At 40.0% G+C, this 144,179-nt stretch overlaps 1 protein-coding gene and 1 long non-coding RNA gene across 2 annotated transcripts; both read left to right on the top strand.

Annotated features, from left to right (window-relative positions):
* Positions 1 to 27,588: 27,588 nt before the first annotated feature.
* On the top strand, positions 27,589 to 93,374 carry LOC124161937. The gene is made up of 5 exons (XR_006865447.1): positions 27,589 to 28,755; positions 33,884 to 33,921; positions 56,397 to 56,491; positions 92,929 to 93,010; positions 93,304 to 93,374. It is a non-coding gene; the product is annotated as an uncharacterized LOC124161937 (long non-coding RNA).
* Positions 93,375 to 94,239: 865 nt separating this feature from the next.
* Positions 94,240 to 138,547, top strand: LOC124162470. Its single transcript, XM_046539012.1, has 3 exons — positions 94,240 to 94,781; positions 95,201 to 95,386; positions 138,267 to 138,547. Exons 1-3 carry the CDS (start codon positions 94,682 to 94,684, stop codon positions 138,545 to 138,547), a joined length of 567 nt encoding a protein of 188 aa, XP_046394968.1. The 5' UTR covers positions 94,240 to 94,681.
* The last annotated feature ends 5,632 nt before the right edge of the window (positions 138,548 to 144,179 follow it).

Genomic DNA, 144,179 nt, shown 5'->3' with positions numbered 1-144,179 from the left:
ATCACCTCCTGGAACATCGCCGAAAAAAAAAAAATTTTTAAAGTCGCCTTTCCGAATAGTATTCGTCACAATTTAACCGGTGCCCCTACCACTTATTAAAACCCCCGATAACTCCGTGAAACCTCCCAAAAATGTCTAATAAATCGCCTCTCCAAATAAAAGAATCGTCAGACGGACCCCTAGGACTTATCGGCACGGAATATTTTAGCACGATTTGTGACCACTAGTTTAACACAAGTATAAAACCCCCGGTTTCCCGTTGGAACCTCCCGCAAAAAAATGAAAAACTTGACATTAAGTCTTCTTTTATGGGTACTTGTCGCCACTATTACTCCGTATTGCACAACCCTTTACAATCATCGCTACGTGATCACTGTGGACGATTGGTGACCGCATGCATAACACATAAAAACCCCCGAATCCCCCTGGGCACCCCTCTCGGTGGAGAAGAGCATTAATGAGGATTAAACGGAGCAGCCGCGGGGGGGCTCCTCGACCCCAAGGCGACGAAGCCGCCCCACAACAAGGAACGGCGAAGCCATTCCGAGGAGTAACTGGCGTAGGCGAGGGGGAGCTTCGCTAACCCTCGGGCGGCGAAGCCGCCCTTCAGCGAGGCACGGCGACGTCGTTTCGAGGAATGAGTGGGGCGCCTCCCTACCCCCTGGCCGGCCAAGCCGGCCCCTAGCTTAGGTGAGATTATTCGAACTTTAAAAGTCTTCGAGCGACCACAAATGTAGACGGCGAAGCCGGAACCGGGGTTTTAAGGGGCGGAGCCCCTTAACGAGCGCGCGGAGCGTGCGAGTCTTCTCCTTATATATAACATCGCATGTGTAACCACTCACTCACTCATGTATACTAATTCCCGACCACTTCCAGAAAAGCTGGAGAGCTGAAATTTGTTGCACGGGTGGAGAAAAAATATTCATCGGGAGGAAAATTCCGAAAACTCGAAAAAGTCGATTAGTTTTCGAGATATATCGACTTGAATTAACATGGGAGCCTTATGGGACTAAAACTTTTTCCCAATTATTCCGTATTTGTTAATGTTTCAGGAATATGAGATTCCTGTGACGAAAACTAGATTTTTTGTTCAATTTTTTGATGTGATTGCCATTGCGATATTTTGATAAAAAGTATTTTTTATGATTTTTTGAAAATTTCCTATGCTTTTCTTACGGGCCTATCTTTGGATTTTTTTTTGACCAATTTGCAATAAAAGTAGGACAAATTCCTTGAAACGCAAGATACTAGATTTTTTGCTTGATTTTTTGGCTATCTTGGAATATTCACAAGTCGAAAGAATTCCGAGCAATAAACGATTTTCGATTTTCCATTGTCGAGGAGACGAATATTAAATTTCGGATTTCGGCTTTGAGACTTCGGCATATGAAAATTTGGAATCTCCGTGAAAACCCTTAGAGGGTACTCCGTACCCTCACGCCCTACCCTGTTTTTCCGATAACCCTCTTGGTTAATTCATAATAAAATTCCGAAAAATATCCTGCACGTGAGAAAATCATTGTCGCCATTATTTTGTGAAGCACACGATCTTGAATAACTTGGCAACCGTTCAAGTTAGAGGAATGAAATTTTCAGGGTAATACTATTATCAAAAAAGACAACTTTTGAAATGATAACCATTCCACTCGATCGATTCATGTGAGAGTTATATCGATACCAATCTCCTTGGATACGCTTTATTCGCTAATAACTTTCTCGTTATTCGAAGTATGAATACGAAATTCAAATGTAATACTAAAGTTGACGTGCTTAATCTGCCAAAAGTTAAATCAAGCGGATCGAATAATTAGAAGCGAAGTGATAATCGTTCCAATGGTGCATTCGATATATGTCTTTTTCAGACTTGTTTACATAGTTACGGGGATAAAATTTTTAATTATTTGCTTGGACAGCAACGTACTACACGCACATGTAACATATTTTGATGAGTAATGATTCATAATGAAGATATATCGAAATGAAATAATATCGATATGCCTCATTTTCTCCTTTGTTATTGAATGTAGATGTCTGAAATTTTTAGGATAGTACGTGATTGGTGATATAAGATTTCTGTGATATTTTGGTCTCCATGGCAACCATAGTTTCAACTTTATGCCGAAATATATTTTCAATGTAAAGTAAATGGGGGTATATCAAAATCGTTTTATACAAATATCCTCACAAGCACACGATCTTGAATAACTTGGCAACCGTTCAAGTTAGACAAACGAAATTTTCAGGGTAATACTAATATCAAAAAGGACAACTTTTGCAATGATAACCAATTCTCTCGATAGATTAATGTGTGAGTTATATCGATACCAATCTCCTTGGATACGCTTTCTTCGCTAATAACTATTTTGTTATTCAAGATATGAAATCGTAATTCAAATGCAATACCAAAGTTGACGTGCTCAATCTGGCAAAAGTTAAATCAGGCGGATCGAATAATTAGAAGCGAAGTTATAATCGATCCAAGGGTGCATTCGATACATGTCTTTTTCAGACTTGTTTACATAGTTACGGGGATAAAATTTTTAATTATTTGCTTAGACAGCAACGTACTATACGTACATGTAACATATTTTGATGAGTAATGATTCATAATGAAGATATATCGAAATGAAATAATATCGATATGCCTCATTTTCTCCTTTGTTATTGAATGTAGATGTCTGAAATTTTTAGGATAGTACGTGATTGGTGATATAAAATTTCTGTGATATTTTGGTCTCCATGGCAACCATAGTTTCTACTTTATGCCGAAATATATTTTCAATGTAAAGTTAATGGGGGTATATCAAAATCGTTTTATACAAATATCCTCACAAGCACACGATCTTGAATAACTTGGCAACCGTTCAAGTTAGACAAACGAAATTTTCAGGGTAATACTAATATCAAAAAGGACAACTTTTGCAATGATAACCAATTCTCTCGATAGATTAATGTGTGAGTTATATCGATACCAATCTCCTTGGATACGCTTTCTTCGCTAATAACTATTTTGTTATTCAAGATATGAAATCGTCATTCAAATGCAATACCAAAGTTGACGTGCTCAATCTGGCAAAAGTTAAATCAGGCGGATCGAATAATTAGAAGCGAAGTTATAATCGATCCAAGGGTGCATTCGATACATGTCTTTTTCAGACTTGTTTACATAGTTACGGGGATAAAATTTTTAATTATTTGCTTAGACAGCAACGTACTATACGTACATGTAACATATTTTGATGAGTAATGATTCATAATGAAGATATATCGAAATGAAATAATATCGATATGCCTCATTTTCTCCTTTGTTATTGAATGTAGATGTCTGAAATGTTTAGGATAGTACGTGATTGGTGATATAAGATTTCTGTTATCTTTTGGTCTCCGTGGGAAACCATAGTTTTAACTTTATGGCGAAATATATTTTCAATGTTAAGTAAATGGGGATATATCGATATCGTTTTATACAAGTTTCCTCTTTTGCGAGATTAATAAAAATATAAGGACATGATCCTTACCATAGAGGTCACATTTAGCAATGATGAACATCCCGCTCTACCCGTTTTCCAACAAGAAAAATCGAATCTAAAATGCTGGAATTCGATTTGTCGCTTACACATTTTTTTATTTAATTATGAAAGGGACTTAAACTCTTACCGGTAGATAAAGAAAGGTACAAAACAAGATAAAAGTTTCAGTAAACTAATGCAGTCGTTATAGTTGACGTTATGTTCGATAAAATTGTGTACTGTAGAGATTCCTTTTGCAGACCTTTTACTATACTTGCTGGGATAAGACTTTTAACGGTATGCTAGAAGGTAACTTACGATTCATACATAAAAAATATTTTGCAGAAGTACATCCCCTTTTCAAGATATGTCGATATGAAATTAGATCGATAAGTGTCATTTTCTCCTAGCATATTAACCGTACCTACCCCATATTTTCGTCTTTTAGTACGGTATTTATATTAAGGCCATCTTCAGCCAACAGAAACAAAACTGGATGGTTTACTCACGCGATAAAAGATGTCACGTAAAATTGTTTCGTTGTAAAAAACACGGTTTTCCCATATTTAAGCCACGAACAGAGATACTTTGGTCTTATTTATTGTCATTGCGATTGCCAATCTAATTAGAAATTGAACCCGTATGTATTCATTTGGCACATCTGTCGGAATAATAGGGATTCGTGGCAGTAATACATCTCCTTGGAACATGCTATTTATATCTTAGTGTGATGGGAAAATATTTCAAACGGCATAAACAATATTGACGGTCGTCAAGGGGACAGTAAGCGAAACACGCTAAACTTGAACCTTTTTTGGATGTTTATTTCTAAATTCAGTGTAAATCAGGTATAAAACGAAATGGAACTGCAGGAAAAAGAAATTGCAATTCTTTTTCTTTCGAATGATATGTCTCTAAACTTAATGTGACCATTATCACTAATTTAAATATGCAAAAGCAAAAACGTCCGCAGGCATTAAAAACTAAATTTACATGTATTTCTTATGGAAATGACTCATGGCACATTCCAGGGACTCATGAGCCCAAGAAGCTCAATAAGAAACCAATCAACTCTTCTTAATCATAACTCCCGATCCCCGTTACGTAATATCAGGTGAAGGATAACGAAAATGATATATCCTCATAACATGTTCTACGAAATGAAGTTAACAGTTTCTTACAGCGTCGTTGATTACTCAGAAAAAATTAAAATATTCCGATACTCAGAAAATTACGATTTACAAAGGATTAACACAACATTTCGTAAAACTATTCCTGACCAAGCGTTCGATTTTTACCATCGAGCGGGAGTGAAAGTGACTTTGTATCAACGATATAACTTTTCGCGGGGAGTTTAATTAACTTAATTCAAATAAAGTAGTTAAATAACACACTCATTTAAATGAAATGTGCACTCTATTGTCGTTCCGACCAGAATAACAGCCTATTTATGTCACCAAGTTATAGCCAACGTTTCGAATTATTTTAAATAATAATCAGGGCTATGAATAAGATTAATAGATACACAGCAGGTATTTCTCCCTTATATGTTTTATTTATTTAGGTTAGGGACTGAAACTCTAGTTGGTAGATAAAAATAAGGAACAAAACGAGATAAAAGTTAAAGAAAAGTAATGCAGCAGTTACAGTTGAAGTTTTAATCGAAAAAATTGTGCGTTTTATACATCGCTTTTGCAGACCTGTTACTGTATTTGCTGCGATAAGGCTTTTAATGGTATGATTGAAGGCAAGGTAGTATTCATACAAATTAAGTATTTAGCAGAACTACATCCTGTTATCAAGATGTATCGATATGAAGTTATATCAGTCGGTGACATTTTCTCCTACCATATAAACCGTACCTGACCGAAATTTTTGTCTATTAGTGCGATGAAATGTACGATATTTATAGTAAGTCAATCTCTAGCCAACACAAATAAACTGGATGATATACCGCACGCGATAAAACATGCCACGTAAAATTGTGTCTGCGTGAAAAACAAAGTTTTCCAATATCTAAGCCACAAACAGACATACTTTGGTCTTATTTATTGTCATTGCGATTGCCAATCTAATTAGAAATTGAACCCGTATGTATTCAATTGGCACATCTGTCGGAATAATAGGGATTCGTGGTAGTAATATATTTCCTTGGAACATGCCATTTATAATTTTGTGTGATAGAAAGATATTTCAAACGGCATAAACAATATTGACGGTCGTCAAGGGGACAGTAAGCGAAACACGCTAAACTTGAACCTTTTTTGGATGTTTATTTCTAAATTCAGTGTAAATCAGGTATAAAACGAAATGGATCTGCAGCATTAAGAAGGTGCAATTCTTTTCCTTTCGAATGATATGTGGCTTAACTTAATGTGACCATTTCCACTAATTTTAATGAGCAAACACAAAAACGTCTGCAGGCATTAAAAATTTAATTTACATGTATTTCTTATGGAAATGACTCATGGCACATTCCAGGGACTCATGAGCCCAAGAAGCTCAATAAGAAACCAATCAACTCTTCTTAATCATAACTCCCGATCCCCATTACGTAATATCAGGTGAAGGATAACGAAAATGATATTTCCTCATAACATGTTCTACGAAATGAAGTTAACAGTTTCTTTCAACGTCGTTGATTACTCAGAAAAAATTAAAATTTTCCGAAAATCACAGAAAATTACGATTTACAAAGGATTAACACAAGATTTCCTGAACTTATTCCTGGCTATATAGTTAAAACTCTTCAATAATATACAACTATGCATATGATTTTAGGAAAGGCAATCGTTTCAGAAATATTTCAATCGATATATCCGCGAAAAAATAAAAATGGTGGACACTACTCATTTGTTTCCCGGGAATGTCTTACTTTTTACTGTATTACTCTCAAAATACGAATGCCATATGGGCATCCTCTCTTACATATGATAGTAAATAAATGTGACCATATATCTTCGAACCCCGGAAACACCAACAAAAATTAAATCATGCATATATGTCTCCTTTTCGGGTACTTTTCGTTACAATTACCCCAATTTTCCAACCCCTACCATGTCACGGAAATTATGTGGACGATTGGTGACCCCGTTTCCCCAATACACCCCGAAAAAAGTTGAATTTTTCATTTTGAAGTCTACTTTTTGGGTACTTTTCGTCACAATTTCACCGCTGATCCCTACCCCCACGAATCATCCCTACGGAAGTCACGTGAAATACTGGTGACCGCAATCAGTACACCCATATAAACCCCAGGTATCCCCCTGAAACTCTCAAAAATGTAAAATGTGACATTAACTCTCCTTTTTGGGACTTTCTGGCCGACATTACGCCGCACTGCCCGTCCCGTCACAGCTCTAGATATGGAATATTTGCCAATAAAGGGCCACCGTAAACCATACGGGAAAAAAACCTGAAAACCCTCGATGACCTCCTGGAACCCCCCAGGAAATTTTAATTTTTTAAGGTCGCCTTTACGGGTAGTTTTCCTCACCATTCATCAGTGTTCCCTAAACCTACGAGTTATTAAAACCCCCGACAACCCCGTTAAACTTCCCAAAAAATAATTTTAGTAAAGGTCGCCTATTTGGGTATTTATCTCCAGAATTCCGCCACTGTTCCGGATCCCTACGACTATCGGCACGGAATTTATGAGATCGATTTATTACCACTGGTTGACCACAAATATGAAACCCCCGGTATTTTGTTGAAACCTCCCCTTAAAAATTAAAATTTCCAAATAGGTTTTTCTTTGATGGGTACTTGTCGCCGCCACTACGCCACTTTGCCCTACCCTTTCCAATCATCGCAACAGAATTAATGTGGATTTTTGTTATCCGCACGTATAACACACATTAAAACCCGTACATTCCTCTGGAGCCCCTGTCGGAGGAGGAGACCCGTCTAACCACCGAGGAGGCGAAGCCGCCCCTCAACCATTACTAATAGATTTGACTTGACGAGGTCGGTCGTAGGGGAGAGTCGCTACCCGCGGTTGCGCCGCGGCTTCGCCGAATCTCGTTTCGAAATATGCAAAAGTAAAAACGTCTGCCGGTATTAAAAAGTAGCTTTATCTGCATTTCTTACGGAAACGACTCCGGACCCTTTCCAGGGCCTCATAGGCCCAAGAAGGTCAATGAGAAACCAGTGAACTCTTCTTTACTGGGTTCCATTTTGGCGAATCTAGGCAAAAGAAAGATAAGATCAAAAGCTATACTGTACAGGGAAAGATATGAATGCAAATATGTACTGCTATGAATGCCAGTGGCGCAGCGAGGGGGAGAGGTTATGTGGGATAGGTTCAAGGCTCTAAATAAGTTAAATATATTTTACTTACTTGGGTTAATATAACTTTCGGAATAGTGCTAGAATTAATAAAAATATCCCTCACAAAGCCGTAAAAATCACCATTTTGAGCCTTTTACCTTAATTTTTTTTCCGGCGGAAGGCCTCCGCACCTCCCGCTTACCCTGGTGGTAATGCAATATACCTCCAAACCCCCCAGTATTAGTTATGCCTGAAACCCCTCCTAGCCTTATTTCGTAGCTGCGCCCCTGCCACCAATCATGCGGTTAATGAATATGGCGAATCTCGGCAGATGAAAGATCAGATCGACAGCTATAGTAAACAAGGAAAGATACGAATGCAAGCATGTACTATTTTCAATACATTCTCAAAATATATACTTAAGGGATCTTAGGGGAGTTTTAATAACTCAATTAAAATAAAAGAGTTGAATAACACACTGAATTCAATGCAATTTGCACTCTATTGTTGTTCCGTCCCGAATAACTGTTTATTTATTTTTATTTATTTATTTATTTATGCAACGCCTTACTTCATAGCAACAATGCAAAATGACCAATCTGGAAAGCGTAAGCGGTGGTGAAAGGTACCCTCCGTGCACTCATGCGTAGGAGTTAGGGAAGAGTGTTTGGGGTACAGGAATCCCGGAGACTGAACCGATTATCAATGGAGCCACAGGAAACGTATGGTGTTCTTTGTTGACGGTACCTCTACGCTCAGGCAAGCGATCGATTTCAACCATGGAGTGGAAGTGAAAGCGACTTTGATGTAGCGATGTAACTTTTCGAGGTGAGTTTAAATAACTTAATTCAACTAAAGTAGGTAAATAACACACTGATTGCAATGCAATATGCACTCTTTTGTTTCAACCAGAATAACTGCCTATTTATTTCACGCATTATTACATAACAGAAAGCCTAAGCGACCAATTTCGACCACAATATTTCGCGCTGCGGCGATGAAAATGGTTTGAATTAAAATTATTATTGTTAATATTGTAGAAAAATAACCCTGCTGGTTGTCGCACCCATGTACTTTGCTTTACCTTCCTGGCACAATCTCTCGCGTAGCAGTGATGAATGTTGTTTTGAATGTAAATTTATGCGGAAAATGTTTGTGAAAAATCTTTAGTTAGTGGTTATGGGTGTCATCTAACCCTGATTTTCCTTAATGTTGCCCTCTCTCGCGTAACAGTAATGAACATGTTTTGGAATTTAAATTTTTATGGATAATAATAGTGAAAATACCTTGCGCAACTGGTTGTTACTAAAGTCTAACGCTGATTTGCGTTCGTGAAGCCATGCATCCCGTAAGAAATAAAAACATATTTTAGAATACCTATTTTTATTTATAATGTTAATGAAAATAACTTACATGCCTGGTGATAGTTTTTTTGTCTCGATAAGTCGCGTTCCTATTGCCATGTCTCGCCTAACGTAGAAGAACAGGTTTTAGAATTGCTAATTTTAAAGATGTTAGAAAACATTAAACTTACAGGTCTGGTGATATTTCTGTTTCACTTTATTCCGCGTTCCTATAGCCAAATAGTAGGCTGCATAATCAAATACATCTGTGGAAGTTAATCTGTCATGGAAATGGAATTGAAGTTATTACGGCCTATAAAATTATGCCTTATGCAGATGCACGCAGCAGCGTTATTATTATTTCGACAGAAAATTAATTTACATAGCATCATTCAAACGCAGAATTTGTACTTTTTACAATACTTTATGCTCCCTTCCTCGTATTTGTGACAGTAAGACGAAGTAAAGTAATACCTTATGCATTCCTAAAATGTTCTCCACTTAACATGAATAACAATTTCTTTCCGTCAACCTTTGTTCCAGTGAAAAGAATTAAACCATCTTTGAATTTTACTATTTTCCGAAAATACGCATGCTATTAATTTCATACTCCCGACCTTGGGATACTATACGGGTGGTTACAGTTTACTAGGAAAGTTAATGAATATTTTCAGGCTCTCTTCAATTTACTTTACTCGTTTTTTAAGTAAGTCATTTCGAAAAGCTTTCGAATCGTACACATAACGGGAGAAAATGCAGTATTTCTCTATATTGTCATGTTTAGTCGCATTTTTGAGGTAAAAGAACACCAACATTTTCGGAATCACTGTACAGCTTTCATTAAATGAATAACTCTTATCACCTTCTATTTACGTATATTTGTATTTGGAATCTTGCGTTAAACCCGCATTTTAAATACAAACACTTAAGCCATACTTTACGTTCCAAGAACGGGTTTTCCGTGTATGTACACTATGATCATTGTTTGGATAACTTACAATTTAACGTAACGCAGTATAATATTAACCAGACATTATTATAATTCACGAAATATTTCATTTCACGCATTTTGTACCGCGTACTACTATACGTCATTTCGGAGTGTGCTGGCGAAGCTGGCTGCGGCGGGCGCTTTACTTTCCCCTGGCCGGTAAAATTGGTCCCTGGGACTTAGTGGATAGACGTACGAGGAACGGCGTTCCGAGGAGTTCACCGTCGATGGCGGTCGTGGTACATCCAAGGGTCCGCTTCCCTCCCCTCTGCACAAGCACTTTTCGGTCACATTACTCGTATGAAAATTATTCAAACACCCACAAAATTAGACGGCGACGGCCGTTACGAGGACTAACAGAGGTGTGCGCGGGGGGCGTCAGTAACCCCCGGGCGGCGAAGCCACCCTTTACTAGAAACTGCGAAGGCATCCGGAAGAAGAAGTGGCGCACCGGTGGGGGCTTCTAACCCCCCTGGGCGGCGAAGCCGCTTCTTAACGAATAACGGCGAAACAGTTACGATGACTAATCGGGGTACACCTGGGGGGGCACGCTCAACCCCCGGGTGTGGCGAAGCCCCCACTAAGCGAGGAACTGCGAACCTGTCCAGGGGAATGAGCGCGGCAGCCCCGGTTAGACTGCTTTAATTTCCGGGCGGCGTGGTGCCCACAATGAGGAATGCCGAAGCCGTCTAGAGGTCTAGGCAGCGCAGCTTTGGGGGATTCCTTACGAAGTGCAGCCGCGGTTAACGACTCTTCCCTCCGACTGACCGTGGCAGGGAACGGTGAAGCCGTTCGGGGAGGCGGCCGACCAAGCTGGCCGCGAAGTGGGTTCTTCAGGTTCGAGCCCTATATCCCCCGAGGACTTTGTGGACAGCGGTAGGAGAATGAGCGATAACGTTCCGAAGACTTTGCCGACGATGCCTGTGGTGAAGCAGCCAAGGGTCCGCTTCCCTACCCCCTGGCCGGCGAAGACGGTGCCTCTCAATTTTTGGTCATATTATTCGAATAGAAATTCTTCGGACAACCACCAACTAAGACGGCGAAGCCGAACAAGGGGATTCTATATTAAAATTTGACGCCTATCGTACGACCGATCTCTTACAAAGCTTGCAGTTACATGAAAGTATGCATTACAGTTCGGAATAAGTCAACTTAGCCGCGCCCCTCCCCCTTCCGCTCTGATCAGCGGGGATTTGGGAGCGGAGGATCAGGAAACGGCGAAGCCGTTACTAGGAGTTCGCTGGCCACGACGGACGTGGCGGGTGCTAACCCTACCCAATGGCCGGCGGATCCGGTACCTAGAAGTATATGGACAAGATACAAGGAACGGCGATCCGTTCCAAGGAGTGTGCTGGAGAAGGTGGGTCGGTGTGCGCTATCCTTCCTCACTGGACGGCGAATACGGCCCCGAGGACTTTGTGCACAGAGATTCGAGGAATGACAAAGCCGTTCCGAAGAAATTGCCGGTGAAGCAGACCGTAGCGTTGTAGAGGGTGCGTTTTCCTTACCCACGCCCTTCTCTAACCCGGTAATTTTGGGAACTGAGCTTCCAAGTGGTGTTTCTGCGAAGCCGGCAGATAATCCGTTTGTGAATACCTTTTACGGAAAAAAAGAATACGTTCCATTGCCCTCGACTTATTTTCGTGGGTTGAATAATGAAAATGATTACCATACATGCTGGCAATATCTTCAACCGGATGTTGGCAACAGATTGCTTTAATGTCCCTTTGCTACAGAGATGTAAGTAGAACAATTCCAAAAATCAGATAAATTTCGATAAATAAAAGATTCGGAAAACATATATCGTACTTTCGGCCGACCGAGTCCTTACGAAGGCGGCCGCGGGGGGTGCCAACATTCTTCCTGGACGGAAAACGGATGTTTTGGACTTGGTGGAAAGAGCTTCGACGCATTACGAGGGCCTTACGAAGATTGCGACGCCGAAGCCAACCGTGGCGTAGCCGTAAGTTCGTTTTCGTTCACCATTTGCGGTCAGATTATTCGTAAAAAAATTCTTCGCACACCAACAAAAATAGACGGCGAAGCCGTATCCGGGGGTTCTAAGGGGGCGGAGCCCCCTAGCGAGCTACAGCGAGTCCTATCTATATACAGCCGGCGTGGTGACTGACTGACTCATGGATACAAATTCCTGGCCAATTCCAGAAGTGCTGGAGAGCTGAAATTTGGCAGGCGTGCGGGGATCCCGAAATGATCCGGAGGAAAAATCCGAAAACCGGAAGTTTCCGCCACGTGTCGTCGCTAGGTCGACAAAATGGCCGAAATCGCGCCTTTTCCGGGGGCCGTCTTTCGGTTTTTATTTTACTGCGCGGGAACCGTGCGTGCCACCCGAATTAATAATGCATTTTTTAAAAGCTGATAAACGTGGCCATGTGACTGTGTAATGCTCTTAGTTTCATTTTAAGAAAATTGCAGCCAAAATGGCGTCCAAAAAGTGGTTTTTCGAAAATATTTTCATAACTTCCGCTCCCCTCGACTTAATTTCAGGTGTAAGATAACGAAAATGATTATTATATATGGTCATAACATCGTTTACGAAATTATGTTAACAATTCTTTTTCATCGTCCTTGGTTACTGAGAAAAAAATTAAAATATTCCGAAAATCACCGAAAATTACGATTTCTAAAAGATCAACACAACATTTTGTCTATTTCAACCTAACCGATTTCTTTCAAACTTTGTAGTTACATACAACTATGCATTGTCTTTCAGAAAACATAAACATTTGATAAATAATTCAATGTATTTAACCGCGAAAAATTAAAAATGGCGGACACTACTCACTTTTTTCAGGGACTGGTTTGCATTTTTATTGTATTACTCTCGAAATATGGTTGTCATAGGGCACACTTCTTTTAGACATGACAGTAAATTAATGTCACCATATAGTATCGTCATCTTTAAACCCCCTGAAACCCCTTAAAAAATTAAAATTTCCATATAAGTAGCCTTTTCGGGTACTCTTCGTCCCAATTCCGCCGCTTTTCCAATCCTTACCACTCATCGCTACGGAATTGATGTGGACGATTGATGACCGCTGGCAGTAAAAACTATAAACCCCCTGTAAACCCACATACACCCCCCACCCCCAAAAAATAAAATTTTGCATATAAGTCTACTTTTTGGGTACTTTTCGTGACTATTCCACCGCCCCCAACGACTCATCCCCACGGAACTTATGTGAACGGATGGTGACCGCCAGGAGTACACACTTTAAAACCCTCGGTATCCCCCTGAAATCCCCCCCCAAATGTAAAATGTGTCATTTAGCCTCCTATTGGGGAACTTCTCGAAAACATTACGCCGCACTACCCGTCCCCTCTGAGCTCTAGATCCGGAATATTTGGTGAGAGCAAGCCACCGTAAACCATACAGGAAAAATACCAGAAAACCCCCGATCACCTCCTGGAACATCGCCGAAAAAAAAAATTTTTAAGTCGCCTTTCCGAATAGTTTTCGTCACAATTTAACCGGTGCCCCTACCACCTATTAAAACCCCCGATAACCCCGTGAAACCTCCCAAAATAAATCGCCGCTCTAGGTAAAAGAATCGTCAGACCACTGTTCCGGACCCCTAGGACATATCGGCACGGAATTTATGAGAACGATTTGTGACCACTGGTTTAACACAAGTATAAAACCCCCGGTATTCCGTTGGAACCCCCCGCAAAAAATGAAAAACTTGCCATTAAGTCTTCTTCTATGGGTACTTGTCGCTACTATCACTCCGCATTGCACTACCCTTTACAATCATCGCTACGTGATCACTGTGGACGATTAGTGACCGCATGCATAACACATTAAAACCCCCGAATCCCCCTGGGCACCCCTCTCGGTGGAGAAGAGCATTAATGAGGACTAAGCGGAGCAGCCGCGGGGGGCTCCTTAACCCCAAGGCGGCGAAGCCGCCCCGGTGTTCAAGCGGCGCAGCCGCTGTAGTGTCCCCCATCTCAACTCACATTCAACCCCTGGGCGGCGAAGCCGCCCTTCAGCGAGGAACGGCGAAGCCGTTTCGAGGAATGAGTGGGGCGCCTCCCTACCCCTTGGCCGGCGTAGCCGGCCCCTAGCTGAGGTGAGATTATTCGAACTTTAAAAGTCTTCGAGCGACCACAAATGTAGACGGCGAAGCCGGAACCGGGGTTTTTAAGGGGCGAAGCCCCTTAACGAGCGCGCGGAGCGTGCGAGTTAACTCTAATATATCTAAGATATATGGCAACGATTGAAGGCATTATTGAGCAGGTAATGGAAGGACGTGTGGGAAAGTTTTTTTCTGCTGTTCTATTTAGCAAATGATATCGGATATTCTATACTATACCAGTTTTATGTATTTCTTTATTTACAGGTTAACCCATAACCATTTACCCTTACATTATACTTCACAGATGGTGTAAAATAACAAACATACTCAAAATATTAACCGATTGAAATCGATGTATACAGGGTTTCACGATAAAATTCGCCACATATATCTATAATCTAGACGAAGACATGGAGAAATCAATACATGTGCCGAATGAAGACGAAATCTTAGCCTTTTGTTGTTAAATACTAAGAGCAATGTGTACTGTCTTTAATGCGTGAAGATTCTTAAATTTTTTGACGTATTCTCCCGAAGAATCTAGATTCTTATAGGCTTCACGGACTGTTATGACTACTTATAGTTAGTTATATATCATCATTCTTAATAGCTGGGAGTTGAAGACATAATTTGCTTCATGGTAATTTAAAACGAGCAGGTGAGGATTTGTGTAGTTATGACGGGATCCATTCAAATTTACTAATGAAGGAGATAAGAACAATCTAAATTGGCATTGATAATTGTATAGAGGAATAAGGCGTTGTAGAATGATCGTATGTCGTGCAAGAGTTTTCACATTAACAAGGGATTGAAGATATGAAGTGTTGTAATCAGACAGTGAGATCCCTATATCGTAATTATTTAATTTGAGAAATTTATTTTGGACACGTTTAAGCCGGATTGAGTCGATATTGTAATAATATGACCAGTTGATATATTCCAATTTGGAACGTAGCAAAGCGACATATCTACTGTCTTTACCGCATGAATATTGTTAAACTTTGGACAGTTTCCCATAATGAATCCTACATTCTTTATATTTTTACCGGCAGCTCGGTCTAGCTTTAGTTTTAGCACATTAAAACATTAATATTACGGACTTCTCGTAAAATTCCGAGAAAAAAGCAATTAAAAATCGTAAAAAATGAAGGTCTGGAATATAAGACCTGTTTTGAACGCCAATGTTTACCAAGTGGGCGACAGCCATACCGGACGGACGTGTTTAGAGAGAGCTCCGAGAGTCCGACCCGAGTGAGGACTCCCGGCAGGGAGGCCTGCCTCGGCCGCCCGAGCGAGGCGACGATCGCCCGTCCCGGCGATCGCCATTTGTCTTTTTCCGATCGCCTAACGTAGCAAGATCGCGAAATGTGACGTGTTTCATTGGATTCAGTGGGCAATTTGCCGAGCTTTTTTAGTTAAGAGCAAACAGTGATAATTGTGTCCTCCTTTGTGTTATTGAATTGTGTTTAATTAATCTTGTGTTGTGAAGTGTAGGGTAGCGGGTGTGTGCCCTTCTTGGGCTGGGGGCATTTTTGTGCCCCTCTCCTTGTGTCCCTCTTGTGTTGTTTGTGCAGTTATTCGTACGTCCGTGGCCCCACCATGGTGGTCCTACGTACGAACACGATCATAATTAATACGGAAGAGAGTTTTCGCTTCGCTGCGCCGCTTGAGGTCCACCTGTTCATTCGAACAACGTTGGGCCTCGCGGCGGAGGATATAGAGGGCGTGCAAATTGGCTACAATCGGCGTCAAATTTTTTTTGAAATTGAAATCCGCGGAAACGAAGAATCAGTTACTAGAAAATAATGTGTCCCCCCTTCCCTTCCCTACAAAGGACGAGAAGATAATGACGGCAACACTGTCTTCCACAGAAGACGCCCCTAAACTGGTTAAAGTAATGTGCCTTCCATTTGAGATGCCTATAGCGGTGATTATTGACGAGCTGAGACGCTTTGGGGAAGTGCGTTCGTGCTGGGAGGCGGTGTGGAGGGGGAGAGACCTCCTCGCTGGCACGAAGACGGGCACCTTCATGGCAAGAATGGTGATAAAGAAAAACATCCCCTCGTACATGACCTTTAGGGGTCACCAAGGCCTCATCCTGTACGAGGGACAAAGGAAGACGTGTGCCCGATGCAGCGAGGAGGGGCACGTTCGACGGGACTGCCCGCGCAATACCACTGGCAGGCGTTTCGCGGACGTGGCAGCTCCCCCCCTCCCCACGCCTAAGCAGGATGAGGACGTCGCAGCAGGGATCGCCCAGCAGCTGGCAGATATCGAAACAGAGATGGAAGTAGGTATTTCCCCCACTCAAAAAAGACGCCCCAATGACTCCGAATCCTCTTCCCTGTCAAATCAGCCAGAGAAGACGAAAAAACAGAGGACGGCCGACATAGAATTAGAGGCTATGGGAGTTGAGACGCATAAATCACCCCCCCCTCGCCCGACCCCGCCTCTTCGGCGAAAGCTAGCCCCGTACGGTCTGGGGAGTGATGGGGAAGACATACTAAATACAAAAAGACGAATAATGGAAGCTAGAGGAATGGAAACCCTTTGGGGGGATAGGGACTACTCTGCGACACTTTGTCTAGACTTCCCCAAATATGAAAATTCATATGATGATGATATTAAACTAGAGAGAGAGAACGTAAATTCCTTTATTTTTGGACATTACAGATTTTATAGGGGACATAGAGTCAGGGGTGATCCTCCCTACACGGATACAGAAAATGATACCGACGATGAGATTAAAAACCGCTTCAAGACACAGGTAATAAGAAAGTACCGAGTATGGCAGAAAGGTAATGAATATAGAAGTTGGAAAAAATGGATAGAAAAGAATAGAAATAAAAAAGTTGAAGTTGATGTCTCCAGTGACGAGGGGAGAACAATTAGCGTTAGCTCTTCCTCGTCCATTGCCCCTACAGAAGTCCTCAGTTCCCCCGAACCCCTTTCTCCCAGAATCCCTCACAGGAAAAAAGATAACTCCACCTATTCCCCGTCCCCGTCACCAGGGAAGTATGAAGATCAACAGTCGCCGGCTCCATCCCCCCACCGGCCGTTTCATGCGGTCGACCCTCGCGGCGGAGGGCCAGCCGGCGGCGCGGGCCAAGCAGCACACCGGCCGACTCGAGGCGAGGGCTCCGGCAGCGGCAACACGCGGAGGGGCAGCCCCCGAGCCGGTTCGGCCAAGAGAAGGGCGCGAGCCCAAACGGCGACGATAAAATAAACCAAGTGTCAGATGAAAAGCTCTTAGAGCGTATATTTTAATTGTGTGTTCAGAAAGTTACGGTGGCCTGGTGGATCGGCGCCCGGCCAGTAAGGAGAAGATGATATTGTTGTCCGGGTGTTCGAGTCCCCAGGCTCCCATATGTATTTTTTCTGTTAGAAAATGGTAATTGCAGAATTGAATAAGGAGAAATCTTTAAAATTTAATGATACAAATGTCTTAATTTGAATTTAAAAAGTAATATTCAATTTGTTTCATTTAGGGAGAAAAAGAAAAATAATTTGTAACCAGATAAAATGTGAATTTTTGAAGTTATATTTGTCTATTTTCATATGTCGAGTGCAAGTGCAGTGTGGCCTGGTGGATCGACGTCCGGCTAGTGAGTGGAGAGGCTGCAGTGTTTGGCCGGACGTTCGAGTCCTCAGGCCTCCAAGATTTTTTTTGAAGGAATGAAAATATAATTTAAAGGACAAAAATGGTTAAAAAAATTTATTTTGTAGTATGTTCTTTAATTTTTGTTAAAAAAAATGGTATATTTTTCAAGATCTAAATTTTAAATGTATTTCTTTTATGACTGACAATAAATATATTTAAAAAAAACAGCCCAGTGGATACGGTGTCCGACTTTAGAGGTGAAGGTAGCGAGATTGATACTCGCTCAGGGAACATTTTTTGTTTTAATTTTTAAGAATTTTATTGTTTAAATTTTTTAAGTTCGTTTTCTTATATTCGTTGCTACTATGGAATATATTTTTAAAAGAGTTTTCTTAATATTTAAATCAGGAATGGATCAGCTTGGGATTAGGAACTGAGGATGAAGGGTGGATAGAAACCCGGCGACGGAATTAGCCTGCTCTAAACGAAAAGCGCCAAGGGGACCACGACTTAACGTCCCACTCGACGGACGGAGTACTTTACAACTAGAATAATCCACATTACACGCAGGGATTGAATTTAGCAATGCGCCTTAATTCTTTACCAAGATTTGGATGTGGAAGGCCAGTACACTGCCTCACCACTCCAGTTAATCCTTTATTTGCAATTTTCAGGATGGAACTCAAGCCATGCAAAGCAAAGTGATTTGCGGCACCACGAACAAGCAGAAAAGGCTTTTTTTCCACAACCGCAACGACTCTCCATAATTTTTGAAGGACACGTCATTTACAATTACGAAAAATTGTCTCGTGCAAGCGAGCTTCGAAGCAAACCATGCATAGTTTAACATGTTTTGGAAAATCGGAGCACTTAATTGGTTATGAATTAATGCATGTATTTTTATTGCGTCTTCTCTTTACGCCATATCCCGGTTTCCCTCTAATAGAATCGAGGAATTCTGTAAATGTTTTATAAATATTTTCACTTGCCTGAAAAAATACACGTCGCATGGCTGGCATAATGGGGTACATTTTGGAGGTATCACTTTCAGAGTGCACGATGCCTCTCCCTTGTCATCCGCAAAAATGTTATCGTAAATTGCGGGGTTCGTCTGCCCTCCCCACGAATCTATTAAAAGTAGAAACTTCTCTCCGTTAACATGTGGTTTCATCACATTTTATAAAAAGGTTTTCTAAATAGGTAAATCTTTTGGTCAAATGATCGACATTTCTTTTCACTATTGGTCCAAATTTTCCACCAGGTTCTTCAAGGCACAAAAACACCTTGGGTAATAGCTTTCCTGACAGAATCATGCCATACTGGGCTGTGTACGACTGAGTTAACTTATTCAAGCTTTTCTTCTTCAGCAGAACCGTTTTAACTCCCTTCAGGTCGAGAGACCTATCGAATGAAGACTGATACTGGCAGCCCGTTTGGTCAGTATTAATAACCAGGTCAACATCGAAACGGGGTATTAGGGATCTCATCTGCGTCCTGAACGTCTCTGCACTTTGCAGAGTTTCCTCAAGTGTTGGTGCGTCTCTTGCGCTGATGAATTTTGTTATCTTCCTTTGCCGTATGTTAAATTTTGATTTAAACTTTGCTGCCCAAGAAATACTGGCAGTTAAACGAAAATTTTCAGATTGAAGTGGCGATGCTGCTACGATGGCCCACTGCATTAAAGTTCTCGTCGTCACTGGCTCGTAATTGTCCCTAGCCTCCTAAAACCTCTCATGTGTCCATGCATTGATGGCAGCGAACTTGTCGTGCCTCGTTCCACCTTTTCTTATGTCTTCCTCCCATTTTCTAATATCACCCTTCCGTTTGAGACGGGATGCCCCCTTCTTCTGCAGAGTTGTTAAACTGCATGATGGATACAGCTTTGCGAGGGCCACCACTTTCTTCTCATATTCAAGAGAAATATTTTGGACTGGAGAGGCTTCCTCTCCCTCGGTATCAAAGGAATCCGAGTCTTCTCCGTCTTCAGTCCCGGACTCCACTTCAGAAACACTCGAATACAATTCATTGTCGTCACCAATGTCCCGAACTACCAGTTCATCCTCTTCAACCAATTGATACTCTTCCAGCATCTCCATTATTCTGCGAAATATTTCATTTCCAATAGCGTCTGATCTATCGGAATGTTGAACGCGTGGTTCGCAGGTAATATAACTTTATCGATGAGCAGCTCCCAGAATAGTGCCACGCACACGTTAACTCATCCGTAGGAATATCCAAGGATAGAGTCTCCTTGTTCAAAAGAAGTGTATACCCCTATCGTATCAAAGCGATTAAACAAAAGGAAAATATCACTTGACACACTGTATCTTATGTACATTCACTCCAAGGCCGCTCTCTGCCTAACGATATACTATTTATCTCTCATCACCATAGCATCAAATCAGCAAAAAGAAATCAAAACAAAAACAAACATGGTCACAGACAAATAAAACACAACAAATATACTCAAAAACAGAAAACAAACCAAACACATACAAAAATGATTCCGGTCATTAATACACATACATCACCCCTTTCCGCTCATGCCCGTCGACCGCGAAAAAGGGAACAAATTTCCAACACTTTCACCAAATATTCGATTCTTCTATTAAAAGTTAATCAAGTACCCACATAACATTGTATATTTCCGGGAAAATTATTGAACATGCATGGTTGATTTGAAGCTCGCTGGCACGAGACAATTTTTCGTAATTGTAAATGACGTGTGTTTTCCTTCAAAAATTATGGAGAGTCGTTGCGGTTGTGGAAAAAACGCCTTTTCTGCTTGTTCGTGGTGCCGCAAATCACTTTGCTTTGCATGGCTTGAGTTCCATCCTGAAAATTGCAAATAAAGGATTAACTGGAGTGGTGAGGCAGTGTACTGGCCTTCCACATCCAAATCTTGGTAAAGAATTAAGGCGCATTGCTAAATTCAATCCCTGCGTGTAATGTGGATTATTCTAGTTGTGCAGTACACCGTCCGTCGGATGGGACGTTAAGCCGTGGTCCCCTTGGCGCCTTTCGTTTAGAGCAGGCTAATTCCGACGCCGAATTTCTATCCACCCTTCATCCTCAGTTCCTAATCCCAAGCTGATCCATTCCTGATTTAAATATTTAAAAAAACTCTTTTAAAAATGTATTCCATAGTAGTAACGAAGATAAGAAAACGAACTTTAAAAATTTAAACGGTAAAATTCTGAACAATTAACACAAAAAAAGGTCTTTGAGTGAGCATCGAATTCGCTACTTCTCCTCCACAGTCGGATACCGTATCCACTGGGCTGTCGCCCACTCGGTAAACATAGGTGTTCAAAACAGGTCATATTGCGTACTTTCATTTTTTACGATTTTTAATTGCTTTTTTCTCGGAATTTTACAAGAAGTGCGTCGTCTCGCTTTGGCATATTACATTTCTACCCATAAACTACCGAATCGCAAAATTTTGAGCTCGATCAGTGACGCGAAGGTCTTGTATTCCCCTTGTGAGTTATGAGTCTTTAAAAATAAATCGTCATCGGCTGCTGGAAAACACGACGTCATCGGAGCGTGACGTCACGGTACGGTATCTACTGAAAACAGTAAGGGTGCCTTCATAGCTCGGCGTTGCGTACTTGGGGGCGGAGCTAACTCATCGCAGCAAGTTGGAGCCCTTCACAGCTCTGCGTTGCGAAAACAAATGAAAGGCAAAAAGCGTCGGCTCCTAAAAAATCAGCCTGTGAGCATATCATCTTATGATTTCGAACTAAACGCACAATACATACGTTGTTTTCGGCATGTTAACACAGTTTCATTTCTTAAAATATTCTTCTTAACTATAAATAGCAGTTGAAGTTAATATGGCGACCATAAAGTCGATAATAATGCATGTAGTGATGGCCCTTGCCTATGTATTATAATGACCTTTAAATTTTATTTCCTAACTCGGAATATTCGAAAGATAGCTAATTACATGCACTCAATGAACATGAGTAACGTGGAATGTTATCAGGAATATTTATTTATGATATCTATTGTTCAAAAAGATTGTCCTAGTCATGTTATCTAAATAGCTCTGAGTAGATCATGAGGGCACAATTATTGGATATAAAGTGGAATTTTAACAACCTTATTTCTGCATGTTTACCCAATTTCATTTCTTAAAATGTTCTTCTTAACTATAAATAGCATTTGAAGTTAATATGGCGACCATAAAGTCGATAATAATGCATGTAGTGATGGCCCTTGCCTATATGTATTATTATGACCTTTGAATTTTACTTCCTAACTCGGACTATTCGAAAAATAGCTAATTACATACTTTCAATGAACATGAGTAACGTGGAATGTTATCAGGAATATTTATTTATGATATCTATTGTTCAAACAGATTGTCCTAGTCATGTTATCTAAATAGCTCTAACTGAGTAGATCATGAGGGCACAATTATTGGATATAAAATTGAATTTTAACTACCTCAGCTTCCAAAAAGCACCTCTCACGCTGTATTTAGCTTTTGATACCATTTACGGGTATGAGTTACGCTAATCTATGCTGCTCAGTGATTGTAATCTAATTTAGGGTTAACATTTGTCTTATGTTTAGGAAAGATACGAAATATCTACGCTGAACACTTCAAAATAATAGTAAATAATGAAACAAATAGCATTTGCCTCTCCCATTAGAGCTAATCTTGCATATTTGTATACCCAGTAACAAACACCAATTCGAAATCGTCGGCGTACTGCCGCCTTGACGCAGAGAAAATCTGACAGGTTCAGCTTTTCTGCGACGACGGAGCGAGCTGGAGACGTGACGTCATCAATTCTCAAAGACGGGCTCTGATTGGCTTGCTAGCCGCGGCGTCAACGCAACGCCGAACTGTGAAGGCCCACTAAGGAAGTGGATAGAAAATCGGTCTATGCTGAGAATTAAACGCAAATTTGGCGAAAATAATTGCAATTTTTTTTCGACAACTTGCATTCAAGGCTTTACCGCTCTACTCTCTTGGCGAACCCGTGTACCGTCCGATGACGTCAAAGGCGTTTCAGGTTACGTGACTTCAAGCGATGTTCGAGCACTTTCAATTAGCATTTAATGACGTTAGTGGAGTACTAGGTTAGTCTTGGCTTATACATTTGAGCTCGTGAGACAATTGTCTATTCAGTGAGACTTACTACTATGATGAACAAATTTCATGCATGTTCCCCATTATACGTGTGACACGAAGTTTCTTCTTTCATTATCCATTACTAATGGAAAGGTTTCACACAGCTAAGGCTGAAGTCATCAGTTAATACTAACACGTTTTGGGAACCACCACATCGTCACTGATTGGTGTATGCAGTGGCCTGGAAAGACAGACGTCTGTGGTTCGATCCCTTCTTGAGGGGAATTTTTTTCCACTGCGTTTTAAGGTCAATTACAACGCCGCGAACGCGGTGTACTTGGCAAAATATGGCATTGCATATACTTGTCATTTGCGTTGGACAACATTTGGATGCACATTTTAGAAAACTGAGATTCATTGCAGGTGGCGATCTGGTTTTGTCGACAGAAGCCATTTAAGTGATTCAACAGGAGCTTTGTAGTAGATAAAAAGGGGAGCTCTACGGCCTCAAGGTCAACTGGGGAAAGAAATGCTCCAATGGCCGTAACAGGGGGCTCGTCTTACGTCCTTACGCCCAACCACAATTCCCCCCCTCTCCTCTTCCACCATCAACTCCACAACCATTCACCCTCCCTCTCTAGCTATATATTTCAGCGGTGTCTATTGTTTTTTTTATCACTCAACTTTGTTGAAGTGAAGCCTAAAACCTCAGTTGAGTTGAGATGGAAATATTGAATTCCGAAACCGGTATTACCCCTGTTACGGCCATTTGAGTGTTTCATTCCCCAATTGCTTAGTAGTGTTTGAATCTTCAGCTGGCGAAGAATCGAGCGTCTCTCATTAAAAATAATGCTATACTTATCTAAAAATTTCCAGTGTATTTGATGAAGAGAAATACTTTAGGTACTTTGTAAGAATAAAAAACTTTATCCGTGAATAGTGATTGGGCTTGTTCACCGAGTTCTTGTTTTTGCCGATGGTCGCAGGTTTTGAAAGTCCCGCATTTTTACAATTTTCGATTCATCGCTTACTTCTCGAAACATTCACGGGGAATTATGGATTTTTCTAACCCTTTCGCAGGTAAGTTGATGTCGTCACCGACTCCCGACGAAGGAGCAACCGTATCTGTTCTACTTCTTGGTATTTTGTATGCAAGCCCAGCGTTTTTTGTTTTTTGTCTTGTGAGTGGTTCCTTCATTCGATAAAATTTCACCGTGAGCGAGTGAATGGGCTATATCTCTAATTAAGTAAGTATGTAATCGACTCGTGAGAAGTCGGTGAATACCCGGAAGAATTGAGTATAATTTATCGTTACCACGCAGCAGACACCTTTTCGTAAATTCATGTTTTGTACTTCGAATGGAAATCTCATTTTGATTGTATTAAAAGCTCTCTCAGAGGGAAAAGTATTTTGATTGCAGTACAGTCTCTATATGGTCATTAAGCAAGGGTGTTTAAAATATCTGGAGGGGGGACCACTGGTTTCGAGCGTGGAGCGAAGTATGGCCGAAATGGGGGTGCTTGGGTAGGATAAGCCACGCCTACTTTGACCAAAACATTGACAACCACATAATGCTTAATATTTGGTGAAATTTTGGGTCATAACTTGTCAAAACAGGTAAAATAAACTATGTCACGCGCAATGTAAACGTTTTTTTCTTTCTTCATCGATAGACTTCGTGAAATTATTTCTCAAACAACTTTTCCCAAGGAAAATTTATTATCAACCACCACGGTTACGTTTTACAACCGGCTCAGTTGAAAATGAAATTTTAAGAGTGTAAGATAATCATTTCCCTGCGCTTTTACTGGTAACCAATTTTTTTTATAGCCGACCGGAATGTAATAAGTACGCCACGCGCCCGGTCGTGTAAAAATATTCGGGATAGGGAAGGAAGGGATGGGACGAGGAATCCCGCACTGCAAAAGCGGGCGGGTCCTACCGTCAGCGAATCAAGGAAACCATTTCTGTGCCAGCGATTTTAAAGGATAATTCTATGAGGAAGACCTTAATCGCTAGAATCGTACTATGAACAGTCAGAGTACATTATAAGAATACACGTGGCCGTTCTAAACCAGAATGATATCCTTTGAATCCTGAATGAAAAAAAAGTGTTGAAATCCTTTGATTTCGAAGATTGGAGTACTTTATACGCCAGCGCACCAGATGGAGGGTTAACAGTTGCTAATGATTTAATTGGTTGATGTTTTACTATTAGCTGTCTGTCACTGTATCATCGAAACTCTTCAAAGGTGGAACTTGTGGTATGCAATCATTGGAGAAACTGTGACGTAGGAACCAGGTGACCCCTTGCTCACTTTTCTTGGGGTGAATGCGTCAAACTTCAAACGGCCTCTCCCTGCAAACATCCGCGTTCTCCTCAGACCACACAAACGGGCAGTTTCGTCCACCCTCCCCCACACCCATACATCCTACCCCCCCAATTACGGCCCTCATTTCCACCCCCCCTCAACCCCTTTCACCCCAAATGGATGGCCCGAAAAATATTTGACCCCAGGCTCCCGCCCTGGCCCACCTCCAATCACTCTTTCCTCGTCAAAACCAAACGCGTCATCTTCCCCCCTCAATATTTTAATCATTGTCTCACTTTCGAGTCCCTCTACTGAGGTTGACGAGTGTTTTATTCCCCTCAATTTATACTTCGAAATAACCGTCTCCTGCCCAATTCTTTGACATGAATTCTCTCGCCTGCAAAGATCCGTTATCGCTTTGGAAACTATTACGTTGAATGTATGATTTAACTCTTTCCCGGCGAATAACTTTTGAAAAATCTTCTCGGGACACCGCGCGGGTAAGATTATATGAGAGCGCTGACGTTTCGGGTACCGACTCGCTACCCATTCTCGCAGCTACTGCAATCCGGAAACTTCGGCGCTCTCATATAATCTTGCTCGCGCGGTATCCCTAGAAGATTTTTCAAATATTATGTTGAAGTTACTCATAGTATTTTTATTTCTAAAAATTGATTTATAAAAGATGAATTTGACTCTTGCGTCCGTAAATATTTGTTCCTAGCCGCTCGGTTGTGTGTGATGATATTCAATTCATTCAAAGCTAGTGAAAATCAAGGTTGATTTGAGGTTAAGAGCCGTCTTTTCTGTGGTGACCAGCGCGCTTACAAATGGTGAATGGATAAAAATGGGTTACATTATTAATCAAGGCATCATAAGCCACATGAGTTAGAATGTTATGCAATCAGTGTAGGATGGGAATAATTCTGAGAAAATTTTCCTCGTAACATTCTAACTTCCTCAATAATTCCGGCATAGGAATTTAACTCGGTCATAATGAACTATCAAAGTAAGAGCATTTCTACTTCATAGGATGAAAATGTATGAGCAGAACTACTCCTACGTTTTCATCCCTTTCCGTTCTTTTCCCATCCGTTAGATGGCTCGCACACATTTTGAAATATCGTGAACATCCGCGGATGCGTCATCCTACACTTTTATCATTTGACCTCTGTTCTCTTTCTACCCAAACTTTAAGACCCAGTGCGAAAGATCCACAGAGAAAAAATCATTCGCCTTGACCGGGATGATTTTTTCTCTGTGGATCTTTCGCACGATTGTGCATTGCGGGTGACTCCCGTATAAGTTATCACCGTGGCTAGTCCCGGTATACTTTAAACTTTAAGACCCAGGTTAATACTAGTTTTGCTTCCTCTAAAAAATACTATAAAAATATTGGACAGTTAATAAATATTTTGAACAAGGATAGTAAGTGAAACGAAACGGAAATGTCTCGTTTCGAACGAATATACGAGACCTAAGTTTAGTCTCGTTCACGCACGGAATTAAAATCACCAAGGGGTTTAGTTTCGACCCGGGACGAAACTTTACTCTCAGCACGAAACTGAATTAATCGAAGCTCCGCTGCTCATATTGAATTTTCTATCCGTTCCCATTTCCATCCGTTCGGCAAAGGATCTCTCTCAATTTATCGCTTCTGTCGGACCTGGAGACCGAAGACCAAATGGGTGTGGGGCTGAAACCTTCTTCCCCAAAATCAGAAGATACTGATAGAATCTGATCTCTCAAAAAAAATGTATCCACCTCTCCCGAAATGCCTTAAAGAGAATCCCGAACAGTTTTTCTGACTCAGGTCCTACATAAACACATGTCTTTCACTCATTCCTTGTAGAAATTTCTTAGGTTATTTCAACACTGAAATTTTTATGTCTATGAATGCAGTTTTTTATGCCTGCTTAACGCACGAGAAAATGAAGAGTAAAATTTAAACTGACCTGGGTCAACATTAGCGAGGTATCCGGAAAATTTAAAGACGAAAGCATTAGGTTTTAAACGTGTAATTTGCGAACTCTTTGCAAAAAATAACGGGTGAAGTGGGTTTGACTTCTCCTGTGAACGCGTGTCTCCTGCCTGGGAATATGCCGAGTTACTTAGGGGTGCATTTTTTAAGCGTTTGCGTCTCATTCCCCACTTATCCGCCCTTCACCCCTCTCTTCCCCTCCTCCCCCGCTCCTCACATCGCAACCCCTCACCTCCTTTCTCTCCCATCATCACCACTATTTCTCTCGCCGTTCGGCAGTTCACTCGACCGGCTCCGGCCGTGCGTTACCACTCGCTCCCCCCCCCTTCCCCAACCCTCTGACGTTGGACTCACACGTGTCTCCCGATTCCCCGCCGAGGGAGATGCATTCGCGATGACGAGCGACCCTCCGCCGCCATAATACCTGAAGCCACTCGCCGGCCGGCCGTTGGACGCGCCCGCATGATAACCGATTCCTCTGCCGCTGCCGCATTATTTTTGACTTATCCTCTCGAGTCAGTGACTCTGCTACGTAGAGTGTTTTCCCCGCCGTCTGACTTCTCCGGAACGTGGTTTTTTTTAAGATTACCGCACTGTGAGTTTTCGCCGCTTCGCGTATTGTTGTCGGCCAACAGTGACCGTGGCATCTCTATGCAGCACTGCCAGCTCCTTTCTTCTGACCGTCACTCTTATCTATCGCCTCGTACACTAAATATTGCGAGACAACCACTACTCTGTGTTACTGTCTCGTCAAAGTGTCTCCTTCCATACTACGTCACTTTGCACCTAAGCTTCCCATTTTCCCCTAAACTGGAATGAAGAGTGGATCTGGAAAAATAGGACTGATATCGACTTAGTGGGGAGAGTTTATGACAGCTGTCATCTCGAAGTATGTGCGTTAGAATATTTCCCGTGGTGAATGACTCATATTAATATTTGTGTCTTTGGGTGTTGTGCCAACTTCTCTATGTCTCGCAGACAATCGTGTGAGACGGAATTCGGTAGTATTGTGGTTTTCAAAGACATCCTAGTAAGGCAAGGAATGCCATTCAACATTCTTCCTCGCTAATGTTACCGGCGTGTGTTTTAACCTACTGCGGCAAGTCGCGGGCCTTGTAGTGGAGGGCGCTGGGGACTGCAGCCAGGGTCTTTTGAAGCCACGACACTCCAGCTGCGACTGCGAACCTTTATTTTATTTTTTACGAGCCGGTGAAAAAGTTAAGTAGAGCTACAGAAAACTGCGATTTTGGCCTAAAATCGTCGTGATTTAAGCTTTTGTTTAACGACATATACTCCTGTGCTGCGATTAGTGACTTAGCAGGCAAAGTTAGGAATTTATCCCTTAAAGTGACAATGGACGAAATGAACACCAATTGCAGAGATCTGTGCAAGTGATTGAAATGATGAAGCAGTTGATTCACCAAGTGCTGTCACAACCTTATATATCTCGTCTCGTCTTTGAATTTCCAGCCCTCCCTCCGGCCTGAAGCAGTCCTACATTTCGACATACATCATCTCCAAGTGGTTCGGGACATTTTGTATAGTCTGTCAACTCCGTTACTCTGGTAAGTCACATTTATTTTCATTTTGTCGTTTAAGTAATCATGTTATTCCATTTATTCGTCTGTATTTAGTTTCTTGAAGCGCTTTAAAAGTTCTTACTGAGTGTAGATATTTGTAATTTTGTAAGAGATAACCTCGTTCTCTGGATCAACGTTTTTAAACGAATCAGACAGACTGTCGACAAGTTGAATGTGTAGAATTCCATGGCTAATAATAATTGAGGCGGCTGTGGTAACTTTCCTCACTTTTTTAATCTTACACGACCGGTTTCAATGCTTACGCATCATTCTCGAGAGCTGTTTTTAAATGAAACTGGTGAAAGACAAAGAGAGGAGATTGAAAAATAGTATATCACCAACATTTTTTGTAACAAACTGTTACTAAGGTATTACCTTGGGGGTCGGATGCCAAAAGAATTTCAATTGGTTATTTTTTATTATTTTTTATATTGGTCGTATTATTTACTCAAATATTGGACCGGATTTGGTAAAATAAGTACATCTGGAGCGGGATTTGTACAGTCCGCCTTGTTTAAGTACGTACTCTCAATAATCCATGCATATGGATTTAAATTAACCGTTATAATTTTCCCTGAAACCATGTGCTGACAGTATTTTTATATGACGGGGTGAGAAGCCAAGGGGTACAAGTGATTTATTTCTTGTCGAAGTTTGGTAAAGTTAATTTTTAAAAGAAATGCACTAAAACTTGGATGCCAAGGGATTCGAGTGAGTGTATATTCTGGGCTGGCATCGAGTAGAAAATCAAATACACTACTAAATATATAGTTCAACTCGTTTGTTTTCTTTGCGTGATATCTGCACATAACTCTGTTTAAAAAAGAAATCATTTGTTCCCCTTGGCTTCTCACCCACTCCTATACTAAGTATTTTTGTTGAAAGTTATTCATCTCACTTGTTGAGAGATGGCCAGAACGATGGTTAGGATCACCAAGCTCTCTTCTCGAATTGTTTGAATGTCCAGTACGCAGTAATTACATAATACTTTAGAGATGAGTAATGAATTTGTACAAGAAATATTAACGGATAGGTTCACTCGAATTTAATGTAAAATGATGATAGCTGTAACGTAAGTTTCATGGCAGGGGAATACTGAACGGAGAGGGGAAGTTAAAAACCGTGTTCGGGGTGAGATTGTGGGGTAAGCGAGAGACAGAATGGGAACTTGGAAAATGGAAAAAATGAATGGGTCTTACCCCGAATGGAAGAAGAAAGTCATAGTTGGGAGGGAAGACAGGGGGAAGACAGGTTTCTGCAAAACACTCCACCTTAACTGGTAGAATACTTAGATTAAATTCGCAAAAAAGTTATCATACCGCCAATTTATCTCATCTGCTAAAATATGAAAAGCAATCAGTGCTTTGAAATGTGAGGGTATTGCGGACCTCCGTCACGGAAATTCAAGCAGCAAGAAGGCTTGCACTTAATTACCGATTTTCTTTTCGCTCTATTGTATGCCCTATATTTGTACAAAAACAATTGTTTACTTCGTATTATAAATGATTAAGCAAGGTCAAAACTTATCATGACTCATGAAAGTCAATCAGGAACAGTTCAGTTGGCATAGCCTACCCTGTCTAACGCTTGCTGTAGAAGACTCACCAATGTAAATGCAGTACCAAGCATCATTCGTGTGAATCATAAATATTCTAGTACAGTGGCGGAAAAAATTAACGCAAAGCTCGTTGGCGTCTGAGAGCGGCCAGTTCAGGAACTACTTGTCTACCAAAATTTTGCCCTCGTAATGCTCTCATACAACCGGGAGTTTTAAAAGCAATATATCCCTTATACTGGGGAAATAATCATACCCGTCGCATTATCACAAGGCGCAAAAGATCCAGCTACGAATTCTTCGCCATATTCTCCGAAGTATGCTTCGCCCTCGACTCACCTACAATGGAATCCACTCTCGTCGGGACATAGTGGACACTGCCGACATATTGGGCATTGAGACTGCCCTAAAACCCAATCGTTCGGGTGGTGTAGTGGGTAAAGGCTTCATGCTTCGAATCAGGGGTTCCACGGATCAAGTCCCAGTGACGGATGACTTGATGCTGCTCACAAACACGCTGTAAATATTTTTCTGATCTTAAAACTTCGCATTATCTATCAATAGGTCCATAGGACATTGCATGGCTATTGAATTCTTACGCGCTTATTTATTTGTTGAAATTGAACCACCATATTGCATAACCATTTGGGCAGTTGACTGTGGAGTGAATTTTGACTACCATTTCCGCGTCGTCCAGCACCCCTTCAAGGCCCCTAACCATTTGCTGCATGTGCAATGTGTCACGGCTTGCTACTCCTCCCTCATTTCAAGGGAAAATTCCTCGGAAGTTCTGCAGAGCTGAGCGAAGGAAGAACATCAAGCCGCCCAAACTCAATAGTTCTCAATCGGGTAATTTTTGGCGTCTGCGCATGTATTTCATCAGAAACATCCGATCCAATTCAGTCGTCTTTTTAATTATACCTTCGCTTACGACTTACCCCACCATATGCTGCTTCCCACCCACACTCTGCCTTTTATTCCTGTTCAATATCACGGCTTCCACATTTACCTCACTGCCAGCGAAATAAACCCCATTCCCCTTTCTTCCAGAAAAATCTAAATTTACATCGCAGATTATTTTCTTATCTTCCGTTTGTATAGGTCAATGCCTGCGATGAGAATTTATAGGGCATTTTAAGCATCCGCTGTAAGGACGGTAGAGAAAGCAATTGCGTTATGTGTGTGCTTGAGCGATTTATCGTGATGAAACGATTTAACTCTCTTTCTTTTGCTGGAACATGTAGACGTATATTCGTGGCTTATTGAACGGCACAGGTAAGGTCGCCTTGTCCGAGAAATAGCCTCCCATTGAGCCAATCCTCTTACGCTTTCAATCTGTCTTAGACCTCCAAGAACTCCGCGATATGATCTAATGAAGTCGTTGCCTTTGTTCTCGGGTGAAGCTTGAGGTACAAATGGCGTAATTAAGTGGCGATGGAATTAATTGTGGGTAATTACGTTTCGTTTTCACGCACATTTGGTCGTTCGTAGCGGTTATGGGTGATTTTTTTACTCTTCGTAGGTGTATCATAGATTTTTATCGAAGACAAGAAGTGATATATTTATGGCTGCTCATCTTATTTGCCTCATTCTAAGCGTTGCAAAGGGGACCTACGTGTGGTACATTTCTTGTGGGAAATGCAGAAAACATAATGATTTTCTCCCTATTTTCCCCGGAATAATTTTTCGTTTCCGTCCAGTCCTACAAGGTTTTCACCGTTAAAATATTAATACAATAACCAGCAGGGAATGCTTGTGAATTTTAATCTTAGGAGATATTCTATCCTATTGAAATAATAATTTGTTGAGTTAAAATCCACGGGATTTTTGTTGCATTAGATGAATTGCATTTGTTGCAGGGTGAAGCTCCTGGTAGATTATTAGACCCACACATACCTGGAACATCGCTTATGTCTTCTTTTTGATGTCGTATTTTTTAGCTTGGCTTTTATGTCCTGCACCTAAAATTCTTTTTCTCTCCTATTCGCCTGCTTAATATAGACTTCTCCCGTTTCCTCGCATATGACGTTCATTTCGGTTCTAAAAACATAGGTCCGAAATCGAGCATATTTTTCAGGACGCTGACGTGGTCATGGGGACAGACAGTTGGCTTACGGAAGATATTAGCGAAAGCGAAGTTTTTCCTCCAGAGTATAAAATTTACAGATGCGATCTACGCAATAGAACAGGTAGCGGAGTTTTTATAGCAGTTAAATTACATTTACACAGCGCCACCCACGAAATAATTGACAACGAAATAGAAAGCGTATGGTGTACAATTAAACAACGAAACAAAAGGAGTTTTCATATTTGCTCTTTTTATAGACCGCCGAACTCCGAAGTCGATATTATGTACCTTCTAGAAAATCAAATATCCGCATTTACTCAGGGAGATAGTAAAAGTGTAATAGTAATCGGGGGAGATTTTAATCTTCCATCCATAAACTGGGATACTTACACTGTAAAACCGAATTCAAGGAATAGTGAAATCAGCGAGGTATTACTCAACATACTTGCAAATCAATCTCCCGCCCAAGTAGTTGACAAGCCTACGAGACGAAATAAGATATTAGACCTTATAGCAGTAAGCCATCCTAAGTTGATAAAACAACTCGATATTATTGACGGTATAAGCGATCACAGAGTGATATTTGCAACGTTAAAAATTGGTGTAGCGTCAGCCGTATAACCTGGACGCAATATTTATTTATTTGATAAATGCAACTTAACAAAATTTGGCGAGATTCTTAATGACTCCTGCAAAAAATTTGTAGTTACATCGAAGGACCAAAGCACAGACGTAACATGGAAACACTTCTTAGAAATTCTGCGCCAAGGAATCAACGAACATATTCCGCAAAAATTGAAATGTGATAATAAGGAACCTCGCTGGTACAACAACGACGTGAGAAGGGAACTTAGGAAACAGAGAAAACTATACAACTTGTACAGAAAGTCCATTACGACACGTAATAAATTGAAGGAACCTGAAGCTTAAGAAAGTTACGCTGCACAACTCTCAGTAACCAAGAACGACCTGCAATCTGAACAATTTTTTTTGTCGACCTCGGGGGCATTGGAGTAAAATTCTCACGTGTCAAATCTAAGGACAAAGGTCCGAATCTTGGCTGCGTAAATTGCCAGTTTTCCACGTCATACGAGTATGTGATCGTCCATTGTTATAAGTTGCCAACTATCCCGATGTGAAGGACTTATTATGATGTTTTGGGGGATATGTGTATAAATGAAGCAATAAAACCAGTGAAGCTTTAATCTGGGTTTTCATCTGTAACCTACGCGATCAGACAACCAGTAGGCCGAGTACATGGTTGAAAGAGGCTATTTTTTGTTTTCTTACGAAGTGGGAAGTTTGATAAATGATGAAGTTATAGGCGTAAAGCACTGAGTGATGGGATTAAAATTATCATACACACTTCAATCTTTTAACTAAATACCTCATTTCTAGTTATTGGCTCTTCCGTAAAACAATAATTTTACGTTTACAAGAAGAGGGCTATTATATTTTATTTTCTAATTGTAAATGTAATTTTATTTCAGGTCGGCCCAATGATTGCATCGATCTGGTGAAGGAATAGGTGAGTCGCTTTTTTCTCTCATGAAACCCTTAAAATAAGTCAAGCCAAGCGAAGAAGGTTCTCTGATTGATCGTTAATTTTATTTTTACCTCACCACTTCACGCCAGATATATTTATGGCATATTTTACTTTTTTAAACATTTAATTGGCTTTCCAACATCGGCAACTGTATATTGATATCTCCTCAAGCAGTAAAAATAGTAAAAATTATATTGCAGGAATAGAAAGATCAGCAACTTTGCAATTTCCTCATAGTAATTTATTGAGACCGACCATGCTTTGGTCACAGAGTAACATTATCAACTCTGTAAAATCATCCACCTTGATATGTTCCACCTAATGGAAACAGCAAAGTTGTTGATCCTTCTATTCCTGCGATTATGGATTTCCAACAAGTTACGCCCGTGACTATTAATTATGAAAATTATATTATTACATGGTACAAAATATAATTTTTCTACCGTAGTTCAACATGAAGGCGGATCCGTGGTTGGATTGAAAATTATGGAACGTTATTTCTTCTTTATTTATGTGTTGTGATTCGGTCTCTCAGTCTAGCTCATGAGCATCTAGTGATTATCAATTAGGAGCCTAATGGTGGCGCTATGCGGTGATACTGGTTGTACGGTAGAAAAAACGTTTGTTGAAAATGAACCGAAACTCGCCATGAAACAAGATTATTTCGCGTAGTCACGCCTAGTGTGTTTGATTATATGCTTTCATTAACTGCACCAATTCAGCAAACTATGAGGGGAAGAGGGTAGTTTCCTTTATCAAAGAAAACGAAAGGCATTGATTGCGAATCGGTATCCACCATTAGTGTATTCATAATATACAAATTATTTGGTTTTAGAAATCCCAGTTTAGACGAATGGCAACGGTAAATTTTAACCTCATTTGAAAAAGGCCAGATTGGCGATTAACCGCGATTGAGGCGATTCCAATCTACGTGACGTCACTGGGACCTAGTATCTATACGAGTAGATAGGAGTTCCGCACATCAAATATCTCTCTAATAGTCTGAAACTTATCTTTGCCTCTGTTTTTCCTCATTTCTGTCGCTTCATCAAATCGAATAACCCGCAGTGTTATTTTGAATTAATTCCTCCCCATTATACTGTTGAAAATTAGACGCCCGTCTAGTTTACTCCAAAGTTGTGAAATATTTTCATTTTGTACTTGTAAAAACGATAACTATTAGCAATCCCAGGTCCTTATCTATTTGTGGGTATCCTTCTTCATTCTTGAAAGCTTGCAAAACTATATGCTTTACAATTGTGGTCCATTTTCTAACAACATCAAAAATATTAGGACGCAAAATTATCAACAGAGCAGAAGAAAGAATAAAAATTTCGCACGGCGCACAGGATATGACGCAAAATATTACGCCTTCGAGTTCTACCCTTTTTAGTGGCATGAGGTTTTGTTTACCACTCCTCTTTCAGATTGCGTGAACAGATTGAACAGTTGTTAACTTGAAACTAGAACAGTTGTCTTAAGTAATTTGAAAATAAAACTTTTTTCTTTTCATTAAACTTTACTAACTACGAAATTACCGGATTACTGCATCTTTTTCATACTCCCCGAATTGACTCATAAAACTTAAATTTAGTTTCATAAAATTAGGTAGCATCATTTTTTAAGTCCCAGTTTATGATTTGTTAATCTTCCTCGCAGATTTTTGTAATTAACAATCTGGTAATAGGGTGGTTTCTATTATTTTTTCATTGCCTTAATCAAAAGACTATTACTCCTGGAGTACTTATTTCACGCATTTAGATTTTTAAATTGCAATATCTATTTTTCGCGATGAAATAAACCGAAAAAATATTCAAGCGCGCGAACACGTGACGGCTTAGTATGAATGCTGGGATAAAGCCCGTGTGACGTCATTCTGGTTCCCTCTGCCGCCGTGTGAGGTGACCTTGGAGCGAGGGTGTGTGCTTCGCTCCGATGCAGACTTCTAGCAGGTAGCTGAGTACCCTGCTAGCAGGTAACGCTTGGCTTAAATAAGGATCATTATTCCCCTATCAAAGGAAGGAAACTTTCCGAACTTGGGTATTTTTAATGAGTGAATATTAAGAGATGTTTCCCTGAACTCTGTGCCTCATGCATGCATTGGTTATCTCAGACCATGTAAAACTCCTATCTACTCGTATAGAAACTAAGTCCCTGTGACGTCACGTGGAAAGGCATCGCATGGGCGCCAATCTGGCCTTTTTTGAATGAGAATGAAATTGACCGATATCATTCGTCTAAACTGGGATTTCTAAAACCAAATAATGTGGATTTTATGAATACATTAATGGACATGGTGGGTAACGAATCGCAATCAATACCTTTCGTTTTCTTTGATGGAGGAAACTACCCTATTATTTAAAGCAAACTGTCCTTTAATTCTTTTAGTGATAGATGGATAAGGGCATACATGGGGAAGGTTTTAAACTGAAAAATGCAGAGGGATGTATGGCATTTGGCCTTTTTCTATTTCGGAGGCAGACCGATAAATCTTTTCTCAGAACGTATCCGATGTCATTCCTCGGAGAATTGAAATCGCCTTGAAGGGAGAACGGAGGTGACGCCTCTGATGGCGACTCGCCTATTTATAGATTAATCACTAATCATTCTGGATGGGATTGCTTGCTTGAGTTTACTCGGACCACTCCCATCCCGCCTCGATTCCCTTTGTCGCCGTATTTTGTCTTCGTATTTGATTCTTTGCGAAGAAAACAGATGTATGAATAATGTGTTGGTATGTTAGAGCGTAGGTTTCCGCGGCGATGGTCTGATCTCTGCATTTCTCCAGGGTTTTCTTCCGCGTCAGGTTGTTGGTTGATTGACAACAGTTTCGCTGGCTGTCCTGCCAGCGTCTTCAGGTCGAATGTGTCGGCTGTTGGTTTCTGCCTCGCTTATATACTGTAGGCTGGATGGGAGCTGCACTGTGATTGGCTGTCTGACTGGGTGCTTCTCTCTGATTGGCTGTCTCTTTGATGACTGTTTTCCATGCGCTGTGAAGGAAGTATCCGTCTTCTCTATTGAAATTCAAAGGTGTTTTTTGAATTTCTATCGCTTCCCTGATTTGTCTAGGGAAGTAGCGGCACTCCTTAACTAAAAGTTTCTTCTCCTCAAATTTTGTGTCGTGGCCAGGTTCCGACCATACATGTTCGGCGATGGCAGAGAGCTGAAACTGCTTGTTATTGGTCGCCCTTTGATGTTCTTTAATCCTCACATGCATGGAGCGGCAAGTTTCCCCTATGTAGGATTTTCCGCAAGAGCAGGGCACCTTGTATACCCCCTCATACAGTTCTTGGTCGTCAAGGAAGCTATCCTCACACTATCCCTTTCATTGCTGGAACGTCAGAGAGGATCGCCAGAATATTAAAAAAGCATGACGTGGTCACCAGATACAACTGTGTGACCAAGATAAGAGACTTCCTCCCCGGGCCCAAGGATATCATTCCCCAAGAACTGTATGATAAAATGGCTGATGGATGAGGAAGACTTTTTTTTCCCGTTATGACTTATCTTTCCCAGCCCTCTAATGAAATTATCTTCATGAATTGCGAAATTGGGTTTGACAATGAGTTAACCCCATTATGATAGAATAGCGGAGCTATAAATAATAGTTTTTCGGTTGTAATCTATCTTTCCATTTCGTAAACCTAATTCTTTTAATGAAGTGAGAATTCAAATCTGATGGAACGATTCCACTGTCCTAATTTGGGCGGTTTCTTTTAGGCTATGGAGATACTGTATGACTAAAAGGCATTAAATTTGTTTCGCGACGAATCAGACTGAATGATGATGAATAAAATAACTGAGATTTCGTGATTAAAATATATTTTTTAACGTAAGCGTATCGTAACTATATTTTCCTTCACCACTTTTGGAATATCGTTTCATGTTCTTACAATTTTAAAGTTGGAGAAAAATCTCTCATGGAAAAAATAGCGGTAATTTAGAATTACTAAAACCCCCTTTCAAATTTTCTCCATAGTACTCATTCGTTTTTGTAAGTGATCTCTCAAAAGTAAGAAAGTACGCTAACATTCCTTACATCTAATTTTTTTGTTATAAATTTAATGTCAAACATTCTATGATGTCTAGGAACTCCATTTCTGGATTAGGAGAAGGATTGGGTTCAGCAAATATTTTCCTTTTTAACATATGTGTAGTTAATGGGCTCTTTACATATCCGATCGAATTCACAGTTATACCCCTCTGACTCCGCTCATATTTGTTCCATTAAAATCTTCTTATCTTCCGTTCAACGAAGTTGATGGTGTAGTTACCACAGTTTCCCGCGATCAGTAATTTTTCTGGTCTATCATTTGTTTTCTAAGGTAAGAAATTAAATACTAATTTCATTCCACTGCTGTTCCAAAATTCTTGCAATTCATTCGGTTTACCGATTTAAAAATGATTCCAACGTTTTTTTTTGTGCTGATACCAGTACTTGTACAATGTTTGTTTGTAATTGTGTTTGTCGCAAATGATGGTGATGTTTAAGACAGAAACCACATTTGTTTGCTACAGTATGTTTTGTCGCAATCTGAAGTATTTCCTCTGAGCACAGTTTGACCGAAGAAATGTTATTGAAGTATCATCGGTTTCAATGTCTCGACCACGCTCCTACATTACCATGCTGGTAATAAAGAATTTGTTGATTGAAAAATGTCCGTACCACATAATGAAAGCAATTCCTTGTATAGTGCGCACTTAAGTATCTTTATATAACGTCAATATTTAGTGCTATTATTATAAATAAAAGACACTGTTACTTCCACAGTATATTTATTTTAATCTTTTTTTTACCGGTTTCGGCTGTTACACCATTACCAAGTACAGAAAATGTTTTATGTACTTTTTAATAGCGTAACAGCCAAAATCGGTCGAAATTAAAAAAAAAATATATCGTGGAAGTAACAAAGTGTGTTTTATGCATAATATGGAGCCCTTCCACCACGTGCAACCTCCAAGTTTGCATTTAATTTACTGGAGTATTTAATTCTTGATGGTTCGAAATGTAGCGTGTAAGCGTCAACTAATATGAATTATGCAGGATCGTTAATGGCCTCATGAGTTCGAAAGAGCTCTTCTCCCGATGAGTCGTGTGCTGTGTAATTAGAAAAATAATGTAGTTTTCTAAACGATCAACAAGTGGTAATTTAACATGATTCAACTTGTATTTCGCTCCATATGTTCAGTCACCAGTGAATAGGAACAATGAATGCTATTTAAATGCTCCACTTGCATATCCTAGTGAACAAGAGTGTAGGAGTTGATTTCATTCTTTAAAACTGTGCAACCGTAAACAGCTGGGAGCTATCAAGCAAAAGAACTACAGGAAAAACTGTTTCTTTTTTTGCCTCTATTTCCTTGAGGTATCTTACCATGCCCTTTTGGGTTGACCCACGTGTAATGAATAATGAAGAAGGCAGTCTATTTGGGGAAATAGTATTTTTTTATTCCTTTTATCCTTTTAAAAGCTCTCGGTCCTTACATTAGCAACTTGACTGGACGTTGTAAATGGAGACTTCATCCCCTTTGAAAAATGTATACCGACGTATAAAGGATACGCCAATTAAGACTTCTCCTACGCGTTTGTTTGCACTGAATAACACGGGAAAAATTCAGCTAATTGGAATTGTTTGCTTAAAAAATATTTTACTTTCATTTACCTCCCGACCAAAACCTGTTACTTAACTTAGTATTATATAAAATGTGTATATTCAGAAAGTTAAGGGGAAAATTGATGATTTCGAGTCAGATAAGTTAATTTTAAAATGTCCAAATATCTGATGCATTAACTTCATCATGAATATAGAATTCATATCAGACAGTTTCTAGCTTTCATGGCTTACCGTTAGTGCATACCATTGTGCTCTTATTTTAAAATATCTAACAGTAGGAATTTTCTGAATGGAATATTTTTGCTCACCAGCCCCTGGTATCTTGTCATGCATTTCCATTTTAATAATATGTTGGGATTCAAAGGCGAATGTTTTTTGAAATACCTATTTAATGAAGAAATATATCTATACTTCACGTTATTACTTCAAACCCAGGATCACCGAGCTACGTAGGTATATTTTAGTCAATCTACATGTTTCACATTTGTCAAATTGTCCTACTCCGGCGTTCACAACTTGTAGGAATCTATGTTATCAGGAGGAAACACCTTATTTGTCAATTCTGTCTCTTGCGAATAAATTTTTATCGATTACATCGTTATTCAAACATTTTTTTTCGAAGGGTGAATATATTGTGTGAAAAGGGCTATGGAAATCAAATTTATTTCAATGAATGTTTGAGCAGTTGCTAGTAGTCGAAGAAATCGAGTTTATTTATCTACCTCCCTAATTAATGAAAAAATGATTCGTTGATACAGTCATATTACTTCAGATGAGTGGACCTAACATTGTTTAAATATGCCAATTTTATTCTCATTTGACCGTATAGATATTTAGCTGTAAAATTTTGAAGTGCAGGCGGTAGCACTAAATACTTCTTTTAAGGAGGAAAGCTTTAGAGAAGCGAACCAGATATTGCTGAACGAAATGAAAACCATGTGAAGCGGAGCGTAATGGAAAATACAAGTAAACAAGACTAAATTTGCAGTCCTCCATGTCTTTTTGTTTAGATTTCGCGTTAGTGCAAGTTTATTGAAGTTTATTATCACGTATTCCGTGTGTTCGAAACGTTCCTTAAGGTGAAAAATGGTAGATAAGTGATATTTTAAGAACAATTCTTGATGGCTTTTGTAGCGTTAATATGGTGATGTATAAAACTGAACACACCCACCAAGGATGAACTTCACCATGAAAAAATATTTGGCTTAAGCCATCTTCTCGACAGCGGACTTCAGGATGAGTAATAGTACCGATCAAGGTGTTGACGTCACGACTCTACACTAGAGCACTTGTGACGGAAACAGGGCTCACCAAGCCACTGCCGACAAAATAAACCTTACTCTGTCGCAATTCTGCAACGAATAATTCCAAACCCCTGTACGGAAGAAGTGACTTTGCACGCAGTCACGCGCACCGATGCAAAGTTAAATTCACCGACGGATGAAGTTCGTCTTGAAAAAGATATAGCTTAACCAGGATTTGAATTCGGAACTGACAGGCTTCTGCTGCTTCTGAAAGACATCCAAAAGTACCAACGCTTTGAGAGGATGGCTTGGTGGTTTGATTGGCTGATACTGATCGGGAGATCGAATTCGAATCCTGGTTATCCCTCCGTCTGCCAGATGACAGGCCATTTTAGGGCCAGGAACCAAGCCAGTGGCTTTTACGCCCGATCACCCGGGCAGGGGCTGGAGAGTAAGGAAAAAGGAAAGAAGCGCCACCGCGATAGGAGCCCGACGACGCCTCTGGGAAGGGAAAGGTGCGGAAGGGACGGGACGGGGAAAACACTTCAACGCTATAGAAGCGAAGAAGGCCCACTTAATAGCGAAACCAAGCATAAGCATTAATGTTCTAACGACCTTGAAGGACCGTTCTATGAGGTATAATGATCCAGCGATCAAATCCTTAGATGTACTAGAGATACTGTGGGAACGAGACACCAAGGACGGGCTCGCGGGTTACACTCCTAAGGCAGGGATTCTAAGCGCTAGCTTTTTTCCTCTGCCCAAAGGAGGGGAAGGACAGGAAGGACAAGGAAGGAAGCGCCGCACAGTGGTCGGAAATCGAAAAACGCCGGACAAAAGTCCGAAATGGCTTTTTTTGAGGTAGACAATTGAAATTTGGCGCAAATACGGGGAAATAGTTGCTGATTTTGAAATAGAAAGTCATTTTTATTAAGTCTCAGCCGTTATGGAGTTACGGAGGCTTAACCCTCATATGGATTCTCTGCGCCTTAGCGGCGCTCGTGGTTTTAAAAGTGGTGTAAAAATTTTCCATTCCAATGGATCATTCTGAAATTTTCAGTAGTCTATTTGTTCTGCCTTCTTCGTCTACGTATAAAATTTTGTTAGCATAGTGTCGATAGTTTACATTTTATTGGCCTCTAATGGAAAAAGTTACGTCGTTGGATTTTCGGCGCCGCTGCGGCGCTCAGTATTTCCTCGTCGCTACGTCATTGACTGCACTCCCAATGTTAATGTCAAATCATTTATGTTTCGTATGAAATGCTATAATATATTTATTATCATATTATTTATATTTTTAAACATTATAAACAAAATGAAATTGTTAAACAAAAGGAAAATTTTACCATACCTATTTTGCTTTCTATTACAGCTAAAAATCAAAATATTTGCCTCAATATGATGTTCATTGACAAAACTTCATCTTTTTACAAAATTATTCATAAAAACTTATGGCTAGTCAAAGTTTTTTTTCTCATGGGCCGCCGACTTAGTTTTGCTTGGACCGAGAATTTCCTCATCGTTACGTCAGGGTCTGCACTTTCAACGCTAATGTCAAAGCAATAATGTTTCATATGAAATGCTATAATCTATTTTAATCCTATTATTTAATTTTTAACTTATAAACCAAGTGAAATTGTTTAACAAAAGGAAAATATTACAATACCAATTGTGCTTTCTCTTTTAGCTAAGAATCATTACGTTTGCTTCGTTATATTGTTCATTGACAAAACTTCATCTTTTTGCGAGAATTATTCATAGAAACTCATGGCTATTCAAAGTTGTTTTTCCATGGCTTCCGACTTAGTTTTGCTTGGGCACCTTCTCCGCTCCGCGTCCACGTTACTGCCGTGGTGATAGTCAGCTTTGGGTAAATACTAGAGTGACTCTGTTTAGAATTACTCCAAGCAGCAATTCTAAGAAAAATTTAACACAATGCATTATCCGAATTCGTAGAATAATGCTTCCTCACCGTTGTGTGAATATTTCTCGCTGAATGAGTAACTGTAACTTGCCAGGAGATTCAGAAGTTTCCCCGACTACCGTGAAGAACACATCGCACAGTTATTGTTATATGTCTTGTACCTTTCATTCGAAAAAAATCCCTTTGCGGCTACGATAGTCTATACAAAATTGCTGGCGTTTATATAGCTACTGATGACGTGACAGTTTACCATTGAGGTGAAATCAAGATAACTACCCAACTAATTTCGTGATAGAAAATAATTTCTCTTTCCTGACGATGAGTTTAGACTTTACATGGTAAAAATCGTTTCATTATGAATAGATGAAAAGACAATTTACCATGAGGTGAAAATTTGTAAACATATATCTCGTTTCTATGTGTACTGAAATGTACAGATGTTTTATGCATTGGGGGTGTTACTAACGTAAAGGGATGAGTGAGAAGGAGAAAGGAGAAGGAATGCCAGGAGGTTGTTTTGAGGTGAAGGGGCAGTAGTGTGTAGACTGCCAAGGATCGGGGAATACCCAGATCGTTAGGACAGGTAGGAGTAGAAAATCCTTATCGCAAAAAAGGTTGGGAGTGCAAGGAGGCAATTAGATACAAAAGCCTGCTTTTTCTTCATCCTTCCAACGCTGCATGAAGGACAGGGAACAAAAGCCTTGTCAAAACGCCCCGCGGTGGCCCTCCCTTCATTCCAAGAAGGTCCAGCTCGGTGGGTCATTAGGGTGGTGAGAAGTTCAATCAAGTTTTGTGGGAGGGGGTAAGAAGGTGGTGAATGAAGAATAAGGGAGCTTAGTGGGAAAGTATGGAGAGTCTCAATGTTTGGGTCAGTGAAACGCTAAGAAAGGAAACGGAAAGAAAATGTAAGGGAAGTCCTTCCAAAGTGAGGGTATTTTTGTCACCCCAGAGCATATTATCATCAGTTTCTCACGCAGATTTGGACGAAAAAAAGGCAGCCGCTCATTCCCCTCTACCACCAATAACACATACTTCTAAGAATTTATTTTTGGACTTCCCACCAATCCAGGAGTAAAACCTAATCTTATGCACTCCCACGCAAAACATTTACCCGTCCATATCTAAGGAAACCTTTCGCTTGGGCTACACGTCCCCAGTGGGGGAATGGGGCTCCGTGGTAGGAAAAGAGTACCGACTCTTCTAGCTCCATCTCCAAAGAAGCGTTGAGTTCTTTGACACGCCGCTTATCATCCCGTATTATTTATATTTCAAAAGCCATAAGACTTGATTTTTTTAATTTCAGGACATAAGCTCCCAGAATATTCGTAAGATTTGTCTTGATCGCCAGAATCTTGTAAAAATCACGAAAGTTACACTCGTCTCTTCACACTTAACCTACATCTGTTCCATTATTAACGCTTAATAACTTATCCTTCTATATACACTACAAAGATATAACATATGGGTGGACGCATTGAAGCAAAATTATGTCATATGGGCATAAACGAATTTTATTTGGTCATCATTTTTAGCATTTAGATACATAAAATTATAAACAATATAAACATTAAAAAGCGGAGTTTGCCGAGCTCTGCATATCAGAAAAATATTTCAAACAACAATTACTCACGAAATTAAAACTTTCACTCAAAAATAACATACAAAGGGAACTGAAATAAAGAGCATTACGGCAAGAAATGGAAAAGAATGCAGCGTTCAATTTTTTTTGTTATTACTTCAACAATAAGGGTTTAAATCTAGCAAAACACGGTAAGAAATAAAGATAATAGATGTATTTACCATTATCAATCAAAAAACTTGTAAATTCAGGCTAACTTTGAAAGATAATAGGAAAAAATGACGCGGCGCCGCTGCGGCGCCGAGAATCCAACGACGTAACTAATTTTGTAAATCCATATGAGGGTTAAACATAACGAAATTTCGAAAAACTTGCCATTTATCATTTTTCTTCGAAAATGTAAAAAGTTACGCAGATGGTAGAGCAGTGGATGGATTTTCATGAAATTTTAAACATGTTCATCTGTCATTATAGTTTCTTGCCAGTACTTTGCATAAGTTTCAGACATTTTTGTTGATATTTGTGTGCTGTAATGTATCAAAATGGCGGAAGCTTTTTTCAAGCAAAATTTCACTTAAAGCAGTCATTATCATTTTTATAAGAAATATGTATGTCGAGATATTTCACAATAATACTAAGAAAACATATTTAAACGTTTGTCTGCAAAAGGTTTGGGAAAAAGTTTGCGGACCTGAGAGAAAATTCGAATTTTCGACCGCGCGTCGCGGTCCGGCTCCACGCGGCGGACCCCGGTAATATCGATTGCGTGTGATGGTTGAAGTTGTTTGAACCTAAATTCCTCAAATTTGCCTTTTTCAAGCAAAAAACACTTTTGTGGATTCCCTAAGGTTCTATATCGAAGATATTTTGAAAGCAGTATTGGTCATTAGGTCATAAAATGGCGGAAATTTTGTTAGGCAAAAGTTAACATAAAGGAGTCATTATCTCTGGTTTTAGAAAAATGTATTTCATGATTTTTTGTCAGGGTATTAAGTAAAAATAATTATAAAGTATTCTGCAAAAATCTGTGGAAAAAGTTTGCGACCCTGAGAAAAAATTCCAATTTTCGATCGCGTTTCGCGGCCCGGCTCGGCTCAGCGCGACCTCGAAACTCCGACTCCCCGCACCGACGAATTTCTGAGGACCTTAATGTCCTGTATTCGCCTTACTCAAGACATCCATGCTGTCAATGATAACCAAATGTCATATATTTATTATCATAGAGGGATACTTTATCCAGCGCATGTGTTTGTAGACTGTGATGCCTAACTGTGATGAATATGCCTTTCTTCGGTTACTCCACGGAATTTTCCGAGTAATTATGAACTCCTTCAATTCCTGAGTGCACATGAGGGCGTTTTGTTCCTCATACACTCTTTTGTGGAAGGGTGTGGGGTTGGCTGTTTTCCCTTTCCACTCTCTTTGCATTTTCAAACTGCAAGCCGCCAAATCCCTCCGCCTTCATAGCACCATGCGACTCGGTCCCTGAGGGAGTTTTTATGACACCGCGCACCCTTTAACAGTTACAATGGGTTTTCCCTGGGTGGACCATCCCTATCCTATAGAAAATGCATGTTGAGCAGTAGTTCTATCTTGGCATTTGTGGTGAAGTGATGTGGTGAAGTGAATTGGGAGAAATCTGTTCTGATAAAATATTTTTTTACTCGCGATATTGAGTGTGAGTGATAGGAATCCTTACCGAGTTTTTTTCGAAGGTTTACATCAGTGTTTTTTTCCTCAGCAATCCACACCTTATTCGAGGTAAGATATCTGTCCATGTGTTTTTGCCTGGTGTTAGTCATTCGTGCTTTTTCGTCCCAGTTTTCTTACGTCCCTTGAACTATTTTTTACAAACTTTCTTCAATACCGATTTTTCGCCCCTACTTTCTGGCGTTATGTAGCCTATCGTTGTTGAACAATTTGTGGAATGGGTAGATTCATTCTATTACATTAATTTTCAGACCTTAGACAAGTTTTTCAGTCCTGATTGGATATGTCTTCCAATTTTATCTCGCGGCTTGATCTCCATAATACATTGATGGGCATAAAGTTCAAATCACCTACTGAAAAAATGGAATATTTGGTGGATTTTCTTGTGCGAAGATTTGATTTAGGTCAATTTGATGACGCTATTAGAAGTCTTCGTGAATTTGTCAGAATAAGCTCTTTGTTGCCCTACTTGCAAAGGTGGAATAGAAGTTCTCGGAATAAAAATACATTTTTAAAGCGAAATAACGCATGGCTCATGGAGTCGATGAACTTTCCTGACACCGTGCGTCAGTATTTGACTAGCACTTCTGCTGAGACTAGTAAGTGCCATCCGGTGAAAACCTTCCTTTTTCATTGAACGACATAATATTTTTATTCTTGGGTTATTTACTTTTAAATAATTACTTCCTTAGTTCACTGGGAAGGCCGGAAATAGATTTTAGTGTTTCCTCGGAGAGATCAAAAAGACGTAAGGTCCAAAATATTAAAATGTCTTCCTCTGCTGCGGAGCTCGCATTGGCAACCTCTCTTAGTTTAAGGGAGGAAGGAGATATTGCGGCCGCCGAACTACATTCCGAGGTAACGACAACCACTCCTAGTAGGGCGAGAAGAGTTTTGTCTAAATGGAGAAAAAGGGATAATCCCCAGAGGGAAATGACCCCTGAAGAAGCTGTGTCTCTCGTTATTACAACTGAGCTAACGAAGAGTCAGTACAATACACTGAGACGCTCGGCTCAAAAGTATAGACACAAGCTTTATCCAAGCTACGATAGAGTCCTAAACGCGAAAAGTATGGCATACTCCGAAGGAATCAGGGTAACTGAAAACATGTGCGAAGTGAGTCTTCAAACTCTCTTAAATCACACAGCTTCGCGAATTCTGTCATACGTTTCAACTGCTGAAACCTCATATGATGAAGTAGATTGCACACTAGTGTGCAAATATGGATTTGATGGCAGTTCGGGCCATGCCCAATATAAGCAATTGTGGGAACTATCTGACTCATCAGATGAGTATTTATTTATGAGCTCCCTGGTGCCACTTAGGTTACTAGATGACAATACAGGAATGAGATTCACGTGTCTATTTTATCTGTAATTTATCTAATTGGAATCATTACAGGAATTTTTAGTACCTACTTTTAATATTCCAGGTGAGATATTATGGGCGAATCCTCGGCCATCTTCTATGAGATTTTGCCGACCTATTCGCCTTCAGTGGCTAAAAGAGACTAGAAGTTGCGAAAGCAGAGAGAGATTACATAAAAGAACTGATTGATGGATTGGATAAATTGAATTTTAGGGGTTAATCAGTAGCATTCAATTTGCTATTAACAATGATAAACAGAAAAGTAAGGCCAATTCCAATCTAAAATGCAGTAAATTAATAAATGGCTTAAATTATTAATTTATTAATCAATGCGATGAAACGGCGACCGATTAAGGTCTTCAGAAATTCGTCAGTGCGGGGAGTCGGAGTTTCGAGGTCGCGCTGAGCCGAGCCGGGCCGCGAAACGCGATCGAAAATTGGAATTTTTTCTCAGGGTCGCAAACTTTTTCCACAGATTTTTGCAGAATACTTTATAATTATTTTTACTTAATACCCTGACAAAAAATCATGATATACATTTTTCTAAAACCAGAGATAATGACTCCTTTATGTTAACTTTTGCCTAACAAAATTTCCGCCATTTTATGTCCTAATGACCATTACTGCTTTCAAAATATCTTCGATATAGAACCTTAGGGAATCCACAAAAGTGTTTTTTGCTTGAAAAAGGCAAATTTGAGGAATTTAGGTGCAAACAACTTCAACCATCACACGCAATCGATATTACCGGGGTCCGCCGCGTGGAGCCGGACCGCGACGCGCGGTCGAAAATTCGAATTTTCTCTCAGGTCCGCAAACTTTTTCCCAAACCTTTTGCAGACAAACGTTTAAATATGTTTTCTTAGTATTATTGCGAAATATCTCGACATACATATTTCTTATAAAAAAGATAATGACTGCTTTAAGTGAAATTTTGCTTGAAAAAAGCTTCCGCCATTTTGATACATTACAGCACACAAATATCAACAAAAATGTCTGAAACTTATGCAAAGTACTGGCAAGAAACTATAATGACAGATGAACATGTTTAAAATTTCATGAAAATCCATCCACTGCTCTACCATCAGCGTAACATTTTACATTTTCGAAGAAAAATGATAAATGGCAAGTTTTTCGAAATTTCGTTATGTTTAAGCCTCCGTAACTCCATAACGGCTGAGACTTAATAAAAATGACTTTCTATTTCAAAATCAGCAACTATTTCCCCGTATTTGCGCCAAATTTCAATTGTCTACCTCAAAAAAAGCCATTTCGGACTTTTGTCCGGCGTTTTTCGATTTCCGACCACTGTGCGCCGCCGCGATAGGAGCCCGACGACGCCTCCTGGGAGGGGATAGGAAAGGAAGGGAGGGGACGAGGAATCCCGCACCGTCACAAGGCGGGCGGGTCCTACCATCAGCGAAACCAAGCATAAGCTATTAATGTTCTAACGACCTTGGGGGATTATTCTATGAGGAAGAATAATCCAACGATCAAATCGTTAGATTGTACTCGAGACACAATGGTAACTAAACCCTTGGGCCGGGTTCGCGGGATACACTCCTGAGGCAAGGACTATAAGCGATTAGCTTTTTTCCTCTGCCCCCAGAAGGGGAAGGACGAGAGGGAACAAGAAAAGGAGGCGCCGCCGCGATAGGAGCCCGACGACGCCTCCAAGGAAAGGACGGGGAAGGAAGGAAGGGACGAGGAATCCTGCACCGTCACAAAGGCGGGCAGGTCCTACCACTAACGAAACCAAGCAATACGCAATTAATATGCTACCAATTTTAGTAGATTTTCCTATAAGGAAGAAAAATCTATCGATCAAATCGGTAGATTGTACTCGAGACACAGTGGATTTGAATAAAATAAACAAAATAGCGAATCGTTTAGGGTATCAATCTCATTCGCTTGGTATTAGAACATTCTATCCCTCACGCCATTCTAACACTCTGCATCATACCTTGGCTGTTGCTCTTGTTGCGCTGCCTTTCCAATGCTAATATTCGTTCATGTTTGATTGATCGGTTGTCGTGTAAAAAAAGTTGGCAATGTATTTTCGCATCAGTCCCTGAAAACCTCAAGTGTGCGCATCTTTTATGTCATTTTTTATCATCAATATATTTTAGTGCTCGTAATTGGCGAATTAGGGATCATACCTTATAATTGTTTGTTTCTGTTAGATTGCTAAATATTTTTATTCACTGACATTTCACAAGGATTTCCAGAAATATTTATTCTTAAGACAGAGCCATGAAATTGATGAGGTACATTTTTCACAATTTCATTAAAATGCACAGCAATAAGCATATCAACCGTATAATGTTTATTTCGATGACCGTTTCCGAATGTTGAATTTATTGCCCGTGAAACACTGATATAAGATTGTCATTGCTCCAATAATGTTTTTTCGTTGCTAATTACTGTGTTAATGAATACTCAGCCACTGACGCAATCTAATGATGTTCTTCTGTCATAAAATTTGAGCGCAACTGTTGGCGTAACGACTCATGATTTTTCCCACTCTCCACAAATATGGTGTTTTCACAACTTAGTCTCCAGATGATAAAAAATAAATGCTTTTCATCGGAAGAACTCACCTCTGACCGTATTACATCGTCTGTTTGGCGTAATGTACCAACGCGTAGGGAAAAAGGTTGGATACATGAACAGTTCCATTTTTCTAACCATACATATTTATTTCATATCAATACCATCCTCGCACTGGTTGTACTGAATCAACTTAAGCCTTAACCGGTGACGTGCGTCTTACCCCCCATTAGTGTATTCATAAAAAACAAATTATTTGGTTTTAGAAATACCGGTTTAGACAAATGGCAATGGTCAATTTAATCCTCATTTGAAAAAGACCAGATTGGCGCCCATGCGATGCCACTCCATGTGACGTCACAGGGACCTTATTTCTACACGAGAGGATAGGAGTTTCACGTCGTCTGGAGTTACCAATGCATGCATGAGGCACAGAGCTCAGGAAACATGTCTTAATAATCTCCTATAAAAACTGGCTGGTCGGAAAGTTTCTTCGTTTGATAAGATATTAATAATCCTTATTTAACCCTTTCACTGCTCTGGACGTACCTAGTACGTCCGCACGGCAGACTGCTGTGGACGTACTTTTTCTTCGTCCCTTCCATGCGGTCAGCACTTTCGCCGAAGCACTCCGAAGGGTTGCTAATCCGGGACCCGGAATCCTCGACCAGCTCACTCACGTAAAACCGTCTCCTCGACCCTACCAGCGGGGGGCCTCCCTCCCGAAAAGTGACCGCTCTGACTGCAATTTGAAAATCAATCGGTTAATCCGATCATCAAAAAATGATTGTTTTCATCGCACTTCTGCCAATCAAGCAATCAATCACGTCTTTGAACCGTGTTTCTGCAATGAAAAATAACGATTTTGTTAACTTTGCTAAAATAGCCATTTTCCCGTTGTCCGCACCCACGCAGACGGTCCTGCGTGGGTGAGCTGGTCGAGGATTGGGTCGCGGATTAGCGACCCTTCGGAGGGTGTACACACCCATCCTGGAAGTACCTGCTCCATGGGCCCACGAAACGCATTTTAACATTTTCGCCGCATGTGAGGAGTAGGTTTTCGGAGATTGAACAGCAGCGAAAGGGTTAAGCCAAGCGCTACCAGCTAGCATGGTACTCAGTAACCTGGTAGCATGGTACTCAGCTACCTGCTATCATCCTGCGTCGTATCAGCACTCAAGAGCCTCGCCCCAAGGTCACCTCACTTGCGGCAGCGAGAAGCAGAACGACGTCGCGTGGAGCTTTTCTCAGCATTCATACTTACCCGTCGCGTTTTCGTGCGCTTGGAAATTTTCACTTTTCATTTAATAGCAAAAAATAGAAAGCGTGAAATACGTACTCCAGGAGTAATAATCTTTCGATTTAGGCAATAAAAAATAATAGGAAACCACCCTATTGAACAAAGGATTGCTCGACTGAAAGGAGAAGGTGATTATTTTATGAATAACTTCACAGAGCTGATAAGGCCCTATTGATGAATCAATAAATTCACAGAGGAATGTAAGTCATACGTTAGTTTATTCAGTCTGACCAAGTAATACATTGTTCCACCTTATTGTTAAGTGCAACACAGTTGCAGCCACAATTGGAAAAGAGAGGTTTTTTGTAAAAGACAGCACTCGTGTAAACTGAGATTAGTGCCGGACTTTTTTACGTCTATTTTTTGTATAAATGATCTCCTTAATCTAAATGTAAAATTAGTTTTTCCGTGATAGCTTTAGTTTTTGAGACAAAAAAATCGGCGTTTTACGTTACCAGAGTTAAGGGCGCCTATAAGATACAAAACAAATCTACAATGAGTTTATTATTTTTTATATTTTCCAGTAGAATGGAAGAAATACATTTTCCATTAAGATGTCGGGAGCGCGTATTTACAACTGCACTTGTAAAAAATAGCATCCTGTAAAAGAGTAAGTAGCCACTTCTGAAGCCTCGTTCCCGATATTTTGAAGAAGGACTTCGGCATAATTATATCTCGGAAGGTTGGAACAATAATCTGCCATCATTTGCGTACTTCATAGCCATTTGTAGCAGTCTTGCATAGTTTTTATATCCTAATTAAATTTATCACTTTATTCTTCACTCGTATTTGCAAAATTCTGTAAAATGCAGTTCATGAAGCTATGCTAATAGTGAATCTTAATACTCATATTGCCTGTCAGGCTTCCAATATTTTTTATCATCACGCGTACAAACCTTATGTAATAATTGCCTCTGTAACATAAAATTGTGTACAGTATCATCAGACGATCTTCAAGCATTTTTCTCAGCCTCATTCATTAACTTCACGAACTCTATCTAGCTGTCAAATTTGTGGGCCATCAAAAATCCCAGTATTAAGTTTCTCAGAACTAATTTGTGGCATTTTCCCATATTTATCCAGAGCCTTCAACAGCTGCTCCTAAAGGACTTCTTTCTTGAGCAGTGGAGGCAAAGTTATTTTTTGCGGTTTAACCAGATAATTGCTTAGTATGGTTTCTCTACCACAAAATGCTTTATTTCTCATGCCACTCTTTTCTCGACCAGAGGCTATCTCTGTCCTTGCTATCCCAAGCGCGTCATAAATTAGGACATTTTGTACGGCTCTTAGTAGTCGAAAGAGAAAGATTTGCAATTTGAGTCCACAGAAGTTATCCGTCGATGTTTTTGATAATTCTTCACTGCCACAGCAATGGTACGTATTCTCCTTTCATTTTTGTTGATGTGAAAATAAAACTGAGAAAACTTGTAGACAGTATTAATCACGACTCATTGCAAACTCGGCTTAGAACTGTAAATGAATAGATTGCCATTATCGGAAATGCACTCGGGAAATTTCATTTTCTTCGGGATTTTCTTAACATCACTCACTCACTCACTCACATCACTTTCATAACTCACAGAGTGGAAGACTCTTGAGAACAGTAGGGAAGCAAATAATTTTCTCCTGTAAGATAAAAAGCAATATCTGTTCCATGTTCTAATATATTCCTATAATTTTACCGAAAGATAAGTAATTCAGATGCTGTGTCAGGAAGGTCAAGGTCTCGGGCGAGGGCATTTATGAACCGGTGGTTTTCTGCATCGGTGTGACATCTGGATGCAATTAGTGAACGATTTATTTTTTAATTATTAATTTATAGGTTCCTTTGTTTAATAAAAGGAGTATTTTAGGTTCTATGAAACTGTAGAATTTCATTCCGAATCATATTTTAGTGTTTTTTTTCTTCCTACAAGGCAGTTAAGTTTTGATATCTGAATGTATAACGAAGTTTGAAATCTATGCTTGGCCCCCTTTCGAACTTCTTCACAAGATTATGTGCCTCCGCAAAATCATTATTAGCTGGCCGCACTCTTCCGTTGTTTCCCTTCCCATCTTTCTTTACCGACGAATATTCCTTCCCCGTAGCCACATGGTGTGGATCAGCTGGCAGTTGGAATTCCGATCCTCCCAACCCGCCTAATGCTACTATCGGCCAATCTAAACCATGACAGTCAGGTCGTATTGGACGGAAACATTTAATTTTAGCGTGCAAAGGAATCTTAAGAATTTGAGTTTAATCAGAAGCGTATTTCACAAGTTCTAAGTTATCCCGACCCTAGGTTTTCTTTAGGGAAATTGAGTTTAATCTCTTTCCAGCTTGAGTGTCATACATCAGTTTCTATCATCGCATTCGATATCCTTAAAATGTAAACATTAATTAAGAAATGAGATGATATAAATCTTTTCGTGTTAGGTGTGACAAAAGGACTGAAATAAGAATATTTTCGGAAGAATCTGTACTCAAAGATGTGTGCCAATGATCAGTAACACATGTGTTCACATAAAGGCAGCCTTGTTTGAACATGTAGTATTTTTTTCAATTTTACATCCCAAAATAAATACAATTCCTAGAGTATGCCATAAATATTTTTAAATGGAAAATTTTAAAATTTAAAATTACTTTCGCTCATTTAATATTACATACATTATTCATAACTTTTATGAGCCTAATTTTACCTTGCGGTAAGCTACGGCTGCACTTTAGGAATATTTCTAAATCAGTTTCAAACGACTCTGACTCTATTTCAGCAAAATTATAACGCAAAGAATTCAGCCGGTAAAAAAATTTCATTCCACAATATAATTATGAAGCTCTGGAGTCTATGATTTTCGGTGATTTGTGCTCGTTTAAATATTTACAAACCAATCTGTGCTGTAAATTTGTTCCACTCAAGTGAATCAACAGTAATGAAAGTATATTTGTTTTATTTCTGCAGCAATGTATACATCTTCAGATTTCAGACTCAGTTAGTGATCGGCTTGCAATTTTGCTCATTTATGTAGATCATACGTGAGAATTAAACCAAGTATGGAAAACTATATTGTATTGTGTCTTGGTACTGGATCGGAATCATATCTCAAGGGTAGTGGAATCATATGTGGACCTTATAACAGTAGACGTATGTGTGTTACATGTTCGCCTATTACTACAACACGATGCCCCGTGCCGCTTTTGTGTTAACAACACTTCTCTTCTTGTCATTGAGTTGTGCTTCAATGGAGCAGCCAGTGGTTACTATCATTGACCCGCAGGGCGCAATTACATGTAATGAGATAAAACTGTTGGCGCCCGCGACATAACGAAGTTGGAGCACGTAGGATCGGCAAATGCTTGATTGCGTAACTTGCTCACCGCAGCCCATCCTCCTTATGCGATTACACTAGCGATTCGATTTCTTGGCCCCCCATTGCGTTCCAACGACGCTCTATCCTCTCGTATCACGTGACAGTGGAAACGAGACACCCAGGGGGGGCTCGCGGGTTGCACTTCTGCGGCAGGGACTGTAAGCGCGGGCTTTTTTCCTCTTCCCGCAGGAGGGCAAGTACTAGAAGGAACAAGGAAGGAGGAGCCGCCGCGATAGGAGCCCGACGACGCCTCCTGGGAGGGGATAGGGAAGGAAGGGAAGGGACGAGGAATCCCGCACCGTCACATAGGCGGCCGGGTCCTACCATCAGCGAAACCAAGCTTACGCAATTAATGTTCTAACGGCCTTGGAGGATTATTCTATGAGGAAGAAAAATCCAACGATCAAATCTTTAGATACCGTGACAGTCTTCCGGCGTGCTTTTGGGCCTACGCCTCGGCTGAGGGCCCCACGGCGCGGCGTCCCCACGGGAGCGCTGGGCCCTCATGCGGCCGGGAACCGCTTCCCCGCACCGCGCCGCGCATCGCCGGGAGTAGACAGTCGCAACCCCCTCACCCCACTCCCCTCCCCCTCCTATCTTCACCACTATTTCCCTCGCAGTTCGGCAGTTCACTCGACCGGCTCCCGCCGCGCGTTACTACTCACTCCACTCCTCCCACCAACCCTCTGAAGTCGAACTCGGACGTGTCTCCCGATCCCCCGCCGAGGGAGACGCATTCGCCGATGACGAGCGACCCTCCGCCGCCGTAGTACCTGATGCCACTCGCCGGCCGGGCGTCGGACGCGCCCGCTTGAAAACCGATTCCTCTGCCGCTGCCGCATTATTTTTGACTTATCCTCTCGAGTCAGTGACTCTGCTACGTAGAGTGTTTTCCCCGCCGTCTGACTTCTCCGGAACGTGGTTTTTTTTAAGATTACCGCACTGTGAGTTTTCGCCGCTTCGCGTATTGTTGTCGGCCAACAGTGACCGTGGCATCTCTATGCAGCACTGCCAGCTCCTTTCTTCTGACCGTCACTCTTATCTATCGCCTCGTACACTAAATATTGCGAGACAACCACTACTCTGTGTTACTGTCTCGTCAAAGTGTCTCCTTCCATACTACGTCACTTTGCACCTAAGCTTCCCATTTTCCCCTAAACTGGAATGAAGAGTGGATCTGGAAAAATAGGACTGATATCGACTTAGTGGGGAGAGTTTATGACAGCTGTCATCTCGAAGTATGTGCGTTAGAATATTTCCCGTGGTGAATGACTCATATTAATATTTGTGTCTTTGGGTGTTGTGCCAACTTCTCTATGTCTCGCAGACAATCGTGTGAGACGGAATTCGGTAGTATTGTGGTTTTCAAAGACATCCTAGTAAGGCAAGGAATGCCATTCAACATTCTTCCTCGCTAATGTTACCGGCGTGTGTTTTAACCTACTGCGGCAAGTCGCGGGCCTTGTAGTGGAGGGCGCTGGGGACTGCAGCCAGGGTCTTTTGAAGCCACGACACTCCAGCTGCGACTGCGAACCTTTATTTTATTTTTTACGAGCCGGTGAAAAAGTTAAGTAGAGCTACAGAAAACTGCGATTTTGGCCTAAAATCGTCGTGATTTAAGCTTTTGTTTAACGACATATACTCCTGTGCTGCGATTAGTGACTTAGCAGGCAAAGTTAGGAATTTATCCCTTAAAGTGACAATGGACGAAATGAACACCAATTGCAGAGATCTGTGCAAGTGATTGAAATGATGAAGCAGTTGATTCACCAAGTGCTGTCACAACCTTATATATCTCGTCTCGTCTTTGAATTTCCAGCCCTCCCTCCGGCCTGAAGCAGTCCTACATTTCGACATACATCATCTCCAAGTGGTTCGGGACATTTTGTATAGTCTGTCAACTCCGTTACTCTGGTAAGTCACATTTATTTTCATTTTGTCGTTTAAGTAATCATGTTATTCCATTTATTCGTCTGTATTTAGTTTCTTGAAGCGCTTTAAAAGTTCTTACTGAGTGTAGATATTTGTAATTTTGTAAGAGATAACCTCGTTCTCTGGATCAACGTTTTTAAACGAATCAGACAGACTGTCGACAAGTTGAATGTGTAGAATTCCATGGCTAATAATAATTGAGGCGGCTGTGGTAACTTTCCTCACTTTTTTAATCTTACACGACCGGTTTCAATGCTTACGCATCATTCTCGAGAGCTGTTTTTAAATGAAACTGGTGAAAGACAAAGAGAGGAGATTGAAAAATAGTATATCACCAACATTTTTTGTAACAAACTGTTACTAAGGTATTACCTTGGGGGTCGGATGCCAAAAGAATTTCAATTGGTTATTTTTTATTATTTTTTATATTGGTCGTATTATTTACTCAAATATTGGACCGGATTTGGTAAAATAAGTACATCTGGAGCGGGATTTGTACAGTCCGCCTTGTTTAAGTACGTACTCTCAATAATCCATGCATATGGATTTAAATTAACCGTTATAATTTTCCCTGAAACCATGTGCTGACAGTATTTTTATATGACGGGGTGAGAAGCCAAGGGGTACAAGTGATTTATTTCTTGTCGAAGTTTGGTAAAGTTAATTTTTAAAAGAAATGCACTAAAACTTGGATGCCAAGGGATTCGAGTGAGTGTATATTCTGGGCTGGCATCGAGTAGAAAATCAAATACACTACTAAATATATAGTTCAACTCGTTTGTTTTCTTTGCGTGATATCTGCACATAACTCTGTTTAAAAAAGAAATCATTTGTTCCCCTTGGCTTCTCACCCACTCCTATACTAAGTATTTTTGTTGAAAGTTATTCATCTCACTTGTTGAGAGATGGCCAGAACGATGGTTAGGATCACCAAGCTCTCTTCTCGAATTGTTTGAATGTCCAGTACGCAGTAATTACATAATACTTTAGAGATGAATAATGAATTTGTACAAGAAATATTAACGGATAGGTTCACTCGAATTTAATGTAAAATGATGATAGCTGTAACGTAAGTTTCATGGCAGGGGAATACTGAACGGAGAGGGGAAGTTAAAAACCGTGTTCGGGGTGAGATTGTGGGGTAAGCGAGAGACAGAATGGGAACTTGGAAAATGGAAAAAATGAATGGGTCTTACCCCGAATGGAAGAAGAAAGTCAAAGTTGGGAGGGAAGACAGGGGGAAGACAGGTTTCTGCAAAACACTCCACCTTAACTGGTAGAAAACTTAGATTAAATTCGCAAAAAAGTTATCATACCGCTAATTTATCTCATCTGCTAAAATATGAAAAGCAATCAGTGCTTTGAAATGTGAGGGTATTGCGGACCTCCGTCACGGAAATTAAAGCAGTAAGAAGGCTTGCACTTAATTACCGATTTTCTTTTCGCTCTATTATATGCTCTATATTTGTACAAAAACAATTGTTTTCTTCGTATTATAAATGATTAAGCAAGGTCAAAACTTATCATGACTCATGAAAGTCAATCAGGAACAGTTCAGTTGGCATAGCCTACCCTGTCTAACGCTTGCTGTAGAAGACTCACCAATGTAAATGCAGTACCAAGCATCATTCGTGTGAATCATAAATATTCTAGTACAGTGGCGGAAAAAATTAACGCAAAGCTCGTTGGCGTCTGAGAGCGGCCAGTTCAGGAACTACTTGTCTACCAAAATTTTGCCCTCGTAATGCTCTCATACAACCGGGAGTTTTAAAAGCAATATATCCCTTATACCGGGGAAATAATCATACCCGTCGCATTATCACAAGGCGCAAAAGATCCAGCTACGAATTCTTCGCCATATTCTCCGAAGTATGCTTCGCCCTCGACTCACCTACAATGGAATCCACTCTCGTCGGGACATAGTGGACACAGCCGACATATTGGGCATTGAGACTGCCCTAACACCCAATCGTTCGGGTGGTGTAGTGGGTAAAGGCTTCATGCTTCGAATCAGGGGTTCCACGGATCGAGCCCCAGTGACGGATGACTTGATGCTGCTCACAAACACGCTGTAAATATTTTTCTGATCTTAAAACTTCGCAATATCTATCAATAGGTCCATAGGACGTTGCATGGCTATTGAATTCTTACGCGCTTATTTATTTGTTGAAATTCAACCACCATATTGCATAACCATTTGGGCAGTTGACTGTGGAGTGAATTTTGACTACCATTTCCGCGTCGTCCAGCACCGCTTCAAGGCCCCTAACCATTTGCTGCATGTGTGATGTGTCACGGCCTGCTACTCCTCCCTCATTTCAAGGGAAAATTCCTCGGAAGTTCTGCAGAGCTGAGCGAAGGAAGAACATCAAGCCGCCCAAACTCAGTAGTTCTCAATCGGGTAATTTTTGGCGTCTGCGCATGTATTTCATCAGAAACATTGAGCAAATGGTTAAGTTAACAGAGGTTAGACTTACCCTTAAATTTTTCAACAAAATGAGCATTACGCATACATTAAAAAAATATTTTATCATTATTATGGAACTAATGTTATTTCGAAATCATAGAAATATTGGACTGTCCCCGTTTTCAGCTATTTATTTATTCCCTACTTCGAACTTGTGATTACTTTTAGCTCTCAACATAGGTTAAGGAATAGAGTAAATCTCACAATGAATTATTCGAGGTAATTTCGCGTCAGAAAGGCGGTTGTAAGACATTAATGTTAATTTACAAACTAACTATTTAAAAATAAAAATAATTTTTCATTACCTTCACCTATCAATGAAGAAATTTTATTCTTGTAATCACATGAATTACCATTCATTGTTACATCTTCATTTTATGGCCGAATTTCCAGTATTCTCTATTCATTGAAGAGGAGCGATAGAGTTTTTTTGACCATCCCGTGAATTATAGTGTGTGGTCGAATTTTCCCATTGTCTTAGCAAAAAATATATTTCCAATAAGCCACATAATGATTACAAAAAATTTACCTCATATACAGCAGGCGTTTTCTTTTCACTTTCTTACGAAGGATTTACTCCCATGATTGTTGCATAATTGAAATGTGCATCAAAGATGGACTTCTGAAACAGTCTACGTAGCAAAAGAAAAGTAAATGAGTTTAATTGTGGACATTAAATATTTTGCGGAAAAGGATTCGGACACATAAACGGAGTAGACCGGTAAATGACTGCAAGGTAAAGCATTTGTGTTTCAGAGAAGAGGGGAATTATGCAGGAATTGATAAAGAAAACTAGCATCAAAGATCGGATTTGAACAAAAGTAATATTCACTGGATTTAGAAGAAATAAATTCGAGAATCAATTGATTGATTATGCCTGAACGAGAAATTCACAAGGAAAAATATATCAGTCCATGAAATGTATCAACTTGTAGCAAGGAAATATTAACCATAATTCAATTACCACGGAAACAAATTCTAGATAAAATTCATTCCCTTCTATTAACTAAATACAATTAAATTCCTTTACGTTCCTTTCCAACCATTCAAATTTCAGTATTATCTCCAGTTTCCTAAATAACTTTTCAATAAGTGAAAATTATAATACTTTTCTGATTCTCATTTTATGTCAGTTTATAAAATTTAAAAACATATAACGCTTAGTTCAGATACATCTATTTTAATAAAGATCTAATTTTTAGTTGATGTTGTTAATCAAATACGCGTTCATATGGATCATCATTGAGATTAAAAATCAAGTTTTAAAGACATTATGAAGTTCAAAAAGCTCTATTTACTCCTCTCATTTCACTATGAAAGAAATCGTTTACTGAACAAATTAATCAATTTCTTTGGATAACTACATGAAAGAAATTATTGAACCTTAAAATGGCCATAACATATTGCGTTACCTAAATCAATTCGGCTTCGCATTTCTTTTCAATTGCAGTATGTTACAAGTTGTTCCAATATAATCCTCGGGAAACTTATTGGGCGTAGAATATTGAGCAAAGCATTGCAATACTGAACTGAAAACAAACAACTGATTTCTCGGAGGTGGCTCAAAAAAGTGCTTTCATTCTGTTTTGAGGAACTCTATAGGAGTTTTCCCTTGAAGGGGAGGAGTAGCAGGCCGTGACACATCACACATGCAGCGAATGGTTAGGGGCCTTGAAGCGGTGCTGGACGACGCGGAAATGGTAGTCAAAATTCACTCCACAGTCAACTGCCCAAATGGTTATGCAATATGGTGGTTGAATTTCAACAAATAAATAAGCGCGTAAGAATTCAATAGCCATGCAACGTCCTATGGACCTATTGATAGATATTGCGAAGTTTTAAGATCAGAAAAATATTTACAGTGTGTTTGTGAGCAGCATCAAGTCATCCGTCACTGGGACTTGATCCGTGGAACCCCTGATTCGAAGCATGAAGCCTTTACCCACTACACCACCCGAACGATTGGGTGTTAGGGCAGTCCCAATGCCCAATATGTCGGCTGTGTCCACTATGTCCCGACGAGAGTGAATTCCATTGTAGGTGAGTCGAGGGCGAAGCATACTTCGGAGAATATGGCGAAGAATTCGTAGCTGGATCTTTTGCGCCTTGTGATAATGCGACGGGTATGATTATTTCCCCGGTATAAGGGATATATTGCTTTTAAAACTCCCGGTTGTATGAGAGCATTACGAGGGCAAAATTTTGGTAGACAAGTAGTTCCTGAACTGGCCGCTCTCAGACGCCAACGAGCTTTGCGTTAATTTTTTCCGCCACTGTACATGTGAAGATGTAACTAGAATTTTAATTTTCCTTGCGTCCAATTTGGACTTGTGGCCCAGAATATCTCGATTTTTTAATAGAGCGCATTTTATTCAGTTTGACTTTCTACGGCATTTTGTTGTCAATGCCCTTTCTTTTCTAATTTCATATGCTACTTTTTTTCAATGCCACTATGCATTTGTCGCTTCAAATGGATTTGCTGTGTTGGTCGTCTCTTTACAGACTGCTGAAATTAAAGAGAAACGAGCGATTTTACTTTTTTGCATGAAACGGGGATTGAAACGGAAAAATCACCAATCGCATAGTTGATAAAGTATGACGAGAGCGTTTCTTTTCATGTATTTTTGCGATTTTAAAATTTTATTATTTCAGTGCAACGTAAATTAAAGTACAATCGTGGAAATGAATAGGTATGAAGTTTGCAGTGGTGTCCATCTGTACATATTTCGCATTCTTTCTTTTAACACTAGGAGGACGGGAGTTTCGCGCTACCTAGAAGGACGGCTAGGGGTCATTTGACCCCTAAAATGTATTTTGGAATAAAACGCCTAATTTTCCACTAATATTCAGTTTAATCGTATTAATTGTTGAATCAGTTCATTAAAAACACTATTTAACGTTATTAAATATTATTTCCGTCGTCAAAAGTTAATAACAATTATTTTAAAGAATCATGAATTAAACCGTATGTAGTAGTCGATTGCAAATCATATAATGAAAATACATACACTCAATACAAAGGTTGTGTTACATGTTAAAAAAATAGGGGTACTGGGTTTACAAATTAAAATTTTTTAAACTTATTACTTTGTTGTAAATCTCAGACAGACATATTTTTCAGCGCTCTTTCCACAAAATACTTTTTTGCGCTGAATGCGTTCATTGGATGATATATTCATCTACATCTAAATCTACACACTAACCCGCAAGCCGCTTAAAAGCGTGTGGCAGGGGGTGTTAGGACACCAGCCATTTGCACATGAAAAGGAATTTGGAAAATGGAAAGGAAATTGGTGCAATGATTCAATTTCATGGTATTTGGCACCTTTTTCTTTTTTGTGCCAGTGGAGATATGGCTGTTGGATTTGGAGACGTGTAAATAAATTGATACATACTATCCATCATATCTACTCCCGCTTTGTTTTTATTATGGAATGGGATGGTCTCTGGTATTCTTTTATTCGTTTCGGAAATAGTGTCGTCTGAGATCATGCTGCTGATTGAAAGTACATTATTGTTCTAGTTTGCCTGATTCTACGAAAGAGTATGGCATAAGGTATTTTTGAACACTCGCGTTGAATGGATTACATGGCTATTTTAGGGTTCATGGATATTTGTGCGTCACGCCTGTTTTTTTCAGATCGTCCATGCAAGAGAAGTTTTCCATTTTTTTATGACTCCCTCCCAGCAGGATGGATGGAAAATAGTTGTTAAAAGTTACATTTATTTCTGAATTCTTGTATGTTACGGTCACTTTAGTAACTATTTATTTCCCCAACGCTCGATTTGATGGCCAATCATCATCTTTGCCACAATATGGTAATTCGTTTAGGCTGTATTTTCATTTCACATCTGTCAAAACCCAGTACTTGATTCCAAATTTGTCTGGTTTATTTGGAATTTACGTCATAAATGGACAGTTGCATTTTGTTGGATAGAGCTGTGCATTTGCTATCACGCCAAAGTCGCCATCGGATTCACTATCTTGAACTTCGTTGCTTCCATCACACGCAGATGTTGATGGATTGGTCAGAATGTCCTTGAACTGATGTTAACGATTCACTTCCAGACTGATCTTCAATATTCCCTACAGCTATTTGATTCGCGACGATTCTCTTCTCTTGATATATTTTTCGACTTCTTACTTTCTTCCTCAACTCGCTACTGATATGCATGCGTAAAAATCTACAAACGAAAGCGCATTATGGTAGAATCTTCTCTAGTTGCATTGGAGGGATAGAGAGCTGGAGAGCATTAGAAATTCATACTAAAGGACAACATTTTCAGAAGTAACGGTAATTGCCGTTCGAAAGGCAGGGACTCAACCGCCAACCGTATCCTTATTTGTATCTTCCAGAAACTTGCAGTAATGCTTCTTCTTCGACCTACGTGCGGATTCCAAGGGTAGGATTTACAGTAGAATTTTACAGTCCACCCAATTCCTCCGCTCTCTCAAAAAGAGACTGGATTTTTCCCCAGGACGCAGCGAGCAGTCAACCCGCCCCAAACCCCGACTGGGTCAGGCGGCACTAATGCTGGACACACGGCAAAGGGGCTAGGTCAAGTGACAGTGCCGTCAGGCAAGAAATATGAAAGGTTTTCGTAAACCTGATGAGTCGATATTGAAAATAATGTCTCTAAGAGCTCTGAATCTTGGACGACGGAAAACAATGCTTGGGATACGTGACGATTTTCGGGTGTGGGTTGTACAATAATCATTGAACAATAAATAAAACAAAATTAAAATATCATAATTACATGAATTTACGCATCTCAAGGATTGAAAAGGTTTTATTTTACTTTGCTGCCCAAAAAATAACGAAAGATTTTGCACAACAAGTCGCTATGCCTAGGTTTTCGAATACAGATAGGAGCCCTTGGGACAAAACTGGCATTGAACCGGGTACTTCCAGATTCAAAATGAAGGAAATTATCTACCACACTAGCATCTCGCTGATTATATGATATACATGGCACTAAAGTGCCCACGCGCAAGAAAGTAGCGCGAAAACCAGTTGTGGGTCAAATGACCCCTAGCCGTCCTTCTAGGTATAACACGTCATAAAAATTTAAAACAAAACATTATAGTTTAATTTTCACTAATTTATCAAAATATAGACCAAAATGAACAAAGTCAAAAAGTTTCAAATTTAAAAAAAAAATTTTAATAAGAGAAAAATAAATTTGAATTCTGAAAATGGGTCAAATGACCCCTGCCGTCCTTCTAGTGTTAAGTAGGAAATGCTTCATTTGGTATCCATTCCCGTTTATCACTATGGAACTGAAATTGCGCGTTTCCCAATTTTCCACTTGACACTTAGCGCTCTTTTTGGTTTCTCTGTCCTCTAATGTCAACAGGCGTACTCGGAGTGGGGTCGGATGTCATGGGCGGACGCGTCATGCTTGTGACCGGCAGCGGTGGACGTCAAATGACTGCTCGATCGAGATTCACAGCGCGCGTAGCGTATATTCCGACGCGGCCTGCATTCTTGGAGACGTTCCGTGCGGTGAGCGATATGTGGTTTTGTTGACCGTCACGGATACGCCACGTCTCCTGCGGGCGTTTATGAACTCTCTCCCACGGAGTTATATCTTTTTAGAGTTGATGCGTAGTTTTCCGTGGCGTTGTCTACATGGTGTCTCCATGCTTCTGGGTGTCACCACGGATTTTCTATTCGACGACTGTTTCTCCGGTATTCAAACCGGCGTCTCCAGGTCGACCCGTCGTCACAAAGAAACTGTCGTCGCTAAGAAAATCCATGTGGTGAAACCCAGAAGCATGGATACGAACTTTTTAGAGTTTTGTCCTCGGCGTTTATCCGAAATAATCCCTAATCCCGGATAAAAATCGTAGAGAGCCTATATAGCCAATGCATAAAGGTGGCCCTACTAACCTACGCATAACTAAATGCATGTCTTTTAATTTTCCCAGTATTCCTAACAGCATGTTTCGCATTTTTAGCTTTATAGAAATTTTGACTTGATGTGAGGTCGGCAAATGTTGTCTTTTGCATGAATGTGGATGCATAATTAGATCGAGGCGCAACGTTTTTATGACCGTGTGGTGTGAATCTGGGAATCCTCTTGCATACTGCATGCTAGAGATTGATCACCCCCTTCCACACACCCTAGAGGTGGCTCGCAGGTTATTATGTAGACGTAGTGCGTCACTGGTAAGCTCTATCTGTGCTTACCCTCGGCTCCCTTATCAACGGGTTTTAAAAAATGACCGCTCTCTGGCGATTGTTGCATATTAATCCTCAATATCGATGGCTACGTTTTTACATTACGTATCTCAAAATTTGGCCGGTTTGAGACGAATATTAAGAAAAAAGTGTAATGACAACCTCTGCAAGAGCTTTCAAACAAAACGGTTCATGAGTAGGACGGCGCATTCGAAGATAGAATCGGAACTCTTTCCACCCTTATGCATTCAATAAAGCTATTATTTAAAATCTTTATGATCCACATCCGATGTCTTCCGCAACTTTTGATCCGATGTATCTGATGAAGGGCAATATCCGCGGATATTTGGATCCGCGGTATCCGATCTGACCATCCCTAGAATAAATACATCGCTATATGACGATCGCCGCAAAATCATTGGGATAATTTGTACCGCACCCTTAAGAAGAATGTCTGATATGTCCGGTTTTTTCCTTGCGAATAATGGCGAAGTGTAGAATTCTCTGGTAAGATTTCCCAAATCTCCCTCCGACGCTTCGTTGATCGAATAGATTTTCATTGGATTGCATTGCACCTCTGAATCCGTGAGTGCGATGGAAGGCTCATCGAAAAGTTGGAAGGATTTTTGGGAAATCTTACCCGTTTTTAAACGCGAGACTATTCTTCACTGCCAAATATCTTCTTTTTTTCATTTTGAGGTCGATTTATGGATTCATAAAAATGCAGTATTATTCCGTTTCCTCGCTCATTAACTCAGCGAATCAACGCAAAGGTTGTTTAGGATAGGGGATAGGGATCTCGCATCATTGCACATCGCGGACATTGAATGTCGCACGCACAATAAGGAACACTAGTTAACAGGTCATTCTTAATGCCGCGACGATAACTTGGCTCTTGAAAATGGCCTGAAGAAAGCGGTTTCACTATCAGTTTACTTTTTACCTCCGAAATGGTGATGTTTGATTTGTCTTGAGCCACCAGAATAGTTTAAATAAACACTTGCAATTTTTCACGATTGTAAAATATATGCCAACCAAGGTTTCAATATTACTACATCATCTTCAAGGTACAAAATGGTTGAAAGGTACAAAACATTTTTATCTTGAAGATGATGTACTTACCATGCGCGCAGCTAGGAATTAAGGATAGGGGGGGGGGGGAACGGAGCAACTAATACTTGGGGGTATGGAATACGGGAGGTGCGGCCGCCTTCCGCAAGAAATGTTTTAGGATAATTGGTTCAAAATGGTGAGTTTTACGGCTTTCTGAGGGACATTTTATCAATCCTTACACTATTCCTAAAGTAATATTTATCGAATTAATTAAAACGGATTAAATTTTAAAATTTCACTGAGTTCTGGGGGGTATTTATCCCCCAAAAACCCCCTCCCTTGCTGCGCCACTGGTAGTAACAACGAATTCTAGGTCGGAATAAATTTCATAATTGCGGAAATTGTGTTTATTTCAATATGGAACAATTCCACTCCATCAGGCTTTGATCTTGGGATTTTACACTATCCGAATGGGTAGCTTCGGATAAGCTTTGACAAACTGTGGTCCAAGTGTGGGCCCCTGAGGAGACACAGTGGGCGATAGTTCAAACGATAAACTCCGGTTGGAGTGACGTTATTGGACCGTTGTTTCTGAATGGAATCCCACTTAGACCCAAGTCCCGAGGGTCGTAAATATTATGGCGGTCTTCACGCCACCTACCCTCGTTTGTACGTCCCCAGATATTATTTCCCACGACCCTCTTCATTGTTGCCGTCCAGAAGGATTCTTTATTCCCCTTGAATGTCTTGCTCTTATATTCACGAGTCCCTTTTATTTATTTGCCACAACACGGTGAGCCGAGGGTGTATACATGAATACCTCCACGGCACCAAAGCTCAACAATCACCCACAGAATCAAATCCGCTCATCTAGTATTACAAGGTCTACGTACTATATGAGCGGATTTGATTCGGTTGCTGTTTGTTTAGCGTTTATGCAGTGAAGGTATCGATTTACCACAAAAGAAAACTGTAAAAAATCTCTGTGTAATGTTTCAGTGAACCTTAGATGTACGCCTCAAACCCATTATGCGAGGCCTTTGTTTCTTAAGATCTCTACATCGACTCATCAAAGCTAAAGAAATACTCACACCCGATAAACGCATTTCTCCTGTAAAGACAGAAGCCTTCCTCACCTGGATCGTGCAGCCTTGTTCTGTAATTCCCATAATTATTGACTTTGTTGTCCCTACATTCAAATTCAAATGATTAGTCTGCGCCCAACTGTTAATTCTCTCAATATTCTCATTGACAAGTAAGATTAACGCTATAATGATCTATTTAAAGTACAACGCCAATGAAATTTAAATGAGAAATTATTGTATTGTTAATTTTTTCTATGGCACTGTCAAGATAAGAAATTAGCGCCATTCTTTAATCCGCGTCGCCTATCTCCTGTATCCGCCTGCAGCCATGACAATAACTATCTCATCGCTTCTTTTGTGCTGCTATTTTTATGGGCTTGTACAGAGTTATTTTTTCGGTATAAAAAAGTCCTCCTCGAAGTACTTGATAAAACTTCAAAACTCTTGAAGAATGAAAAAAATTCCTTCATTCCTCGTTCATTATTTAAGTAGTTGCATACATTTTTGAAAGATTTCCCTCTCCTTTCCGTACACTATGGGCCGGTTTTATAATGTCTGGTTAAACCTCACGTTAACTAACGTGAAGATTACGGTAACGTGGAGTTTAACGAGAGGTTGTGTTTTATAAAGCAAATCCTACCGCCGGTTGGCTGATGGGAACTTTAACGAGAGGAAAGCACAGCTACTGTAATTCTCATACCAACAATTGATCGCGAAAAGTGAAACAGACGAAAGTCAAAATTTAAAAAATCGAGTTGGGGTATGGTGAAAGAATTGTTTACGTTTGTTTTGAAGTGATGGTTAGCTTTGAAAACGAAGATGAGCCAATATTTTCGGTTTTAATCATTGACGATCTAATGGTCAATCATCAGTGTGTCGTTAAAATAAAAATACTCGCCTCGAATTGTGAATATTTGGCAAGTACAAGCGTTAATTGTATGAGTGCTGTGATACGTGTAAACCATAAATTACACGGAGATAATAAATGACTATTTGTGAATGGATTGAATCAAGGTCGAGTCCCTTTGCAAGAAATAGTGGTAAATTAACCTCGTTTGTGCTTATTACACGAGAACGAAGATTCACATTTGTATTGTGAAACCAATCGAAATGGTTTTCTATTTAGTAGGCCACCAGAGATTTTAGGAACATTTTGAGGCTACTATGTAATCATAATGACGATAAATTTTAATCATACTTTTGCAGTAAGATATATCCTCTTAGCGTTAGTATGGCCCCCTAGCTAATTTATCATCATCTCTGCGTTCCCTACGGAATTAGGAACAACTTGCAAGTTGTGAATAATCAAAGCCTTTCCCGTTTTCAAAGTACTCACCATGGCCATAATTTAAATAACAGAATTTATAACCAACCACCGTCTAATAGAAAAATTCATCAGTTTTCATTAAAACGATAACGAGGCTTCTATCACTATGATGTCATTGTTATGATCAATTAATTTATGGTAATTCCTTTGATGATTTTTGTGTTTTTATAGAATCATTTTTAGTTTTATTAAAATGTTCACAATAAGGAGGTAAATTCAGTCATGTGCCACTCGTGTAACAGACTCGAAAAGCATTGAGCCGTATAATTGTCAGCTAGCAGCAGATATTTCATAACTTTAAATTATCTCATCTTATTTATGACGACATCTTATATATGACTATATACTGTTGAGAAGCAATACGTTTCATGAAATCCATAATCTCTGGCAAATAAATTTTCAATAAGGGACACAACTAAGTTTAAATTTCTTCATTTGAGAGATCAACACCTATTGGATGACACCAAGTAGCCCTTACCTTTGAAGTAGAAAGTGAAACATATTTTGATACTGGCTGTCAATAGTGTAGTTGATACTGTAATAGGGATGACTGTGAGTCTTTATGATAATGCCATCGAAAATGTATTCATTGCCTTCATAAAATTGAATGGATGTTCAGAAATCACTGATCATGTACATAGCTTCACAGTCGAAAATTTAAATTAGAGAAGAATGAATTAAGCTTGAATAACTTGTGCATAACCCTACCACAGTTACTTCAAGGGCTCTTGCCATCCAATTATTAAATAAATGTACAGTTTGCAGCAAACCTTACGTACTTTACAAGTAGGCTGCATGTTGTTATGACAGTATGCATCTGTAACAAAATATTGCAACTCTTTTTGGCTCATAGCTTATGATGGGGGATCTATTCTTTATGTAAATACTATTTTTGCAAACCTTGTGTGAGAATAAGTTTTAAGTGCTAATGTAACTAACTTCATATCTAATCAACAGCAAGGCTTGTATTGTATTTAAGATTTAAGGAAATGAAATGGGTGTAAAGATAATAAAGTTGCTGGGTTCAATTTGTAAAGAATCTGTTGAAAAACATATCTAATCAGAATGAAAGCATGAAATTTCGACTCTCAGTGGTGTTTATGAATTCCTTACTATACATGAGATAGGTATTTTCTTTTATTCTCAGCCCATTAAATATGAAGCTTTCATTGAACATGTTTTAAATACTTCGTTAAAACTTTCGCGGGTGCTCGTCATGTTGAATTAAAACTTTTGGGCTATGTCGCCGCGTCAGATTTTGGGTGGCCCCAACGTTTCCCGACCGATGCTGGTCGCTTTCTCAAGGGAATCTGCAGTCAAGATACCCTCCTTAGATTAGATTCCCTTGAGAAAGCGACCAGCATCGGTCGGGAAACGTTGGGGCCACCCAAAATCTGACGCGGCGACATAGCCCAAAAGTTTTAATTCAACATGTTTTAAATATTTAGCAGAGTACTAAATTATACAAAGACAGTAGTGGATCCAGGATAGGGACAAGGGGGTGGGCTAGGTGAGGTTCAAATTCCAGCTGTAGTGGGGGCCGGAAATATACCACCATTCTATCTAGTGTAAATTGGATATCCAAGGTTAGTAAATTGGATACCCTCCTTAGCCCCCCCCCCATGGATACATCACTGTACAAAGATACAGTTATTTATAGAGCATTTAAAGAATTTATTTGTATCAATTGCAAAGCATAAGGATTCCATCATGATGACTCCTTTATTGCAACTGTCTTTTTGGGATATGGGTTTTCAATGTAATTATGTTGTTACATGCTGTCACTGTAAGTAATTTTTTTACAACCTACTTCTGGGGTAATCCTTTTGAATGCTGTACCAAGTAATCTCTGAATGCGCCTCACTGACATCACTCACTTATAATTAACGTATGTGCTTCCATTATCATAAACGCAATAATATGACTTCCTCACATAATTTTATCGTACCATGTTCTATTTATGAAGTGATTATTAAAGCAATTTCCCTTACATCCACTCCACTTTCATAAATCTATTAAGAAATTTGCCTTTGTGACATGAACATTCTCATAGACTGTTTCTCATTACATACGTTGCAGCTATGCATGTTAAAATATATCTCTAGTGATGCAGATCGGAGCAAGACAGATGAGATAGAGATAATCCTTGGAATAAATAAAAAGAGGAGAATTAAAGGGAAAATCACAGTACCAAAGTGCAAATAGAGTCTAGTTAAGATATATGGAGTAAGATTTGCTATGGAACTCGTATTTCTGACCCAGAAGGAGGATAAGAATAGAGGTATACAGGAATGTATAGATAATATTGACAGAGGAAAAGGAAGTAGAAAGTGAGGTGAGGGAATTATTACAGGAGATAAATTAAATATAAATGATGTAGATGAAGTGAATATCAAGCTTGAAATGCTGAAAACTGTGATTAAGGTAAGGATTTTGAGTAAAAAGAAAGGGCAGGGACAAGCCCTTGGATAGAATTGACTTTGCAGCATCGCTCAGCCGTTCGTCTGTTAGGTTCACGATAGTACGATGGTCCTTTTTAGGGCCTTGGACCTCATCTAAGGGATGCTGTCTGCTCTTGAATTTGTAGTACTTCTTAATTTGTTTCTCCTGGATTGAAGAAAACTTCTTGCGGGATGCAGAAAGGTTTCTCGGGTTTTCCACCGGTTGATGTCGTCCATGTCTCCCGACGTTTCGATCTGCGACTTGCTGATCATCCTCAGGGGATCTTCCGAATTCGGAAGATCCCCTGAGGATGATCAGCAAGTCGCAGATCGAAACGTCGGGAGACATGGACGACATCAACCGGTGGAAAACCCGAGAAACCTTTCTGCAACTGATACGCCGGGAAAATCTAAGTTCTTGCGGGATGATTCAGACGTAATTCGGTCCAGAGTATCCCAGTCAGATGCTGTCAGCGAGGAGCTCAATTCTAGGTGTAGTCTGTATAATTCTTCTGAACACCGGTGAATGGAGCGGCGGTTGTTGTGGATTCTCTCTCTCAATATCGCTTCGCTGGTTCGGCGAAGAATTCTCATTGCTGCTGGTGTCTTTAGATGATGTTTCACTGTGACACAGGGTGGCAGAGTGTCAGAATCACGGCATCTTTGAAGAAACGCCAAGGAGGAGAGAAACTTTGCCATTGCTCCAAGCATAATTCCCAAGGAAAATATCGTGACTGGAGTAGAGGCTGCCATTCGCGGTCTCCCCAAGAATTTTGCTGATGAGATTCGAGAGGACGTGTCGCGGATCCTGAGGAAAACACGGCCACCTAAACCAAACACCACAGCAGCGGAGAGGAAGGCATTACAGGAGCTAAAGAATAACGAGGACCTCCTCATTATCCCCGCGGACAAGGGCAACGCTACTGTGATCATGAAGAGATCAGACTATAATGACAAGATCACTACTTTGCTGAGTAGTGCCACCGACAAAGAGTTAAAATCCGATCCGACAGCCAAATTAGAACGATCTACTAGGAGTATCATCAAAACTTCCTCCATACCTGCAGAAGTACAAAGGAAACTCCTGCCATCAGCGTCCAAGCCACCTAGACTCTATGGACTCCCTAAAGTCCATAAAGAAGGCATTCCACTCAGGCCTATCGTCAGCAATATCGGCGCACCCACCTACCTCTTGGCTCAATACCTGGCTGAAGCACTTCAACCCTTCACCGGAAACTCGTCGTCCTTCGTGAAGAATTCAACGCACTTCATTGAACGACTTCAGGAAACTACTGTGAAGAATGGAGATCTGCTAGTAAGCTTTGACATCGTGTCTCTTTTTACCAACGTACCCATTAACGACTCCATCAAGATCGTGGAAAATCTCATCGATAACGGATTACCCAAAGATTTTCCCAGGCTTGTGGAGCATTGTCTTCGAAATTCATTCTTTTTATGGAATGACCGTTACTACGAACAGAGTGATGGCGCTGCTATGGGATCTCCATTGTCCCCTGTGATCGCCAACCTGTTTATGGAGGAATTTGAGAATTAGTGCTGACTTCTTACAAAAAGAAACCTACCCTCTGGATCCGATACGTGGACGACACATTTGTCATCTGGCCACATGGAGAGCAAGAATTGGAGAATTTTCTACGACACCTCAACAACCAACATGATTCAATCAATTTCACCATGGTTGTGGAAAAGGACGGCTGCCTACCCTTTCTTGACGTACTGGTGACGAAGAAACCCAATGGAAAACTCGGCCATGGAGTCTACCGTAAGGCGACACATACGGACCGATATCTGCACGCCTCCTCACACCACCACCCTACTCAGAAGGCAGCTCTAATCTCGACATTAGTGCACAGAGCATACTCCATCTCTGACCAACTCTCACTTCCCGCCGAAAAACAACATTTGGTGACGGCCCTGGCCAGCAATGGATATCACAGTGACATGGTCCTTAAAAGGACCGCAAAGATGGAAAGAAAACTCAAGAATAAGACACCAAGTCCAAAAACGGAGAAACCCAAGGCAGCGGGTTATGCGACAATCCCCTATGTGGCTGGCACCAGTGAAAAAATCGCGAGACTCCTCAAAAAATTCGACGTAACAACACGCTTCAACTGTGTTAAGAAGACTGGAGAACTTCTTCCGACTCCTAAGGACCGTATCTCTCCTCACGCCTACGAAGGAGTTTATGAAATTGAATGCAGTTGCGGTATGTCATACATCGGACAGACCGGGAGAGCCGTGAAGTGCCGCATTCAAGAACATAGAAGAGCGGTGAAAAACAAACAATTCCATTTGTCGGCTGTGGCCGAGCACACTCTCAGTGAACCTGGACACGACATCAACTGGGAAGAAACAAAAGTTATCGCCAGAGAATCCCGATATTTTCCGAGGATCATCCGAGAGGCGATTAAAATATCCAAACATCCTCATAATTTCAATCGAGAGGATAGCTACGCACTCCACAGCACATGGAAGAGACTCTTCGCCCCATACCCCCACGCTATTGGCCGCAAGGCGACCAATCAGGGCGAACCTACACCACTGGGGTGCCTATATAACGGCAGCCAAAACACGGCATAATCACTTCGACCTGAAGACGCCTGCTGGAATGCAGGAGAAACTGTTGTCACCAACACAACCACGACGCGGTGAAACCCGGAAGATGCAGCCTACAGTACAATATACACTGTTGGTGAAATGATAAAAAAGGTTAACAAGTACGTGTGAAATTTTTTGTGGGAAAACATAAAAATAAGGGTGTAGTATCCTTCAGCGAAAACATCCACTGCAGGAATACGCCCACACAAGAAGGGGGGCGTGAAAAACCTGTGAAAAACTACTACATATCACTTTGTCGTAGGCGCTGCTCAGTGTCATGTATATTTACCAGCTTGTTGTTTAAGTGAAAAGTGCTTTGTGTAACCTCCTCTTAAAGGATGCCAATGATGATGAGTTTCTAATTGAAACTTTAAGATTATTACATTCCCTACGTGCTGTAACGGTAAATGATTTGTTGTAAAGTGGAATGTCTATATATTGAAGTTAATAGTGATATTTAATGTAAATATTATAAGTACTAGCATTACATTAATATTGCGGCATACAACAGTGCCAATGAAAATTCAATTGGCCCATTGGCTCAGAAGTTAGTAGATGTTTGCGTTGCTTGCATGAAGTCCATCCATTTTAGTGGTGTAAACAACTTGATTTACACTTACTGTCAAAACCGTATTTGTCTTCATTATATCTAAATTAAAAGTTATTGGAACGGAAACCACGGGGAAACCCAGCGGTGAAATTCCAACAACTAGATTTTGCGCATAAAAACCAGTGCTTTTTTTGAGAAAAAATATTGTACAGGAAATAATATGGAGCCAAAGATTTTTTTAGTAAATGATTCGACGTAGAAATAAATTCTCTTTCGTATGCTTTTTGCTGAATTGAAATTGACTGCCTGGTTTAAGACGATAGAGATCCTAAAAACTCGGGAGTTTTGCTTTCTTTTCAATGACGGTAGTCACTGTGCGCCTACATCAGCATATTTAGCACTCTTTCCAATACCCATCCTGCCATCCCGGGGTTGGTTGACTCGATGGACTTTGTCAGGATACAGAGAAGGAGACTGTGGGGCAGGAGTTGGTTGGCATTCCTGGGATAAGACGTCCGTCTTTCATCCTCTTCGGCATTCATTCTTGGAAGACATGTTCGATAGAAGGGAAAGGGATGTGGAGGCTGCCTTCACGAGAGACAAGACTCCAAATCGATTTCCCATCCACGGACGACACTTCGCTTGTCGCGCAGGTATCGAGTCGAGGGATTGAGGCGATCATGATACTTCCTTACGTGTCCTTTCCCTCTCGTCCTCAAATCTTATCTTCCTGCCCCATGGTCCCTCACCTACATCTCGAAAATAGCGTCGGGCGTGCCGAATTTCCTCTCATTTTCCCGCGTCTAACCAAATAGACCACATCGCCCATCGTCAACACAATGTCAACAGGTAATAAAAAAATTCAGTTTTACTTTGGGGCAAAATTAATAAATCGTCCGCATAGTAAGTTGCCATATGATACGTTTTACGACTTATTCGTAATCTTTATTTGGCCCAGACTGCGCAAGTGAGGGTAGCGGACGGAGAATATGGGTGGGCAGGCATTGGCCGAGGTGTAAGGCAAGGCTGTCCTGTATTGCCGCTTTTTTTAACGTATACGCTGAGGAGATGGTAAGAGAAGCGTGGGACGATTTGGAAGCTGGAGTGAAGGTGGGAGGAATGATGTATATATCGGTAAGGTTCGCGGATGATTAAGCGCTGATAAGCCAGTCAGCGAGGGGACTACAGGCTCTAGTGGGTGCGTTATACGAGCGGTGCGAGGAGTATGGGATGAGGATTAATCACAAGAAGACGAAGGTAATGCGGTTATTTAAAGTATCGCGAGCGATGGTTGTGAGACTCAAGATAAAAGTAGGTGGGGAAAAACTTGAACAGGTAGAACAGTTTAACTATTTGGGCAGCACATTAGAGGAAAACGGACACAGTTACAAGGACATCAGGAAGCGAATTGCACTAGCAAAGGAGGCGTTCATGAACAGATGAACAGGAAGGAGCTTCTGACAGGATCGTTATTTAAGAGTTTGATTTTGAGTGTAGCTCTCTACAGTGCGGTAACGTGGACACTGAGGAAAGAAGACGAGAGAAGATTGGAGGCATTCGAGATGTGGGAATTGAGAAGGATGGGGAGGGTGAAATGGATGGAGAGGAAAAGGAACGACGAAGTACTGGACATGGTGGGTGAGGAGAGGCAGCTTTTAGATTACATACGGAGGAGACAGAAGGTATGAGAGAATGTTGAAAATGGTGTTAGAAGGTAGAATGTTGGGTAAACGAGGGAGGGGAAGGGAAAGAATAGGATTTTTAGATAGATTGAAAGAGAGTAGGCGTTACAGTGAATTAAAGAAGGCAGTGCTGGAAGGAAAGGGAGGCTTCCAGATCACTTCTTGAACACTCCATGGAAACCTACCTTCATCGGTAGAATACCAGAATCTTATAGTAATTTTTTATAACTTTTAATGCATTTTAATTATAATTTATTTGTGATTCATGTCAATTAATGGCTGATTGAGTACATTCTCTGTTAAAACACTGGCGGACGTTTATTTTCTTTATTACGTGTAATGTGAAATGGTTTCTGTTACATCACAGTTTGATCTTTCCCTTTTGTTGACGATATTGTTACACTGCTCTGTCTACATACTGTCGCCGGCCCGCGCAGAATTCGTTTGTTAGGATTACTATTTTCTTTCTTTTATTTTATTCATGAATCGTTTCTGAAACAGTTCATTGTGATGTACAGTTATTTTCTCAAAGACCTGCAGCTCGATTCTGTAAATTTGATATGACCGTCACAAGCGGATTTCGTCAATGTATACACGGCTTTGACGCTGGAGCGAATCGGAAACTTTTTAGTGACATCACTATCACTTCCGCGTCCGTGAAAGTATTCACGCCCGAGAGAGCCTGTGGTAGCTTCGTCGCGGCTAATTTTTCCTCATGAATTTTCGCTGTGATTGATAATTAATAGCACATTATTCATTCATTACGATGGTGGCTATTTTATATTGTCACTTCCCATGTATAATATGTATTAAAAACAAATAAAAGAAAATCGTTAAGTTAAATTTACATACGCCTACTATTTTAATTGGTTGGCCTTTATTGCAATTGAAGTTGGTGAGAAGTTAAACCCTGCGCTGAGGGTTTGACAATTATCTTATATTTGTGCATCTGCTAGAATGTACAAGTCAAATACTCACAACTTATAATGTTCATAATAATTTGGAGTAGAACCAATTGTAAAAGTATTGTACGGTATTGAATGCTAACAGATGTATTTAATATTGGTTTCGTAAGTTCAAGCCTTCGATTTGTTTTTATTAAGGAGAATGGAGGCTCTTCACATAACTCCGCTACTTTTGCATGAGCATCGATGTCGATGGAGGCAACAGATGCACATACTTCGGCGGCAGTAACGCGATATCAACAATCCCTTCGAGATGCGGGAAGAGCATTTAAGAAGTGTTTGTCCCACGTATCTCGAGGATTGGCGATGAATATTGTCACTGAGCTCACACCACGATTAATTCTTAGACGTTTAGATGGCTTGCCGGGGCATGCTTCAGTACGTTAAGGTAAAAAATAATCATCTATTCCATATCTTCCATGCATTCTTGCTGCCGTTCAGTAATAAGGCCAACGTGATACTTTTTTCTGTTGACACAATAGAAATACTAAGACACGTAAACATCTCGTCCTCTAACAGAAACTGTTAATAATCAACTCGTATTCGCGCCAGAAACATTTTCACCAGTATAAATCGTGAATAGTGGCATGTGCTTGCACTATCAGACATATAAACGCAGATATCACATTTACAGAATCGAGCTGCAGGTGCCTCAGAAAATACAGGAAATTATTAGTTTGGCAAGGTGTTTTTATGTGAGCTGGATAACATTTTTAAAAGTTTGTTCCTGATTCACCCGAAGAATTTTTCCAAGATTTTGCTTCCGATCAAAAATTTGTACTGAAAGTTTCTTTCTCAAACCGTTCAAAGTATAATTTGAATAGTGCTGTGAGAGTAATGAGTTTCATTCAGCTAAGTGACGAAGTTCGTTTTTAAGATAGTTTTGGAACTCAGTTAAGAGGCTCCCAGTTAAGTCGGTGCCTCTCAGTCTCAGAGCTCTCTGGATTGTTGATAACACACTACAAAGTTGAGGGACCCTATGAGGGAGTAGTGCAGAAAACTGCCATCCAGAGGACTCTGCTCAGTCTGACGTGGTTTGTTTGTTATCCCGGCGCACAGTGGTCTGGGGAGCGCTTTTTTCCGGACAAAAGTCGACTGTCCCATTTGTAGAGGTATATGATGGTGTTACACAACTTTAATATATCTTCTAATGCATGTATAATGACTTTCTCAAAAAATAAATACGCATTCGCTTTTTTTCTGAATAATTATACTACAACGACGTGTGATGCAATGGTGGTCTGAAAAACACTTACGCATTTATAAGTCGCCAAATCCAGTTTTACACGAATGAATGGATGTTTTCTCACTTAGAGATAATTACATGACCATTATGCTTTGGGGGGAGATATCTTTAATGAAAGTATTTCGTGGAATAATTAATTAATGAATCAATAATTATAGGAAGCAAATAGATATGAGGAAGTAAAACAATTACTCCTCATCATTAGTTTCTTCACCGTCTTTGTACGCGGGTGCCGAGTCTACGTTTGGGGATGAAAGCAGTCGTAGCACCAAAAGGATAGCACAGTTTTTTTTACAGAAAGAATTTCTTCTTAAGGAGGTTAAAGACTTGCTGCCATTAGAGATCTGGCCCCTTTCCTGATGGACATAGTATACTGATGTTTAGTCAACTTTGCCTCAATCACTAAGCCTAATGCCTCGTCTGCATTGTAGGGAAGAACTATGTACCTTGGTGTCAGATCTATGGATATAACAAGCTTGCCTTATATTTCTGGCTCTACTGGGGCTTATATGAATTGCCTCATCTACCATATGAGCTGCATCGCTTTGTTTGTTTGCCCGAAGACTTCCGTTCGACGCATAAACCAGGTCTTCAGTTGTTTTTGTGTCGAGCCTTAGACCATTTAAGTAAGTAGACCTGCCATTCGGGTGGAACGCTGTGGCCAACATCGCACGGCGGAGAAGTGAGTGGGATGAGGGAGCGTGACGTCACGGTTGGGACTGCAGACGATATTCCGTATGCGCGCTTGAGATATTTTAACGCTCATACGCTGCAAAGTCGCTGAAAAGTGACGATATTGGGCACGTAAAATGATTATACACTTAATAAATATATTTTTACGATGAACTAAGGCATTTTATAGCCTTGACTCTGCGCAAAAAGCTAAATAAATCAAGATAAACCGAGAAGCGATCGTGTAAAATAAATTGATTAAGAATGTCATATGTAAACATGGGCGTACCCAGCGAGGGGCAGGGGGAGCAGCTGACCCCCTGGAAGCAAAAATCGCAAAAGTGTTTAAGCAAAATCAGTACTCAATTGAAACGAAAGTATTCAACAAATTTTCTTCAAACCATGAACGAAAAATGATATGTATTATTATAAGTTAAGTAACTGAAATAAAACTATTTTTTCAATGAAATAATCTCATAAACTAAAAAAGCGCTGTTATAATGTTCTTATAATGTTGGTTTCATTCATCTTTTCCATGCTAAAATGTCACAACTTGGCTTGCCCCCCCCCTCCTAGATCATGGCTTCCCCCCTAGACCATGGCTTTCCTCCCCCTAGACCATGGCTTCCCCCCTAAAAGGAAGGGGTCTGGCAAGTATCACGTAATTTTTTCCACAAAAACCAGTTTATTGCGATCTCGGTAATCTTTAATAAAGATAATTAAACAAATCATTTTATTTATAAATCCAACACAATGAAGCCTAGATTAACGCATTTACCCTGAAAATACGCATTTTGAAAAATCTTTAGTGAGATTAGAAAGAAGGCGTGGAGCAAAATCGCACGATATCTCACAAAGGGTGAAGGGAGTGATCCATAAAAAGCAAAATTATTTCAGAAATATTACTTATTTACAAGTAGATTAACCTAACGGTGACATTCCTAGAAAATGAATATACAGACTGTCCCAAGGGTCGTGTGTCATTTTTGACTTGTAATTTTAGTAACTTTGCATCGAGCAATATTCATGAAAATTGGCACACATATGGGGAAAGGTCCTAAGTTTTGTTGAGTGTAAGCGAAATTTTACAATTTTGACCTTTTGACCTCACAATGTCCAAACCAAACATTTTAATTTGCCTTATGTGGTTTTAATGTAAAAAAAATCGAGATAGAAAAAGGTCTACATTTCATTGACCAAGATGTCTATTCTTAGGTTTTCGGAACCGAGAAACCCGAAAATAACACTTTCATCTACGAAAATTCAACCGTTGACCCAGTAAGGTCACCGTCAAGGTCATAAGGGTGGCAAAAAGAATAGCAAATATGATGCATGAAAAATTAAGTCTAGTATAATTTTTTCTTTGGCATATTTCTTATATTTGAGTGATTTTTTTCTTCATTTCTTTTGCGGAAAAGGTCGTGAAATTTTTCACACGAATTTGTTTAGTTATATTTCACACATTGAATTGCTTTTCTGATACACGCACTTCATTTACAGTAGAAAAAACGCGTTCAGTCGCAGCAATTGCTTGTGGTAAGGGCGAAGAATATTCCTTAATTTTAGGGCAATATTGTATGGAATATGCCTTGTTTCAAATGATTAAATATTAATAACCATTTGTACTCTATCACGATTTGTGCAGAAGCCCAAGATTTTACCCTTTTCTAACCAATATATTTTTTTAAATAATGATATGTCATTAAAAAGTTCGTTTTTGGAAATATTATTATATGGAAAATTTTATGCACAATGATCGAATGATTTTAGAACATCATTCCAATTAAGTTAATCTTTTAATGTAATCCAATGAAAATGTTCAATATAATTTTAATATAGCGTCCACTCTTCTAAATAATCTTTGCAGTTACTTTAGAAATTTTTAACGTGATTCATGATATCTGCATGATTTATTGCACCCACTTCGAGCTCACTTAAACTCTTACAGATGGTTAATGGAAGAAAATTACTTTCTGACCGCTTTTGATTCAGATATTTTTAACTTCATTCGCTACTTCGATTACCAAAAATTTTATCACCTTCAATAACTTTAATAGCATTTTGAAAAAGAGGTGATTGATTGTTTTTAAACTCAAGCTAAATTTGAGGAATCTTTTTTAAAACTCTCTTCTACAATTTTAGGACATTAAACCTGATATAGAAAGTAGGAATACATAGAGTGGTATAATTTAAAAATTCTATCTACAGCTGACGAATAAAGAGGTAACTAGTGCGTTTTACAGTAACCAAGTATTTTCTTAAACATGCGACTTCCGCAGTTTCACAAAGTTATTTCAGCATTTCAAGACGCACAGTGTAATGTAGAAATAAAAATATATTTTAATGACAATATTTTCCACATCTGCGGGCAACAAAACAGCAGCTGTTTGAACGGCGTTATGTATCATGTGCGCTGCAAAACCGATTTGATAACTTGTGATGTACAGGCCTTAGATATGAAGGAATGACTATGAAAAATAGCATGGAAAGACATCCTACTGCTAATGCTAGTTTATTTCTTCGTCTCCATAAATTGTTTTTACTAAAAATTCCGGATTTTGGAGGAAGATGCAGCAGTATTTAAATATCTATTATGCTCTTGCGTCTCCAAGTGCTTCGAAATATCATACTGCCGTGAAAAATAGAAAATTATCCATTACATTTCACACATTTCACAGAGTCGGTAATCGCTTCTGGATTTTTTATTAAAATGAAATTCACTTCTTAGATCATCTTTGAATCCGCATCCTCTTTTCTTACGTATTGTGACAAGATATAAAAAATTAAATTATGTCGTAAATTGTTTAAAAAAATTTAATTGAAGTATGTACAGTGTAAGTACACACGTACAACATTAGATGAAAATATTTAATAAGTTATTCAATATATTAAATATAATTGATTGTTATAAAGCAAATTTATTTTTAAAATTATTTTAATTCAATCCTCTCTTTCTTTCTAATTATAAATATGTTGATAGGCATTATTTGTTCCCAGAATTTTCCGTAGCGTACGTAAATCGTAGTTATCACTTGCAAAGCCGGCGCTGGACCTTTTTCCACCATCACAAAATATAAATAACACGAGAGCTGTCTGCTAAGTAAAAAATTATGCATTTATGAAATAACTAAATTACTTACCTAAATAATATGAATGCTGATTTGTTGACATCCCTTTTTAATAGCACTAGCGCGCAGTTCAATTTGCATCGCATAATTGACCGTTTAAAAATTACTATATGCGAAGGCGTTGCCGCGTTACTTCGTGGACGACCGGCAAATTCTTTACACCATGAACCTTTTACTTTCTAAATTTCCCCCCGTTTACAACTTTTGTGTAATATTTCATGCTTTTATAATGAATGATGCTAGATTGCTAACGGGATAAGAAAAAAATCTGCGGAAGTTTACCAAGGGCTTTGTCTTCATTTTACTGCCACAATATTTTTTCGTCGCTGCCAATGCCGAAAAATGCCACTGTTCATTAATTGTAAGTCCACCAATCCAACCATGGCTGAGAGAATACTTCTCATACATAACGCAATAAATATTAGTACTTCTAATTGAAAAATCGCGAAGAAAATTGTCAGAATACCGCAGTGATACAGTGAATCCCGATTCGTAGCAATGCGCTACGACGATGAGCGTCCCAACCGTGTCGTCACGCCGCTTTAAAAGTGGGCGGGGAAGGAAGGGAGCCGAGGGGAGATGTTGGCCACACGGCGAGACATGGGTAGGGGTGGGGAATGGCGGGTCTAGTTCTTATATGGTCTAAGTGTCGAGCCTTAGACCATTTAAGTAAGTAGACCTGCCATTCGGGCGGAACGCTGTGGCCAACATCGCACGGCGTGGAAGTGGGTGGGATGAGGGAGCGTGACGTCACGGTTGGGACTGCAGACGATATTCCGTATGCGCGCTTGAGATATTTAACGCTCATCCGCTGCAAAGTCGCTGAAAAGTGACGATATTGGGCACGCAAAATGATTATTCACTTAATAAATATATTTTTACGATGAACTAAGGCATTTTATAACATTGACTGTGCGCAAAAAGCTAAGTAAATCAAGATAAAGCGAGAAGCGATCGTATTAAATAAATTGATTAAGAATGTCATATGTAAACATGACCGTACCCAGCGAAGGGCAGGGGGAGCAGCTGTCCCCCTAGAAGCAAAAATCGCAAAAGTCCTTAAGCAAAATCAGTACTTAATTAAAACGAAAGTATTCAACAAATTTTCTTCAAACCATGAACGAAAAACGATATGTATTATAATAAGTTAAGTAACTGATTTAAAACTATTTTTTCAATGAAATAATCTCAAAAACTAAAAAAGCGCTGTTATAATGTTCTTATAATGTTGGTTTAATTCATCTTTTCCATGCTAAAATGTCACAACTTGGCTTGCCCCCCCTCCTAGATCATGGCTTCCCCCCCTAGACCATGGCTTTCCTCCCCCTAGACCATGGCTTCACCCCCTCTAGGTAAAAAGTAGGGGTTCCGGAAAGTATCACGTAATTTTTTCCGCAAAAACCAGTTTATTGCGATCTCGGTAATCTTCAATAAAAATAATTAAATAAATCGTTTTATTTATGAGCCCAAAACAATTAAGCCTAGATTAACGTATTTACACTGAAAATACGAATTTTGAAAAATCCTACGTGAGATTTGAAAGAAGGCGAGGAGTAAAATCCTACGATATCTCATATAGGATGAAGGGAGGGGTCCATAAAAAGGCAAAATTATTTTAGAAATATTACTTATTACTAGTAGATTAACCTAACGGTGACATTCCTAGAAAATGAATATTAAGACTGTCCCAACGGTCGTGTGTCATTTTTAACCCGTAATTTTAGTAACTTTGCATCGAGCAATATTCATGAGAATTGGCACACTTATACGGGGAAAGGTCCTAAGTTTTGTTGAGTTTAAGCAAAATTTTACAATTTTGACCTTTTGACCTCACAATGTGGGTCCAAACCAAAAATTTTAATTTGCCTTATGTGGTTTTAATGTAAAAAATCGAGATTGAAAAATGTCTGAATTTCATTGACCAAAATGTTAATTCTTGGGTTTTCGGACACAAGAAACCCGAAAAAAACACTTTCATTTACGAAAATTCAGCCTTTGACCCAGTAAGGTCACCGTCAAGGTCATAAGGGTGGCAAAAAGAATAGCATATACCAACAAAGGTGTCGATCCATGGATTTTATAGGGCACCCAAGTCATTGGTATTGTCCAAATACCCGTATTATTCACTAATTGACCTCCAAAGTAAATACGGAGGTCAAAGGCCATAGAGGTAAACGTCCGGCCATCGTGACACACAGGTTTCGAACCATATGTTTTGAAGGGTGCCAAAGTCGATTTTTCAGTTAATAGATCCGTATTGTTGATTTTTTGACCACCGAGGTCTCAATGGGGGTCAAAGGTCATAGAGTTAAATGTCTGGCCATCATGACAACCAACGTGTCAAACCATAGGTTTTGAACGGTGCCAAAGTCGGTTACGCAGTTCATTCATCGTACAACAATTTACTTTGACCTCCGAAAGTCATATTGGGGGTCAAAGTCATAGAGATTTTAGTCGACCGCTTTGACTTTCTGACCACTTTTGATTAAGATATTTTAAACTTCATTCGCTACTTCGATTACCAAAATTTTATCACCCTCAATAACTTCAATAGCATTTTAAAAAAAGGTGATTGATTGTTTTTAAACTCTAGCTAAATTTGAGGATTCTTTTTCAAAACTCTCCTCTACAATTCTAGGACATTAAGCCTGATATAGAAAGTAGGAATTCATGGTGTGGTATAATTTAAAAATTCTATCTACTGCTGACGAAAGAGATAACTAGCGCGTTTTACAGTAACCAAGTATTTTCTTATACATGCGACTTCCGCAGTTTCACAAAATTCTTTCAGCATTTGAAGACGCACAGTGTAATGTAGAAATAGAAATATATTTTAATGAAAATATTTTACTCACCTGCGGGCAACAAAACAGCAGCTGTTTGAACGGCGTTGTTTATCATGTGCGCAGCAAAACCGTTTTGATAACTTGTGATGTACAGGCCTTAGATCTGAAGGAATGACTCTGAAAAATGGCATGGAAAGACATCCTTCTGCTGATGCAAGTTTCTTTTCTTCGTTTTTATTATAAATTTCTGTATTTTGGAGGAAGATGCAGAAGTATTTAAATATCTTTTATGCTCTTGCGTCTCCAAGTGCTTCGAAATATCATTCCTACTGCCGTGAAAAATAGAAAATTACCCGTACATTTCACACATTAGACAAAGTAATCGCTCCTGGATTTTTTTAATGAAATGAGATTCACTTCTTAAATGATCTTTGAATTTGCATCCTCTTTTGTTACGCATTATGACAAAAATCTAAAAAATAAAATCATGTCATAAAGAGTTTAAAAAAATACATACGTACAAAATTACAAGAATTTATTTATTAAGTTATTCAATGAATATATATAATTGATTTTTTTAAAGCAAATTTATCTCTAAAATTATTTTAATCCAATCCTCTCTTTCTTTCTAATTATAAATATGTTAATAGGTATTATTTATTCCCAGAATTTTCCGTAGCGTATGTAAATCGTAGGTGTCACTTGCAATGCCGGCGCTAGACCTTTTTCCACCATCGCAAAATATAAATAACAAGAGAGCTGTCTGCTAAGTAAAAAATTATGCATTTATAAAATAACTAAATTACTTACCTAAATAATATGAATTCTGACTTGTTGACATCCCTTTTTAGTAGCGCTAGCGCGCAGTTTAATTTGCATCGCATAATTGACCGTTTAAAAATTACTATATGCGAAGGCGTTGCCGCGTTACTTCGTGGACTACCGGCAAATTCTTTACACCATGACCCTTTTCCTATATAAAATTCCACCCGTTTACAATTTTTGTGCAAGATTTCATGTTTTTATAACGATGTTCCGAATGATGCTAGATCGCTAACGAGATAAGAAAAAAATCTGCGGAAGTTTACAAAGGGCTTTGTCTTCATTTTACTGCCACAATATTTTTTCGTCGCTGCCAATGCCGAAAAATGCCACTGTTCATTAATTGTAAGTTCACCAATCCAACCATGGCTGAGAGAATACTTCTTGTACATAACGCAATAAATATTAGTACTTCTAATTGAAAAATCGCGAAGAAAATTGTCAGAATACCGCAGTGATACAGTGAATCCCCATTCGTAGCCATGCGCTACGACGATGAGCGTCCCAACCGTGACGTCACGTCGCTTTAAAAGTGGGTGGGGAAGGAAGGGAGCGGAGGGGAGATGTTGGCCACACGGCGAGATATGGGTAGGGGTGGGGAATGGCGGGTCTAGTTCTTATATGGTCTAAGTGTCGAGCAATTCCGTGGTTCTCCTCCGCTTTGATCGCTCGCGCAACGTTTCAAAATTCTAACACGGACGACTGAATGGACTACACACCTAAATAAAATCAATCATTTGATAGGTAATACTCTGTTTACGTAAATGCTATAATATATGCCATCGATAACATTGAACTTACCCGAGGTAGAGGGTTGAGAAGTTTCCGAGCTCGTTATCTGGGGCTTGATTTTTTCCCGCCAAAAAAATCAATATCTGAATTAACCCACTTATTTTTGTTCTACAAAAACACGTTTATTGTTCTACGGCTCTTTTACCATCTCAGTGTCGCCCGAGTAATGAAAGAAATCAGCCAGTTTTGAATTCTTAGCTTCCTGTCATCTTTCACGTTCGACCTTCCTTGTGGTCTTAGAATAAGACACAAAAATGATATGATACGCCAACTATGGGTTAATGAATCACCTTAGTATGTTGCACCTCGGAATTAAATCACTTTCACCTACCTTAAAATGTACTCATATAGATGCTTGTAACGAACGCTGTCCTTCTCGGCCCACTTCTCTCGTAAATTGAAAAAAATATTCCTTCACGAGTGCCATATCCGAAGACTGGTTCATAGAAAATAAGTATTCAATTTTCACTGAACAATTAGAGGAATCTTAACAATAGCTGGAGTTGTCGCACACTGGAAGAAGCCTAGTGGCAGCCGAATTGTTAGTTTAAGCCGTGTCAAATGGGCTATATTGTTCCTGATATGGTCACTGAATCATGTAGTGTTTAGGCATGGATAAAATTGGTGCTGATAATGCTAATAAATGAACCAATTGCGTCTGATAGAGAGACTCAAAACGGAGGATTTTATCAGCGAAAGCGACTTGCCGAGAGATAGCGCGCCATGGCGTTAGGATAGCCAGGCGTCTCTGTAACACATTTCGGCTTATAAATTTAAAAAAGGCAACTAAAGGTAGATAATTCTTTCTAAATTGCTTCAAGGATAGTATTTTCTTTGCATACTATTACATGAGAACACAGTGGTAGAGCGTGGTTTTTTTTATATCTCTAACTGTGCATAATTAAAAAAAATATTTGCATATGATATTATAGCGCGCTATCCTGACACCCCGGACGCTTTCATAACATTAATAATTAGGTTTATGGATCATAAAAAAGGTGAGTTTGCTGAAATAAACTCAAAAGAAAACAAAAAAATGGCAATTGGTTATGGTATTTATCAAGTTAAAAAGCCGTCAAAAATTTGAGAAATTACACTCAAAAACTTTCGCTAAAAATCACTCCTGTAATTCGAAAAATGGGCAGTAAAGGAAGATATAAAGATCTATTTACAATGGAATGATGTTTTAGCTTCACATATTTAGCATTTTTGGATGGTTTGAATGCAATCGAAAAATCGACTTTTGTCCGCCGAAAAGGGCATCTCAGACCACTGTGCGGCGTATCGCTCGTTTAACTCAAGCGATGTCCCCTTAAAAGTATTCTATAAAATAGCTTAATACTCTAAATTAAAATGCGTATAGATGAGTATTATCGACGCAAAATCCCACAATGACAAGTTATGCGAGTTACTGAATTGAACTTGTATGTTACCTAGGCATAGCCCAGACCTGGTGAACGTAGGTAGAGATGGGGCGGTTCCCCAAAACCTTGGTTGAGAGGTAGACAATTTATATTTATATTTTTATTAATAGAGCGCCAGGTGCATGCATTAGATGCACCACCATGGAAGATAAGTCACCACCTTTTATGACGAGATGAAGTATAACAGATACAAGTTTTATTTTCACCAGGATTTAATATAAATTCACCAACATTCTGGGAATAGTAAGGAGTTTCCCCAATTCACAAATATGCCTCCAATCATGAAGTTTCCTCAAAGTTAAAACACGCTCACTCAGGTCACACTCCGCGAAAACATTTACTCTTCATCTTACCACACTTTGTAAGATAAAATAAAACAAAACAAAAATATAACTCCTGTCATTTCAAAATAAATATTCTGCTGCTTTCACCCATAAACTTGGGAGAGGAAGACAAAATCCACTCTGCAGCCATATGGCGATGTACGCCATCGAGAGAGAAACAGCTGGCTGCACTAAAATGGGACCCGATGCGGGCGAAGTGGGAGGCATGGCGGAGAGGACTGCGTCGGAGCGTGTCTGTTCAAACCAAGGGGGCGACAAACCCCTAAGGATAATGTGTATAGGTTTTGATACATCAGTGCCATCTATGCCAGTGGTCCAAGGCTGCCGCGAAGTTTGAATGCCCATCTCAGCGCGTTTCAAACTTTTTTTACGCGTCACGATAGGGCATGCTGTTCAGGTTTAATAATGCTACTGCAATTGCGAGAAACTTAAAAGAAATGAATGTAGGAAAATCATCCCGATGAACTTCCCCAGGTTACTTAACTAGTAACCATAATATAAGATTAATGTACAAGGTCAACTGACGATCTGGTGGTTGGTAAGAATAATGATCATGGAAACTTAGTTCAGTGGACGTTGGTATTTATTGATACAATAACTGGTAAAAGAAATACAACAATAACAATTTAAATATGGCATTCTATAGATGAAATCTGTGGAAGTTAACAATTTTACAAGCACATGAGATTCACAAGCAACAAATATCAATGACAGCAGTACGTTGCAATGAGATATGAGCAGTCTTTGCGTAATAGGAGTAAGATTCCATTACTTAAGTAAACACACGATAGTTATAGACAATGAGGGTGACCCAATTTTCTTTGAGGTAGATGTATCTCGCAATAGCTCTGGTACAGGGAATATAATGCTAATTCTGAAACCATAGACAATAACAACACTTCACTAGAAATAAGTATGCAAGTTTGGATATCATTTCATGGAAGATAATTATTTAATTATGAAAGGACATTATTTCGTATAAAGTTGTTCATGATGAGTACCCATTAAGATATACAACATATCTTGGCAGAGTAGTCTTAAAATGAAAGGTTCTTATAAGTTAATAACCATCACTCATACGAAAGAAAGCATTCCAAATGTGGAAAACGAGAAAAGCGAAGAATATTTTACAACAATGTAGTATATAGGTTCTTACTTCAAAATAAAAGACATTAAAGTTTTAAGAAATGTAAATATCGTAGAACACTTAATGAATAATGCTCAATTAATGGCAATTAAACAGTTGGAAGGACAGAGTTGAAATAGCAAATTACATACATAACCAACAAAATGGTAAGGTTAAACAAACCAAAGCGAAGCAGTAGCGATAAATGAGTAGTTTGAACACTACGAGTACTGCAAGTACAATGAAAAATACATTGAAATATAAGGAATACAAGACACCATGAAATTTTGAAAACATGAGAAAAAGTTAGCTAATCACAGGTTGAAATCAAAATGGAATAATGGAGGAAACAGAATTACTCACATTTTCATCTCCAAATACATTTCATACCCACGCAATTTAGCAATAGTCAAGATCATTGAGTCTCGTAGCCTTCTTCAAGCAACTTCCAAAATCGTAAGGGACAATGTCAGCAATAAAAAGTCTGCAGTTAACACTTATATCTATCAATAAGCCTCAATACCACCTTTGTTTACAACGAGATTCAATATGGCAGCCCCCAGTTTATTACTGCCCAGCAGACTGCCCAGAAAAACAGGCTACACCAGCGCCTCTATGTTGGATAGGCCGTTGGACCACTGGGGCTCCAGAAAATCAAAACAAGAGGTTTTCTAAACGATATATTACAGTTCTGTTGCCCCCTTGGTTGTTCAGACTGCGCACGTCGCCGGGTTGGGAGGGCTCCCGGGAGGGGAGGCGAGGAGGGGGAGTAGGGGGTCAGAGGTCTGCGGGACGCCAAAGCCTGTTTTTTCGGACGCAAGTCGGATCGCGAAGAGTCCCTGTAACTAAAATTTTCCCTCAGCTGGTGGGCATGCACAGAAATCGCGGCGGAGACCGTGACAGATTTCTTAACACTGGAATGGTCAGGGTAATGGTTACCTGGATGCAGTGATACAATGGTAATTTTTGTTCGAACCCGCAATACTTCATCTACAACTACATCTACATAATACCCCGTAAGCCGCCTAAAAGGCGTGTGGCAGGGGGTGTTAGGACACCAGTTTTTTACAGCTGCAAAAAATGAAGAACTCTAAAGAAGTTTGGACTAGCGTTTATTTAAGTCCTTCATGGTTCGGGGGAAACTCGAATTACCATATCTATCCGTTCAGCAAAACATTTCGCTTAATTTATCGCTTCTGTCGCACCTGGAAATATAGTGTGGCTCTAATATTATGTTCCCCATGTCGCCCTTAAAGATATCCATTCGCAATTGTTCAAGCTATCTAAGGCTATCGCGCAGCCTCCGAGTCTCCAGCGGCTCCCAGCCTCATTCGCATAAAATTTGGGTAACACTGTCTGTACGCCCCTTACAGTTTTTGACGATACGTACAGTCTTCCTTTGTATTTTATTCAGTTCGCGGATTAAGTCTTTCTGCATCCTGATTCAATCCATTCTGATCCCATACGTTCGCTGCATATTCAAGATGCAGTCGGACGAGTACGAAATCGCAACTTTCTTTTGCTTTTTCATGCGAAAATATTCCCACAATACGCTTGACGAATCCTAATTTCTTCAGGGCTATGCCGCAAATATTCTTTTCATGCGTTCCCCATGTGAGGTTCGAGGTTATCGTAACTCTCAGGTATTTCACTTCGTCTGTAGCCTTTATTTTAATACCATCCACTGCATAAACATGGTTAGAATTGGGAAAATTCCGGAAGAAATGTACCGCCATGCATTTGCTCATATTAAGTTCCAATCCCCACTCCGGGCTCCATTATTGAACGTAGTTTAGGTCAGATAATAGAATTTCATTGTCAGAGTGATCACTAATTTCGCGATAAATGACCGCGTCGTCAGCAAATAAACGTATTTTAAATCTAATACGGGAACGAGATCATTAATGTATGTAATGAACAACAGGGGCCCTTTTACGCTTTCTCGTGGAACATCAAATGTAACATATACAACGTCAGAGGTAATACCGTCAAGAAATACTTCTTTTTACGATCACTGAGAAAGTATCCTATCCAGTTTAAAACTGTTTCGTTTAATCCGAATGGCTGTAATTTGTATGAAAGTTTATGTGAGGTACAGTCTCGAGAGCTTTCTTAAAATATAGAAAAAAACGTCGCCAGATTTTATAACGTCGCGAAGGAAGAACGCTATCTGTGGTTCGCATGATCTACCTTTTGGAATTCGTGCTGACAGTCATGGAGGAAGTTACGTTTGTCTAAGAAAGTCATCATATTGCAACATCAAAATGGCAAGACGTAAAGCAATGCAGTGATTTCTTGATAAAAAGCTCGCGTTACCATTACAAGTGAAATAGAAACGCCTCACCTGTCATTTTAACGGGCGTTGGTCTTTTAACACATTCAAGCCGGCGGACGCGAATACGCGTCCGGAGTGTTTTGCCAGGAAGCCTATGGACGCGCATTCGCGTCCCGTAACGATTCCGTTTCGTCGCCTTCCCCTACAATAGGGTTTTATTGTGTTCATTCTCTTCCGACGCCAGTTCCATAGTACCACTTGTGCCTTCGTGTTGGTGAGAATAGTTTTCGAAAATTACATTTTATTCCGTTCCTTCAAGGCATATTCAGGTGAGCACTGTTTGTAGCTTTTTTTCAATTTGCCATTACCAATTCGTGACATTACCGTTTTATTTTATATTACATTACGTCCATGTTCTCTTTATTCTAGTGAGCACAGTATCTAACTTCTTTTCAATTTATCGTGACATTACAATTTTATTTTATATTGTATTTCGTCCATGTTCTCAATTTCTTACTAAAGGCATTTAACCCTCGAGTGGGCATGCCTGATATTTTTACACGACCGGGAGCGTGGCGTACTCTGTCCACGATGTATGCATTTATACGATAATACTTGATTTTTGTTGAAATTTATCTTTATTTGTAGAAATTAGTTCAAGCTTGTGCATTTATAGGTAATAAAAATTTAAAGGCACACTGTTGATACGAGGCTGGTTGTGCGGCGTAATGTATACGCCCCGGTGGTCGGGTTCCCTTGCCAATCTAAAAACAATTGCTGCAATACTTTTTGCTTTAAAAACTCGCACTTTTGACAGCAAAAATGACATTGTAAGAATAAGCGAGGCCATTCAAGAATAGCAAAGGATGATATACACGGCCGGTCGCGCAGCATACTTTGTACGTCTTGACGTTGACGTAGTTCCTCTTGCCGATCTATATTTAAATTACCTTCATTACCTAGACCTTTGAAAACTCGCACTATCGACAGTCAAAACTACATTGTAAGAATACACGAGGCCATTCCAGACAAGAATGTACGCACAATACTGAAATCCTTGGTTTTCGAAGATTGGCGCGCTTTATACGCCACCGTGCCCTCTCGAGGATATTCTAGAGGAGGAGGAGGTAATCGGAAATATAGATCAATCCGACGAAGACTCGGATGATGAAGAGCAAGTAAATACCCTAAGTGAGGGGGATAAGGGTATTTTTTGGTTCTTGGAGCCTTTCCACCGCGACAAGGTTGTAGCCCAAGGGAAAGGAATCTTTCCATTAAGGCAATAAAAATATAGGAAAAAACTTTATTGTCCTTTTCAATCTTTTTCACCTTTTTGCTAATTTAATGTACGCAATATGCATTATGCAATTTAGAAAGCGGAAAAAAGAATGTGAATATTATTAATATATCATACTTTTCTCTTGATACAGGTGGCTTAATATTCATAGTGACTACAATCAAGATATCTTCAACAAGGGTACTAAAAAAAGATTTGCCTCTAGACCGCGAGCGGTAAGTATTATCAGTGCTTTACGCATATAAATTGAGAATACACCAAATCATAATCAAAGATCACTAAATCTCGTGTTCTACCTCATAAATATCTAGGTCTTAGACAGAGTCAAAACTATTATGCTGCATGTGGGTAGAATAGGAACTTGTATGTTAATGTTTTATAGGAGAATTGATACTTGTAAACACTGCCTGAAAATGATATTTGATACCTGTAAAAAATCCTTCCGGAAGACTGTATTCTGTGTTAACTAACTTTCACTATCATTAAAATATTCTACCGATTAATGTAGGTTTCCATGGAGTGATTAAGAAGGAATCATGGATCCTCCCCGTACATCATGCGCATGCCTCTTCAATTCACAATAAGACCAACTACCTTTCATTCTATCCAAAAATCCTAATATCCTTCCCCTTCCTTTAGCTCTAGCGGGTAATACGCTCGCAACCACTAAGGTCCAGAGAGCTGGCACGGGAGGGGACGTAAATTCACACTGACCATACGCTCGCGTCTTCAGCACCAGCGGCTGATACGCTCGCAGCAAGCTCGCGTCTTTACCACTAGCGGGTAATACGCTCGCAGCCACAATGGTCCAGAAAGCTAGCACGGGAGGGGACGTCATTTCACACTGACCATACGCTCGCGTCTTCAGCACCAGCGGCTGATACGCTCGCAGCAAGCTCGCGTCTTTACCACTAGCGGGTAATACGCTCGCAGCCACAATGGTCCAGAAAGCTATAACGGGAGGGGACGTCATTCCACACTGACCATACGCTCGCGTCTTCAGCACCAGCGGCTGATACGCTCGCAGCAAGCTCGCGTCTTTACCACTAGCGGGTAATACGCTCGCAGCCACAATGGTCCAGAAAGCTAGCACGGGAGGGGACGTCATTTCACACTGACCATACGCTCGCGTCTTCAGCACCAGCGGCTGATACGCTCGCAGCAAGCTCGCGTCTTTACCACTAGCGGGTAATACGCTCGCAGCCACAATGGTCCAGAAAGCTAGCACGGGACGGGACGTCATTTCACACTGACCATACGCTCGCGTCTTCAGCACCAGCGGCTGATACGCTCGCAGCAAGCTCGCGTCTTTACCACTAGCGGGTAATACGCTCGCAGCCACAATGGTCCAGAAAGCTAGCACGGGACGGAACGTCATTTCACACTGACCATACGCTCGCGTCTTCAGTACCAGCGGCTGATACGCTCGCAGCAAGCTCGCGTCTTTACCACTAGCGGGTAATACGCTCGCAGCCACAATGGTCCAGAAAGCTAGCACGGGAGGGGACGTCATTTCGCTCTGAGCATACGCTCGTGTCTTCAGCACTTGCGGCTAATACACTCTCAGCCACCATGGGTCGTAAAGGTAGCACAGGATTTGTCGAAGCCGCTCTCGCTCACCATGACAAGAGTCGCCTTCTCCGACCTTTGTCCCCAAGACATCCCCATCGGGACCTCACATGTCCTCCTTTCCATCCAGCCTGCTCAACACGCGAGTCCAACCGCCTACGTCGGAAGAGCCACCCTCCATGCTCCCTATCCCCCTTGATCCCATTACTGAGTCCAGGGCCCTGGGGATGGTCAGACACCTCTAGCCGCTGCCAGCGCTGCAACCGTAGTTCCAGACCCTGGCCCAAGGTCCAGCCACGGCATTCCTCTGTAACAACATGAGCTTATATCGGAGACCACTCCTCTGGTCTCCTTCCCAGCCCTGCATGCCAAGTTGTGCCGTAGGACCACCACACGTTGGGGCCAAATGCTTCAAAGGTGATGATAATTATTAAATTTCATGTAATTTGTTTGAATTTTGGAGTATAACAGTTTTCGACGTCACATATTCTGTACATGATATTGAAATATAAAGAAAACTTATATTTTTCCGAGAACTTGGAATTTTTGTGAAAATTAGACAGTAATTGTTCCTTATGTCCAGTAATAAGGGGGGGATATTTTATTATATTATATTACGAATATGAAATTGATTTTGTACACGTTATAAGCATGTATACATAGTTATGGCTTAAAAATATATCTAGGAACATAATAAGGTAGCAAAGAAATTATGAAACATTATTGTGTAACAGTCAATCTGTGTATAATGAAGAACAGGCCTACGACCACTGACTTAAAAAATGCTAACTCTAAATATAATTCGTCTCTAATTCGTGATTTCTCATATACAACAGTGACGACGAGGACACTGCTTCATTCTCAACTCAGCGCAGTGGATCACCCGTGGACCCTTATCACGTTGACGCCCCGGAGGACACCGTTTCCGGGGACCCGGATTCGGATACGTAGCTCCTGTCGACGGACCAGACACCCTTCCGCTGGAGGAGCTACTGGCTCGCACTCCGTAACAACAGTTGGCGGTGAGTGTTGAATTCGAAATTTACCCAGGGTGAAGATATACCCAAATGGCGATGAATCAGTGCTTTATTTGGTATTGTCCGGTGCAAACATCCCAAAACCCACAAATACTCTTTGTTTTCTTAAGATCAACGCCCTCAGAAGAGTTAATTTCAGTTCTAGAATCAATGGTGTCCCGCAGAATTTTGATACGTGAAATACCGAAGTGTGGGTTTAAAGCAAATTTAATCCCTAAGTCCTCTGGTGGTTGCCGTTCAATTCACGACTTGAGTCCATGGACCGAATTTTATTATAGGCCAAAATCCCGCCTGAAATACGCCACCCAGGCGGTCAGCATAATTCAGTTAAACGCCTTTGTCTGCGAGCTCGACCTCTAAGACGCATTTTACCAGCGCTCTTTTCGTGCAGGCCACGGGCGGTTTTATGGAAATGCGTGCAATGATAAATACTTCGGTTTTACAAGGCTTTCTATGGGCCACTGTCTTGCTCCTGCTACCATGCAGCGGTGGGCGCGAGCGGTGGCCACGAAGTATATTCCTGGTTCCAGACTGTCTTCGTACCTTACTTAGACGACTGGTTAATTGTCTTCACCTGCGACCAGCATACTGCAAGGACCTTAGTGTTTGATATAGTGAAATTCCTGGAAGATGACATTGGCATCAGCCTAAACAGCAGAAAATCATAATCAAATTTGTTTCAACTCCTGTAGAGGTCTTACCGTACCTCGGCGTGAAAATAGACAAGCATCAACTGTGCGACTGACGCCATATCACACGCTTTCACGCTCGAATTTAGCAATTAAGAAAATTCCTCGCCTTCGGGAACTTGATATTCCTAAATTAGCTGGTTATATTAGTTGGATTGGTTATATTATGTATTTTCTTATTATTAATGTGTACCGTCGCAAGACAATGTGGTTAGAAAAGTGTTACGAGGAAGGAATTTTCCATCAAGTGTGCCGGTGCCCGGCATTTAGTTTCTTCTTATGTTGGCTACGTCGACGCTACGCCCTTTCAGTGGGCTGCTGTATCCCCGATTGGGAATCGAAGTGATTGAACAGTTCTGAGCCCTGATGATATTTTTAAATAAACTGAAACGTTAGATAACAGCCTTATTGCATCGTATACATTTGATCTATACTCTTAGCAGTATTTTATCATTAATGGTGTTAGAGAAAATTAAGGAAAAAATTTTTTGATACAGATAAGTGTGATAATACTCGGTGCAATTGCCATTTTCATTGAAAAATAAATGGACTCCTGAAGTGCCGGCATCGGTGGCGGTCGGGTATTGTCCACGACTGCCGAACATAAGGTCTTACGTTCGAGTCCCGCGTGTGTAAGTTTCCCCTATTCAGGGCATGGTTGTTCGTGTACGTTTAATTGTTAGATTTGTCGAATACCCCGATATAACATGGCCTAGGTGAGCTGTATTCGGTGGTTTGGGAACACAATTAAAAAAAATAAATAAAGTGTGGTTGCCAATAATACAAAATTTTATTCATATGCGTCTGATTTGGATCCAGGGCATATTCCATTTTAAGTTTTATTTTTTCCGACGCTGCTATTAGCGTTCTTACTCTTAGCCATTTTACACGTTACAGTTCCCCCGAATTTCCCCGGGTGAGATTTCGTAAACTACACAAAACGAATTCACACGGAGCAGACATCAGGTAACGCGGGGCAGTGGCGTAGCCAGGGGAGGTCCGGGGAGTCCGGACCCCCCCAAAATATAAGAACACAATTATTATCCGTCATAAAAGAAAATGAAAATTTGAAAAATCGTGAATTTGCCACATATTTCTTTAGCAAATGGAGTTTTTTTTGTATAAAATGTTAAAATTAGTTTAAACTTTCTGCTTAGTAGGTAGGGGAGACCGGGGCAGGCTTTTGCATTTTTTTATTTTGTTCCCCTGCATATTTGCAATTACCAAAGGCGTGCCATAACAGTTAGTAGTTAATCACCTACAGTTAGAAATTATTGTAATAAATGAAATATATATACTTGTTAGTAAAAATATAAAGACAAAGATGTAAGTCACGTGCGAAAACGTGCCCCGTGACCGAGGCTTGTATTCACATAAGTTATACTGGGGCAAGTTTTCGCATAGACTTAAATATGACTGAATGGAAAATAAGAACACACATGTTAGGAATGAACTGTATGTTTAACACATATGCATTAAGAAAGTTCAGCAAAACTCATAATCATTGTCACTCTCATAGTTAAAGCAAACAAAAATTGATGATTCCCCTTTGATGCAAGAATTGTGTGCCCATTTTTTGCAGCGAGTGCATTTGACCCACTGCTCGCTAGATTTTTCTGCCACTACATTTTTCCAAGCAGTAAATGCACGTACAGTCGGTCTCATCTTCATCACTGGAATGACTTTGAAATAGATTTTTATTTACTGACTTCGCCATTTTTTCATCGTTCTTCATTGTCTCTTTGTTCACCTTTTTCTGTTTCTTTTTTCCTTGCTGCAGCTTTTGCCTTTTCTGTTTAGCTTGTTCCTGTTACATTTTAACTTATTCTTAAATAGCCGATTTTTTTCACCAATACCTGGTTTTCTTTCTGGGTCGAGCTTTTTCAAACGGCCTGACATCCTCTGGCGATGTACAAGAAGCAGCATTAGTTGTAGGGATGTTTTCAGTTAACTGATTCAAATTAGATTCAGTGGAAAAGTTTTCAACATTGATCCCAGTTTAGTAAAGCCTATCCGTGAAATAAATTGGCATGAAGTCGGTGTCAGTAAACACCAAATGATTCAAAGGGCACGTTTTCGATGGCGAAAACTTGCCCCGCCTCGTATTCGAAAACCTGCCCCGTCGCCATTATTTTACTGGAAACCAACCGAAAATGGTGATAATAAATAATTCCTTGTTCAATACCTATATCGTGAAACACAGAAGTTAATGCTCAATCGAAATATATTATTAAAACAAGGCACAACTGAAACGGAATAGGTTTGTTTTTAGTTTAAAGAAGGGCAGAAAAAGTTACTCACATGAGTAAAAATCAACATAAGGTGACACTCCTCCACAACACTTGCGTCCCTGTCCTTGTAACTTACAAAACTGCCGTCGATGCATATGCGCATCATTCGAGTATGATTGGTAATGCGCTAGAGCGGAGAGTTTAGGAGGCAAAGCCAATTCAAAAACGTGCACCATGCGAAAATGTGCCCCGGTCTCCCCTACTCTCTTTTCCTCAAAATATCCTCCTTGTTCTGGAATCCCCATCGGATCGAAATTCCTAGATACGCCACTGACGCGAGGAAAGAAAAACTAACGCCACTTAAAGATATTAACAAGTTTCATCACTATGCCGAAAATTCCGTCGTTTATCTAGCGGTGCGTCCTATCATCACTCTCGTCTAGCACGTTGTGGTGTAGCATAGGAATTCATTCAAAATTTCATGAGGCTCTATTATATTTCCGTGAGAGATGATATGCATGAAAAAAGAAAACTCAGAAAAGGGAATGGAAAAGGAAATTATGAGAGTTTCCGGTTTTCCTGGGAAGGGCTCTAAGCCGAGGCACTTGATAAAAAGACTGCCAAGGTCAAAGGTGTTCCTTTTTTAACCCTTTCGAGACCGCGGAGTTTTCGTCTTAGCTTGACTGCTGTACCGAGCCCCAAGAGACTTCTTTCTCGTGGTACGGAGCATTTTTGGAGGGCATTCGTTAAGAAGGGTCTCGCTGAACCTTTTTCGACCCCTCCACGGTGGGACTCCGCATTATCTCGGACTCCGAGAGTAGTTGTGCTCCCTCCTTTCCGGGTTTACGACCATACCTGCGGCATTGGTTCGCGGTCAACTTATGTATTGCTTATATGTATTTAGCAAATGAATAATTGTTGCTTGCACGTAAATTACAGACATAGAATATAATTCCTCATTTTTATCTGAGCATTGTCAAATTTTAAACGAAGTTCTAAGGCCATTATCAAAGCATTTAACGCAGCAACAATTTCCATATTGATGTGTATACATAACTCGAGATATAAGTTAATATTTGTCGTAGAATTTCGTTTAAAAATTCTAAACGTGGCTCAAAAGACAAACAATTCAATTCTTAGTTTATATTTCTTGAGAAATGAACAAATATTTATTTCGAAAATTGACTCTATAAACAATTGTATGACCGCTGTCCCTTACCGCTGAGAGGGGTTATAAAAGACGAAGGGTCCGGGTACCTGCTCCCGGATTCGGAGGGTTAATCCTAAACCCCGAAGCGTTGGGTCCCGAGACAAAGGAGACCCAAACCCACGACCGTCCTGAAAGGGGGAGACGTATATATACGGGTTTCGTTTTCTTGACCGGGAAGCTCTCACACGTATATATACGTCCGTGGTCTCCCGGGTCAGGAAACGTCCACACGTATATATACGTGTACGGTAGGGAAAAGGTTAATCTTCAAACTTTATTTTCGTCAAGATTCGTGCTGTCGTTATCCCTCCATCAGGAGTGGCCCATGCCGGACGATGGCTGATTAGCTACGCAGTGGTGGTCAAAGGTCGCTACCTTATTTCAGCGGAGCTGCCACGATGAAAATGGCTGTCATTAGTCAGGTTTTTTACGGGCCAGAGAATTTTCGTGAGAGCTGGTATATATTTTTTTCGGGAGAACGTTAGCAAGGATCTTATAAATATCATCGCTTTTTTTAGAAAGAGCTTGTATCGATGCGAGCTGGAAAAGCCATTTACGTGTCAGATCGGTACAACGGCGTCATGCTATTATGACAATTTCTATGATTCACCAGTATATACCTGCCGCACAAGTTCATAAACAAGGGGAGGGAGCTCCTTTAAATCGTAATTCTTCTCATTCTAGGGATTATGAAGACACCTTTACGATAGTTTCAAGGATAAAAATAACGTTATAAATGTTAATTTGATTATTATTCTTCTCGGTCACTTGATATGAATAGTAATGCCTGTGTATCAAGTTTCGGAGATGCATAATGATGTCGTTACCTTCCGCCAAAGTTTGGAAAATTTAATGCTCCAGTATAGGAAGCATACATGAAGAAAACCAGTTTGCTCACCCAGTCGTAATGCATGATAGTAATAATAAGTTTTTCTTGCTTCCCAAAAAAAAAAACAATTTCCTAAATTGAAGCATTGCATAGAAACATCAGCGCCTATGGGAACTTTTTAAACTGTTATTATGTGAATACTCGGGATGGACATTCATACTATGGTGTTATGAGTTTTAATTTGTTGACGGAAGAGTTTTTTTTTGTAACGTAGGAAGTGAATTCGATGTATTAAATGAATTCTTAATTTTGAGTTCCTATCAATGCGTGAGAGAGGCTTTAGAATAAACCTTAATCGTTGTAATGAAGAGTCATTCATCTTAGACCAAGGGGAAGACGTCATCTCCTTCATTGAGAATTTCTGAGGATCACACGAACCAAATAGGAAATTATCGTTTCAAAGTACTATGCGTAATGTTTCGTAAGTGACTTCTGATACCGATATATTCAAGCCTTAACGGATTTTGATCCAAATATTTAGTAATTCTGTGCATGAACTGTCCCCCACACTCGTGCGGGAAATGCTGAACGGCGCCGAGGTTTGCGGCAATCATGGCGTGACTAATCAGATACGATTTCAAAGAGTTGACTAATGATACTAATTCAAGGACTACCTTAAAGAACCTATTAAATTATTTGGTTCTATGTTTTATTTTTATTTTATTCCTAAACCATCGAATACAGCTCAATTTGGCCATTTCATATCGAGGTTTTTAGCAAATTTAACAATGTAGCATACATGAAAAACTATTCCCTGGATGGGGGAACCTACTGAGGCGGGATTCGAGCCCGCGACCTCTTGTTTGGCCGGCGTGAAATTTACTGCGCCTCCACCGGGGTCGGCCATATGGGCTGAAATATGAAAAGCCAGGTAAACACGAGAAAGATTATTTGGGTTCCCTAGATTTATTGAATCGACATAGTGGGTGAGAATAGGAAATAATTGATGAGTTTTAGTGGAGGTGATAATCCAAATTATTTGAATGTAGAATAGAATATGCATTAATTATGGTTTGGGCATCATCCTTCAATTAAAAACAATTGAAAGGTTAGAAGAAATTCGCTCACATAAAAGCTCAATAGATACATCAACTAGGAAACGTAGAAAAATCTGATGATACAAGAAAAAATAGGTATAGCTGTAAAGAAATTGGTATGGAAGTATAATGCGTAAATATAACAGGAAAACGAAGGAACAAGGATTAAGAACTTTCAAAAATCGTAATTTGTAGGCTGTGACTTATTTGGCAGTGTAAGGTATCAATATCCCTTTAATGACTAGAGGCACGCGTAATAGGTAAATATTTAAATGCGTGATTTTTCCACCATTTTTAAGGAGTGGGCGGATGTAAAACCTCCAAAAAAACACGAGTTATAGAAAAATAGGAAAAATAGTCATTAAGACGCCTCGACGCCTGATCTTATTCCAAATCGAACATTTCTTTGAGAATCCTAGGCAAAACGTATCCTAGCATCTCTCCACCTCACCCTCCCCCAGCGCTGACTTACGGGATGAGTGGCGGGATGATCTCCATGACAACCGTGCGGCCTTCGGTAAATAAATGGCGCGACCTTAACGGTTTTAACTCACCCCCGTCCGCGTCCAAGGATCGGATTTCAAAAGAAGAGCTGTAATGTGATCAGGCGTTTCCTTTACTCACTGCTTGTCACAGTGGCACTTTGTTTTTCCGCTGAGCGTGTGTCACGTCACGCGCTGCCCTTCAAGGTCGGCCATCCCCACACGCCCCTTGTGATCAGCTGCGAGGTTTGAAATATATTGATTGCGAATTTATACGGGGGAAATGTATCATAAATATTTCGTGATCCCCTCGATATAATTTAGCTGGGAGGATGGGAGGGATGCGTAAGTAACGTAGGGGTGCATGAGTCAACAGGACGGATGAAGTGTGGGTTGCAATATTGCTGAGGGGAAAAAGATTTTCCCCTCGGCAATATTGCAATTTTCTTTTCGATCCCTAGAATGGACACAGATTTTGCGGATGTTCATGTTGAACTTTGCAGATGAGTTCGGAAGAGACCCTATGGAAAGATTTTTTAAGCTATTTTTTGACAATCAAGGTAACGCGGTGTATCCGATTCAAGAAAGGTGCATGAAATTCGTGCGTAGGTTTCCGCGGCGTTGTTCACGATGACTGCTGTTTTCCGGGTTCTCCAGCCGCGTCTGTCGTTTATAGTTGACTACAGTTTCGGAAGCCATACTTCTTCCGTCTTCAGGTCAAAGGTGAGAAGTTTTCATTTTTTGCCATCTTATATAGCACTGGCCGATCTCCTCCTGTGCGCTGATTGGTCAGAACTCTCTTCCAAACGTTGCTGATTGGGTAACCGCTGTCCCTGTTAATATTTTGTGTTTTGTGAATTTCAATTGCTTCCCTGATTTGCCTTGGGTAATAGCGACACTCTTTTGCCACTATCTTCGCTTTTTCGAATTCAATGTTATGGCCGGACTCACTCCAAACATACTCTGCAATGGCTGACAAGTGCAGTTGTTTTTTATTGGTAGCTGTCACATGCTCCTTCATCCTTGTCGCCATTCCTCGGCATGTTTCGCCAACATATGACTTTCCGCAGGAGCATGACACTGTGTACACGCCTTCGCATAGTGCCTGCGGATTACGATCTTTAGGTCCAGGTACAATGTTTTGTATTTTGGTCACGCAATTGAACCTTGTGACCACGTCATGCTTCCTTAGTATCCTAGCAATACATTCTGACACTCCTGCTATGAATGGAATTGTGAGCCTTGCTGCAGGTTTGGTCAATTCCTCCTCCTCTGTGGCCTGGCGTTCTTCAGATGGTCGTGAGTGCATCTTTTTGACCTTAGCGGCCCTTTTGAGGACCATTTTCCGGTCGTAGCCATTCCTGATTAGTGATTTGGTCAGGCTTCTCTGAATCTAATGATTCGGCGTCGGAAATGGTGAGGGCTCTGTTGAGTGGAGAGGTTACCACCGAGGCCCTCAGGGCGGGATGGTGGTGTGATGCTGCATTCAGGTATCGGTCCGTGTGCGTTTCCTTTCTATGCACCGCATGTCCAAGACTGCCATCGTCCTTCCTCTTAATCATCACGTCCAAGAAGGGCAACATGCCTTCGCATTCCTTTTCCATTGTGAAGCGGATCCTCCGGTGTTGGTTGTTGAGATATATCAAAAATTTGTCCAATTCCTCTGCACCGTGTGGTCATACGATGAACGTGTCATCAACATACCGAAGCCAAAGCTTTGGTTGCTTGTGGTATGTATTCACGGCCTCCTCCTCAAACTTTTCCATAAAGAGGTTGGCCAACACAGGGGAAAGGGGCTAACCCATTGCTGCTCCGTCTGATTGTTCATAATATAGTTGTCATTCCACAGGAAGAAGTTGTTCCTCAGGCAGTGCTCCAAAAGCTTGGGTAAGTCCTTGGGAATTCCTGAGTTAGTCAGCTTTTTCACAATTTCCACGGAATCTTCATTGGGCACGTTCGTAAACAGCGACACTACATCGAAGCTCACCATGATGTCTTCTCTCTCGATGGTGATGCCTTTTATCATATTCACGAAATGGGCTGAGTTCTTTACATATGAAGAGGTGTTTCCCACGCAATCCTGTAGAGTTTGGGCTAGGTATTTGGCGAGTCGATAGGTTGGAGCGTCAATTTGGCTTACAATGGGCCTCAGTGGTACACCCTCCTTGTGTAATTTTGGTAAGCCGTATGACCTCGGTGGTTTGGGTGCGGACGTAATTAGCCATCTCTGTTCTTCAGACGGAATAGAAGACCTCTTGATCATGACCCTTGTCTCCCGCTCTGCTTTGGCCATGGGGTTCTTTTGTAGTTTGTTGTAAATGGTGTCGGACAGAAGTTCTTCTACCTTTGAGTTGTATTTCTCCTTCTCCAAGAGAACAGTGGCATTTCCTTTGTCCGCAGGCATGATCACGATGTTTTTGTTCTCTCGAAGGGCATTGAGAGTGGCCCTTTCTTTCAACGTAATATTCGGCTTCGGTGGTTTAGCTCTGCGCAGAACTCGCGCTACGTCCTCCCTGATTTCGTCGGCCACAGGTATTGGTAGTTTCCGGATACCAGACTCCACTTCAGTGATGAATCTTTCCCTTGGTATGTCTCGTGGCGTTATGGCAAAGTTTAGTCCTTTGGCTAGCACTGTAGTAGTGGCGTCGTCGAGTATGATGCTGGTAAGGTTGACGAAGGACCGTTGCATCGTAGAAGGAGAAATACAACTCAAAGGTAGAAGAACTTCTGTCCGACACCATTTACAACAAACTACAAAAGAACCCCATGGCCAAAGCAGAGCGGGAGACAAGGGCCATGATCAAGAGGTCTTCTATTCTGTCTGAAGAACAGAGATGGCAAATTACGTCCGCGCCAAAACCACAGACCGCATCTTGAATGCATGCTAAAATTTACGACGAGAACTATTTGTATTTGAGAGAGTGCGTGATTCGTCACGCCAAAGTCCTGCATTGCCGCCATGTGCACCTCCTCTGCATGGACGTAAAGGTGCGTTTGCACTAAGCAACATGTTACATAAAACAAGTTACATGCAAAATGTTTGACGAAAAAGTTACAAATATTACATGTAACATTGTGTTATAAAACATAATATCGTGTTATAACACAATGTTACATGTAATATGCTACACGGATTTGTAAATTTTTTGTAAAACATGTTGTATGTAATGTGTGTAATATAGCATATTACACAGTCTAAACGCACCTTAAGGTTGAACGTATCCCAAGTGTATTGCAGCTTGTGGTGTGTATGCGTTTCCGGATTGAACATATTCAGCCCATACGAACATATCTACGAAAGTATGCGCTTCTGAACCAAGGGGTTTATTTGGCTTTTTTTCTCGCTTTGTTGGGTACTACCGCCTCTCTAAGTATTGTAACTTTTTTCCCGAGCACTATGTATAGAGGTATTTACTTTATGAATTTAAAAATCGGTATATAAATCGTCTTATACTCTTTTTTGACTTAAAAGTCTATCTTTGGAGTTAACACAAAAATTTATGGTTTTCCGTATTTTCTCACTCCAGGTTCTTTTCCCTAATATCACTTAATTTCAGTGGCGCTACAAGACGGCTACTATTTTGAAGTAATGTGAAGCCGCGGCATTCTTTGAAAGAAAAATATTTTTGTCATTATCCGTCATTTTCTTCCACGTTCCCAAAAATAAGGTGGAGGCGGATGATGTTCTTTTGCCAGCCATCTCGGCGCTTCGTCAATGGATTGAAGGTTACGACTCGTCCAAGGCCATTCGAGAATTCCCATGACCCCTTGGTTCATTTGTCAAGATGGCAGACGATCTTTGGCTGGGGTAATTTACGAAACCGTGAATGCTTTAAAATAAAAATTCATATTTAGTGTTCTGTAAAATTTTATTCTCTGCTAATGAGTTTTGAATAGACACAATGGAGAGATATCCATTTTTGAGTTATTTTTTTACAATCAAGGTTGCGTGTTGTTCCCAATTCAAGAAATGCACATCTTGCAAGAGCACAAAACCAATTTTGTCTGTTGAAGTGCTTCTTTTCAAAATGACTTTGAGGATTTCATTGAAATTTCGTTACATTGCAGGCGTAAGGTAATGGTTTTTTTCCTTAATTTTCAAATGCGATTTTTTTCATTCGCTCCACGCTTGGGCACGTATCGAATCGGTCTTCTTGATAGCCTGCGTGCGTATCCAGGTTTCTAGACATAAAATTGGTATCATGGGAGGGATGATACAAGGAGAGTGGTATTTAGGACATTTATGTGCGGGTATTTGGAATGGGGTCACTCGTTAACACTTTGAAATTATGATTTGAAGTTTGGTTTGCGCGTTCAAGTTGACTGACTTAGCAGTGGACTATTGACAGTAAGATTATCAAAAATTATATCAGGTATTATTTTATCTAAAAGGTGGTGTAATAGCAAAAGAATAAAAAATGCAAAGTTGGCAACTGTGTAAAAACAACTGCGACCGCTCTAAAGCAAATGTGTCAGGGGTATAATATCACTTTTACTTACGTGCTTGCCGTTCAATTCTGCGGAAACCCGTCTGTGTCAGATCGGAAACTGACTTTCCAAGAAAATATTTTTCACTCAGTTATTTGCTTTTCTCTCATGAATCTCGGTCCAAGATATATTCCGCTTCTTGATATTAGGACAGGGAAAAGTTGGGATTAACCTACTGTTATTCAGGAAACGTACAAAATGTCTGGTTTAAAGTCAAAAATGGTACATTTCATACCAGGTAATATCAACCAAACCGATAAATTATGCACCAGGTGATAAGAAATGTTAGTCTGACTGTGGATTAAATTAAAACTTATTATGGATCTTTATTGCTACCATAAATACGAAATAGACAGTAATTTGTAATCGAATAAGACTCAATGTCGTTTATATTTAATTTTTTCTATCATATATGAGGAGGTGAGAACCCAAGGGGTACAAGGGATTTTTTGCTCATAACAGAGTTTAGTAAAGTTAATTGTTAGAAGAAATACAGCAAAACTTGGTTGCCAAGGGATACGAGTGAGTCTCTGCTCTGCGCTGACAACGGGTAGAAAATCAAATTCTCTTCCAAGTATCTCATTGATCTCGTTTGCTTTCCATTCTTAATTCTGTATAGAAAACAGAAATCACTTGTACCCCTTGGCTTCTCACCCACTCATATAAACAATTCTCTCAAAAAGAGGTGCCGAAAGAGAAAAACTGCAGATTCGACAATTATTTAAAAACAATTTTCATAGCGAAAAAAAAAAGTTTTATAGATATGTTCCTATTCCGCGTAGGTACTTGCAGTCTATCTCTACAGGAACCAATTTTGTCAAACCGGTAATTGAACTTTTTTTAAAGTTTTCTTCATTTTGTAAGTGGAGTGACATTATTTTTCTGTGGTGTGTCTTAGTCCGAGGTATAGTATCACGAAAGCCACTGGCCAAACTGGCCTATAATTAAGAACCCTGAGGAAGGAGAATAAATCTCCGAAACGTTGGCCAAATGTGAGTTTAATTTATCATAATCTATACTCCAAGAGCATAAACATTACATTGTTGTTATAATAAGGAAGGTCAGGAGAAGAAACTTTATTCATTGAAGAAAACAAGGAGGATATATATTCAGCATTCAATATTCACCCTCATCTCATTCATCGAAGAAAATAAGAATAAATAACAGAAGTGAAAACATTGTACAAGTCATAGAACGGATTTTTTGGAACATCAGAAATGGAATTTAATAATTTAATTGACAACTCAAGTGGATCCACAACATATGTGAAAGGTTTTTACTCCCAGTTTCGAATTAAATATGGTAGGAAAGCATTACAAATGGTTAATGAAATTTCCAAACTTACAAAATGTTTAGCGAGCAAAAAGAATACGAGTATTTTTTTACTCAAATGTAAAATATCTAAGGTTTCCCCTACTCATATTATTAACAATGTAAAATGTACTCATTCACTAATAAGCTCAAATCACCCTTTCTCTAACGATGTTGAAAAACTTATTTACAAATTTAAAAGATCCATTTTACTCACCGAGATTAGAATCTGTAATTGGGAATTACAAAACATTTTGAAAGAGCTGAATGTAAAAAAAGAATCACTATCTTTATTGATTCCTAAACAAGATTGTGAAACATTTTTTTGTTATCAACAAAAGTTTTTTGAGCAGTTTTTTAATCTTGTAAAACAAAGGCATATCAAAAAATTTAATGAATTAATTGGTAATGTTTTGAAAAATGATAATACCATGTGGCTAAAAAATTTAACAGACATCACCGTTCCAAGTAATATAGCTAATTTCCTTAGCTTAGGTCCTAAATTTGCTCTCCCCTACACAATGAAAGACTTTCCGATGGTACAACTATTAGCAGACATTGACAACATTATATTTGATTTAAAAAATTCATCCATTAAAAACAAAACTAGGGCACAATGCGCTAACATTATAACTAACTATATTCAAAGACAAATACAGCATTCAAAATCATCAAATTTACTCAATATACTTCATAAAACTAAGATTTTTTAAAAAAATAATCCTGATATAATTGTTCTTAAAACTGATAAATCTAACAACACAGTAATAATGTATAAACATAATTATGATAAAAAAATTAAAGAATTACTTGATGATAATGATATCTATACGGAAATTCCCAAAAAGAAAAACTTTACCACTTCACTTCAAGCTAAAGTGAATACTTTTGTTAAAAAGCTTTTTAAAGAAAAGAAAATAGATTTTAAAACGAAATGCACACTAATAAAAAACAATGGCACTCCACCTAAACTGTATGGTTTAGTGAAAGATCATAAACCAAATATAACTCTAAGACCGGTGGTAAGTTTTGTAAATAGTCCTACACATGAATGCGCCAAATTTATTGCAAAAATTCTTACACATCTATCCTCAGACAAATAAAACATTAAAGACTCCTTCCATTTTTTCAATAAAATTAAACAAAAAAGAATTCCCCTAAATTATATAATATGCTCACTTGATGTAAAATCATTATTTACGAACATACCACTAGATTTATTAAACAACATTGTGATAGATAATTGGGAAGTAATATCCAATCATACACTTCTAAACAAAGAAGAATTTACTGAATTATTTTATATTGCTGTTAATCAAGGCTATTTGCAGTATAATGATCGTCAATATCGAATGAATGATGGAGTACCTATGGGTTCCCCAGTGGCGACCATATTAGCTGACCTAACCATGAATCACCTCCTAGACAATATTATCGCTAAATTACCATTTAATATTCCCTTCATTTACAAATTTGTTGATGACTTATATCTAGCATTACCCATTGATATACACGAGAACACAATTTTAAATTATTTCAATTGCTTCCATCCTAAATTACAATTCACAATAGAATTTGAAAATAATAACACACTTCCATTCCTTGATATGTTGACAATTAGAAATCAAGATGGATCCATAAGTGTGCATTGGTGGAAGAAACCGCATAAATCAGACAGATATCTAAATTTTCAGTCTCATCATCCTCTACGACATAAAATAAATATAGCCTAAAATTTAGAGCGCTAAATCTGAGTGATAAAATCTTTCGCAAAAAAAAACTTAAAAATAATCGAGGACATTCTAATAAAAAACAATTTTCCAAAAAGACTCATTCAATGTATACTACAAAAAAACAACGCTATATGTCCACAAACACAGAATTCACCAAATAAATTAGCTTTAACAAACACAATAAAGTCCCCATTCCGTGGAATCATTTATATAAATAAATTATCTGAACAACTTACTAGAGTTTTCAAAAAATTAGATTATAAAATTGCACACAAAATTTCTAACACGCAAAGCAGACTTCCGTACACAAAAATAAAATCAGAAACCCCAAAAAAACTAAAAAGTAACATAATATACCACATACCAGGCCTCGATTGTAATATTTGTTACATTGGTCAAACTTCTCAATATTTAAAAAACCGAATATCCCAGCACAAATCATCAATAAAAAATAAAATCACTCTTTCTGCTCTTGCAAATCACAGTCTAGATTATAGCCATCATTTTGATTTCGAGAACACCAAAATTTTAGACATAAAAACCAATTTTAAGAAAAGATTATTTAAAGAAATAGTTTACATATCAAAATCAAATAACAGTTGCAATAAAAGATCGGACATCGAACACCTAAGCAAAATTTATTATTATTTAATTCATCGAAACAAAAATTGTTTAGTATAATTTAGATACCATTTGTTAACAAATGAATCAAAATTTATAAGTAACCATGTTTAGCCTAGTAACGAAACTTTTCTATCACAGGTATGTTGTTTAATTCTGTACACAATTTTTAATTTACCAATGAATTTGTACTGCGCAATTGTATTCAAATTTTTGTAACCACTTAATTAATTAATTTATTTTCTTTATTTTCTTTGTAAACATTCATTATAATTAAGAGCCCTGAGGAAGGAGAATAAATCTCCGAAACGTTGGCCAAATGTGAGTTTAATTTATCATGACCAATACTCCAAGAGCATAAACATTACATTGTTGTTATAATAACGAAGGTCAGGAGAAGAAACTTTATTTATATATTTCTATTGATCGGAGTTAGGAATTTTTGGTATTTTGGTGGAGTTTATAAACATTTTTCAGTTTTTTTATTCTTGGAAGCAATAAATGTAGTATGTTTAATTATATTTATTGACGTCGATTTGCGTGCAAATGCTAGAAGCAATTCATCTCGTTCACATTAACAGAGAAAGCATCGCCTCTTTTAGTCTTCAATAATTAAGCAGCAGTCAGTCGACGGCAAAAACTCTTCGATCTCCCTTGGCAGTGGTTCAAATTAAAAGGCGGAGTATTTTTAAAATACCATTATCATTCTATTTTTTCGGCGCGGCTTCAAAGTTGAGATCCACTCTACGCTTTTTGGGTTACCAGCCATGCGGAAGCAGGGTGGCCGTGGATGCATGGCGAATTTATATTTGTTCGCATGCATAAAATTGCCAGATTTTTTACCTAAACTGAAAGCAAAAATTCTTTGCAATAATTTCTGTACAAGGTTTTCATAGTGGCTTAAATTTTTCCTTTTGTATGAAATATTTATCGCTATTGTGATGCAAATATTTCTCAAACATCTTAGAAGATTGGTACTTCTCTACATAAGCGCCTTTTTAATTGACTATTTTGTACAATACCTATTTCTTTCACGTTAGAATTCAACTTTAAATAAATAATTATTTATTTTATTGGTTTTTCAGGAATGGAAGCATATCGATGCTGTGAAAGTCTATCGGGTTGATGAATTTCTTTTTTATAAGCTATAAAATTCATTATTATCAGCCGTTGAAGGTGTTTCAAATATATTTATTTGTTTTCAGATTTTCAGAATATGTATGAACAATTAATGTTTAATTACTTTACGCTAAATGATATAGCATTATGCTAACTTATTTAACGAAACAAGGAGGCTGGTCAGAATTTTGATATCATTTTCTGGACAACAACTGTGGAGAGGTGTATTAAAAACTTTTTTTAAATTTATCGGGAAAATATTCCTTTCATGTTGGATTTTATATGTGAATAGATTTTTGATACAGTACCTCATACATTCACGTAGAAAACGTGATAGATTTCATAAGTTGAAAGATCTACGGAAAAATTATTCGCTTGATAAATTTACCAAATGGACTTGTGCTGTTTTAGAATTAAGGGTTTCCATTAGAATTTTTATGATAAGTACATTATAGACGCTAGAGTCAAATCAAAGGCAGTTTCCGAGTTGAACGTATGTATGTAGGTACGTAAATAGTTGCCTTATCAGAAAAGCAGCTAGATGCACAGGATAAACCTTCCCTGAGTTTTTCTAATGCTTGAAGATTACGCCTTGAGCATTTTTCCTTAACAGTGAATCCGTTGGGCAAAAAAACTGGGGCGAGAAACTTATATAACGCGTTTGCGGGAAAGCGAGGAGAAAAAAGGAAATTTTCCAGTCGATTCCCTCGTGAATTTATTTACCCACCTCGTGGCGGCCATTAATCTACACGCGAAAGAAGCCTTGTTAGTCCAAAGGCTGTGGCGGCTCCCTCCTCCAACCCCGACTAGCTTTTGTTTTCAAGGGTTAAAAATGCCCTGTAGGATGAAAACTGGAGGTAGTCAAAACAAATTGCACCTACCTCCTGGAGCTGCGGGGGTGGGGGGGTTGTGATGTAACTCCTTTGGTGCACGGACGTAAAAGGAAAAAAATAGCCAAAAACCTGTTGCGTGTTACGCTGGCAGACGTGTGGTGAATCAGGGCGGTGACTCATGGATAGTGTTGTGGAGGCGAAAGATTCGAAGCGGCAGGGTTTATATTTGTGTCCGCCGTTGGAGTTCCCAGGGACGGCAGTGCATTATTTAAAGTATTCTACCGATAAAGGTAGGCTTCCACGAAGTACTTAAGAAACATTCTGGCAGTCTCACCTTCCTTCACGTACTTCCCTCTTCAATTTACAATAAGGTCTGCTCCCTATCATTCTACATAAAAATCCTTTTCTTTTCCTTCCTCTCCCTCGTTAACCTATCAATCTACCCTCTAACATTGTTTTCAACATCCTCTCCCCGCTAAGTACTCCATCTCTCTCCATCCATACCTTCTGTCTCCTCCGTATCTCATCTAGAAGCTGCCTCTCCTTACCCACCATGTCCAGCACTTGGTCGTTCCTCCTCCTCTCCGTCCACTTCATCTTCTCCATTCTTAGCCACATCCACGTCTCTACCACCTCCAGGATCTGTCAATAGTTTCTTATTACCTCATCATATGTGGAAGGGGAAATGTAAAAAGAAACTGGGAGATTTACCAGGTATGGATGAGGTACATTGGGCAGGTTTTTAAGGATGCAAAAGTGAAGACTTACGTCTCTTTGAAAGGTTAGCAGATAGGGGTGCGGAATGGAGATCTGGGTCAAACCAATCCTAGGATTGTTGACAGGTGATCATAGTATGGATGATAAGCGCCGAACGTTAAGGGTTGCTAGGCTAGCGAATGCTACGGTTGCTTTCATCTTTGGCTGTGCTATTCGCTCTTATGGCTAGTTTTCTCCTGCATCGTCCTTCGGCTGCTTGCCAAACGGTGAGACCGCTAAGAGTGCTGGCGCTGAGTTTGTTTGCTATAGAGGAAGTGGATGGTAGTGCCATTAGGAAGCAGAGTCTCTGAGATGCACGCTCTTATTCAATCTGTTGCTGGCAGTGGAAGGGTTGGCTGGCTACGAGTCTTCTGTCTTCCTCATTGCTTTGAAATGCGGCTTGCATCGCGCTCAACTTCCTTGCTTGCAGTGCCAAAACTCAGTTAAAAGATTTTCTCTTCCGCTTCACTGGTCCTGAAAAGGGCCGCTGAAGCGGAACATCGAAGGAAGAAGGAGTTAAACGAAGACGTTTTAACATCTAATCAAAACACCAATGAGAAGGACGATCAGACGGAAGCAAGGGCACACGCAGTAATTCCGTTTGTATCTGGCACCTCAGAGAAGATTGCTAGGATTCAACTGCAGCACAACGTCGTAACAAGTTTCACTTGTGTCACCAAGACTGGCGATGTGCTACCGGGTCCAAAAGACGTTTTTCCGCACGACATTCAGGAAGGTGTCTATAAGGTGCCATTTTCATGCGGCAAAGACTACATAGGAGAGACGTGTAGATCAATGAAAGTGTGCATCCAGGAACACAGAAGAGCCCCAAGAAATAAGCAATTTCAGCTCTTCGCCATTGCGGAGCATGCATGGAGCGAACCCGGACACCAGATACTCTTTGACGAAGCAACAGTTGTTGCAAAAGAAAATAGATATTATCCCAGGCTAATAAAGGAGGCTATCGAAATATTCAAGACACCGGAAAACATGAATAGAGAAGACGGCTACCCTCTCCACAGCTCGTGGAAGAGGGTCACACGAGAGAAAAGAAGGTGGACCAATCAGCATCCAGCATGAAAAATAGGCGCCAAAAATGAGCTATATAAGTCACCAAAAATTGAAACCCGACATCGACCTGAAGACGCCGGTTGGAATACCGGAGAAACTGTCGTCACAAAGAATATTCACGCGGTGAAACCCAGAAACATGGAGACATCACGATATAAGTTATAGTTAATGTCATTGATCGACAGAAAAAATCGTTTTCCGAGATTTTACTTTCGATGCATGAGTTAAATTACCTTCACGGTAATGATTATCACATTCGCCAATTATCGATGCTGAAAATTACCGAAATAAATATTTTAAACTAATATTCCTCAGATATTATACTCACTGTCAATTTTTAAAGAAGTTATTGTAACGATGTCAGTTAACGTTTACGTGTTTCGTTTTCGTAAAAAAAATGTGTTCCGAGATTGAATTCTCAATTTACATAAAAGTTCAATTATGTTTACGATTATAGTTACCGTATTACATCGCCATTCATCAAGATAGGGCGGTTTCCTATGTTTTTCCTATGTTTGCCTAAATCGAAAGATTATTACTCCTGGATACGTACGTATCTCATGGTTTTATATTTTTAAATGACGATATCTATTTTTCGCGATTAAATGAAAAGTGAACATTTTCAAGAGTGCGAAAACGCGACGGCTTAGTATGAATGCTAGGAAAATCCCGCGTGACGTCATTCCGGTTCCGCCTACCGCCGTGTGAGGCCACCTTGGTGCGAGGCTATGAGCGCCGTCACGATGCAGGCTGCCAGCGGGTAGCAGAATACCCTGGTTATAGGTAGCGCTTGGCTTAAATAAGGATTATAAATACCCTATCAAACGGAGGAAACTTTTCGACCACATGCAATTTTAATGGGTTATTATTAAGAGATGTTTCCCTGAGCTCTGTGCGTCGTGCATGCATTGGTAATCTCAGACGATGTAAAACTCCTATCTAATCGTATATCATCTAGGTCGCTGTGACGTCATGTGGAGTGGCATCGCAAGGGTGCAAAAACTGGCCTTTTTCAAATGAGGCTAAATTGACTATTAACATTCGTCTAAATTGGGATAATTTGTATATCATGAATATACTAATGGTGGGTAACGAATCGTGATCAATGCCTTTAGTTTTCTTTGATGAGGGAAACTACCCTATTAAAAATTATCTAATTTTGGTATTGAATATAATAATAAAACCACCCTGGCCTGGCTAGTGCCTCTCACACCTTGTCGGTGTGGACGGATCATATCGGTGGTATGAGTTCGCGAAGCGCAGCAGGGGAGGTTTGGATTTTTGAGGCGTGGCTCTGTGGAGGGAGGGAGGGAGGGAGGGGAGGCCAGGTGAGCCGCGGGTGATTCTACGGCGGAGTGAGAGAGATGAAAGGTGTCCTTGGTGTTTTTCTTTCCTGCAGACCGCTGGCTGTGTGAGTCAAGCCTCTTCCCGACTGCCGGACGCTTCCCTCCCCTCCGACCACCCCCTCCCTCCCTACCGTATCCCTTATCCCTTCCCCCTTCTTCCTCCATCTTCTGACACCTCTTCACCCCCTCCCTCAATCGCTATTTCGTGTTCCAGTCCGCGAGAATTGGGGGTAGGTCCCGCGTGGCTTCGCTGGCGGGTTTTTCTTCGAGTTGCATGAAGCGTGTTTGCATTTTTTTTCTTTTTTTTTTACTTTTCTCGACGGCATTTTTGATTTTTATTCCTGCCAGGGAAGATCTGTGTTTCCGCGTTTGTGGCTGGTAAACGTTCTCCGAGATATAGTCGTATTCGATCATTCATTATAATTTTCCTTCACCCCATTAAGTGACACATTTAAGGTATTTACGATGAGTTACACTTCAATTGAACTCGAGGGATGTTGTACTATTGTTTGAATATTAAGAAGTATTTTTTATTCATACTGAGGAATATCTTCAATTCTGAGTTTTTGGCTATTTAACATTTTACGTCATTTCATGTATCAATGTAATAAAAAATACTTTGTACAATGTAATTTTAACTGAAGGTAAGGATTAGGGTACCATTAAACGCTTGCTTAAATCGAAGATATGAACATTAATGCCTACAAAATAATTTTAAGTAAGCGTATAACTGATTTCGGGCTCTTCGCCTGTTTATGTTATCGTTAGGAGTCCTACTGGATGGCGTAATTACGTTTTATTTTAGTTCTGCGTGGCATTGATCCCGCTTAAATAATTATGTTTAGAATGGAGGACCTCTTTGGAGCCTTTAGTTTTGCTTTAAAACTGTGAGGATATAATTAAAATTCGCATAGGACCTTCTATATATTTAGGTTTGGCTGGATATTCTGAGTCTAGCCAGCGGCTATTCAGGAAATTATATTGTTCGCCGCGAAACTTAAATTACAACATTGCTTACCGGATGCCTTCAAAAATTTCATGCTATTTTTATTCCGTAGACCTTCCCAGTTGCTCTGCGTTGAATTAATGATAAACACGTTTCATGTGACGAATATAGATCTTTTGCTCCTCGATTCAGTCATTAGGGTGGTTTCCTATTAATTTTTTTTGTCTAAATCGAAAGATTATTACTCCTGGAGATTATTACTTCTTTGATGAAGAAACTACCCTACTGTGATTGTTTGGTTTTCGAATTATGTGTGGAGGTTGAGCCACGCCACCACTAGACGGTGCTACTCTAGACTCTTTACTATCGCTTGTTTTTCATTGGGACGGGAGTAGTATCTGCAAGTAAGTCTTCGTTCGAACGCTGTGCGGTGCACGTCGAAATATTGCGTGACCTTCTCTCGAGGGCATAACGGACCGTCCTTCTCATGACAATAGAGTGGGAGAATTATTCCCTCTTGTCTCCAAATGTGAAACTTGCTGTTTTTTTCGACGCGACCGTAATATCTCTAAAAGGAGCGGCATGGAATGAAAGGAAACATGACCAGAGCCAAGTCTGTGGATTTATGTGACCGGTGGGTCTGAGAAAGCTCTTGTTTGGTGGAATCATAATCTTGTCTTTCATATCTGCGCCAAGTTTAGGCAATACGCTTTTCCACACATTTCTAATATAGGCAGTGATTATGTGATAGCATTGTTCCCTGCCCGATTCTATTCCTACCATACGAAGGTATTGCAAAGAATAGAAGCTATTCATAAATAGTTTTCCTGTGGCTAATTGATGAATGCGCTACTTTGCATTAGCCATGCTGAGACCATTCTTGATTTTAGCCCAAGGTGTTTATACTGCCGCGTTTATGAATACGTCTCGAAATTCTTCGGATATGGCGAGGGAAAATATAACCTTACGGCGTTACGAGTAACAGAATCGTCTAGACCGTAATATTTATTATTTTGACCTTCATAGTGAAAAACGGTTTCGGTATTTCACTAAGATCTTCATTTTTTTGGCCTGGATTTCGTAGCAGCCTATAATTGGCATCGTAAGGTTTCTGACTAGGGGCGTGAGTAGAAAAAGCTTACCTCGGAATGTATAATGTACTGACTTGATATGGTGTGGCCTTGGAATGTTTTGTTGGCTAAACTGAACGATTTTCGGTTAAGCGAATAGCATCTTCGAAATATCCGTTGCCCAAGCGTCAAAATGAGAACGTTACCGGGGGCTTGAAAAATTTTAGACCCTAGTAACGTAACTAGCAGAGTACTTGGTAGCCTGGGATATTGCTGCTCTTGTGCCTTTATGTTTCCTGAATCCAAATTGGTCCTGATCCAAGTACTCTCCTGCTCTTCGTTCTGTTCTTCTATAGGTGATCCTTGTCAGAATCTTTGACGCATGAGTAGTAAGGCTTATGGTCCTAAAATCTTCGCACTTTACTAAGACTGCTTCTTGGGAATAGGGATTATAATGTTCCTCTCGAAGTTCTTTGGTATCTCACCTGAGGAACACATTTCACTTATGATTTTGTATAACTGCTTCAACGTCTTCTCTCCTGCATTTTTAATTAGCTCTGCGGGAATATCATCAATGCCACACGCTTTATTTATCCCAAGGTCTCTTACAGCCGCATCAAATTCTGATCTTAAAATAAGGGCTCCTATGTCATCGGCATCCAATTCCCTCTCGTTCTTGATAGTATTCGTTCTTAAGCTGCTTCTTTTGTACAAATCTTCCAGATATTCCTTCCATCTCTTCCCTTTGTCTTCGTTTTCAAGAATTAGTTCTCCGTTTTTGTCCCTAAGGGTATTTCATCATACGCCCCTTTCCTTAAAGTGTTCCTTTACTATCCTATAGGCGGCCTCTACTTTTCAATGTTTAAGAATTTTTTGTAAGTCTTCACAAATATTTTTAATCCACGTTTCTCTAGCCTTCCGCGCTTTTCGACATATTTCGTTCCTTATTCTCTTGTAACAATTCTGTCCTTCATCTGTTTCCCCAGCCTTGTATTTTCTTCTTTCTTCAATGAGATCTAATACTACCTGCGTGATCCATGGTTTTTTCATAATGACTCTTCTTTTAGCAAGAACTTCCTTTGCTGCTGCCTGCAGACCACTTCTAATGGTTTTCCAGCTCTCCTCAACTGGTTTATTGGTCATATCCTCCCATATTCTCCTTCCTAAAGCTTCTCTAAAGGCAAGTTGATGCTGAACCTCCAATATTTCAATCTGCCATATGTTTTTCACGGCTTTCTTCAACTTTTTAGATTTAAGGTTGCATTTCATCATAACTAAGTTATGGTCACTATCGATATCTGCCCATGGATAACTTTTGCAGTCCTTCACCTGGTTCCTGAATCTTTGTTTCGCTAGAATGTAGTCGATTTGGAATCTTCTAAGGTCTCCCGGCATCTTCCACCTGTATCTTCTTAGCAGCGGATTTTCGAATAAAGTGTTGGCAACCACTAGCCTGTGCTCCGTGAAGAATTCCAGTAGCCTTTCTCCTCTTTCATTTCGGTTAGCTAACCCATATTTCCCTGTTATTATTCGGTCTTGACCTTCGCCGACGACGGCGTTCCTGTCACCTAAAATAATTAGATTTTCTCCCCCTCTTACCCGCTTGTTAACTTCCGCTATATCTTGGTAGACATCTTATACTTCTTCATCTTCATATTCTGATGTAGGCTTGTAAACCTGCACGACTACAGTAGCTACGGGTTTAGTATCTATCTTCATCATTACTATCCTTTCATTAAACTGCAGGTAGCTTTTAACACGCATCCCGGCACTCTTTCTAAGCATTATGCCTACTCCAGAACTACCGTTTAGCGATCCTGTGTGTATAATTCTGTAGCTTCCGCTCCAAAAGTCTCCTTCCTGGGGCCATTTCATTTCGCTGATGCCTAATACATCGAGGTTCATTCTTCGCATCTCCACCTTCAAGTTCTCTATCTTACCGCAGGTACGAAGTGATCTTACGTTCCATGTTCCTATCCGTAACATTCTATCTCGTTTGACCGATGTACCCTCTCGAGTAGTCTCCGCCCGGAGATCCGAATGGGGGACTAGTTTACCTCCGGAATATTTAACCCGAGAGAATACCATCGTGTCATTATATAAATTGAGTGGAGTAGCTGTATAAGTAGAGTGGAGTACTAGTTCATATTCTGATGTAGGCTTGTAAACCTGCACGACTACAGTAGCTACGGGTTTAGTATCTATCTTCATCATTACTATCCTTTCATTAAACTGCAGGTAGCTTTTAACACGCACATCGGCAATTTTTTTAAGCATTATCCCTACTCCAACATTACTATTTAGTGATCATGCGTGTATCATTATGTTAGCTTCCACTCCAAAATTTCGCTGATGCCTAATGCGTTGAGGTTCATTCTTCGCATCTCCACCCTTAAGTTCTCTAGCCTACCGCAGGTACGAAGTGATCTGACGTTCCATGTTCCTATCCGTACTATTCTATCACCTTTGACCGATGTACCCTCTCGAGTAGTCCCCGCTCGGAGATCCGAATGGGGGACTAGTTTACCTCCGGAATATTTAACCCGAGAGAATTCCATCGTGTCATTATATAAATTGAGTTGGAGTAGCTGCGACTCCTCGGGATGATAATGTGGTGGTTTCCCCTTGCCTTCCACATGGCAGTACTATAGCCGTTAAAGTAAATGTTACCACGCCCGTAGTGAAATGTGTGTCGCTGTACCGACCAGTATGGTCTCCACCTTCGCACATGTGAAGAAGAGCTGCTGCCCTCTCCCCCGAGTGATGAGAGGCATAATTGTTGGCGGCTCCCAGTCGCCAAGTCACGGTATCTTAACAGGTTTCGGTATCATTTAAATGGTCTACCTTACCCAAAGGTAGCCGAATACCCACTCAGAACACCGCCGCTTTTTGTCCGTGACAGCTTTTTCGACGAGAGAACTTGCTCATCTCGCAGTTAACCTCTATATCAAGTTGATAGTCTGAGGCGTTACTTTATGGAAGTTGCTCATGATGAATGAAAAATTTTACTAGCAGTTTTGCGGGTATGTTGCGTTCTCTTTACCCATTTCACCCTACCATTCTGAGCATGTAAGGCTCTTGAAGAAAAACTGCTACTGTTTTTGTTTATTTTTGAAGCTGGTAGATAATAATAATAATCCCTCTTCCCTGAAAGAGATTAGTGCAAGTCGTAATATCAATATATACACCTAATGATTATGCAAATATTATAAAATAAATGCAAAAGATTAAATTTAAAGATTATGCAAATATTCAATAAAATTTTGTATGGTAAACATTCCCCGTTATATATTTTAATGCGTTCGTTCGTTCCCTCATTGACTGGGCTTTTGGCCCTTGCATTTAGCTTGCTGCCTCTGTGCGTCTTCAGACCACATTTTCAGCATTTTGGAGCGTGCCCTTGGCACTTAATTAGCATTGGAGAATTAGTCTTTAATTTGCATTGGAGAATAAATCTCGACATACGGGACATGACTTTTCAAGCGTGTAAGGGACCAGTATTTACCTTTCCAGTGTAAGTGAAGGAGAAAAGGAAAGAAAGTCTTCTAGTGAGCGTGTGCATTGCACTCTTAAAATTAGGAAGAATTAAAATTAATTACCTGATGATGAATTTCCCTAAGGTTTTATAGTTCTAAAATTAAACTTAAAAACTAATCGGCTTTACATGGCGCCGGCAGTGGGCATCTTAAAGCTTTTATAACGGGCAGTGCGAGGCCAAGAAACACAAACGCCCAGGATGAAGCCTCATGTAATCTTCGTCTAGGGCAGTGATCGTCAACCTTTTTTAATTCAAGGGTCAAAAATCGATTTCACAGCGTATGGAGGGCCATATTAATCCAATTAACATCATTGAAATAAATAAAAACGTGCAATTTCAACGTGCAATATTAATTATTGGTTAAAAATTTTAATCAATGAATTTGTCGATTTTTGGCATTTTTTTATTTTTGACGAGTGTGTCGATATACATTTTATATTCTGTATGACTACATAATATTTTCTTTAACTCCTAAGGGCCGCAAATATTTATCCACCGGGCAGCGTGTTTATGACCCTTGGTCTGGAGTTCGTTGCGCGAAGCATCTGCTCCCTTTGGTGGACTCGGGGGGGTGTGCGGCAGCTACTATTGTGCGCTCCTCAAGGTCGTCCCTGGCGACAAGTCGAGTGCCTTCCAATCCCCCCCCCCTTTTCTCCACCCTTTCTCCCGGAAATCTTGGCCCCGAGTGCAACGCCTTGTCTTCCAGCTCCACAGACATCTCTTGCCTTCTCCGCCGACGGATCACAGACTCCGCACAGTGGGCTAGAATCAAAAAAAAGCTGGCCAAAAGTCGCTAGAGTCGAAAGAATTGGAAAATTAACGAAACTTTTTACAAATTGTGTATTGTAAAAATACAATTTATTTAGGATTATTTAGGCCACAATATTGTTTAGAAGGGCGATAACAATAAAAATAGGCGAATGTGATACGGGAAGCAAACTCTACAGGGGCATGCCTACCTTCTGCTATGGAAATATCAAGGGAAAAATAGAATTTTTCTGCCGTTGAAGCTGTCAAATAGTTGTGCATAAGGTAAATTTTGAGTCCAAAAACAAACTTTTCTGGTATGTTTTTCCCGATATGTTATGGTCTTCTAACTTCCTCGTGTCGGGCTCCCAATGTCTCCTCGGAAAGCTGTCCAATAGGAAGAATGTAATGTTTCACAATTCCCGCTCCATGTATTAAAACTTTGTGAATAGTCCCCTCTCTATTTGCCAAGACCACATTATGCAAATCTTGACTAGTCACTTTCGTTGTATCCATAACTGAGCAACTACTCTGTGAACGTCATTCGGCAATTCGACTAGGAATACTGAAAGGAGACTGACTCGGCTAGAAATGAGCGAGCCAATCGCATAGGCGGCTTATTTCGGGAAAACTAAATTTCTCTACTGGAAATATTTGCACGTTTTCAAAGTAAAAGAACAAATTTGGGTACACAAATGGGCTGCCCACGAGTGAAAAGGGCTTGGGGAGCGCGCGAACCGTTAGGTTTCTTACCGTTTGCACGCGGCCTCCGCGCGAAGGCTCAAGGGTAAAACCGTCATGAAAGGGTACATACCATAAAGGCACCGCATATAATTAGTAGTTGAGTGCAATGCAACATAAATTTTAACCAGTGACAGAGACCATGATAATTTATAATTTCAATATTGAATAAATATTTGCCAATAATTTCATTGTCAAAAACTTGAATCAATATTTTTAATCAATTAATACATAAAATAAAAGTGGTCACTCATCCTCTGATGACTCGTCATCACTCTCATCTTCATATTTATCATTCCCGTTGTCAATAAGTTTTTTCACTTCTGGATCTAAATCTTCCTTCAATTTACTATTGCGAAATGAAATCGAAGATATCAAGGGATCAGAGGTGAGCAGCAACCTCCGAAATAAATCTTCATTAGTCGCCTCTCTTGATATCTTCCGCGTATTGTGTTGCCGGAATTTCCTAATATCTTTATTTCTCGATTCCAAGGCATCTTCTGAAAGCTGCCCGATGGGTAGAATAGCTTCCTTGGATATACCTGCACCATGAAATTAAAGCTTGTGCACCGTTGGCGGCATATAATACCAAGGGTATTTTTTCACATACAATATTGCTGTCGCTAGACAGTATTTTCTGAACTCACTGTGTTTGAGTGCTCGACAGCTTGAGATTGCTTTCAAAATATTTGAAAGCCTTCAAATCAGTTGTTCATGTAGTCCTGAAAAATATTTAATTGACTAAAACATCTCTCTTAATTTCAGCACCGAAGATTTTCAAATTTTGTAGCTGTCGTCAGACTCTCTTACCGGTAATTTTTGCTGATAATTTTGGGTTCGAAAAGAAGCGTCTAGCTGTGTTACCATCGTTTGTGGTGCCGTATCCTGGTTTTGGTACATGTATTATCAGGCCCATTTTTTTAAAATAACCTCCGAATCCTTTCTCTCCTAGCCTGCATTTTCTGTTTACTCCCATCATTAACCTTTGCCTTAAATATGAAGTTTCAAAATGAAATCAGAATTAAAATACACGGACAGACACATTACTAATGTATTACAAGCAATAAAAGCTTCACGTAGGTTTAAAATACACTCACTTTCCACTGCTTTATGTCCAAGCGATAGGATATGCGTAAAAGACACTCCAAGCACCGAATATAGCAATGGAGAGGGGATAAGCCAAATGAAAATCGTGAGGTACTAATTGCAGTCCTCAAGTTCTCCAGATTGTTCATTTCGGATATCCTTGCCCCACAAATATAACACTTCATTGAACTGGCATTAGTAAGAGCATTGCACACCTAAAATAGATAATCATGAGCTCCTGTAGTACACTCAAACCAGGCCACAATAGAAAAACAAAATGATGTCAATGATAGAGGTCTATTACTCGTACTAACCTTTCCGTCTATCATTGTGAGTACCATACAAAATTTTACTGAACATTTTTCAATCTCTAGATTCTTAAGCGTCTTTATTTGCCTCTCTATATACTTTTCTTCCTCAATTGAAAGCTTTTTACTTTCATTAGCCCACTGAAGACGAATCGGTCGGCAATATCTTACCGATGAAGGGCAGGGATTGGACCACAAAAAATTTCCTGGAATAAAGTCTTTCATGAAGGAGGTTTATCCGATAGAGCAGACTACATTATTTAAAGAAATAATTTCTCTTACCAGAAATATTGCGTTTCAAATGGAGAGGAACCAATGAACTTGCAAATAAATATTCATCATTCAGTTCATCCCTCGTCCATTTTTGCTTATATTGAGAATGCCCCGCACTGCCGTCGAAGCCGTACTTGCAGATCAACGTGCATTCATGTGGAATGGCGATATGTTCCATAGAATCATTTGTCATGGATTCAATGATCCATTGTGCCGTATGGTTAAGTAACTCTTGTGTGCCCACCTCACACGTTTCCTCGCTGATATGTATTCCATTTGGATAAGTTGATTTTTTTGCGGAAAACACCTGATTGTAGCTGGGAAACAACTTATGCCCGTGATTTTTTGACACATGCCGGATGAGGTTGTACTGGAATTTTGTCATATTCACTGAAATAAAAAGGGAAAGTGCCGTTTCTGGTGTCATTTCCCTCTGAGAATGGTCCTTTTTCCTCCATTTGGAAAGAATTCTAGTAGCTCTTGTGGGAGTCGCCATTGTCACTTCTTTAATTACTTTGGCAGTTGATTCCTCTCCTCGCTCGCGGAATTTCATGGACGCGGCGAATGATAACTCCTTTACTGATGTAACAGCTCTTAGCTGCTCTGTTTTCCTTAGTTTTGATCTTTCACTAGAAACTTCAAAGTGTAATGCAGGTCTACCAAACACGGTGTCCAGCGGTGAATCTGTAAAAGTACGAATTAGTGACATAGAAAAGCGATTCTATCTAAAAAAAAACTATTTATTAAACATTTTAATGAAAATTCCGTAGGTAGCAGGAAGATATTTGTACACTACTTCAGGGAATTTGATTTCTTCCTCTAGCCATTTGCTATTATTAGCTCTAAAGTAGCTTTCCCTTCGCTGCGCCTTCTTCCATTTCTCAAAATATCTTGCGAAAAAGTATGCTTGTAGGCACTTCGTCAAAATACCTTTTAAATTAGCATTCAATCGATATTTTTCAATCAAAAAATCTATCACAACATTTTTTATCTCACGTGCCGTGGTACTTTTTTTCTCTCCACAATTTTGTCATGAAGCTGTAACCGCGTCACTTCTCTACTCTCCATGGTTTATATCAAATTTAGTATCAAACACTACTATATGAAATAAAAAAATATCAGGTAATCAGTTCCATCGACAGCCCAACTATCATCAGTCATACATGGGTAGCAAAAAAAAAATGCGGACTCTAACGAGGAATCCATTTTAAAAATGAAAATTTTGCTTACCATTAGCACTCTTCTCACCACAATGGAGAGTAAAATCGTTTTCGATGGATGAGGAGTACACTTATTGTAGTCACAACGAAACGGAGGCGGGTGCAAGGAGGCTTTGCTTCCCAGGTACAACTATATCCTCCTTTGAAGTGCTTCTAACGTTGACAGATCAATCCAGTGTTATAACACAGCACAGTCACTTACAGTGGATGTTCACTCGACACTCTCGCTAGGACAACTGATGCATGTGGTAGGCAAAAACAACCGGAAAACCCCTAGGGACACTAACTGAGAATTCCATTTGTCGGAACAAGTGGCGGAAAGGGTCGGCAAGAGGCGAAAACGTGTAAAAAGCATAACTTGGGATAGCTACCATAGAATTAGGGGAAGTAGAAAAGAGTCATTACCAGCAAGGTTGTAAAACCAGCATTGCCGGGCCAGTAAGTACGGAGGGTCGCAAATCCTCAACCAGCCGGCGCGGGCGCCTGCCGCTGCATGTGCATGACCTTCCCTAAACCCCTCGACCACAGCCTGCTCATGATGCTTGAGGGAAATCCGAAATTCTGGAAAAATCTTTTCAAAGATTTTAGCCCATAACTCTGCTGAGAAACCTCCCAATTACCTCCTAATCGTAGAATTGCCAGTCACCAATTTAGCAAGAAACTGTTATCTGCGCCAAGATGTACGTTGAATTTAGCCATTTATAGTATAATATGCAAAAATCAAGGTTATTAGTATTCATAAAATAAGTATTCAAGTGACTTATGTCATTGAGCAGGCATTCCGTCGTCTTTATGCACGGATATCATATCCTTTCCTCGCTTAGTCCCGCCGCCGTTTCGTGGCCGCCACAGTGGTCCGAGTGGCCGGGGTGGATTCACATAAATATGGTTGTTAAAATTAGGATCGCAAGTTATCGCAAAAACTGCATTCTGTAAATTGTTCTATATGCTTTTTTCTATCTCACAGTATAAATAACTCTGTGTAGCCTGATGTACATATAAACGATAATTACCGTTAAACATAAAATTTCATGGAAAATCAACACAGTTTTTGAAAAATTATAAAAATATTAATTAGCAAGTAAAATCAAGCAAAAACTCTCTCCATTCATTTAATAAAGATCAATGTTATGGATAAAAATACTTTGAAACCAATATTCTTAACAACGACTCTGTAATGAAGCCACAAATTTAGCTATTTTCAACGGAAAAAATCAGGTCACTAAAGTCTCTCTGACATGCTCTACTTTGACCAGCTGTAAAAATTATATTAACACATTCTATGCTCTGTGTGGCACCCTATCTTAAAGAGTACATGCTTAATAATAAATATCAACTGTTTTTGGTTGATTTGCGCTAACCTCATTTTTCGACTTTTGGCCAGCTTTTTTCGGTTTTGGCCCACTGTGCGCCGCACAGGGCTCTGAAATCGGAAAAAGCCGGACTAAAGTCCCAAATGGCTTTTATTGAGATAGGGACCTAAAACTTGGCACAAATACTCAAAAATGATGGTTAATTATGGACTTGTATGCCAATTTTCATAATTTTGATCCGTTGTTGAGATACAGCAGCTCAAACATGACCAATTTTCAAAAACTCGGGCGAACTCGCTTTTCTCCGAAAATCTTTGAACTTATGCAGGTGGTGTTGCAGTTGTATGATATTTATGGAATAAAAAACACTAAATTCCTTTGAGCAAATGCTTTGGCCATATTGTTCATGATTTTTGAAGATTTTTGTTTACATTTACATGGTTTTACAACACAAAATGGCGTACCCATTTTTCGCGTGAAATTTCAAATATAGTAGATATTATCTTCCGTTTACGAAATATGGTAATCGGGAAATTTACATCACAGTGTGAAGTAGACATTTATTAAGAATACTGCGAAGAAATCTTGGAAAAATGTTTGCGACCACGAAAATGAGAGCGATTTTTCGATCGCGCATCAAGTCTGAGCTACGCCACGCGGGACTCAGAGGCTCGGTAACTGCGGGCGATTTATCAGTTTTTTTTTTCAGAATTGCTTCTTAAAAATCACCATTTGAAGCATGACACATAGTAAGCATTGACCTTAAACACTATTACCAAGATAATGGATCAATAGATTAACCGGTTAACGCATTACTCTAGTGAAGATGGTAAGGATTAGATTTTTGTCCGTACCATTCTACGTTCACGAAGTATGCTTCGGATATTGAAGTATTGTTAAGAGATTCAGTTGGCATGCGAAATAAAGAGAGAAGTAAACAGCTTCTGGGGAAGGCAACGACCTATATTCTTTGTCCCTACCACTAGCTACCCTCCCTTTTCAACCCTCGCAGAGGAGGGTCGCGCGGATAGTGGCGTTTAATGACCACGCAAGGCCTTTAAAGGCAAAGGTATGTAAAGGGTCCTTCTACACGGGTTTTTCCTTTTTGATGTCACCATACAATAGGAGAATGTTTGAAGGAGAAAGAAAAGATAACTTTTATCCTTGAATTCATAATTAAATATTATATTAAAATGGTAAATAAAGAGTTAAATTGATTTTCTCAAATTTAACTTTTCATCCATCGTTACGCAGCATACAAGAAACACGTTTGATAAATGCAAAAATCATTATGAAATCAAACATTTGCGTTAATGAAGTTTGGAAACTGTTTTTTAAGTTCGTAGTGGAATATTTCAATAAAAAAAGAATGTAGAATTAGCGGATTACCAATCATTAGCTCTAAATCTTACGAATTAATTTAATGTGGAGTTATAAACAAGAATATAAAGAGAATACGTACTTCGGAATTCATCTTTTACATCGCTTTTTTAATGAGGTTTTAGATTGTCTTTTTTCTAGAGATGTGCGAATAGTATCCGCGAATACTCGAATACCTCGAATACTAGAAAGTATTCGATATTCGAGATTTCGAATAGTTATGCGAAAAGTACCGCCTCGAATACCTCGAATACTTTGAATTTCGCGTCATACACTGTCGCACGCACGTCGTTGGTAGTGACTCGGAAAAATGTAGAGAACTGTAGTCATTTAGTGCTCGCAGCGCCGTTTTACGCAAGTTGACGAATTGCATCAAATTCGTGGATTTTAGCGGTGAAAAGTGTTCGACGAGGGGAACCGAAAATAGTCGGGTGAAAAAATCCGAAAATCCCCGATTCCCCCCACCAGGAGAAACTCAGTGCCGTGGGATAGCATACTTAGGGCATTTCCCACGATCCTCTATCCCCCTCCATTCAGCACTCGCCTCAACCACTCTGACGCTTTCCTCTTCTCCGAAATCAAACAAAAGGTCCCAGCTCGCGCAGGGATCGCATTACGAAGACCCCTGCTTCGAAAAAAATATCGAGTTACGAGAACAATAAAAACGTGTTTCACGCCCTCCCCCCTTTTCTCACCCACTGACCTTTTTCTGGCTACCTGCTTTGAAGTTCCCCATTTCTGGAGGTCAACTGCTGTGTGAGTACCGTGGGATACTTACATTAGCGCATTTCCCAAGGTCCGGTATCCCTCTCTATTCAGCACTAGCCCCCCTCTGAGGCTTTCCTCTTCTTCAAAATAAAAAAAGGTCACAGCTCGCGCAGGGATCATATTACGAAGACCATAGCTTCGAAAAAATACGCGAGAACAATAGAAACGTGTTTCGGGCCCTCCCTCTCCTCCCCCACTGACCTTTTTTTTCCTACCAGCTTCGAAGTTCCCCATTTCTGTGGAGGTCAACCGCTGCATGAGTCATCTGTTAGCACAAAGGGTGTCTAAGAATGACTTTCGTCAATTGATGTTACACCTTTATTGAATTGAAATATTAGTAATGTGCGCGTAATTTCAAAAAGAATAAGACCAAACACGACGTATTTCTGAGTTTATTTAAGCATTTTACGCAAAGAAATAAATGTCAAAACACGACGGAGACTTAGCATTCTGGCGAAACTCGATATGAGCAGCAGAGCTTCTCGGAAGTTGATGCGGTATTTTTTTCCAAAAACATATATCAAGTTACAATTTATGAGTGGTGCTATAAATCTTTATTGTTACAGTCACAGACAAAAGGATACTTTCTCAGAATATTTGGTTTTTCCCTGATAGCAATTCCAATTCATCTTCTTATCTCGTGAGAACTCCCAAAGATGGACTGAAAATAATTGAAGAAAATCCGGTGGAAAAGAGCTTGTATTTTGCAAAATGCCTCAGATTGTCAGCTAGCACTTGGCAGCAGGAGTGGGGGTAAAGCGATGTTAGTTGAATTAATTATATGCCCAATTGTTTCCATAAAATTAAATTATTCATTAATCAGCTAAATTCCTGTTCGAATCATTTTAAGGAAATCAAAATTACTCCCCAAAATCTTGTGTTGCCTGCTGCATAGGCAACCGAGTCAAACATTCCAGCATTCATCATTTAGTATTCGAGGTATTCGAAATTCGAGGTATTCGAATATTCGAGCTATGATTTAATATTCGAATTCGATATTCGAATTCGAGAAATCTGCTATTCGACCCATCTCTACTTTTTTCATTAACGGTAATTCAACTTTCAATCCCCGAATGAACTGTCGTCACTGATGTCTGAGTCCTCTTCTTCAACATCATCCAAAATCAGCAGATATCTTAAATCTTTTGGCATTTCTTTTGGTCTTCTCCGAGTTGATGTCAGTGTAGAGGAAAGAAACGGATCAGACGTTAACAGCAGTCTTTTGAATAGGTCGTCGTTTGTGGCCTCTCTGGAGTGCTTCCTACGAAATCTCATGCGGAAAGTACGTGTGTTCTTATTCCGAGCTTCCAGTGCCTCTTCTGAAAGTTGCCCCAAGGAAAGAATCGCTTCTTTTGCAATTTCGCTTCCATGCAGCAGTACCTTATGCACCGTGGTTGGCATATAATACCACGGATACAGTTAAACATATAGCTCTGCAGTTCTCTGGCAATAGTCCGAGAAAGCTATATAATGTAGTGTTATGCCACTTGATACTGCCCTCAGAATGATGGAATTCTTTTTATTAGATCAACATTATTATTATTATTATAGTATTCCAACGATTAAGGTAGGTTTTCATGGAGTATCTCCCTTTCCTTCCAGCACTGCCTTCTTTAATTCACTGTAAGGCCTACTCTCCTTCAATCTATCTAAAAATTCTATTCTTTTCCTTCCCCTCCCTCGTTTACCTAACATTCTACCCTCTAATACCATTTTCAACATCCCCTCACCGCTAAGCACTAACTCCATCCATACCTTCTGTCTCCTGCGTATCTCATCTAAAAGCTGCCTCTCCTCGCCAACCATATCCAGCACTTCGTCGTTCCTTCTCCTCTCCGTCCATTTCACCCTCTCCATTCTTCTCCACACCCACATCTCGAATGTCTCCAATCTTCTCTCGTCTTCTTTCCTCAGTGTCCACGTTTCCGCACCGTAGAGAGCTACGCTCCAAATCAAACTCTTCACTAACCTCTTCTTTAAACTCTTACACAACGATCCTCTCAGAAGCTCCTTCCTGTTCATGAACGCCTCCTTTGCTAATGCTATTCTCTTCCTGATGTCCTTACTATTGTATCCGTTTTCCTCTAACGTACTGCCTAAATAGTTGAATTGTTCAACCTGCTCAAGTTTTTCGCCACCCACCTTTATCTTGAGTCTCACATTCCTCGCTCGTGATGCTTTACAAAACCGCATAACCTTAGTTTTCTTGTGATTAATCCTCATCCCATACTCCTCGCAACGTTCGTATAACGCATCCACTAGAGCCTGAAGCCCCCTCGCTGACTGGCTGGTCAACGCCTGGTCATCCGCGAATCTCACTGATTTGAACATCATTCCTCCCACTTTTATCCCAGCTTCTAACTCATCCCACGCTTCCCTTACCATCTCCTCAGCGTACACGTTAAAGAGCAGCGGCGATAGAGGACAGCCTTGCCTCACACCTCGGCCGATGCTTGCCCACCCAGATTCTCCGTCCGCTACCCTCACTTGCGCCGTCTGGGCCATATAAAGATTACGAATCAGTCGTCTATCCCTCTAATCTACACCTATTCTCTTCAGAATATCCATCAACTTTGCCCAGTTCACCCTATCAAACGCTTTCTCAAAATCTACGAAACACGCATATACGTCCTGGTCATATTCTAGGTTCCTCTCGACGAGGGACCTCATTATTGCCATTGCATCTCTAGTTGACTTCCCTTTTCTGAAACCAAATTGATCTTCGCCCAAATACTCATTTGCCCTCGCCTCCATTCGTCTGTTCAATATCCTCAGTACCACTTTCGCCGCATGCAATATTAGGCTGATAGTCCTATAATCTCCGCATTCCACAGCTTTCTTCTTCTTCGGAAGCGGAATTAAAACAGTCTTCACGAAATCTTCCAGCCAACATCCCTCCTCGTAGATCCTGCGCACTAGTTCGAAAAACCTTTTCTTACCTTCCTTCCCTAGATTCTTCAGAAGCTCACACGGAATATTGTCCACGCCTACTGCTTTCCTAGCCTTCATATCACGAAGTGCTCTCTCTATTTCTGAATCTAATATCTCCGGTCCAAGATTATCATCCTCCACTGCACTTTCCTCCTCTAGAGTCAATCTCTCTGGTCTGTTCGCTCCGTCATACAGGTCCTCCACGTATTCCTTCCATCTACTCTTTACCTCTTCTCGCTCGGTTAGCATCCTCCCATCTTTAGCCTTAATTTTAGACATGGCTTGTCCTCTTTTGCCGCCCAACAGCAACTTAACTTTGGCGTACAACGCGTCTACTTCTCCATCCTTCTGGAACTTTTCCATTTCCTCGCACTGTCCTTTCCACCAAGCCTCCCTTGCCCTCTTAGTTTCACGTCGTAATCGATTATTCAGTTCCCTGTACATTCTTTTTCCCTGTTCTGTGTCCACGTTCTTCCACTTCCTCCTCTCCTCCATTTCCCTTATCATCTTCTCCGTTATCCACGGCTTCTTTATCCTTCTACTGTTCACGTAGCCAATTGACTTCTCCGCCGCTTTGACTATTCCCGTTTTTATATTATCCCATCTTTCCTCAACAGTCTTGGTGTTGTCAATGTCCCGCATACTTATGTCCACTAGTTCATGATATTCTCTCCTCATGCTCCCTTTCTGGGCTTCTACGTTCCATTTCTTCGTCTTCCTAACTCTTATAAGTCTTTTGAATCTTACGTTGCATTTCATGAGCACTAGATTGTGGTCCGAATCCGCATCCGCTGCAGGGAAGCTGCGCGAGTTTTTCACACTATTCCTAAACCTCTGTCTTACCATAATGTAGTCTATTTGATATCTCCCCGCATCCCCTGGACTTTTCCACGTGTACCTTCGCCCTTTATGATGATTGAACCACGTGTTTGTGATGAATAATTTGTTTCTCCTACAAAATTCTGCTGCTTTCTCTCCCTTGTCGTTCCGTTTTCCTAGACCAAAATCTCCTATTTCGTTTCCATCCCTGCCTTCCCCGACTGAGGCGTTCCAGTCCCCCATTACTACCAGATTTTTCTTACCCGGTGTGTCTCTAATTATATCCTCGAGCTGTTCATACACCTCATCTACTTCTTCCTCCCTATGATTGCTAGTGGGCATGTAAACTTGGACCACCACAAGGTTGGTGGGCCGCGCCTCAATTTCTACCACCAGAATCCTATCGCTTACCTGGTCTATACCTACCACACGCTTACCCATCTTCCCGTTTAGTACTAAAGCTACCCCCCGCTGGCTTTCTTCCCCTCCACTATATATAACCCTATACCCATCACTCCAATAGTCCTCGCCATCCCTCCACCTCACCTCGCATAATCCTAAGATATCTATCCTCCCTTTATCCATTTCCCTTTTGATATTTTCTAACTTCCCCGCCCTCATCATAGTCCTCACATTCCATGTCCCTATATTCATCGATGCCTTCTTCTTCCCCATCCACTTAGTCTTCTTGTCCTGCTCCTGGGATGCTATTGCTGATGCTGAAAAAGATGATGATGATATATTTCTGCAAGGATTTCGCATGATACGGACCCCGAGGACCTTGCCAATCTCGTTGCCACCTACGACACCCGCCCTTAAGGGCTGGGTCTCGCAATTAGACCATCCGAGGCTAGTTTGATCAAACTCCATGTTTTCAGGGAATAGATAGTTGGTAGGGTTTCCCACTTCCATTCCAACAGTGTTTTTCACGTGACACCATCACGTGGACTACCTTTCGTCTGGCTCCTACCCTTCGACCTCTCTGGCTTGGGTGGCCCTACAGGGACTAATTTCGAATTAATCCCGCCAGTGCAGCTCTTAGGGTCATAGGAAAACACAAGCCTTTCCACCGTGACAAGGTTGTAGCCCAAGGGAAAGGATCAACATTGATACCTGTAATTAAAACAAGATAATTAATTTACTGCTAATGTCACATTATACTTTCCCATTTTTATATGCAAACATATGCGTGAAGTTATGCTATTACATATGTTTTCCTAATACAGAGCACGTTCACTCAATTACCTGTCAAATCAGCGGCCAATTCTGGGGAATCGAAGAAGCGCCTGGCCGAATTACCGTCATTTGTGTTACCAGATCCAGGTCTGGGAACATCAACGATTATCCCCATCCTTTCCTTGAAAACCTTCTGAATTCTTATTTTCCTCTTCGTAAGTAGCGTTTTGAGATTACCTCGAGCCTGTAAAGAGTTTTTTTCTCGTAATTTAATGGCATTTTCACCATTGAACTATATTCAAGCTTGTTGTATTCTTTCTTACCTGCCACTTTCTGAACTCCAGCCTGTACGATATGTGTAGCAAACATTCAAAAAACCGGATATAGTAATGCAAGGTCAATATTCCGAAGGAATATTTGGTCACATCTACAGGTCGATTCCTTAAATCCATCAAATTATTCATCTCCGCAGCTGTTGCTCCGCAGATGTAGCACCTCATACTCGGGTTGCCAGTCAATGCATTGCATACCTAAAATAATCGTCATTCATTAATTTTAATCCATAAACTTTAAAATATTCCAGTCTATCACGATATAAGCATGAATTTTTCTTACCTTTCCATTTATCATTGTTAGCAACAAGCTGAAGTTGACCGAGTAATTTCTATTGCTCCAATTTTTCAGGCCGTCAATCTGCCTTTGTATATATTTGCTTTCCTCAACAGCAACTTCCGTAGTTTCCTTCAACCACCGGAGGCGGATAGGCCGGCAAAATCTTGTTGACGATGGGCGAGGATTTTTCCATATTATTTCATCTAAAAGAGCAGAGTTGGAATAGAGTTATCAATTTTATTACAGTCTTATTTAACATTAATAAGCAAGATATGGAATTTAAAACGCCTTAAACTTATACCATTTTCGTCATTTACCAAACGAAGTGGCACCACGGAGCTCATGAATAAATATTCATCCGAAGAATCCGCCTTTACCCAACCCTGTTTGTATTGGGAATGGCCCGAACTCCCATCAAATCCATATTTGCATATCAACGTGCAGTTCACCTTGCTGGACGCAGGAACAGTTGATTCGCACTCCAATATCCTCGATACTGTGTGGTTTAGCAAGGATTGTAGGCTAACTTCGCACTCGTTCTCTGTTATGCGTATATCTTGTGGGTATGCAGCTATTTTTGCTGTTAACACCCGTGTGTAGTTGGGGTACAAAAAATGTTTGTGAGTGCGAGCGGAGAATTTTAACGCATTATATTGACTTTTGGTCAGCCCAATGGTGATGAAAAGAGATAATGGAGACATTTGTTTTTGCGCCTCATCACTTTTCCTCCACTTACTTAGAACTTTCTTAGCTCTTGTTGGAGTTGTTGTAGTAACTTCCGTTATTAAATCCGCGGCTGCAGTATTTCCTTCCTCCCTTAAACCAAGAGTGATGGCTAATGCCAGCTCAGCTACCGAAGAAGTACTTTTTATGTTCTGAACTTTTCTTCTCTTGGATCTGTAACACGAAGAAATAAAGTCTTTCTCGGGCCGCCCTAATGAACCTAACAAAGCAATAATAGTAGGATATAGAGTGGTATATAGAATGCATTGCATATGGAATAAGTTTAGATATTCAGAAATTAAATTTACTAAAAACGTTCAAAACATACGTAAATATAATACATACCTGTTGCCTTTGAGGAACCAGGAAAGTATTGCCGGACAGCTTCAAGGATAATTATTGGCTCCGCGAGCCATTCCTTACATCGCAATAAAAATCTTTTATTATTACGGTAACATTTGTTCCATAATTTTTCGTAATATAGCCAAAATTCCAACCTAAGAAATTCTCGGAGACCATCAACAGCTTCCTCATAGCTCTGGACATTTAGTCTCCGCGACAAAAAATCCAGTAAGAGTATTTTTTTCTCGCCTGATGTTTTACACTTTATTTCTAATATTTCATTATGCAACTTAGAACGATTTATTTGATATGAATCCATTACCACCCTTGAAAACAAATCAAAATGATAATTGCCATGATGATAATCTAAAAGTGATATAACACATTGTTTAAGAAGTAGGCAAACACACCTATATTTGGTATGGAAATTGGTACAACTTACCTTAAACATTTTCAAGCTGAAGAATCACAGTTCCGTCCAACTCCGAGAAAAGATAGTAATTATTAGTGATAATTCAATAAAGGTCGAACGAAATCACTAGGCAAGATGAATTTAAGAATTACACTAGAGCACGACACGTCACTAGGGCAACAAACACGGCCTTTCTTCACCGATTCCAAAATAAAACTGCAAGTTGACGTACGTCTTTGCCTTGAAATTCACCCCACCAATGAATTTACTATAACCTAACACACAAACAGACTTCCGAGTCTCTTTTTTGCCTTTCAATACTATTGCCTTTTCGTAGGATCCCCAATTATAAAAAATACCACACACTTTAAGTACACCCGATGAGAATTTCAACACACTGCCTGAAAGAACACCACATAGCATGAATGACTCTAGTGGACTGAAGCTCGTGGTTTATAAGGCTCCTCAAGAGACGAGAAAATATCTCGAAGGAGTCCTGCTCTACGCTGACTGTATATATGGAATCATATATTCGTTGATTACTGTCCAGAAAAAATAAAAAAAAATAAATGCAGAGCGAAGCACATGGCCCCTTCGCTTAGGACGCTAAGGACTAATGAGGCGGACCAAACACACTTGGGGCTCGAGGTGACGACAAACAAAGAGAAGATGGAGAGAAGGCATTGAGCTTAGAAGATACCGTATCTCAAGCTTAAGTAGCTGACCTAGCTAAAGATTTAAGACTGCTAGATTTTGGATGATGTTGAAGAAGAGGACTCAGACATCAGTGACGACAGTTCATTCGGGGATTGAAAGTTGAATTACCGTTAATGAAAAAAGACAATCTAAAATCTCATAAAAAAGCGATGTATAATTTATCTGTATTATTTGTGTCTGTAACTTATTTTTATTGCACTGTTGGCGCAGTATAAGGGAGCATAAACGGAATGACAGAGAAATACCTTCTCGTTTTAATGTATAAGATAAAGGCATGTGAGCTCCTTTATGGTAAATTTAATCCGACAGGAAAAATAGGCCAAGCGGACTGGAATGTCGCAGGAGTTGATGTGCTCTAGTCGGAGGACAGAACGAGAGAGAGCGAACGAAAGCTCGAAGGGGTAACTTTGCAGGTGCGCTAACAAGTTTCGCAGAAGACAGCTTCTCTAGCGGCAAGTGCTAGGACTAAAAGTTACGTAACTGCGCACATTAAAAAATATTCTCAACATTACCCATTACCTAAGGCAGTTATAACATATCTGATTTTTTTTAAATTGGAGTGGCTGCGACTCTCCGGGGTAATTATGCGGTGGTTTCCCATTACCTTCCACATCACAGCACTACAGCCGTTAAAGTAAATGTTACCGCGTCCACAGTGTAATTAGTGTCCTAGGACTAACCACTGTGGTCTTCTCCACTCATGTGAAGAAGAGCTGCTGCCCTCACCCCCGGGTGATGTGAGGCGTTATTGTTGGTGCCCTCTCATTGCCAAGTCACGGAATTTTCACAGGTTTATTGTAACATTAAGATGGCCAAATTTACCCTGGGATGGACCCATACCACTTCTGAATGCCATCGATTTTTGTCCACGAATGCTTATTATTTGAGTAAACTCGCTAATAGCGCAGTTTAGCTCTATATCTAGAGGTCGACTCACCATCCGCAACTGGTGGAGGCATTTGGTGGCTTTCAGCTCAGCGGATAATTACAGTCCCTTAAAAAACTTGGTGACTTCTGCACCTATGATAACGTATGGGTGTAGGTTAAATTTTTATATAAATGTTGAAAGAAATATTTTACTTGTAAAAATATTTCACGTACCTATTTCTTCCATTTTTGCTGTCCTGAGATATCACGCGATGATATCTAGTCATTTTCCGAAACTTCGGCAGGTATGGAAAGCCTAACCTGATGCATTGTTTGAGAAACATTTTTGAACGTTGGACACCGAAAAAATGTGTATTCTTAAATATATTCCCGGGGTGAGCTCTACCCCCATCTTTCCGATCCAACCCTTGGGTTAAACCCCTAAATGAGTGACTTTATGTGAAGTTTATGCAGGCCTCGGTGGCTGCGGGCTAAAGTCGTTTCATTCTGTTGGGCAGTTTCTTCCCAGTGGATATTGTGATTTTTCTGAACACAGTGTTCAGCAATGGCCGATTTTTCAAACTGTCCGAGTCGGAGGTGGCGTCGATGCTCCTTCACCCTCGTCTCAATGGTCCTCTCCGTCTCTCCAATACACACTTTACCACATTCGCATGGAATGCGGTAAATGCCGGCTGTCTTCAGACCAATAGGGTCCTTAGCTCGGACTAACTGATCCCGGAGTTTGCCAGGAGGAAGGTGAATGATACGAATATTGTGTTTAGCAACGTCGGCCTACACCATGCAGACCCTGACCCGGTTGGAAACCCGAGAAGCTTTCATCCACGCTATTCACCGGGAAAATCTCAGATTCTTCATTACCAAATAGCGTTGTTCTCGGGGGTGTGGCATTGAATAAATTAAACAAAAAAGTGATAGATTGCCCAGGGATCTGGATTTCCCCATTTCTTCCCTAACTCTGTGATTTCCATGCACCTTTGGCTTTGCTCAGGACGAGCTCTCCCCGAGCATTCACTGATGTGTTTCTCTTTCTCTCTTTCAGTGTCCACACTGTTTCCTCCGGTGGGCATCGGACTGCTCGTGGTGAACACGACGGATGCCTCGCCTGCGGAGGTGCACCATCCGCAGTCGGTGGAGCTCGAGCCTCCCGCTCGGAGGAACCTGAGCATCGGGGAGCCGTCCAGCGACCTGCACGTCATGGAGCACGTGCGACCCGTCAAATTGCCCCCGTCCACCGAGGCGCCATTGGACGAGGCATCTGCTAATGCAATGGACGAAACGATCGCCAAACTAAGGTTTGTACTACGTCTGAAAAAAACCTAGATAAATGCACTGTATTCACAAGAATAGCTCTTTTCAGCATTCCTTCAGTAGGCGAAGTGCTTCCTAGGAAGGTTGCAGTGCTATAAATTTGAGAAAGAAGTCAATAATAGTGTTCGGAGGTAAATATATTAACGCAATAAAACTAAAAACTGTCCATTTGCGTCGCAAGATGTTTTCATCGTGGCAAAAGAATCGCCAGATAATTTGTTTTGCTCATTTTAGGTATTTTGCTGAAAAATATTAAAAATTTATTTTTCTCATTTTTCTAAAATTACGTCATTAGTAATTCGTACAAGATGTTAATCTCTAACGCAATCAGCTCCTTCATCAGCGTCCACGTTCCACGCTATAATCTTTTCCAGCCTATTCTTTTCAATTTTAACCTGCAATTCTATCAATAACTCTCTTCTGTTTATCAAGATCTCCCTTTACATTGGTATTCCCTTCCTTGTATCTTTATAGCTCCATTTAGTTATTTGTTATTCCTACATTGCAATTTTTAACGGGGAGTTTGCTTCTGATGAGTAAATTTGGTCGTTCTATATTAACTTCTTGGAAACAGTACCTCTCATTAATGTTTCTGCGGAGAATGGAAAGCTGCGCCTTATCCACTGACAACTGAAAAAGAGATACCTTATCCCTTATTCTTTTCCTCCCTCCCCTCTGTGGCGTCGTGTACAGGTATGTTTGCTAGCGATTTGTATGGGTGGCATGTAAAGACTACATTGTCATCACAGATTCATTAAATGCATTTAAAATCCATATTGACATGCTGTAGTGCCGACAGATTGATTTAAAAACAATGGCTGTGGTAATTCGCAAATTTCTCCTGCTCCCTGTTATCGTAATTAAATACGCAGTGCTATTCGCTTGCTTCTTTGGAGTTCATTGTTTGGAGTTATATCCTCTTAAGACCCAGTGCATCATATATGATACATCTGATTTGAAAAAATCATACCCTGATCTAAGAATGTCTCCAAGTGATCATTGCCGCTGGTATCGTATTCTACGCGTTGTTCGCTTGAACATGTTCAACTGTTTTCCATCTCTCACATGAAACCCAAGCGTGGTTCATTACGAGAGTTTCTAGTTTTGGGGTTATTCTACAATGAGTGGCGTTAAGAGAGGTGCGCACCATTTATTGGTACTATTTTACTTAATTTCAATAATATGACCTTATGTAACATCAATACTATGCAATTTATTCTTTCATGCAAAAAACACTTCTTGTGATTACCTCATTATGTTTACGTACTGTAATTGATACGTTCATTATTGCTTAATGATTTTTTCTAAAAGATTTTAATGTAGTAAAAATCATTTTGAACATAACAATTTCTGAAGTGGATTAATATTTTTCGGTTCTATTTCTGTAGAAAAATGAGGAAAACGAACATTTTCTGCGGAAAATACACTTTCAGGTCTGAGAAGGTTATCCTACCTCTGCACTGTGTCTTTCAAGCATATCCGAACGCCTTCTCACGTAAAAAAGTGGAACCGTCCCGTGGAGAAATGAAATCGCTCTTGGCGTGATTTACAAGTTCCGTGATAGCGGATACCGTAACAATACCTTGATTTTTCGAGGATAATAAAGGCATCGCGTGACATCACCTGATCGCCATTGAGTGGTTGGTTAGGTTATTGCGGCGGGAAGGTCGTTAATCTAGCTTACACCATTGAACATGGGAGTCATCAATCTTGCATTAAGCCTCAGTCAGAAAACCCATTCACCCGCCTTCGAGTGCTCATTTTCTCTCTTTCAAGGTGGTAATGCTAGGAGCACTTACTTGCCGTAAAATTGCTTCGATTCCGAACGAGAGTACCACCCAGGAATAAGACCGATCACCACACGGTGGCGTTTCCTGATTTTAGCTGTTGCCCGTTTCCAGTTCAGATTTATGAATGTATTTCATATTGCGAGCATGTATTATTGTTTCCAAAGGAAGAAAAGCTCTTTTATTGAGATGACTCCTCTCTTAAGACCTCTATATACAAAACTTCAAGTGTTATTTCTTTCCCTGGAATTTTCTTCGCAATCCCTTATACATATTTATTAACCTATATGATTTATTATTATACACTTAAAGGACACAAGTTGATCATCCCTTACTTTTAGTTGGAAAGAATTATCCAAAAATGTTTTAATAACAGGGAAACAGGTTGCAGTAATTTATCAAATAAAGTGATGAAAAATTGAAAGGGTTTAATTTTAATCTGAAGTAAATTCCTCCTCCTAACACTGTCCATTCTGTTCTTTTTCATCTCTAAAGACTTGCTACCGTTGACATTAGTTGGTCAGAGTGAGAATAGCAATCATTATTTCTATTGTCGTCAATGCTATTATTACCTTGAGTTAGCAACTACTAATGATGATTGGAATAAACGCCCGTTTGAAATAGCTGGTAACCTCTATCCTGCAAAAGAATGTTCTTTTTTCGAGTTAATACAATAAAACACGATCATGCACGTATCGAAATCCCACCTATAAAGAGGTGAGTTCACGGTCCATTTGGCTTTCCTATTATCGCCAAAAAACGACTTCGGATGATACGAATTCCCACCTATTACGAACTATTCTTTGTTCTTGAGGATTTATTTCCTCGTTTATAAAGAAATAAAAGCCATCTTCGTTACTTAACCATTACTTACCTTATTATCAGTTTTTCTCACGTGTGGCCATCACCACATAGTTTTCCGTTAATCTTGAAATCCTTCTATATACAACCATTTGATGGTAAGTGTGGGACATTGGTTTATTTTTACGAATTCTTTGCTTAAATAAGGACGATTTACGGAATATTAGCCGGCAATACAGTTATGGATACGGCAAAATCCTTTATCTTCGATGTACCGAAATCCCATTCATAACAAAATAGAAAGACGGTCCCCTGAAATTTGTTATAAGTGAGTTTTACTGTAGTTTTTTTCTGAATATTTGTATGAGGAGAGGCGTTTTCAAGTGGGTTAACAAAATTCAGATATCAGGACAACATCGCTAAGCAAGGTGACCGTGTCATTCGCCGCTCTTTTAAAAGGGGAAGGTGTCCAGCAGTTGGGAAATCTCTCCAGCCATAAATTGCCTTTTCTCCGTCAGAGAAGGATATTCACATAATTTGCCCTGTTTTTTGAGCCCACATTGTTATTTATTTGGACCTAGTGTTTCGGAGACCTGGTAGCGAGTGGTTTGCGTGACTGGAAAACTTGACATATTGTAATTGACGATCGGGAGTCTTTATGGAACGTTAGGAGCCGGAATGTCCCGAGGAAATTATTATATAACGCGTCGGGGATAGCGAATAAAATATGCTCGTGGATTTTCTTTTAAAGTGTCGAGACTGACCGCTGTGCCACACCTTGACATTACCCTTTGCCCGCCCAATAAGGAATAAGCTACTGTACTCGGCTGCACTTTCTACTAATGAGTGGCAAGTATATGCAAATGTATTAGATTGGGGTTGCGTAACTGACCGTCGGGAAATAAAGTAGCTGATTATTAGTTTTTTTTCTATAGTCCTTTGGAGTGTTTTATTTAGCGTTCTAAGTCGGCAAGAATAAAGGACTCTGGAACCATCTACTTCTTCCCGAAAATGTGTCGCTTTTCTCTTACATGCATCGCTTAGCAACCCTGTGATTGGTTTTTCTTAGCTCTCCACAGAAGTGTCATCTAATCCAAAGCTCTGTAATGTCGGACATTATTTTTTTCATGATAAGCTATTTTTTCCCCTTTCATTACTTTCTCTTGATATGTTGATAAATCGAATCTTTTGTAATTAAAATATTCCGTCAGTTAAGCTACGTTTCCTTAAAGCATTTAACGATTCTCTTCCTCTTACCCCACATCTCTCATTGAACTTCCCTCTTCAGTTCACAATAAGACCCTTTCTCTTTCAATCTTCTATTTAAAATATCTCTTAGCTTCATCACCATACTCCAATAACTCAGGATTTCCTAATCCTCGTCTCTTTTCCTCTCTATGGATTACATACTTTCCACTATTCCAGTAATGTAGGCTGCAGAGTATTTATTTGATTCAATAAATGAAGAAAAAGATAGAATGAAGGTGCGTCCTTTGGGTCGACGCGTGCTAAAGGAAGATGCACGATTCCTGTGGAGTGGAGTGAGTTTTACTCTGTGGAGAAAGTGAGGAGAACTGTCGGATTTCAAGCAAGGAATTATTGAGCTGCTGATGAAGAGCACATTTTTTATTAGCACGAATACAGAAAGTAATTTATTACGCTTTCTTTGATAGAAAATATCAACTTCAAAGCAGGGAAACAAACAAACGTTTGACTTGCTTCTAGTGGAGGTCTACCCTGGCATTTATATTGAAGTAATAACTTGCTGTCGATGAACTGTGATATAAATTGTCAATGTAATTGGCTTCATAAACTCAGACCATAAAAGACATTTACACCGGCAAATTATATTACAATTCACTTGCAGCAAGTTACCGGCGCAGTTTATTTCTCAGAGTAATCTCTACCGTCTCGGATGAGGCCTTTCTAGGCTTATCTCGACTCCTTCGCCATGAATCAACAATGCATCAATGTCAATTCCGTTTCATAATTTATACTTCCAATATATAAACGAGTCCCAAACAAAGTTATCGCGGTATATGCTGCATCGCTGCATGTGTAAATGTCCTGAGATTTACGACGGAAAATCCCGCGGAGACAAGAGAGCTAAAAGAGCAGGAGCACCATCCATCCGCCTGCCAAGGCCGAGGGAATGCTAAGGGTCGCTCATAAAAGATTAAATCCGTAATTACGTGCTTATATAAGATCCCGCTATGATAGTCGAACCAGGTCGTAAATCGAGTCGAGCTGTTACCCTGAGATGTGCTCAGAGGTCAGGAATGTGATAAGAGTGAGAAGGAATGAATGCAGGGAGAAAGGGGCTCATCCGATCTGAGAATGGTAAACGTTGGAGATAATTGCTCTTTTTTAATCAAGTTTTCAAAATATCAGTCTACAAGACAATTCCATTGTAGTTTTTAATCGGGAATTTATATATATAAAATGTCCTTTTCTTAGAAATTTGGAAATGACTTAACTAACTGGTAGCCATTTGCGAAATTCTCCTCGTTTACAGTTTTGTTTGTTCTCGGAAATAAATTAACATAATATTTCGAGTCGTGGCGCTAATGTATTCTAGTGATGTCTAACTTTTTATTTCCTTTAATGGCTTACTGTCAAGCTAAGTTTTGACTGTGAATAATGTGCTTATATAGGAGCTCTTAGGCTTCCTACATTAAAAGAGTATCTGCATTTTCAAAATGACTCTTCGATTGCGTAGCTCTATGTGAATAGTTATCGGAATACTCGTACTTTGTAAAAACCTCCTGGATATTCATTTACTGTTCTGATGAGTGGACCGACAGCTCAGGTTATTTGCGCCGTGCGTAAGGGTAATGGCGGAATAGAGAATGAGTAGAAACTCGGCGTCGGCCTAGCCTGCTCGTAACGAAAGGCACCGACCGAGAGGACCACACAGTGTGAATGACTCATTCGACGGAGCGCTGTTATAAGTGCCCTCCAAAAATCTCTCGTATTGAATAATCACTCCACAGCCAATTTTTATTCGATGTGTCATTAATTACGAATTTACTTATTGAATTATTTCGTAAATGTGA

The sequence above is a fragment of the Ischnura elegans genome, chromosome 7 (assembly GCF_921293095.1).
Source record: "Ischnura elegans chromosome 7, ioIscEleg1.1, whole genome shotgun sequence".
NCBI lineage: Eukaryota > Metazoa > Arthropoda > Insecta > Odonata > Coenagrionidae > Ischnura > Ischnura elegans.
This window is presented reverse-complemented; position numbering and strand designations above follow the sequence as displayed.

Excerpts from the sequence above, each read along its gene's own strand:
- LOC124162470 (XM_046539012.1), top strand. The coding sequence starts at position 94,682 with ATGAGCTTATATCGGAGACCACTCCTCTGGTCTCCTTCCCAGCCCTGC. Across the intron at positions 94,782-95,200 it reads TGGGGCCAAATGCTTCAAAG|TGACGACGAGGACACTGCTT; the intron begins GTGATGATAATT and ends CATATACAACAG. Across the intron at positions 95,387-138,266 it reads CTCCGTAACAACAGTTGGCG|TGTCCACACTGTTTCCTCCG; the intron begins GTGAGTGTTGAA and ends TCTCTCTTTCAG.